The sequence below is a fragment of the Passer montanus genome, unplaced genomic scaffold, assembly GCF_014805655.1.
Source record: "Passer montanus isolate IOZ18808 unplaced genomic scaffold, ASM1480565v1 scaffold17, whole genome shotgun sequence".
Classification (NCBI taxonomy): domain Eukaryota; kingdom Metazoa; phylum Chordata; class Aves; order Passeriformes; family Passeridae; genus Passer; species Passer montanus.
This window is the reverse complement of record NW_024364270.1, coordinates 11,559,054-11,683,798: the sequence shown is the minus strand read 5'-3', so window position 1 is coordinate 11,683,798 and position 124,745 is coordinate 11,559,054. Positions and strand designations below refer to the sequence as shown.

Here is a 124,745-nt window from a genome sequence, read left to right as displayed (position 1 = left end):
ACACCATAAGGTATTTCTTTTACTGGTAGCACCAATGTTTTCTGATCAGCTTTCAGTGAACATAATTCAAGACTTTTATGTATGCATTTATATAGCATAAATCTAGAAATTCATATGGAGTAGTATCTTGTAAGGCAATACTTAGGTATATTGAAGAACTAGGACACAGATAATTACATTTCTGATCAAATTAAGTATCTGCATATTGAAATATCCATGAAACTACCCTTCTGAGGCATTTTAAATGGCATAAACCTCACTAGCTGTATCCCTGCTGATTCTGATGCACATTTCTACTCATCTTATCTGAACTCTACAGTCTGACACATCAGTTTGTTCAAAGGCTGATCAGGTTAATTTGCTCACAGTAACATTGTTTCAGAAGCTACAAAGGGCATTTTTCCTTTGCTCCATGATAACTATTTCTGTGGGCATTTCCTTTTCTGCTCTCCTTCCAAAGGAGGTGCTCCCACAAACACTGCCTCCCTCCTTCAGTCATACTGCTGTCTCTTGGGGTGCATCCACTGGTGGTGCATCCTTTCAGAATTACCTCCAGCTCTGTGTCTGGCTTCCTTAGCTCTGGTGCCCATCTCCTGCTATGTGAAATTTGTGTAGCTCTTCCCAATTCCTTCATGGCTTACTCTCTGGTCCCCTTCTCTGGCCTTCACTGCTGCTCCATGTTCTCTGCAGTCAGTGGGTGAGGCAGCTATCAGATGTTTTCTTCCCCCTCTCTTTCACTGCACTCCACTTTGCCACTTCTTTCCTGAAAGGCCCCTCAGAGCCATCACCTCTGCATGGCATTGCCTTGTGAATAGGACTTTGGGTACAGGTGTCTCTCAGCTATCTTATGCTGCTAGGATGCTCTTCAGATAATGAGGTGTGAAAGAGGGACAAAAATTACTCAAAGTGCGGGACTAGATTAATCTATCCACCGCCTTCCTGGAAACAAAGGGGCAGGGGATGTCCCAGTTTTCACTAATGCTATATTTGAGAATTTTCTGTTAGCCAGTGGTACATGCTCCTACCTAGGAACAAGACTCCTGAGATGCTTTGGCAGTTGTGAACCTTCCTATCCTCTCTGTGGGTGCTTCCCAAGAAGATGGGCTGGTCAATGAGTAAAATGTTTGGTTTTCCCTCAGACTTTGGTTGTCTTACAGTGAGTCTGTTGCCTCACAAGTACTGATGTGATTTCTGTGTTTGGAGTAAACACATGGGATTGAATTAATATTGAGAACTTCTGTGTAGTCCTCACCAGTATCTAGAAAAGGAGGTATGTGCACTCACATGCTGAACTTACTCTGTTTAAGCCTCCTACATTGCATTGCTACAACAGACTAAGAATTCGCATCTGTGTGTCACATTTTTGTAATACTAGTTTAAACCAACTGAGCTGTGTATGATTTGCCTTCTGGACTTTCCCTCTTACTAAAAACAGGTGATGATGAGTGGCCAGTGTAAGTTAGACGAGTAAATTGTTGTTCAGCTAAACATCTTGAATAACGTAACAAAATGATGCCATTTTGCATGCCTGTTTGGAGCACAGAAAATCAATCTTCTTCCAAAGCTGGATCTCTGCCACTGGATTTGTAGGTTTCTAGAAGTTTTGACTTAAAGCCCAGTTTACTCTGTAGTTACCATAATCATGCCATTCAGCCATGAGCATGTAAACTGCACAGATTATGTTCAGGAATTACATTGTGGAAATACATACAGATCTATTTACTGAAGTACAAAACCTGTTTTTTATGAAATGTATAAACTTCAATTATCCATGAGACACAAAGGACAAAGGATAATTTTGATAATCAAGCTTTCTGAATATGGCAGGAATATTCAATATGATGAGCATTAAGAGTCATGACCTCAACTGGGATGACACAAAGTGGGTATAATCAAAGTGCTTCTGTATTGAATTCAAAGGATTTAATAGTATTTAATGTTTGGGCTCCAGTTTGGTAACTGCTGGTAGTATCCAACTCAAAAAGATCTGTAAAAGTCAAGTAGGTCCAAGAGCTTCTCACTGCCACTGATAGTATTCAGTTAGCTATGACTGGGGACAGAAAAGGAGAATTTGGTAGCCTACTTCTTAAAGAGAGAGTGTGCCATTCCACAGTGTACTTGCAGAATTAAAAAAAAAAAAAAAGATCTTGCTTTCTCTAAAAGTTGTATTTTAAAGTTTTACAGATAAATACTTCTCTTTTTTGTTAAGGTTTGAAACTTGAAATGTTCTGAAAAGTTCTTCTTGCTCTTCTAATTTCGAGAAAATCCCACTTAATTTGAATTAATTACTGCTCCTATGGTATATTTGAAATAGAGACTATCTTGGATGATCAAAATAGGAAAAAAAGGACTAAAACTCAGCATATGAACCTTACTGGTAGAATCTTATTAACTTTGAATGTTGATATTCACAAGTTCATCCATCCTCATGTCTCCCACTATTGCTGTCTTTTGGTTTTTAAATCCATAGAAGATTTTTCAGCCAACTGAAGTTGAAATGAACTTCCCATTACCTTGCCAGAATGGTAGGGATCAGCTCAAAATCATCTGAGTCACTGCACTCTGATGGGATCTGTGTTTACATGCTTGATATGAAGTAGCCTTTTCTCCCATTTGAAGTGCAAGTACAGTGATAGTGAGAACTTCCTCATGTAGATATGCGTGGACAGTTGTGGTGTCTCTCCAGTTGTTCCACTTAACTGCTTTGCATTCTGCCAGGCTGTGTATTGAGTGTGTCTTCTGCTCCATGGGCAGAGTGAATACATGAATCCAAGAGATGCATCAATGAATAGATGATGTTTGTCTGTCAACACGCAGCCTGGGTCAATTCACTGGCAATTGCACATCCTGAAGTCAGCTGCAGTCTGGTTTATCATTCTACCATGCAGTTAACTTGGAAAGGGGTCTGTGGCCTGTCCATCACCTCACTGGCTTTTTGAACACTTTGATCCATTGGTTGAAAGGGTGCCAGTGCGAGGTCACTACTGGGATGTAAAGCTAAATCAAAAGTACCTGTAAGAAAGAAAATATCTAAAGCTAAGCTCAGGTAGTTCTGCTATCTCTTCCTAATGTGTTCTTCTGCATAGCATGTGGTAGCTGGAGGTGGGCGAGCCATACTTTGTGGTGGAGACTGCAAAAATAACAGTGATTTAAAGACCTTACATTGTTCATTGCAAAGGACTGCCTGAAAGCTGAGGAGTTCTTTCCAGGGCAGGAGGCTGGCTGGATACAGAAGACCAAGGGGGACCTGAACTCATGGCCCTCATGGCCTTGTTATTTTCAGATCAGTTAGGCTCTTACAAGACAACCCAGCAGAAGGTTTTGCAGTTGGTGAGCATTTATTTGAGCATTTATTTTCTGACCCATTTCTTCTTCTTGTGCTATGTAAAACTGGTACTGTACCCTGGCCCAAAACCAGCAGCTGGTTCTCCGTGCCCATGGGATTTGGAGATTTAGGACGGTCCTTAGTTTTGCATTCAGGAAGTTTGTTAAGAATCACACATCACACTCTTCTACTATACTCTCTCACACTGTCATAGTCTCCTTTTTATAGGTGGCTTTATGTCCCTTTCACCATTCATTTAAAATGGTGGCCAGGTCTAATACAGCAGCAAAACAATAGACACAGGGTATCTCAGTTCATTTTATCATAACCACTAGGAACTTCCTGCAACTCCACTTGGAAAGACTGTATTTATCTGACAGTTTGTCCTGCACATTAGATGTGAACTAGAAAATAACTTGTCAGAAGTGTCTTTGTTGGCTGTTGCCATGCTCAGAGAAAGAGCAGAATCTTTATGGTCTTACATGTCAGAGGTTGTATAAAGGGAAGACGGGTCTGGCTGTTATACACACAAACATAAATTTTGAAATGGGTGTTGCAGTACTTGAACGAAAGTATCTGAGACATTTTGGTTTTCATAGCAAAACGTAGTGATTTCTGAGAAAATAATATGTGTGAAAGTACAGATGCCAATGATGTACACTCTCACTGTATCACTGCTGTTTCTGTAGGATGACTTGATTCACTTAAATTAAAAGTGAGAACTCTTTGGGGTTTTGTAGAGCATAAAAAATATGTCAGGAAAAATCTTCTCAGGTAATGTTTTAAAGCAGTGCCACCTTATGGTTCATTTCAGAATAGGGATGTGTCCCACCCTTGCAAAACACCGTGTGCATCTGGCTGGGCTCTAACTTTCTTAAGTGGTCACTGTGGTGTTTCTGATTGGAGCGGGTGGTGCACTATACCTTTCACTATTGGGACTAATTACAGATTAGAAAATGTGGTTATTAGCTTGCTTCTCAAAGAAGAGCTGTTCCTTCTGTACAATTACCCAGCACATTGCTCTCAGGGGCAAAAAATCATGCTCCAAGCCCATTCCTCCCAAATTCCTTGTATGACTGCCTAAGGCTTCTGTTTGTGCTGAGATGTTCCATTCCTACCCAATGGCACAATCTAACATCTTTGTAGCTGCAGCCCATATTCTTCATGCCTAGTCCTGCAGTCCTGTCACTCAAGCCATGGTAAATAATGCTGACTGGTCAAGAGCTTTGAAATTCTGCCGTCACTGCTGCTCACCTAAACTGAGGATCCCTAAGCAGGGTGGGTTTCATGGATCTGATGTGACCATGCATGCAGAGACAATGACCTTAGAAAAATCTTTGCAGAAAAAACTGGTCGGTCTCCTCCTGCTCCTGTTTCAGCTTGTGGCAGGAGTAGCTGCTGTCTGGATGCCAAAAGCTTGTCATAGCTGCTTGGTTGTGTGGCTGCTCTGAATTCCCTCTGAAGTCAATTACATATTGACGTATACTCTTGTGTTAATTACAGCTACTGCTGCAGCTTGGTGACCTCTTTTGTCTGCAGTAGCCATAACAGTGTGCAAATAATTCTGGTTAGCCTGTGAGAGAAATGTCACTAAATTACAGGAGAAAAAAATCCTGGAGATACTTTAATTAAATTTTAGGTATAAAACTAGCAGTTTCTTCCAACAACTGCAATGCAGAATTCCCAGAAAGGGTATTAGGAAATATGGGTTTCTTTGCTGCCCTGCTGAATGCAGAGAAGTCCATTTCTTGTGGAAATTACTATTTGGGCTGGAATGAGAAGTGTTGCAAGCATCTGGGACTGATGTTCAGCTGTTACTGCTCTGCTGCTCAGTGCAGTTCACACAACCACCACCATCACCAGTGTTAGCCCACCACTGATTGCATTGGGGCTAAAATCAACCAGGAGCCATTAGTTAGGTTTTGACTCTCTCTGTTGGACTAGTTTATACATATACAGACTGTTTTTATTTCTTTTAGGCACATAGACACTATGCAGCATTTTTATTGAGCATTGTGCAGAGATGGCCAGCCCAGCATGGCTGTTAAATTCCCTTAGATTCCAGCAGCAATTCCATTTTTTATAGAAGACAATAAACCTTAGTAATGAAAATCACATCATTAATATTAGCCTAAATATAGCTGTTGCTATAAGTTTATCTTTTTCACAAAAGTGTGTATATCAAAGCCTGTGGCTACAGAGAATGCTGTGGAAACTCAGTTTCCTATGGTCTTGAACCTTTTCATTCATAGGTTTTTAAAAGGTAAATTAAACTACTATTTTCTGGTTTTACCATGTATCCTATACAGTTTCTATACTTTTTCTTACAGCCTTTGTTCTGTCAAATATTTCCACAGCTGCGTGCAGGCTGCCTCATTTAACTTAATTGGCCAACAAAATCAAAACCTTGGCATGCTTCACTCTGGTTTTTCAAAATACACATCATATTTGAGCTCATCATATTTGATATCTACTCATTGGCCTGAATCAGCATTAGAAGTTTATTGCATACATATAAACAGACTGATCCTGGAAATCTGATTTTCATAGGGAGCTAGGCTAACTAAATCTAGTCAAAAATATGGAAATTACAGCCAATGTAAGATGACAAACCTGAAAACTGGAAGAATATGGTGATAGAAGAAAAGAGTCCAAAAATGCAGGTGATGCTACATGAGCTGCCTTGGAGGATTGTGTGAAACCCTTCCCATCACTGCCTTCCCTGATTCAAGGTATACTGCAGTGTTTTCTTCTGAATGGCTGAGCTCACACACTTGGGTCAGGTTTTCTTGGGAACAGAAGGTTACAGCTTTGCTGGCCACAGGTTCAGTGCCAGCACCATGCTGAACACCAGCTGAAGGTGAGCACATTTTGGAACAAATTTACAATGTACTTTCAATTGTCTATTTTCATAACACTTGAGAGAACTGTGCTGCTCTGCCTCAGGGCATCCATAGCAACTTCAATACAAGGTATTGGCTTCTCAGACCTGCCTATGATTTATGCTTCTGTTTGACATTATTTCTGTTTAGTTGATATTTCCCTTTCATTGTAAGAAAGCTATTTTTTTTTAAAATCTAAAAGTGACTGTATGTGTTATACAAAAATGAGAGAACTCACTGACATGGAACTTAATCGTATTTCTCCGTGCCCTTGATATAATCTTTCAACAGCATCAACACTTTCAACAGTGTATTCACACTCCAATGCATGTTGGGTTTATTGGTGTTACACAAACTACTAGATGACAAAATGATATATATTTGGGAAATAAAGTAACTACAGCATTTGCAGCAGTTTCTGGTAAGTAATTTCAGTCCAGATTGAGGTGATTTTAGACACATATGGTAAGTCATAAAAAACTTCTGAAATACCTAAATACGTCTGTGACCATGTATAGCCTGTCTTGACAAGCTGGTGTGCTGATTGCTTGGGCTGGATGCCAGAACTCCCTGCTCAACCAGGAAACCTTACTCAGCTAAACAAGACTCTGTGACTCTCAGGTGTATAGTGCTGATCATGCTCAGCAGCACATTTGCATTTATGCACTCTCACACTGCATTATTTGATGAATGGAATGGTTTTACTTCTTCAATTCTTTGAAAGAAAGGGCTTTAAGTTTTAGGGAAAAAAGTTGACTTCCAAAAATGAGTATATTCTCATTAGAAGTGTGATAATAATGGAGTAATTATTATAGCTTTGTTTTGAAGTCTCATTTGACTTAAAATTTTAAGAGTGTGAATTTGTTTTATGTATTTTTGAGGCAGCAGTTACTGGTGTGGTTTTTGTTTTTTATAAACATATTTTATGTAGACAGAAGGTTATCTTATAAAGTATTTCCTACCTTTAGCATTATGTTGCTGAAACTGAGAGACAAAGAAAGAAGCTTTTCAAATATTATGCCGGGTTTTCCTATATGAAAGAAAACATTTAGAAAGTGCTCAGGATAATACAAGTAGAGAAAGTGGTTTTTAGTTTGTTACTGAAGAGAGGCTTCCTGTGGCTGTACAACCTCCAGTGTTCAGGAAGGCTTATAGCTGTAGGAAGACTAATATTGCTGGTAAGGCACAACATTGCACGGGGTGTACTAGTGGTTTCCTTCTATCTTTTCTCTTTCCTCTTATTTTTTTCTTCTGCCAGAAAGAGGAGCCTTTTGTCACAGTTGTTTGTTTTAACATTCCCTGGCATCTAAGTATGGTCTCAGGTATAACACAATAACACAGTAGTTTTCCAGCCCTCTCCTTGGTATTCATGCCAGGTATAAAGATGGCCTGAGCTTTACTTGCCTCCAGCATATCTGATTGCCAGACTCGAAGGATTGCTTACACTTATGTACAAGATGTCACTGTATGTGTATGTGAGTGTTGGTTTATTTCTCTGTAGTAGAAAATCTCAGGTTTGTGTGAGGTCAGGAGACTGAAAACCATGTAATATCTCGCAGGGCTTATTGCATCTGCCAAAGCATTGTAGTTTGAGACAACCAGACTCTGATCTGCTTCTAATTGCACCAGCACTAAAAAACTTGGCTTAATTTTATGCTGTTTACTTTTTAATGCATTTGCAGCCTTTGTATTGTCCTCACATTTTTAACAGAGGATTAGATTTTCAAAAATTCTATCTGTATCATAAAAAGAATAGTGCTAATTTTATTATACTTTTTACCTCAAAGATGCACAAATGTACAAGAATTTGCACAAAGGAGTAAACATGCAGCACAGAGAATGATAAATTATCCGTGCTTCACATGTGAGGGCATTTTGTTTCAGTTACACCCCTTGTTCCATCCCCTGGAAAATTACTATGGACGCTACAAGCTGTGCAGGAAAGAGGTTCTGCTAATGGGCACGGGTAATTAATGTTATGTCAGCCTTCATGCTTGTATGGATCCTGCTGCAGGATCAATGTGTGAATCTGGGTGAGGTGCTCAGCCTGTGAGGTGCGAGTGGCATAGGGTCTGAAACGTAACATAATGCATTGTCTTGCAGTTTGTTCTTCAGGGCTCTAAATTCTACCACTTGAATGCTCACCTGGTTTTGTCTTTCTTCAAAGCCCTGCTATGCTCTACAGGAGTGCATTAGGATGGAGAGCTTTGGATAGTTGAGCTTTTAGTCTTCTGCTCTATTGCATCCTTCCAACAGAGAAAAAGAAAAATAATTGTTTATGAGGGAAATCTTACTAGGAGCTGGGCTCCCTGCAAGGGATGCATTAGCCCCATCTCCTTGCAGAAACCAAGCCTATCATGTCCTGTACCCTAGATTCTCTGAGTACAAGTAGACCAAGCTGCCACAAGCTCTGCATCTGCAGTTGTGATCAGTCCCATTTGTTCTTGTACGTTCCATTTTCTCAGGTTTAGGTTTTGAACAGCTGTTGCACTCTGAATCCAAAGCTTCCAGAAAGCCATGAGGTACCTGATGACTTTAGTGGGCTCTAGAGCTGCACTTAAATCCTAACTTCACTGCTTCTAAATGATTAGATGAATTTACTTGGAAATGGATAAATCAGCAAGATCTCCATGCAAGGTACAACATATAAGTCCTTCTGCTTTACCTGTTCTGAGTGTTATGCCTCCCCTCAGGTTAAGGGATGCTGTTTTATACCAAAGTCAGTCTGTGATGTAACACTGTAATACAATATTGTACTTTGTATAGATGGATAGAGTATCACATTTATTTGACGCAATAATAAGGATGCACAGACTGAGAAAACTGTGTGTTGTGTTTATAAAGAGACCAGAAACTAATCAGATTCACTATAACCATCCCCTTTTCAGAAGACCTAGAGCATGAATGAACTGTAACTGTACAGCTTTGCCCTTGAAACTGAAAAGATTAGCAAATATTTGTTTTATTCTTTTATTCTCTAGATTTAGCAGTGGGATTGTATTATGTATTCATGACAATTGTAGCTTTGGTCTCTTCAGATCCATGTTGAGACCTCCCATATCAAGGCCGGGTGACTAAAGAGTTCAGATGCATCTCCTTAACCAGCAGCAAGAGGCATTGAGTTTTGAGCCCAGTTCTGTGTTTCTTCCAGTGTTTAGTGAAAGTCTGGGCCCTGGATTTTGTCTGATACTCAGATCTCAGTCACTGAAGACCATGCCCAGGCTCTGCCACCTGCTGAGCCGGCATTGCTCAGCCGGTTATGGAGAAAGTTGAGCTGTGTGGGTGTTTGTGCTGACACCACCAGCCCTGGGCACAGAGTGCCATGCACCCACCATGCCTGCCACGTGCCTCCAGTGCCTGCCCAACTGCCCAGCTTGGTCCTTCAGCATGGGGCATCCCTGTGCCAAAGTGCATGTGGCAAATTAATTTCCAGTGGGCTTCTCCACTCTCACAATCTACCGCCCCCATGTCTGAGAGGGGGGTGTTTGAGGGAACATCAGCTGCCTGAGGCAGCCAGTGGATGCCAGTGTGGACCCAAGAAGACTCCAAAGTATGCCTTTGGGAGGTACAACAAACCTTATCTTGCATGTGGTCTTACCAATGACAAGTTTGCTTCATCAGAAGAAACACACTCCTCAGGTCTTGTCTTTATACCCCGAAGAGGGGCTGGTGGTCTGCAACTGCCATAGCCCCCAATCCTCAGAGCATCCTGAGGGCTCTTCCAGGATTCTGGGGTTGGGGGGGGGGCAATGCAGTTTTCTGAGAATCATTGGACCTTCCTCTCCTGCAAAAAAGAATGCCACTTAATGGACTCTGCAAGACATTTTGGCATATTTTAATGCAAAACGATCTGCAGAAATAGATCTGTTTATATTTAGCTAATGGTAAAACTAGTATTTCAGTTTCACTTTGATGATGCAAAATTACAGGACTGAAGGTATGACAGAATAAATCTCCAAAGATCATCCAGTTCAAAAATCTATTGTATAGTGAACAGTTTACATCTTGTGAAAGATTTGTTGATTATGATTGTTTCTGAACCAGTCTCTCCAAGCCATAGATCTAATCTCATTTTAAGAACATAAAGGTAAATGATTCTTTTCATCTACTCTTGCAGTTCAGAAAAGGATGCTTTGCAGTTGCTCTTTGATCTGATTTCAAGATCTGCCACAATGCAGAATTATTTTTTTCCTACCTCTGCTGAGGACTCATGAGAGTTTTTTCAGCTATTGTTGCTTCATTCGAACAAAATAACAACACAACCTTGAGGTCCAGCATTCTTTTCTGGAAACTCTTCAAAGTCCATTAAGTTATTAAATAAATCAGGGCCTAGTAACAGATTGCTTAGGATATGTATGATGAAATATGATTCAGTAATAAACAACTTGGCAATGTGTGTATTGCCAGATGTTTTTTCCTGTGCTCCAAGACAGCAGGGCCAGCTCGACATCTGAGGCTTTTGATTGTTTGAGTTACAGTGGGCAGCAATTTTCATTTTCTATAGTTCGTGATGTTTCTGCATGATCTGGAAAGAGGAGGATCCTGCTGAATCAAGTTCCTATTGTGTCATAACGTTGGCAAGTCATAAGAAGTCATCCTGTTGTGATGGTGCAGTGCCTGCTTGGGTGCTGCTAGTTACCTACCAGCTGGCTTGAAGAGAAAGGGTTGATATGTCTCCTTGTTTACCATTGATAATCAAGTGTTTACAACCTTCAGAAGGTAAAGAGCTAGAAAAGGGCAAAAAGATGTCAAAGATTTGTCCCTTCTCCTCCAGTTTTCATTTGGCTGAAGAATTTCACTATGGGCAGCAGCAGTGACCAGTCTGTCTGGGAAGAAGTGATTTCTGGGTTTGGTTCACAAGGTGGATTTGACAGCTGGGAGCACCATGAGCTGAGCTCACCTGTACCCCAAACTATCTCTGTGACCCACAAGACACTCATGTAGTTTCACTGTCTCTCTTCCCCCATAGCAGGAGAAAAAACAACCATGGAACCATTGTCCTTGGAGGAGGGCTGGGAGGCTGCCCTCATTAGTGTTGGGAAAGACCCATGAAATACAAATCAAAATACCATTTGGTGTCTTTCACTTTAGAATAACTCAGAGTCAGAATTTCCTTCTAAAGAGGACAGCAGTTTATTTAAAGATGTGGTTCACAGCGATGTTCTTAACATGGTTTTAAAAGGACTTGCTTGTTCCTGTTGCGATATTTCTCAGAGTGATTTGGTGAACAAGAAAGAGGAAGCTCTGAAAGCAGCTGTATAAAAATTGCTATCTAAGGCACAAAATAATTTGAAAACCAGACAGGCTCTGCTAGTCTTTGTTAGCACCTTGTGTAGCAATAAACCTAGTTGCTACAACTGTGGCAAATAAAACCATTATACCTGTGTGCCTCTAACACAATATTTCTTTCCCAAATGGTGTCTGAGAGGAGCTGAAACATTTTATTTCTCTGTACTGTATGACTTAAATAGCCCTTTTTTAATAGCAAAGGTGATAGCTTCCATTCATGTATTTATCTGGGGACTGTTTATTTGGTTTGTTATATCAAATGATCTAGGAGTCAGAGCTCAAACCCCTGAAAATACAGCACAGTATTCAACACAAAAATATAGGAAGAAAATAAAGTATGTACCTTAGCATGGTTTTTTATACCAGATGAAATATTTTTTCCATTTACAGGCACAAGAACTAGTTTTATGTTTATGCAACATTATCAGTCCACAACAAAAGGCTAATATAAACATGAGACTGTGGGAAAGAGAAGGAAAGGGGGATGTTACAGTGGCCTGCCATCCTTCCTCATGACGCCAGGAGTGCACATCAGCTCAAGTTATTGCTGAGGGTTGGTGCTGTCTCTGATTATCTGCTGCCAGTTTACCTTAGTTTATGTCCTTCATGGAATAAAACATAAAGCTAAGTCAATCAAATATTTAGAGATATAAAGTAGACAGATTTTCTTCCAAGAGATAAAGAAGAATTGGTGGCCTTGTCCCATCCATATGAATGAAACATTAGTCAGATTTTTTCATCTGAAAACCAAAGGTAAAATTGCTTTTCTAATCACCTTATTTTGTTTTATTTTAATTAACATTAAAGTTTTAATCAATAATGTATGATTTTGTTGAGAATACGTTGAAATTTTTGTTTTGTTAGGAATTTAGAAAATAGTTGTTTTCACTTCTCATGAGGGGGGTGAGAGAAAAGAAAAATATTGCTAAATTTTTCACTTACCAAGGCCATCAAGTGCTACAACAGTGACTATTCTTCTTCTTATCTCACTCAAACAGAAAAAGCTGATACAGGAACAAATTTTAGAGAATTTTGTGACTGGTGAAGCCTCTCAGTGTCTTTCAGTATCAGTGGCCAGAGCTGGATGTTTTGAAAATCACGCCTGGGTTTCTGAAGAGCCTTTGCATGACAGCATTAGGCAGAAGCCATCTAAGAAAATCAGGGTGCACCATGTCTCTGAGATGAGTGTGTCAGCTGCACCACTTTGTTTTCAGCTCTTCACATTGTGTCAGCGGTTTCACTTCCTTTAGGTGAGCACTTTTCAGAAGCTACTGCCTTTGTTATGCAAGTGAATCAATTAAACATAATTTTAAATGAGCATCCAAAATGATATTTCATCTTCAAAGGTAGAGCTCTGGTCTTCCATCAGTGCTTTAACCACAGGCCTGAAGGTTTGGTGCAGCTCCTCCCTTTCCTGCAGAAATCAAGGAAATAAGGTTTCCTTTAGAAAAATGTCAAAATGTTCCTGGTTACTGCAGTCTTGTGTTGTTACCACTGTTGTACACTGATAGGAGAGTTCATAAATAGCTTTTGTGGTATTGTATATCTTAGTGTGGCCAAACATGCTGCAGTGGAAACGCTGTAATAGCAGAGGGGAAGGAAAGAGTGTTGCCTTATCTGGTGTGCAACACATGCAGGCAAGCCCTTAGCTGTTTTTCCCTTGTAATTTACTTATCTCCTGAGTGTTGAGAGTCACACAATTTCAGTCTTCAATTCTAATTAAGGTGAAGGAAAGAAAGGATGAGATGAACAGCACCATCAAGTCTCTCAGCAATAGACTGTATGACATAAGGTAACATTTTCTTCTTGCTGACAGCCAGAAAAGAAAAGATATCAGGAAAGGTCTGAATAGAATGTATTGTTTTCTTAAGTAAATTCTCTAAGCATTTTAAATGATTGAAGATAAACAAATTAGTTCACCTGTAGCATTTCTTTTTTTCTAAAACCTTTTTGAACACCTTACTTTTGACCTGTATCATTCCATTTTACAAAAAGAGAGCTTTCAAAGCGTTAGTGCTAAGATGTATTTCCTGATGTCTTACTGTCTTGTCTTTTGTTTCCTTACAAAACATCTGGAATCCTATCCTGAGGCACAGAAAGAAGGTTGTATGATTTAAATTTCATGTTCTTTTACTAGTTAACTTGCCCTCTTGCTTTGTCTGCCTTTTGGTAATTGCTCCCATATTCTTGGTATAAACTCTACAAATACCTCAGGAAATAGGATGAAAAGCCCAGCCTGTACCTTGGAGAGGACCACTGTGAGAGACTGATCATGATACAGGGCAGTGTCAATTACAGGGATGTTTCTGTATCACTGGAAATAAAACTATATGACTGCATACTTTTAAGCCGCTTTGATCCAGGGTTATGTGGGTAAAAATACAGCTCTTAAAACTGGCTGTTTTAAGCTGAATCCATTAAACTTGTATGTATGTATAAGCTTCAAGACGTGCACAGAGTATATTCTGAACAGGCAGATATGTCAACAGACCACATTCACCTTAGGAATTAATTTCCTCAATCCTTTGCCTTCTATAGGTTGGGTTTTTTTCACATCTACGTGTAGTGAGTGACAGTGTTTTATCCTGAATTTACCCAGAGCAACACAGTCCAGACTTTGATAAAGTCTTTAGGCTGACTTAGGCAGTGTAGATGTGTTATCCTGCTTGTTGTGGAATATTGTTTCTGTTTTTAGACAAGCATGTATTGATCTAAGATCTAGACAAACCAGAACCCATCAAATGATAGTGTTTTTAAGTACATTTGTACCATAGGGGCTGAAAGGGGAAAAGTATTTTTTTCAGCGCATCCAAATTGAATTGTCGTGTCTTGAAGAACTCCCAGATTCTACTGATAAATAGCCAGCATCTTCATCACCCTTCATCTCCTCTGCAACAACAAACACAACAACACTTTTCTGGGTGCCAGGTAACGTTGCTGTGAAGGAAGCTGAAGGAGTGAAGGGTGCTTGCTGTCATCTCTCTAAACTACAACCAGGTGGCAGCGTGCCTCAGGACATTGCTGATGCAGCTGGATCTAGCTGGCCATTAGCTGTCTGTTCTCCAGGACATTGTGGGGATATGTATATTCTGCATCTGCTGCTGAAAAAGCACCCGTAGGCATTCAGGAGTCATGAGAAGAATGCTATTGATTATCTGTCTGTGGTAGAATAATGGCCATACCAGGACACACTGTAAGTCTCTTGTGGCAATCAGTATCAGATACTAGAACACAAATTTAAGCATCAGGCTGCACAGGTGTTTATACACAGGTACAGTTATAGGTACATATGGAAGGGGTCACTGCTGCTATAGCTCTCATCAGTGTTGTTAGGAGAGTGTCCTGAGCCAGAACCTACATCCAAGCTGCCATTCTTACTTGCTATTGATTCTCACAGCCTCCATGAGGTATCCACATTTTATCCCCTTTATACTTTCGTCCTCCAGGCCATCACTGCCAACAAGTACCACAGTTAAACTGGGACACACAATGGGGTAGCTTTTAACCACAGGCAGCTGGGGCAGTTGTTAGAGGCAATAGATCAAAGTGGATGGTGGAGAAAAGTTTGTTTAATTGGGTGCTAAAGCTGTTGTTCTGTCTGCACTAAATTAAACCAACAGGAATCCTAATGTTGCATGTTCCCTGACTGCTGGGAGGAACTGATTTAAATGCCACTGAGGGGCTCTTACACAGATCTCAGCATCTGAGATCTCATAGCATCTCAGTGTCATGTCACATTTGTTCCACTCATCCATTGCTCACTGTTCCCACTTGCATACCTCTGCTCATAGAGGAGCTTTTCCCATATCCTCAGCTGAAATCCTGTGTGTGGTTCTACACATAGTGGTGCAAGGATGCACCAAGCATGGGGATGTCTGCGTCTGTGTGGAAAGGTCTCAGGCAGGAATGGGCATGTTTGTACCTGTGTGCGTGCAGACCATGAGCAGTGCCCAATACTCCATGAAAGGAAAGGAGAGGAGATCATCATGTTGCTTTCTTAACAGTATGTGTTGTCTCACATGCATGTTGCTCTGGCTTCCCAGCTGTCTCAAGACACAGCCACCCATGTAGCACAACAATCCTCAAGAGCTGCTTTGGCTTCATAGTGTGCACAGATTACTGGGGTGAGCTATCCCATAGACCTCAGAGCAAAAAGGACTCTGATCACAGCCCCCAGAAGGGCTTCTTTATGCTTCTTTCACAACTTCCGTGCACCTTGGTGTTGTCTTCCCTGGCTCCTGAAAATTCATTTCTTTTCAGCGGGCTGCCTGAAGCATCTGCTCTGCTGCCCCTCATGTGCATTGCACTTGGCAATGCTGACTGCAAGTGAGAAGCTTAGAGCTGGCTCTTTATTACAGTGTTTGTACATACTATGACAGATAAAGGTTTAGAAAGCTACCCGACGCTGACACCAAGGTGTGTAAACATTAGGGAGGTAAGAAGTACAGAAATGTATGCACCTTTACAGTGTTTGTACATACTATGACAGATAAAGGTCTAGGCTGACACCAAGGTGTGTAAGCATTAGGGAGGTGAGAAGTACAGAAATGTATGCACCCTTCCTGAAGAGATGTCTTCACCTGTGTTTTTCAGAGAATAAGGTAGTCAGCTGTTTTTTGTACTCGAATTGACTTTGCTTGGCTACACGTAGGCCCAGAAATGTAGCTCTTGAGAAGGCTGGGGAAAAAGAATAATTTGAAAACAAGATAAAAAGGGGAAAATAGGCATGATTTTAAGAATTGTAAATTGGAGTGCAAATATGCCTTTCATCTTTTAGAGATAATACCATTTTCATATTCTTTTGGAATAAATTTTGGTTGGTTTTTTGTTGTTTTTGTTTGCTGGTATATGAGCTTTTTGCTGTTTATTGCATCTAAGGGATCCTGATTCACAGCTCTGTGGGAAAGTAACAGTGACTCTTGGTTAAAGTAAGATTCCTGTCTGTGGTGTTTTTACCTTCAGACTTCTCAGGGTCAAAACACCTTCTTTCCACTGGAACTACATTCTTGTGTTAGTTTCCAGCCTAGTTCTGTCCTTGAAATGAATTTAGCTATTCTTTTGCAGTCAATACAAAAACTTATTTCTTCTGTTATTTTTGTTGAGGTTGCTGTATTTATTTTTCCCCTAGGACAGCACATGGACAGACACAAACTTCTCAAAAGTACCTTTGGAATTAAACCAGCTTAAACTGATGACTCAGTCACACAGCTTTTTCTGATATTTTTAAAGATCTTTCTCCTTAGGAAAGGGGTTCTGTGGCTTCAGAAGTAATGATTGCAGAATTGGATTCAGGCATGAATTCATTGCAAGGTTATAGAGGGATTACTAACAGCTGCTTCTGATAGTTGTAAATTCTGTCACAGGAGTTTGGGATTTGGCCATAAAGGTGAAAATTTCCTTTGCTAGAGTTATCTGAGGGAGACAGCTCTGGTTGGGAAAAAGGTGAGGTGGGAGAAAAAGGCTGGATTCATGTTTACCTGAATATTTCAGTAGTTTGCTCTAAAGGGATGCAAAGCAGAATTCAAGCTGTCCCTCACTCCTCTGGGAAGATCAGATGGCAGAAATGCTGCTTAGCTGCTCTCAAGAGAGGTGGTTGGTTGGTGAGTATTGATTCACTGTGGAGCGTTTGTCTTGAATTTTGATTTGTATCTGACCCACTAGGAAAAAGAATTGGCTTTGTCATTGGTAGATGATAAGAATATGCAATCCTTGACTGAAACAAATATTTGTGACCTGTTTGGGAAGATGGAAAAATCAATCACTAGGTGACAAGTCCTGTGTTTGATAGCCTCAGAATGTATTTCACTGCTTGAAACTGCTTGCATAACAGCAGGGAGTAGATTCCAGCTCTGAGGTTTAAAGTGTTTACTCTGTGAAAATCCTCTGAGTTCAATTTTCTTCAGATATTTATGATCCAGTGAAAATTAAATTGTGGTAGAAGGTTTATGAAGCATGAACATATACATAAGAGAATGCACACAGCTGGATATTCACATCTGCGCATTTTCCATTAAAATCCTGACTGCCTACTTGGGGGAAAAAATAATTAGCTCAGAATTACACAACTGAATTTAGTTACTTGAAGCAATTAGGACAGTGTATGTGGCTTGTGAAGGGGCCACAAGGGTGACTTTTTGTTTAGAATCATAGCTTCTAAATTTTTAAAAGATGAAGTGTATAAAGCGCCTCCCTTGTTTAATGATCTGCTGGGACTAGGGACTAAAGCAACTTGTGGAACTGGAACTACGACTGGAACTACAGCTCTGCAATATGATAGTGGTTCACAGAGAACTTCAGAAATAATAGTTTGAGTCTATCAGCTTACCACTGTTTAATGATCTGCTGGGACTAGGGACTAAAGCAACTTGTGGAACTGGAACTATGACTACAGCTCTGCAATATGATAGTGGTTCAAAAAGAACTTCAGAAATAATATTTTGAGTCTATCAGCTTACCAGATGTGGCTTGTGAAGGGGCCACAAGGGTGACTTTTTGTTTAGAATCATAGCTTCTAAATTTTTAAAAGATGAAGTGTATAAAGCGCCTCCCTTGTTTAATGATCTGCTGGGACTAGGGACTAAAGCAACTTGTGGAACTGGAACTACGACTGGAACTACAGCTCTGCAATATGATAGTGGTTCAAAAAGAACTTCAGAAATAATATTTTGAGTCTATCAGCTTACCAGCTACTTTGGAGATTGTGTACAGCTGTGAAAGAGGGGACACACTGCTCTGCAGTGCCTTGCATAGAATGGGGTATGAAGGGGCTAAGAACATATAGATCCATTTTCAGTAGTGTTTGTGTACTTCTTCACAGAGAGAAAACAATTTAATCCTTTATGGAAATAGGTCCTTTTGGAAATACAGAAGTCTAGTATTAAGCCTACCTTCTGTCCTTTTCCACTTGTGCGGTAATGTGTGGTGGTTATCTGTAGTAACATCTGGGGATGTTGCTGTTTAGAAAGATTTACTTTTACCAAGTTTTATTAAAAGTTTGTTGAGTGGTGGGTGCTTTTTTGGTTTTTTTGTTTTGTTTTTTTAATAACTGTGTGAAAGATGCTGTATATACAGTATATGGAATGGTAGCAGAAGATAAACTGGCCTGGAGACATAGAAATGCTAATTTTGGGATAAATTGCTAGCATATTCTTTGTAGTAGACAAAAATTGTAGAGAAGTAATTTCCTGGCATTCAAGCATATATGTGGGAACACCTGTTATTATAATTCCAGCTTGATGTTCCAAGTGAATAGAAGTCAATAAATATTACATTTTGTTCTCATTTTCTGTATACAGACTTCAGTTTCAATTTACATAAACTATATGCTGTGGAGTGTTTTTCTGCTTCCTCTGCTTGTTGTTCTGTATATTTTCATGTACATAGCAACACCTTGAATAGCTTTGCTATCTCTCTGAAGCATACTGTATGAGGGGATGTATTCCCCAGATGTATTCTCTTTGCATCAATTGTTTTGCTCTGTAGAGAAATCCAGCAAGCCTAAAGCATGATATTATGTTTCACATTAAAGATTATGACAGTCAGCTGACAAACATACAGAGCCTGTTTATTCCATGCTTGGTGAATACTTGTATTGCCCTGGTATTCTAGATTGTGTCTTTGGTCAAAAAATCAAAATATCATAAAAGTTTATTCAGCCCATTCTGTGCTTCTGAATGCCTTGATCTAGCAATCTGTGTAGTGCTGTGACAGGCTGGGAGCCTAAGCTAGAGCATGTCTTGATTTGCATATGGTACAGATGGATAAAAATATTTGAGAATTGGTACTGCTGTATTTCCCCCCTTTCCTGCTATTTCTGGTTGTTTTGAATTGTACTTTCCTACTGTTTCAAGTAATCCTTAGTAATGCAAATATTAACAGGTTTAATAGCAACCAAATGAGATATGATTTTAAAACTGGATTTTAGTTTCTGCATTCACATCACAATTTTGCAATTGTAAAAGGGAGGAGTAAAATACTGATTTGTTAGCTGTGTGAAAAAAACACTTTTGTTTATCTTGTGTTTTAAAAATGGGCATAATTAAATCATTGCTAACCAAGAAAACAAATTGTAAGTGCTTTCACTAAAGTATTTAATTTGCAATGTTCATTTGCAAAAACCCAGGGGATAATGGGGATTGATCCTGTGATGGGTGCATAATTTGATGCTTCTGGTGCATGCAGCACTCTCATCCTAATGACTTTCAAATGATGGAAAAAGTGAGTAGTATTCATCTGCCATCGCCTGAGAATCTTGCTTGCCTGTATCAAATGCTGCAATCAGTTGAGAGGACTGATGGAAACTGACAGTACATAATCTCATTCCAGTGAATCTGTGTGCTCCCAGCAGGTTATTACTGGGTTTCTTTCAACACCTGTAGATTTTGCACTTTGATTTTCCTGTTTTGTAGTCTTTCAAACTCTCCTTCCCAAACCTGTATTTCTTATGCAGACACAGACTGGTCTGTGATTGATGTCTTGCTGTTATGAGAGCGAGAGTTGCAGAATGGTTCTCATAGACAGAGAAAATATCCAAAATGGAGGGAGATTCTTTGGTCATGTAGCTACCATACCATACATGCTACATGACTGGGTATGATTTGATTAACGGGGAGGAGAACTAGGGAGAAAAGGAGTGAGAAGCCTCGTGGCTTCTCCTTTCTCCTGTGCCCTATGGAGCAAATATTCAGCCTATACCCATAAAATCAGAAATTAATTCATTTTGTCCAGTTGATCAGAAGTTTACTTCTGACAACTCCATATCAAATATGCTGGTTTGTGATGAAGATTGAAACCCTTTTCTTTGGCCTCCATGGCAAACTGAAGGACAGATGGCTTGTGCTTGTCCTCCAGCCCAAGCTTGTTGACAACTAAGGACTTGGAGATGGGGGTGCCTTTGTAAGCACAGTCCATTCTCAAGGCTAAAATGATTCTGCTTCTCTTATCAGGCAGCAGGATCTGAAGCAAACAGAAAAGGGCTCCTGAGCCAGGAGATATCTTGTATGACATGTATTCAGACAGAAATTGCTGTGACCTCTGGGTTACCTTTGCTTATGTAAGGCAGGGGATGGCAGAGCAGGAGGAGGGAGACTGCTGCCAGCCCCAGGGAGCAGTGTGAGCAGGGCATACTCTGCCTGCTTCCAGTACATTAAAAAACTTCCTGAGACAGTACAGAGTGGCCTTAGCTTCCCACTGGCATTGACATAACATCTGGTCATCATAGCACATATATAGCTGTCTGGTTAGAAACAAACTTATCTTCTTCAGGCATTTCTGTAGCATTCCCTCAGTTTGAGGAGCTGAGATTCCTGAACCAACACCCCAACTCATTTCCTCTGAAGATATAGTGTTTCTAAGCACTTAGTGAGCTGAAACCGTTGATATGTGGAGTATCATACAGTAGGAAAATATTATGAGTATTTGATAACTCTTCTAAGTTTTTGACTTGAGTCCAACAAGCATGGGCCATTGTGAATTTCTATGCTGCTTCAAGACATCTGTTGCTTTTAATTTTTTGGGGGTTTTTGTACGTTTGGTTCATATTAACACAAAAGGAAAAGGCATACTTTTACTTCTGTTGAAGCTCTTTTGGGTGCTAGAGTTACCCATGAGCACATTTGGACTCCAGGACTCTCAGGTGCTGGGAGTTCTTCAGTTAGCAGGGACTCTCTTCTGCCACTGGCTTTTTTTGCTCTAAGTATGTCACTCTTCCTCTCCTTTTCCTTCTTAACTGATTGTTTTGTCTCCCTGTCACTTTACAGTAGAAGTTACTGAACGACTGCTGTGCCTCTCTGTCCTTTCTTTATCAATCAAGTCGTGTGGAACTGAGAGAATGCCTTGAAGGTCACAGCCTCCCCTTTGTTCTGAAGTAAAAAGTAAATTCATTGAAATAAAGGGTGCAGGCAAGAAGGAAACTAGCTTTTTAGGGGGTGATCTGAACCCTGCGCCTCAGTTCTAGTTCTGATGCTGGCTGTCCCATTTATAACTTTCATTTCCCCACAAGAGCAATGTTGTGTGGTTGTTGAAGGAACTGGGATTTCTCTAAAACAAAATTTCCCATGCTGCAATATGGAAAATCTCATCTGACCTATCTATGATGCAGGATGAGTAATGTAATGGAAATCATGTGGAAATTGTAACATCCTGAGCAGTGGGAGAGAACTGAAGCATGAAAATCCTAAACTGAACACAACATATTATTTCTCTCATTACATTTAATTGTCAGGGTTCTTTTTTTGTTCACCCTGCTGTAGTGTTTTTAGAGAAGTGTAGTGCCCAGGCTTGGTGCAGTACTCTTTCAGAAGTGTCAATATCTACAGGTGAAACAAATGTAGATTCCAAGGTGAAGTTTGTTTTAGAGTCATTGTTTGTCTGTCACTTGTTTTTCCAACAGTATGGCACAGACATGTATTTCTGATACTGTCTAATCTCCACATTTTCCATGTTGCATTTGTGCAACTGATACGTTGCACATATGGTATGTTCATATGGTATTATCTTATTTCAAGCCCATTTCAGTAAATTTAAACTTCTAAGTCTGTCCTCCCATGTACTTGCAGTCCCTTCCAGATGCTGTCTGTACTGTGCAGAGAAAATGCATGTTCTGTCTCAGTGTGTCAGTCGAGCCCTAAGTGACTATCGCACAATACAGCCTTTCTGTTTGGCAGCAAACCTCTGAGAAGGATGTTCTGGTTTTCTGCTGTGAAAGAACATAAAAAAGCTATGTATTCATTTAAGATGTAGAGCATCTCCTACTTCTGTCTTACAGAAAGTCCTTTTATCCTGTCATAGGAAGAGGAATGGCACAATCTGTCTCTGATAAATCCACATTAGTTCTTTCCTACACTCTGTGACCTACTGGCTGTTTGTGAAGAGAGAGCTTACTTCTTCTCTTGTTTCCATGTTTCCTGTGAGCTGAAGTTCGACTGGGCCAGGCAATCTCTGATCAGTCAGCGTTATTTGTTGCTCTCACAAAGACAGAAAATTTTCTGCTGAAGGGAAGTTCCCACACAGAGTCTGTCTCTTATGTGGCAGTAACTATCATCTATTTAATTTCTATTTTTATAGACACTGTTGTCTGCCTATACTTTTGATGGAAAATTTCTGTCAAACTTCCTTTCAGTAATCACTGTTGAATATACAGTCCTTTATTTAGAGAATTACTATGGCAGTGGAAATTGTGGTAGTCTACTTTCCAAAATGTGGGAGTTAGTGAGCAGAGTCCTGTCTCTGACGCAAAAGCATTGATCTGCCTGTAGCTGTTACTACTGGGAGATTGAGATATATCAGCCCAAATTCACACCAAAGAATGTGAAGCTTTTAAATGACATCTCATTTCTCTTTGCACTGAATATCAAGAGTGTCTAGGATAGATATTTAGGTGCCACAGATTAAGAAAACAAGTCAGGTGGATGAACTTGCCCAACAGGGAGCAAGTAAATGTACTTTGAATTTAATTATTTACTGCATGAATTGATGCAGTCACTTAACCTCCTGCAAAAAACATGGGGACCTCACAAAAAGTGGAATGGCTGAGAAGGGCTCCTTTTGGTTACAATTGTGATGCCCAAAATGCTGAGATTAGAAAACAGGTTGATGAGGCAACTAATTTAGGTTGTGATCCAAATTGCACTAAAATGAATGTATGGACTGCAACTTCAAGAGAGCTGAACTGAGCTCTAAGAGATAAAATAATTTACTAAACACAGAATCAGAGAATATCCTGAGTTGGAAGGGACCCACAAGGATCATTGAGTCCGACTCCTGGCCCTACACAGGACCATCCCCCAGAGTCACACCATGTGTCCAAACACTTCTTGAGCTCTGTCAGGTTGGTGCTGTGACCACTTCCCTGGGGAGCCTGTGCCAGTGCCCAAAAACATTCTGGGTGATGAACCTTTATCTAATATCCAGCCAAAACCTCCCCTGACTCAACTTCAGGCTATTCTCTCAAGCTGTCACTGATGACCACAGAGAAGAGGCCAGTTCGTGCTGGAACAGCCCCTCCTGTTCCCTTCTCAAGGAAGCTGCAGGCTGCAGTGAGGTCTCCTGTTGTGGTTGTGAGGGTCTCAGGACAGGGGAAGAGATGAATCTGACTCCATATTCTTAGAAGGTTGATTATTATATGATATTGTATTGTATTACGATATATTATATTATATGCTCTGATAAATTATATGATGTGATATGATGTAATTTTACACTACATTAGATTAGATTATATGATGATAGATTATATTATATGATGATTATATTATATGATATATTGTATTTTATATGATAAATATTATGTAATTTGATGTGATACGATGTGACATTAGAGTATATGATGTTATGTTATGACATATTATACGATCATATATTATATGATACAAGATACATTGTTATGTCTCATAATATATAATTATGGTGTATTACATTGTTACATTATATTATGTTATGTTACATTATATGATCTGATATGATAGGATTTAGTATAGAATATGATGATATACATTACGATATATTTTATTATACAATGATATATTATATGATATGATGTATGATATGATATGTGATATATTATATTAGCATATATTATGATGTGTTATTATATATAATATGATATATTACTGTATATTATATTACTACATATTCTATGATATTATGATATATTCTATGATATGATAGATGATATTCTGATATGTTATTAGGATAAATTACATTACGTGATGATATGCTATACGAAGCTATACTGTGCTATACTATACTATACTATATTACATTATATTAGCATATATTATATTTTACATTATATGATGATATATTAGGGTATTTTAAATTATATTATGATATATTATATTATAATATGAAATATGATATGATGCATATGATATAGTATTAAGATATGATGGGTTATATTATATTATATGATGATAATTGTATGATGATATATGATATGATATCATGTTCTATAACGTTATATCATGTTATATTATGATATATGTTAGGTTAGGTTATGTTAAATGACATGATACTATATTATACTATAATATGAAATATATTATATGATGATATATTATATTATAGTATGAAATATGATATTACATGATGGTATATGATATGCTGATATATTATGTGATATGATGTTATATTATATGATGATATGTTATATTATGATATGTTATATTATGCTATATAATATGAAGATATATTATATTACATTATATGATATGAGGGTATATTATATGAGGATATATTCTATGAGGATATATATTATATGATGATTTATATCATGCTCTATAATGTTATATCATGTTATATTATGATATATTATGATATTAGGATATATTGTATTATATTAGGATATATTATATCATATGATTATATATTATATTATGATGTGACATACATTACATTAATGGTATTTCATATGATGATATATGAAATGATTGTATTATATGATATGACATTATATTATGATATATGATATCTTATATGCTATTATACTTGAATATACTATATTATATTATGTTATACTATATTACATTATGTTAGCATATATAATCATATATTACATTATATTATGATATTGTATTATTACATTTTAAATTTACAATAGATTATATTAAGATATATAATATTATGTATATTATATAGTATTTTATGTATTATAATGTATATAATATTATGATATACTAAGACTATACTAAACTATAGAGAAAAGGATACATCAGAAGACTTGAAAAGAATGAATAATAAAAACTTGTGACTGCTCAGAGAGTCCCAACACTGCTGGACTGGGATTGGTCATTAAGTCAACACAATTCACATGGAACCAATCAGGGATGCACCTGTTGATAAACAATGTCCAGACCACATTCCAAAGCAGCAAAACACTGGGAGATGAAAAGGGATCAGATAATATTGCTGTTTTTTTCCTCTGATGCTTCTCATCTTCCATGGAGAAGAATCCTGGGCAAAGAGGATTTTTCAGAAAATATCGTGGTGACAGCCTCCCTTTAGTCTTCTCTTCTCCAGGCTGAGCAGACCAAGTGACCTCAACTGCTTCTCATATGGCTTCCCCTCAAGGCCCTTCACCATCTTCATTGCCCTCCTTTGGATGCTCTCTAGTAGTTTGATCACAAGACACTACTGAATATTTTTCTTGATGTTTAAAACTTTTATTTAGTTTAAAAATTTCAAGTCTTTTTCTTAAATGAAAATCTGCCTATGGTGAACTGCAAATGGCTGGTCTGATTACAGCAGAGGAGGAGTTAATGAAAGCTTTGTCTGTTCTCATCTTTTCTCGAAATTTTCAGTTTAAGATTTTTTCTATAACTGAACCTGACCAAATATAATGTCTTTTGAACTTTACCTTCATTACTTTTCACATTAATATCTTGTTCAATTTCAGCTTGCTAGCTTTGGGGGAGAGAAGAATCACAGAATGGGCTGATGCCTCTCTGTCCCCCTCCTCTCAAAGCAGGTCTTGTTAGAGCAGGTGGCTTGGGCAGACCAATGCTGGGTTTTGAGTATCTCCAAGGATGGAGGTTCCATGGCCTCTCTGGGTGTCCTGTCCCATTGCGTGGCCAAAACAAATCTGTGTTGAGCAGAGGACATCCAAAACAGCTCTGAAAGCACTGTCATGATCTCAGTGGATGGACAAGTATCCTGGGTTTCCTCTAGGAGCAAGGAGGCATTCATAATTCTTGAGAGATCTTACATGCAATAGATACTCCATCCTACCTAGGGTTTTTTGATAGCCTCAGTTAGGGTTTAACTGGTATGTACACGAAGTGGTCTTGTTGGAATTTTTCAAACAGGGAGAAACAGTGGTCAAGATGAGACTAGTTTATCTCCCATTCAGTTTTTCTAGCTAGATTTATTTGTTGGCTGCTACAGAGCTTGCTATTTCTCCTTTGGATCAGTGAAGAAGATTCCACCAGATCTTTTGGTGGACATAGAGCTATCTGAGCTGATTGCTGAGTTCTTACCTCTAACCAGTTACAGTGTCACTTCTGTGATTGTGTTTGATACTGATTTGGTAGAAAGCCAGTCTCTGTGCAGGCAGGAGGGGAACATCACCTCCTGTAGCCTTCCAGCGAACGTTTGGGACTGAAAACTGCCATGGTACTGGCCTCCATCCCTGCTGACCTGCAAAAATCAGTTTGAGGAGACCAGAAAAGCCCAGAGGGACAGTAAGGACTAGGACTAGAATTAAAGGCGACTCTCTTTTTTGCTGACCCCTTAGGGCTTGCTTCTTACAAGACGTGCCCTCCTGATTTCTTGAGGCTGGGCACCCTTTGCAGAGATGGGATGACAGGTAGCTGCCCCCTCCCTTCCCTGCTAGGATATGGCAGTACTGCAGTTCACACTTGGAGAGATGGAGGCTGCTGTTTTCCTCTTGGAGCCCCCTGTAGATATGTCAGTAAACCATGTGCATTGTGTTATGAGAAATATTAAATGCTGCAACTTTCCTAAAAGATTAACTTTTTTTCCCTAGGTAAACATTAAATGAATATTAAATAAAATATCAGCTCAACAAGTTGCATGTATTACTAGCAGCGTGCATTCACAGGGATGCTCATTACACTGCTGGTTTTAAAGGGTCTTGTTTTTGAAATGGTAAAAATTGCTTCTTGTGTTTAAATACCATTTCTAGTTTCTCAGCCTCTGGGATAATATTAGTATTGAGACCCATAAACCAGAGGAAAAAAACTTAAAAAGCATACAATCTAACATCTGGTTGTTTTTTTAAAGCAAGGTTTTCAGTCCTGGGGGATTCTTAGTTTTTAAAAATACTGAAATTCTGCTTTGACTAGACTTGCTCTGCAGCCTTGTACTTTCTATAGCCGTTACTACCAGCCTCAGTTTTGGTCTTAAAACTTGAATGTTAATACTGCTAATTAACTTTTGGCATGGTAAAATGGCAAGATTATTAAAATGTTTTTTAGTTTTGTGTCCCTATGTTGACTGATTGGATTGTTTGGATGTCATTAGGCTATTTATTTATAGCAAGAGTATGAGCAATGCACTATAAGCAGGGGAAGTAATTCCTGGCTGCTTAGCTACAAGTTCAAATGTTAATTTTTGTTAGTGTTTAAATTGAATGAAAGCATCATTTTGTTCAATTCTTCAATATTCCAAAGAAACTGATTACACAAGTGCAATTGAGGCAACAACCTTAATCTGTCCTTTTATTATACCAGTTGACAGTGCCAGTATTAGCCTGCAGTCTTCCTGACTTGTTTATGAATATTGTACATCGCCTTGCAGTCATTTAATAAAATTAAATTTCCTGAACCAGGGAGAAACTGTTCAGTTGTTTTTAGAATAAAAGCCCAGATATCCACAGCATGGAGATAACAGTCATATTTTATAAAAAAATATCCTCAGTTGAAAGATATATTTTGCAAAAGATCCCCTAATGGAGATATTGTTTAATCTTTCTGTTGTCTCTGGATTTTATGTACATGACTGAGTTCATGATGCAACACACACGCACCATTACCACCCTTGCTCTCTTAATCACCCCATGCATTAAAAACCCAATACTTCCTGACAGGAAAAAAAAATTAGGAGCAATCCGTCCCTTCTCCCAGAGATCTTTCTTATAGACTGATGTCCTTCCTGCACCAGAACTCAATAAAAGAACTCTTTAAGTCTAGTTCAAGAACTTGACCGTTTGTATTGATTTTTACCTTGAGAACTGTGTGTAAAACTTGGGATCAGCTAGGGAATTTGTTCTGTTGGGTCATTCTGTCATGATTTAATAGCTGTGGAGCTCTTCTAGCCTCTGTGAATGGAGCCTGCAAAATCTCCAGGGCCTTTGTACAGTCTTCATGACTATGGTGTTTATTAGAAATGGTATTTGGCTGCTCAACAGCCTGCAACTGAGAGAAGAGCGAAGTATCAGCCCCTGTATCATTTTAGTTTTGTGTCTCCTATTTCTACCCTAGCAGCCAGGGTGATGCTCATGCCTGGAACTTTTCTAGTCCCTGCAGCTTTCTGCCCTTCCGGGTTCAAAGTATATTTTTAGGTCTGGTTTCAAGCCCAGAGGGTCTAAGACTGAAGGACTACTCCTGGGTTTTTCAGTGATTGGAGGAGGACATTGATTTAATGATTCTGGTTTGCTAGATATTGGGGATATCGGTGCATGTTAGAAGTTAAAGATAAGTTTTAAGTTTGGGTGAGTTACATTTCTTAAGGTTGCCTACTGGTAATAGGTGGACATGCAGATCTCAGTCCTAGATGAGTGAACTGAAGAAAACTGTGATGCTATCATTGATGGTCCATGCTTTGGTATTAACTGGCAGTTGTCTTAAGTGTTTGAGAGTGTTCTGCAATGTTAATATGCACCTGACAGAAAACAGTGCAGAGAATGTATTTACAGGAAAAACAGCGAAAATTATTTCTAAAAAGGGAAATTTATTGAAGTAGAAAACAGATTGAAAGTACTGGTGAGCTAAGCACTGCTGGTATGTTTTAGCTGTCCCTCTAGTTTCCCTCATTTGGGGGCTATGGTTTGGTGCAGGTTTGTGATCAGAATACCAAGAAGTGCCCTCAGAAAGCAGATCAGAAATCTGTAAATCTGCTTTTAAAGCATGAAGAGAAAGGTACAACAAAATCATCTTCCTTTGCTGTATCTGTAATAAATAATAAAACTGGAACAGGGCAGGATGATAAAATGACTAAATGAATGTTCTTAATGAATGCCTGTGTATAGACTTAAAAATAATTTGGTGGAAACAGAAAAGTTCGGAGGTTTACTTTGGCCGCTATTTTGCAGGTCAGACTGGCTGATGAATACATTAGTCTTGCTGGCCTTAATATTCATTAATTCAAATCATGTCAGTCATTATCTGTTCTTTTTACTCTTCTTTTTCAGAAGAGGTGCTCATGTATTTGATCACTTCTTACTGAGGTGTCTCCATTTGATTTCTCAGTAAAATTGCATTTGTGCACATCTGCAAATAGCAATTTTGAATTTTGCTTTTTATTGTTTCTCGTTCCAGTAAATCAGTCATAGAAGAAAATGTGGAGTCATATGAGGGGAATATCTAAGTAGCCTGCTGGGCTATCTTCAAATCAGATATCTAGCAGACTGGCCTGGAAAAAACAACACCATCTGGATATGGAAAGAACCCTTAAGATGTTTTTGCATCACAGAAGGTTATTGACAGGATAAATGTGCAGCAGTAAAAACCTGCCAGAAATCTGTGAGCTGGTCCATGTGATTTCCAGCAGCAGTGGGTGTTAAAACTTCCTGGACTAACAGCCTGCAGCTGTACTTTAATTAGCTCCCCGTGAATTTCAGCTCTCACTGAATTTCAGTTCCTAGATGTTAGGACTATGTGGGGGGAAAAAAACGAAAAAACCCCACCCTTGTTTGATTTATTATTTTCAATTCTCTGGTATGGATCTCTCCCAAAAGTTTTTCATTGTCAATAGATGAAACATAGTGTTTTATCCAATCTAAACTAGCGATAGCTTACAAAGTGTGTGTTTAGCCATCTAAAAAGATCAGCTATTTTAACTAAAACTGTTCTTAAAGCCAAAAGACTAAAATTTCTCCTCATGATGGAACCATACTTATCCCTAGCAGATGTTAAAACCTCTTCTAAGGAGTAAGCCTTTGGAGAGTTGCATTGCACCACTAACCTAGTAGAAGCACAGATGATACTTAAGGTTAACATGGCAAAGGCAGTAGGGGTCATATTTAGCCTGATTATTTATTCTCTATGGATAGCTATTACTTCCATGAAGATGCTGGGGAAAGGGCTTTGGAATAAAGGGCAACTAGTATAATGTGTCTGCTTTTAGCTAGAACCAGCTGCCTCATCAAATCCACTCCTGTGATCAGTGCTTATTACTCATTTTAAGGTATGAACCAGTATTTTAGGCCCAGTACGGCTAGTGGGACTGTTTTTTAGAAGCTCTCTCTCCAGGCCTGGAGGAAAAAATTGATCTCATCCCTCTGATTGGGGGAAAAATTATATTGCATCCTGCTATTCACCTGCACTCTCTCAGCACACTTCAACAACTGTCTCGGATTTGGGGAGCTGTAAAGGATGCTTTCAGTGTGATCTGTTGAGCAGAACTCTTTACAGGAGCTGACCCAATCTAAATCAAAATGTGGTGAAATTGAAGTTGAAAGAAAAATGGCTTAAAAGCCAGCCTGTGCTGTAATCACTCTGTGAACCTTTCCCCTCTCATTTGAGTTCATTATCCTAACCTGAGGAAGCTTAAAATCAGACTGAGTGCAGATGTTATCAAATACGACTCTGTACTCTGTATTCAGAGCTCTGTGCCGCCTCCTGACTCTGCTCCATTTTTAGCTTTGGAATAATGTAGCACTCGCATGATTTATTACACAAAACATTCTGGCAGCAGAAAGGATCAAGAGTAGGTGGAGCCATTATAGCTGTTATCTAATTCCTTTTGAATGTTAGAGAGTATTAAATTAAAAAAAATAAAAAAAGGTTTTTTTAATGTGTGCTCCAGGGTTTCCATTTTGTGTTGAAAAAGGAGTGGATTATCTAATAGCTAGTTGACCCTCTCTAAACAAGGTAAGATCCAAATGCTGGAAAATCAAAAGCAAGAACTCCCAGTAACCTCAGGAGGGACAGGGAGTTTAACTTCCTTGGCTATGATTACAAGAGAGACTTCTTTGGAGGGTAGCCTGGACATCTCCCTTACCAGCCTGTACCTGCGGTGTGAGGAAGGAGGAGGTAGGTGGGGACAAACTTGTACCTTTTTAAGAAGCCTCTGCAGGCTGCAGTGTATAAATAACAGCTGAATATGGGAGCATGGGAAGTACTAGCAGGGGTCAAAAACCTCATGTTCAAGCACAGCATTGTTTTTTTCCAGTCGAGAAGACAACTCGTGCTGGATGATGCAATGGGCCATTGTCATGAGAACAGGGAGCAGTCACAGTCCTAATCCATATCTGTGGGTTAGGAGAGGGAAGTGTCACCATCTGAAATATCCTCATCGAGGAGATAGCACTGCAGCCCCTCTCCTGCTTCATGTCCTCTTGTGCTGGATTTGGTGGCTTCTTGAGGAGACCATGTATCACACCAATGAGCTGTGTACAGCACAAGTGCCAAATATGGCAGAGGGGCCTGACAAAAGAGGGGTGTGAGGTAGGAGGCAGTATGAGCCTTGCACTCAGTGCAGTGAGCAAGTGCTGTGTCCTCATGGTTCAGCTCATGCAGCCCACAGCACCTCTCGGATGTAGCTAATGCAGAGGGCAGGAACGAACTGGTTGTGAATAATAGATCTAGAATATTTTGGGAAAATAGCACTATAAAAAATCAAAAAAGATGAGCTGGTGGTTGCACTGCTTCAGTAAAGCTTGCTCTGCAGTGCAGAAGCAATGAAGATTGTGTTACTCTTGTTTGATCAAAAAGTGCATTAATAAAATTATTTTGTTTATTCTTTTGCTCATTCTGCTAGCCTGAGAACAAGACATGGGAGAGGTTTTGGCATCTCCAATCTGCAAGCACTCTTGTCTGTTCAACTTTAAGCTTGATTGTGTGTGACTGTGTAGGGAGGAGGAACAAAGGCTTTATTTTTCTTTCATTTGCCTTAATAATCTTGCAGTGAAAAGTCAAACCAGTTTACATCTTTTTATAGGATTTTAATGTACTTTATAAAGAAAAAGTACATAATTAGAAAAAGAGCAAACCTGGGTCCTCCTTGCAGTTTCTCGTTCCTGCAGAATCTCCAGTTTGTTTCGCAATATTCAGCTATTAAAATTCATCCTGGAAACATTGCCCACATCTCTTTGGTGAGAAAAAGCAGCCTTCAGAAACTGCATCTCCAGCCCTCCTGCACCTTCTACACCATCCTAGACAGACGGGGTGAGTGCATGCTTAAGCAGTGCAAGAGGCTTTGCATTCATGAAAGAGGAGGAGTCATCTAGTTTTGAGGAAGACTCTCAGGCTATCTTTAGCAGACAGCTGGGTTGCACTTATAGAAATAGAAACAAACTTCTTGTCTGACTTCAGTGTTGTTGAGGTCCTTGCTGCTCAGTTTATGCTTTCGTGTCTCTCCAGGGATAACTCCTACAGCTGCTACAGGAAGGCAGAAGCCATCTACCTCTCCGTGTTAATGGTACCTACTTAACCCTTCTCACCTTGTTGGGAGAAATTTATCACTCTGTGTTGCTTAAGGAACACTGTTGGCTTCCTGAGTAAAACTTAACTGTATTTAGATAGAGCTGTTATTTGCTTTTCCAGCCAGGACTAGGTGGTCAGCTATGGTGGCAGTCTGTGAGTAAAGGTGTTTTCCAGATGCTCAAGCACTGTAGCTTGAATTATGTCTTCTGTCATCTTCACTTCCACAACAGCAAGCTGTGCTGTGCATATGCTAAACAAGTAGTAGTCAGCCTGCAGAGGTGACTGTTAACGTAGGATGGAGTATTTGTATCCTAAATGTCAAGAGTTTGGCAGTAATAACTACCAGTGATTAATTAGATGACAGGAGTTCTATGTGATGATATCAGTATTTACTGGAGTTGTTGTACTTTTGAAGTTTATGAAAGATCAGGAAATAGGTTAATCAGTATTTTCATAGTTCTTGTTTGCAGCTCTTACTGTAATCACCATGGTAGTCATGTCGTTCAGTGTTAAGTAGTCATGCAAAGAGCAGGGAGTTGGACTCAGTGATCCTTTTGGGTCTCTTCCAACTCGATATTCTGTGATTCTATATAACTTACAATTGTCCTTTGTTTTCGAAAAACAGGGAAAGACTTGTATTTGCAGTGTTCCAAATATATTTGTCATGTTCCTCACCCATCTCTTGTTTTGCAGGGGATAATTTTAGTTTTCATTGGTCAAGTTAGCAGTTGATTCAGTTTATGACTTTAATATTATATGCTTAAGAAAAGTTGGCCAGGAGATCGCTTTCACTGTTGCTGACTCAAATGCTCACATACAGAATTCAGTGGTATTAATGAGTCGTATAAATTTATGAACAGTCTTTGCCTGTTTTAGTGAGTATTAATTTTTAAAACCAATTAAATCACTAAAAGTTGTCATCTTCCTTTCTTTAAAAGTCCTATGGTTTTCTTTTCCGATATAATAGCCAGGATACACTATACCATAAGTTATTCTTATTGTATTGACTGTAAGAAAAGGCAACAGATTTTTTCAAAATAAGATTTTCTTCTGGATTTAGTGAATCTTTAGATTCTGAATAGTAGTTGGGAATGCAATAGCCTGCCCTTTCCTTGGTGCAGTTTTGTTGCAGAATAAAAGACATGACCTGAAAGTGGAACAAGTTTTATTTCTCATAATTATCCCCTGACTGTGTGGTCATCTGTAACAAATATATTTTGTGGCTAGGGGAAGGCTGATTTTGGTAAAGCAAACTTAATTAGGAATAGGAAGAGTTTGCGTGAGCAGCGTATGCATAGAGAGGACAGAAAAGAGCTGACATTATGTGGGTAAGAGTTGAGAAAACTGAATTGGGAAACCATACCAGAAGTAGAAAACAAACAAACAAGCACAATCAATTTTTAAATGTATTTTTAGTTATGGGGTTTTTTGTTGTTGTTGTTTGTTTTGGTTTTTTTAAATGTGTTAAGCAGCACAACATTGGGAGTTGGGCAACCCAGTGGGAATTCCTGTTTTATTGTGGTGTTTTTTGGGACTGACTGCCTGGCTCAGGGTACTCCTTGCCTAACTACAGGTACCTGAATCTTAAACAAGGACAGCCCAGCTCAGTCACCTAATAGCCAATGGCAGTCAAAGGGTTTTAAATATACAAAAGTCACCATGTGGTGATGTAAATAAGACAATTTACAGCCTGTTTAAAAGAAGATTATATATAGCCTTTAAATGGTGTAGAAAAACACACACAAGGTAGCTCAAATGATGAGGTAAAGGGGATGTGTATGATTGATTTTCTTTTGGGACTGCAGGATATTTTTCTTATTATTGGCATCTGAGCATCAGGCTATAGCTCACTGGTGAAAACCTCAGGCACCTCAGGGGTACTTTGAAAGAAGGCCTCCTGCTAATGCTTTAACTGTGCCCTCTCTTCTCTGCTGCATGGTGGGATCCCCAGGGAACGTTTCCTCCCTGTTAGATATTGCTGTCATTAGTCTGTGTTAATATGTTAGCAAAATAGATGTTGCTCCTCTCAGTCTGGGGCTGTGCAGTGTCTGGTGGCATCTGTCTCTGAAATACAGTGCAGTGCTGTACTTGGGAGCACACAGCTAGAGAGGCACAAAGATTCTAGACAAACTAATTTTTGTTGGTTCATCTATCCTCTTTAATAAACTGGTGTATTTAATGGCTGTTGTTTGTTGAGCACACTATGATGGTATTTTGCACTTTTTCCTACACTTTCATTTCTTCAAATGCAGCTCTCCTATGGTGCCACACAGGACAGAGTCCTGACAGGACCAGGTGATCCTGTCAGAAGATTGCAGAAAGCTCAGGTTCCACAAAATGATATATCATCATGCCCTTGTTTTAAAGATAGCCACTCGGGGATTAAATGGATGGGCTTCAGTATCTTAGACCAGCTCATGTTCAAGTGACTTTCATTCTTATTCAGTGTATCAGGCAGGAATAACCTGGAAAGTCAGTTCTGGAAGATGGCTGTATGGTGTGGTTTAATAGTTTTCTCTGTGTGTGCCTGTGGGCTGGAACACAGTGAGACTTGGGCTTGCCTTCCATGTATCATCCATTCATGTATATGTAGCTCCCCATCTGTATAAGGATCTCAGGACAAGAGGAACTTGCCTCAGGTTGCATCAGGGCTGTCAAGCACTGGCACAGGCTGCCCAGGGAAGTGGTTGACTCACCATCCCTGAAGGTATTCAAACAAATGTGTAGATGTGGCTCCTGGGGACATGCTTTGGTGGTGGATTTGGCAGTGTCAGGGTAATGGTTGGACTTGATAATCTTGGAGGTCTTTTCTAATCAAAAATATTCTAAGAGTAGAGGTAGTGCACTGCAACTATAGTAAGGGGTCTTTATCCAGCATTGTGGATGATGACATGCTAGGGCTCTCCTACATCTGCCATACAAGACGGAATGCTGCAAAGTCTCAGTTCTTTCTTAGGTTATCCATTAATTTTCTTTGTAGAAGGAGATTTAAGAAACAGTGTCTCAAATCCACAGAAAGGGTTTATTGACCATAATAGTGGAAAATGCAGCATGTGTGTTAAAAATATATACATAAAGGGAGGCTCTGAAATCCTTGGAGAGAAACTAATCTGACTTGTGTTTGAACTTTTAAGTAATCCATTGTAATGCCATCTTCATAGCAAATATCAGTGAGCAGTTTCTCTTTACTTCCTCTGATTTAACATGGTTACTCTTGAGAACACTGAGAATGTAGCATTTGCTTCCAGTTCAGTTTTGTCAGGTACTTCATCTGCAAGGCAGCAGCTCCCATCTGGCTTTGGAGCCTTGTCCATAAAACTACACATCTGTTCATACCTCTGGGAGATAAAGGTGTGCTGGGTTATTCTCTAGCCTTCTACTACCCAAAAGTGAGATTAATGTCATTATTTAAGTCACAAATACCAACATACTGGAAATTTTACCATCTCCTTGCACTTTCACTCCTAGGAGAGTTTGTTTTGAAGAGTGAATTCCATTTAAGAGAGTAAGAGGTTGGAACATAAAGCATGAGCTGCCTGCCTGAAAAGGACAGGAATTGATTTGTGCATTTTCAATCTATCCTAGAGGGGTAAAAAAAATCCTGAATGGAGGCCAAGCTTAGTGCAAATCTTGACCAGGCCTGGGATTTGCTGCTTCTATAAACTCTTGAGGTCAGTGTTTGTTCATGAGGCTCAGAAGAAGTCATTTCTCCATTGCAGGGATTCCTGACTTCTGTGTCTCATGTGGTGCAGGAGATCAGAGCTGTGTGTTGTGGTGTTTCCTGACCTAAAATGTCTGTGCTTCAGTGAATGGGAAAACACAAAAAAATGGAGCAGTTGTTTGTCAGAAAGGCCAATGGACTGCCTCAGCACCGAGTTTAACACAAACCCTTGTCGTGTCAATTAGGTGTTATTTTGAGTTCCACAGGGGATGCAGTATTAACCCAACCTTTGTTGTGCTGTTGTTTCTTCTTACAGTTTATGTGACACCAAATCCCACAACACAGTTCACTCCATTATTAATGGCTTTCATCGCTAAACTATTTTTAGTCTTGTCAGAAAATACTTGAGAAAAAGAAAATAATCCACTGGCAGATAAATGTGAATGCTTAAACAGGGCTTTCACCAGAGCAGTTTCTTACTGTCTTCATTGTTGGCTGCTTTGAGTATATGCAGGGAAGTACCTCTGCATGGCTGTGTCCTAGCTGATAGCATCTTCCTGTGAGAGAGAATTGGATAAGATGATCTGGACTCCTGAGGAAGAATGCTTTTTTTCTCTGTTAGGACAGTAAAAAAGTACATAAGACTGAAATGATGAAAGTTTCTACCTCTGACACTCGCATATGTAGCTGTCTTCTGGAAAATGAAGATGAAAAAACTAATGGTTAGGCCATGTGAATTTACTCCAGTCCTAAGCTATGAAAACCACTTCTTTCTTCTTGTTTTCTGGTTGCAGGCTTCAGGCAGTGCTGCATGTAGTTGAGATGACTTGGCCAACTGATTGTAGCACTTGTTAAACAGGGAGGTAGAAAGAGAGAAGTTTGTAAGAGGAATGGAGCCCACCTTTTGGAGAAGCAGGATTTAGTTGATGTTACTAATAATAGTGATTTTTTGCATTCCTTGTCCCTGAAAAATCTTCCTCCACAGTTTTCATTATTTGAAAGAATAGAAACAGAAAAGTATGGGCACCTGTGACCCTTCCAGACTATCCATCCTCACAGTACTTTGATCCTTCTGTGCCTTCTAGATAAACAATTTCTAGAAGGTAGTGGTAACTGTATGCACTTATAATGTATCAATATGACAGATGCTATGAAAGTGTTCAGACTACATTAAAAATCTCCTGTTTCTAGAATAGTCTCAGATTATGGGGTTTTTGTTTAGTTTGGGTTTTTTTATCTTTTTATCTGCACATGAATGTACCCAAAACCTTGAAGAAATTTGTTTGGATTTTTTTCTTTTAAATACCAAATTATATAAGGTTATTATTACTTCCTGTTTTTTCTCAGTTTTATGACTATTGCTTTTAGAGATAGGTGTGTCTCTGTGTAGTGGCGTGGGTTGGGTATCCTTACCTCCAAAAACAACCTCTGCCACACCCCCTTGCTTTCATGTCTCTGTGTAGTGGCGTGGGTTGGGTATCCTTACCTCCAAAAACCTCTGCCACACCCCCTTGCTTTCATACACTGCTAAGCTGAAAGTTATGCACAAGTACTTGACATGGAAAATAACAGCATACATGGTCTGAGGAAAAAAGAATCATAGTTTTTCAAAATTTGGAACTAAGATGAAAGCATTTTGGTTACTTTCATAAGTCTTTTCTAGACTGGATTCCGTTTCATGATACTTTTGCCTTCACAAACTGGTAGATTTTAGATTAGAGATGTTAAGAGATAGGCTGCTGGATCATATTCTTCGTCACTGTGAATTTTCCTACAGTATCTCTGATGCTTTTCACATTGCTTCAGCACAGAAGCCTTCATCAGCTGCCTAAGGAAAGCATCCCACATTTTGATAAATCTTTCTTCACCAAGGTTCGTGCTCCCTCTCTCAGCTGGAATCCTCACTCTTAGTTACATCCTGTGCTGACAGATTGTACTACATCTCATTTGGAAAACCTGAGTTTACTTTTGAGGACATGATATTACTGCATCTCCATGGAGTTTGTTTCTAGGTTTTATCCCCTTCCCTTTCTCAGGCTAACAGAGGTCAAAGTCTGCCCTTGCTGTTTAAAAAAAGCAGTTGCCTTTTGCCTTGGAGAGAGGGTGAGTTCTGCTTTGGATTTCCGGCAATACTTGCCAGAAGTGAAAACCTCTGCACCAGCTATGAAGCTTTCTTCTTGTATTTCCATCTTCTGGGCAGGGTGAACTCCTAGCAGCACAGAGGGGAGAAGAAGGGATCACACTCCCAACTAAATGACCTGCATTCCTTCTGACAGTAGAAATAACTGCTGCTGTTACCATTGCTAATTTTAATATGAATATAACTTCTACTTGCATGTTTTAAAGAGCAGCAGTAGGATCAGGCATTAGGCCACAGCTCTGCAAAGAGAGACACTATTTATGTTTTATGTTGGATGCATTGTGCCAGGCACAGTGTCTTGCCCTAGACTGGAAATGCCAGTGTGTTGTAACTAATAAGTAATAAGATCTAACCATAATTGTTTCATTACATGAAGAGTCAGACCCTTTACTGGGGGGTTTACTAATTGACAAACATGTTGTTCAGCTCTGCATTTCTGTTAAGAAGCCTGCATCAGGCTTCTCTATGTCTTTGTACTGAGATGGAGACTTGAAGTTATTACTCATCATAATTATTTAAAAAAAAATTAGACAAATAAGTTGGACTTCTGAGCTTAATACCTTGTTTTAGGATTCTCTTCACTGGTCTAAGCAAGATAATGAGGGATTTCCCATTTCCCAGGCTGGATGCAGCCTGTGTCTCTAGGTGACAGGAGAGACATGAGGCAAAGGGAGGGTGAAACAGGGATCAGCAAAGCTTGGCTTTGACTTGACAGTCCTTGCAGGCACAACTGCCCTGAGTGTGTTGGTACTCTCTGCCTTGGCCGCCTGAGACCACTTTGATTCTGCCAGGGGCATGTTCCAGAGCACTGAGAAGTTAGTTTTAGACTGAAGCACAGCCATAATACTCTGAAAATGGACATTGCCTTCCTGGTCCTTACACTTCTGGTGATGGGTGATGTCTGGGGTAAGTTGTTTCTCTCCCAGTTTCTAAAGAACTGTGGAATTACTAATTTTGCACCATCTTTCTATGTTTCCTAGAATTACAGAGTGGTTTCCACTAGACCACATTGCTCAGACCCTCATCCAGTCAGGCCTTGAGCACTTTCAGGGAGTGGGCAAGGACGTGTTTTCCTCCCACAAATGTTCTTTCAGGGAATTTAGAACAATTCTGCATTTTACTGGGTATAATATTTGCTTCACCTTTGCAAAATGACACTCAATCCCCACCAATGTCCTCTTGTGGAGCTGTAAGACCTGTCAACCCTTCAGCAATGCACTTCTCCAGAATTTTCCTCATGAGTAAGAGGGGCAATGAGTCTGACTGAATTGCTAGGCTTGTATATGGAATGTGTTGTATGAATTTCTGGTTCCAGAAATTATTTTGAACAGCTTGGAAATTCTTTTTCCTGTTTTATGAATAAATCCTCCTTTAACAGAGAAACATTACTTTTCTACGTGATGTTTTTGCATTCAGTTTTTCTCTCCCATTCTGATCCTAGGTTTGTATCTCTTTACATTTATTAATTGGAGTAAGTGGACACTGATTTGATGAGTTAGTCTCTGCTGTTAGTGTAACCTGACTCTCCAACAATAAACTGGATAACAAAGAATATTGTTTTTCACCAAGGAGATATAAAGTGGAATGAGAGTAAATGGTGCCTTGTGGTGTTTGTAAATCACATTTCTAACTCTGCTGGCTATGAGTCCCCTCATGTGTTGAGAGATGACTGCTGCAGACAGTTTTGAATGTGATTTGAGGGCAGGCTATAGCCCAAGTCTGCAGCTGAGGGAACACCACACTCTTCTAACACTGCTCTTGGCATACAAGAAAAGCACCACAATGTTCTTTTTTTTTCCATCACGCAGTAGATAGGACCACATAAATAATTTCTGCTCATGAGAATTGCTACACTGAATTAGTGCAAACGAAGTCCCATACATTCAAGAATATTTGAAGGACAGGGCTCAAAAGGAAAATGGCTCTGGCTCCACTTACAAGATGCAAATATCCTACTTTGTAACAAAAAAAGGCTTTAATTGAAACATCACTTTCACTGGCAGGTTCTGATTTTGTTTTCAATATATGCCATTGTGCTCAATGAGGGGAGAAGATTTTCCATGAGCAGAATTCAAATGTATTATTTTAAATTCATGTAATGGAAAAAGGTCTACTAAATATAGTACAGAAAGGACCACTAGGCATATTTCAAATTTTAGTGGGCACAGGAAGGGGGGGTAAGGTTAGCATTTCTTCATTATTTATCTACTTTTTCATATTATGACTAGCTCCAACTCTATTTCCTTTCTAATTTTTTAGAGTGCAGGTGTAGTTATACTCTGTACAAGTGATATTTTGGGGCAAATAGCAGAATTGCTGATGTCAACTTTGAAAACTGATACTGATCCAAAGAAGATGGCTTTCCTCATTCATTCATATTGACTCTTAAGCTGTTTGATGTACTGAGATCCCATTTCACATTTTCTCTAAGAGAGCTAAAAACTTTCAAGTTTGGCATTGTTATTTTTCCACTGACAGGTGATATATTCATCTGATGACACTGATCTGGATACTGGGCCAGAAGTTATGAGAGCTAGAATAGTGTGTTGGAAGGATTTATAAGAATAAGTTTACAACCCTTTAAATGTCTGAGTGGAGATGATAATTCTGAATATCTGACTTGGGCTGAATTGTTTGTCTAAAATTTGAGGGGGGGAAAAGGTTTAGTCTATTTTGAGGACAAGATTAAAGCAAATAGTTTGGTCCTCTCTGTTTGCTGGACTTTGACAGTAGGCTGGTGGGCATCTAGGACCTGGTGTCTTTTGAAGAAAAGGAATAAAAGGTTTTGTAATACATGACAAAAATAATTTTTGTTCTTGTAAGGAATGAAGGATGTGGCATGTGACTGTGATTGCTTTACTTCCTATCTGACAGGCTTGGGGAAGGAATTTGGCTCCCAAATTTGCCTTCAGACTCCCCCTGCTCTAAACATGAATCCAGAAACACAATTATCCATTCACCCCTTATCCTTTGCTGGCCTGTGTGTTAAGAAATTATCCACGTAGTGCTGGTGAGTCTCTGTTCCTCTGGGGGCAGCTGGAGATGCTGGCTACTGAGAGACACAGCATGCTGTGCTTGTGTGCCTAGCCTGGAAGGGGGAGGGCAGAGATGCCTTTTCTTTGGACGTGCAGTTACCTCTAGACCATATTTGGATGCAAAAGGTGGATGGGTGGGAGCCTAATTCTGGGGAAATCTTAAGCATAAAAAAATGTTTGGACAACTTAGGTTAGAGCTGACAATCACCAAGACTTCCGAAATATAAGACATGGGAATTCAGTAGACCAGACTACTCCTGCTTTCCAGAAAATTTTCTGTCTCCTTAGAAAATTTGTGTAGAAGAAATGAGTGATCTAACTGGAAAACATATTGATTAAAGATGCATTTTAAATGCATTAAATGCTATGAAAGTATGAAGTTCTGTGCAAAATGAAACCAAAATTGGTGGATATTATGGCACTGTTATGTGTGTATCTCATCTTCCCTCCTCTAAAATCATACCCTACAATTTTCTAATGCATTTAAGATAACTTTAGAAAAGCTTGAGAACTGTGGGATTCTGATGATCCCACAGTAACGCCCTTGCAGAAATGCAAGGTACAGGGGCTGGAAAGTGACGAATAAGTAAATCACAGCTGGAATGTTAGAAAGATAGTAATGGCAAGTGCTATTTTCTTCATTCAAGCGAATGCAATATTTTTTTTAAACTGTTGTCCTTTTTTTCCATATCTTTCAGCATCCACTGAAAATACTGCTTTGGTAGTATCCTCTGACCAAGTTCCATGCAAGACCAAACAGAAGTCCAGAACATTTTTGTTGTTCTGGGATGCATGGCAGAACATGACAGGTCCTGCTCACCTAGGCAAAAGCAAGTGGCTTTTTAACACAGATTTTATCTTGCTGCTCCTGAGAGTGAGAATGGCAGGGAGAAGTATGGACAGCTGGGAAAAAAGTGTAATTCAGGCTGTGCTTCTTCCTGGGTGCAGCCAAGCATTGTAGAAGCTTCCTTGTTTCAGGATGTGATTTCTTGCTTCCTTCTCACCCTTTGATTTTCCTCTTGCTCCTCCTCTGAGAGGGGTGACTGTTCTCTTGTGCTTCAGGAGCTCCTTCTTTCCCTAGTTTCCTGACAAATGCACTTTGCCATTCTCTCCCATCTTTGATTGACCTTCAAAGTCTATTCAAGTCTCCTTTTTCTTTCCCAAGCCTCCCTTGCAGAGTTTCTGCCTGCCCATGGTACTCCCAGCTCAGTTCACTTCATCTCCTGTGCAGAGAGTGCTAAAGGGCATTTTTAAACCTTTCCTCTCTGTGCATGCTGTGTCACCATGATTCAGTGCATGGTGATGCAGTGTTGTTCTAATTACAGAGCACTCTGACCTGTGCTTGCTGAAGCTCTGTTGGTAGTTAATGAGCAGCTCTGGGAAGATGATCCCTGATGTGGCAGATGAATCTGTATTATGAGTTATTAACTGTGCTTTTGGGTTACTCTGCCTGATCCTGTAAATGGAGGTCTAGCATTGTGGAGCCCAGTGTTGGCCCCTGAAAATCACTGAGTAGTCTTATTTATAAGTACTTTGGCACTGGTGTTCATATCAAGGGCCATTAAAAGTAATTAGGTACTGCAGCTTTATTAATTGTTTAAGAGGCTCTCCTTGCATCTCAGTGTGAGGCTGATCTGATGCAGCTATCTTCTTGATAGCTTCCAAGAGTGTTTTGTCTTTCTGAGTACATCTTGTTCTGGCTCATTTCAGAAATCTGCTCTTAGCTCCAAGGTCTGCAATTGGTCTGCAATCTGTTGGCCTGTAATTAGTACCAATATTAAGTGCTATTACTCCACTGGTCTGAACTGCTGGCTATTTTTAGATATGACATTGTTCAGGGTTTTGTTGCACAGCTTATTTCTCTCATCATCAATCAGCAGGATGCTGAGTATAAAATAATGCTGTTTTTTAGAATAGTTAGTGCAGACTTAGGGAGATACCAGTTAGCTGGTATTTACACAAACCTGTCTTTAGGTGGAGACTGTGGTCCAGTCCTAGGCTAAAGGACTCTGGTCAGTATCTCCTTCTGGAAGCTTGAAATGCTGGGTTCTTGCCTTGCCTGTGGGCCATGGAGTGTATTTACACTTAATCTGCAGCAAAATCAGATACTCAGCATGCCAACAAGTCATGTAGGTAACATCTGCCATAACAGAAACTGTGAACTTTTTGTCAGTGAACTAAATATTTTAGTCTTATTGAGAAAGAGCCAAGCTTATGCTTATGGAGGACCAACAACAGGAAGCTCGATTTAATGAAAATTTGTGTAGAAACTAGGACATGTGCTGTGTCTGAATCATACAGCTAATGTATGAGTTGTCTCAACCTATATCTTCTCTTTGAATAGTAAAACTTTAGCCCTCTGGTGGCAGTAGTATCACTGAGTCCCAGTTAATCACAGATTCTGCAGCCTTTCTAAGTGACAGCTTCATATTTCAAAGATTTTCTTTGAATGCCATTAGGTTTTTTTCCACAAATGAAGCTGTTTTGTCTTTTTCTTTCTCATCACTATCATGAAAGAGAACTTGCTTTCTTTTACACCTCTAGCTGTACTAGATTCACTGAGCCTGGTGAAGAAAATCCATGTAGCTATTGAAGGTACAGTCCTTGATTCTGAAGAAGAAACTTTTAGTACTTTAAACTGCCACAGAGCAGACTAGTCTACTTATAGATGCACATTGAATGAGAGGTAATTAAATCTAAATTAGAAACTTTGGCAGTTTTCATCTGCGATTTTAGGATCTTAGAAAATACTTACATAAGAAAGAAAAGGATCAGGGAACAGAACTAGAAAAACAGTAGTCACGAGGCTACCTACAATATGGATATTTGCTGCCTATGCCTACTAAGCAAGTCATCACAAAGTAGGATAGAAATAGGATCAGAAAACAAATGAGAATTCACCCTAAATTAAAGCTAGGTCTGGGGAGAAATTTTCATAGAAAGAGAAATGCTTGAAATGTTTCATTTTGAAAAAAAATCTGGGAGTGACAGCATGGTGTTAACCAGTTATGAAGTTGCAATAAATTTTAATTATTTTTAATATTTGATAGCATTCAGAGGTGTCAACAATAAATGAGGAGGCTTTTTTAATGAAATATGTTACTGTTTTACTTATACTGGCTGGCTAATTTTTGCTTAAATCTCAGGAATATTATGAAGCTTAATTCATTCCTGTGAAAGCTGGTTTTTAGAACAGTTAGTGCAGATTTATGAAGATTCCAGTTATCAGGTACTTATAGCTGAACATTGTGATGTTCACTCCAAAGAGCCAAATGTATTCTAAGAGATCTGGTGAGAATGCAGTCAGGACCCTCCTGAGCACCTCCAGTTACAGCGATCAGAATTTCATTTCTCTGAGTATGGACATGAACCTCCTCCATGGGTAAATGAGAGACACACCACTGCTAAAAGTGTCCTGTGGTCACTCATGCAGAGGCCTGAAGTACTGATGTGGTTGTTCACCAGAATGAAAAACTGCCTTTCTTCAACAAGGAACTGAAGCTAACAGAACAGAACACTTTATGAGCTCTGATTACTGAGTGCTCTGCCTTCCACAGGAAAGCAGAAGAGAAACCCTCCTACAAAACTTGGCTAATAACTGAATTGAGCTTTTTTGAGTTAGTTTTGGAAATATCTCTTCTCTTTAGGGAAATAAATAACTTATTATTAACGTTCTTAGGAAAGTCTGCTGCAGATAATCATCTCTTTTTAGTGTTTCATTTCTAAACTGCATAAATGTAAAATTTCTAGGCCTCAGTGAGTCTCAGTAATTAATAGAACTTCTTACTTTCCCTACCGCACAGCCTGCTTACCATGTGTGCTGGATCTACCAGCTTCTTTCCAAATTTCTGGAAGCTGTGTACACCAGCTAGGGTATTGGTACATGTATGTACACAATGTAGATGTACCTCAGCTGTCAGATATTTCCGTGCCTCATGCTACCTCCTCCCCATCTTGAATTGCAGCTGACTGGGCTTGTATCAACAATAGTGTGGCCAGCAGGACCAGGGCACTTATTGTCCCTTGTACTTGGCACTGGTGAGGCCATACCTCAAATCCTGTATCCCGTTCTGGGCTCCTCCCTGCAGGACATTGAGGTGCTGGGCATGTCCAGAGAAAGGCAATGGAGCTGGGGAAGAGTCTGGAGCACAAATATCATGTGGAGTGGTTGTGGGAGCTGGGATTGTTTAATCTGGAGAAAAGGAGGCTCAGGGGACACCTTGTCACTCCCTAAGACCACCTGAAGGGAGGGTGGAGCCAGGTGGGGACTGACCTCTTCAAAGCAGCAATAGGTTGAGATGAAACAACCCAAACCAGAGGAGGTTTAGATTGGATAGTACAAAAGATGTCTTTAATGAAAGGGTTGTCAAACACTGGAACAATCTGCTCAGGGAAATTGTTGCCATCCCTCGAGCTATTTAGAAGACGTGTAGATGTGGCACTTCAGGAGAGAGTTTAGTGGTGCACTTGCAGTGTTAGTTCAGTGGTTGGACTTTAATTTAAAGGTCTTTTCTAATCTAAATAACTCTATGATTCTGTGATACAGTGAGTGCCTTTGTTCCCTTTAATCTCCTTGTGTGTGTGCTTTTGAGGGCTGAAGGACAAGCAGGAATTCATGGATAGCACTGTGCATCCTGTCCTTCCTCTCACTGCCCCCTCTCCTCTGCTTCCACCTGTATGAGATGGTGCACAGGGCAGACACCTCTCCTGCCACATTCCTGCTGTGGCTCTGCTTTGAGCATTCAAAGTAATTTTATGCCAGATCTTGCATTTTGGGCTCTTGGCTGTCTTGACATTTTTGGACACCATGAGAAGGTGCTGTGTGTGAGGAAACCAAGAGCCTACTGCAGTGCTTTAGAAAATGAAAGGCTGGTGACACCTGTTGGGGTCCTCTAAGCTCCAGAACTGAGTACTGGGTATGGCAAGTCAGTCTATCTTTGTTCTGTGACAAAATACAATTTGAGGATTAATATTGTGCAGGAAGACAACTCCAGCTGCTTCCAATTTCCTTACTAGGAGCCCATCTGTCTAGCTGCCAGGATGTGATAGAGTTGTATTACTAGTTGCATTGATTCATATTCTCTTTTTCTAATGATGCATAGAGATCTATTACCCATATGTTCTTTCCAGTGAGTGTATCTGCCTTTCATACAGTCTCTCCTGAGGGATTATTGGAAAATGAATAGGACTCCTGCAAGCAGACTACTAATCTCTGAAAAGATCCTGAGGAGGGAGCTGGGAAATTGTTTCCCTTCCCCATGGTCTTGTGTGATATATGTGTATTTGAGTTCTCTCTAAATGGGTTTTCACTTCTTTTTTAATTTCTTCATTAAAAGATGTGTCACACATGTCTTCCTATTTCTTATGACTAATATGCAGCTGAGCAAGTTCTTTGGTATCATGTCTAGAAAATAACATATTGGCTAATTCTCAGTGTAGATAAAAAAAGGCTTGGGAAAAATATATTGAATGTGCTTGTCCCATTTACATGTAAGCAGTGGCTGCACTCATGGGCCACTGGGGCCTCCATTAAACTTTGAAATACAGCAAAGAATCAGCATCTGCTCATTTATGAGTAGATTTCTTTTGAGTTCACTTTCTACCATTTGCTGTTACTTCCACATTAGAGATGTTTGCAATTAATTGTATTCTGAGTTCCTCCTTAGTTGTTCCACTAAGGACTAAACAATGTACAACACTGTCAAATGGAACATCTCACTTAAATAATTTTATACTGTGTTTTGCTTTCTTACTGAAGGATCTTGATGCTTTGCTTTTTTAGGGTTTTAAAATACTGATGTTAACCCGAAGTAGACTAGGATCCAGAGGTTGAGAGAGAAATTCTCTCTCAGACCATAATGCTACAAACAAAACTTAAATGTGCTTAAACTCATTGTTTTTATTGTTCAAGAGAATAACTGGCTGAATCTGCTGGACCATTTGCTTGCTAGAGCAGGATGGTGTGTGATGGGATCCAGATGTGGTGTTTATCAGTGAGGTTGCTCACCACCCTCACACAGCCTTATGTCTTCTGGCTTCAATAACATACTAATTGCTGGATTAGAAAAAGGCTTCATTACACTTGTGACTTTTAGTGTGCTTGTTTTAACTGGAAACATTGGTGTGATAGCAAGCAGCAGGACTTTATGTGCAGAAATGGAAAGTTAACATTCTCTATCTTAGTTTCCCTTGCCTAAGCAGAACCATGACACAGAACTTACCTTTTATAATACTTAGACTTTGAGTATTTATTAATTCTCATATACATGAAGCTTCTTTATCTGAAAATGTTCTCCTTTATTCTGAGCAAATATTTTAAAACACTTAATTCTTCCCTAATTTCATTTTCCAGAGTTCTTACCATGATAGGATCGAAGAATAAATTTCACTGGCAGTGTTGCAGCTCTCTTTATGGTTATATGTGGTTTCTAGTCAAGTAAGAGATGACATGACACTCACTTAGTAGGCTGGTTGGTCTGTTTTAAAAGAACTGAATTACTGTCTGAGGAGCACATAACATATCAATAAATGGCATTGCTGTTGTCAGATATTTCTGGGGTTTGGTTTACTTGCTCTTAGTTGGTTTTGGTTTATTTTTGTTTTGGTTTGGGTTTGATTTTGGTTTCTTTTTGGTTTGGTTTTTTGTTTGTGTTTGTTTGCTTTCTGTGTTTATTATTTATACTTAGTGAAGTAAGCAGACTGCTTAAAGGCACATAGTAGTTACCCATTTGGATCACACTGGTAGTTCCCTAACTCTAGTTATGGACACAGCTAAGGGCATCAGAGAAAAGTATCTGCATCTACAGCACAGAGTGTACTTCATAACTTGTCTCCACAAAAATAAGCCCCAATCTTTTCTGTCTGCTGCCCTTCCCCCCTTCAATGCTGAGGATGTACATTTTAACCTTATTTTCAAATTTTCTGTTTATAAGCTGTTGTTGTTCCTGGACAACAGGAGCAACAACAGCTCATACAGAATCATTCTCATACAGGATTGTTTGTGTCCTGCTCATTGCCCTGTATGAAGCTATTTCCTAACCCTGCAGGTTTGGTCCTGACCATCTGGGCAGGTTTCAGGTGGCAGCTGATCCCCAGGGAACTGTGACAGATATAGAACGTCCAAGAAATATCTGTGGAGGGAAGGGGAAATGTCCTTAGGACAGAACAACACCCTGCAAGAAACCAAAGAATAAATAGAATCAACATAGCATAGCAAAGATACCAAATAATAAATTGAGCATGATGGAAACTTCTTTGTGAGTTTCATATTCTCAGAGTACAATTCTGTCAAATGACAGAATGTCTCAGCCTGAGTGGAAATGCCTTTGCTGCCTGGTATTCTGTGGGAAATCCACTGACCTCTGGTGAACATTTTCTGGCTAGCTCATGTTTACCACTCCTTGCTGCACTACCTATGAGTCAGGAATTCACAGTGCACTGTTGGCGTTTCACATCATCCAAGTAAATTTAACAGGCTTTAAGGTGCTTGATCTTATCCTGACCATTCAACAGTTGAACATAGAGATCATGAGCTTCATTTTCTCAAGGCATCAGGTCTCTATACGGATATCAATGACTGCCAGCAATGTGTTGAAACGTGCCATGCAGGAAGGCGTATCTCTGCAAGAGATGAGCCTGGCTGCACTGCAGAGGCTGTACACTTCAACTTGTCCAGCTAAGAGAAAAAAAAGTGCAATGGAATCAGGTATTTTTGTAGATTACTGTAAATGAACAGAATTGTATCCGGCAGTAACCCAGGGCAATGTCCTTGCTCACATCCCCAACACTCTGGGTGAGTCTCCAGTGTTTCCTCTGAAAGCTGCTTCTGTCACCTCCTGCTGCACTTGTTCAGCTGTGCTCAAGGTTTCTTGATGCATGACTGGAGAGGTGCAAGCCACCCCTCCAGAATCCCGGGCTGAGCTGTAACTCATAAAAACCTTCCAGACAAAGTATTTCTATGCAGAGCTTTACCATGCAAGGTTCAACAGCCTTTGGCCTTCCCCAAGGCCAAAGGGAGGAATACATATATCTCTGTCAACAAACTTCTGTCAAGCTTGCTGGTACCCAGGGGAGCAATCTGTCAATGCAGAGCTTTACCATGCAAGGTTCAACAGCCTTTGGCCTTCCCCAGTCTGGGATGGGAGGAGGGAGGAATACATACATCTCTGTCAACAAACTTCTGTCAAGCTTGCTGGTACCCAGCAATCTGTCACTTTAGCTCCTTCTTGTTTTTTTTACATTGATGTGAATTTTGGATTTGCTGGGTTTTCTTTTAATCCTTTAACTAACTAACTATTTGGTCATAAAGGGAAGTGATACTACTGTCCTCCCTCTGGTTTTGTGGAAGTTGTAGAAGTTCCTTCTGAATTTATCTGGAAGATTAAACACTTCCAGCCATAACTATTTTAACCTCTTGCTTTACAGACACCTGACTTATTAAATTCAATAAAAACTTTTCAGATTATCAATTGATTTAAAAATTATTAATTTTATCCATTTTTCATCATTGTTATGGAGACACCACTCTGGAAACATGAAAAATATGTGCATCTGTCAGAGTTTCATTTTTATTAGAAAGATTGAGTATTATCTGTTAAAACAGGAGATTTGTGAAGTGGACACTCATTAGAAACTCAGGAGCATTCACTGAAAGGTTAAATAAACTGGTGTATATTATATATTTCCCTTTCCCCCCTGCTCTCTCCTGACTGGTAGAAGAGATGGATGTTATTTCCCAGACAGGTGTATCTTGTAGATGAATCCCTTTAGAAATATTTTAGAATAGAACGGTGGCTCACAGTGTCTTAAATAACTATTGTCATAAATACACAAGAGCCTGCTTCCATCTTTGCTAAAGATGTTTTAGTGTCTGTTATGGTGTTGCTAAAAGCTATTTTAATTTAAATGGCCTTAAATGAGGCAGCTTGTGTAATGACCAGAGAGCGAGAAAATCAAAACAATGTGCCATTAATACATACCCCAAACACATTCATACCATCTAAAGATATTTTAAAGATCTAGTTCTATTTAACGTCTTTTAATTAGAAGCTTAACATTGATCTGTATTCATGCCACAGTTAATTTGGGCTGTTACTAATGAATTCTCTAAACAGATTTTTGTGCAAGTTGTTTCTACCCAATGGCTAGGAGCAGGGCAGTGCTGGGGAACTAGACAAGCAATTGCAATAATAATGTCTGGGACGAATTGCCTCTTAGGGCTTGATGTTGTCAATTGCTTTGTTTTAATCAGCTTCTTTGATTTTTTATTTTTTTTTTACCAGAATCAGAGCCAGAAAATAGGTAAGCAATCAAGTAGGTTTGCTTTTGAAAAGCATCATCTATTGGTCATCTTCAGCCTGTGCTGAGGCAGTGGTATCTTTGGGCTGCTGTAGAGAGAGTCCAGTTCGTGCTGGTTGAACTTCATGATTTGAGTGAATTGTTTCTGCCAAGACACTCCACAATATTAATTAATTTTTAGTTACGTCAAATTTGGGAGCAGGATGTACAACATCTTTGATGCTGCATTTAGCTGTATTACGTCTTCTCTGCCAATTTTTGTACATAGCAACCACAAATCAGACTTTCCTAAGTAAAGAGATTAAAAACAGTGACTTTTTTCCTCTTTGCCTTCTGTTTTATGAGGTGTTAGATAACATTCATGACAGTTTTTAGCTTATAATCACAAATTTACACTATTAAAAAATATGGAAGCTGAGAATCTCACTTGGTTGTATCATTGCAGGACTGGGAACTTTGAGAAACACTAAATGTCAGGAAATTTGACTAAAATCATGATAGTTGCTAGGGCTGCGATGGGACAGCAGAGCCCTCCCTTGGTTCTACATGCAGGCCTGCAGGAAGGCTTACACACCTCTCCCACTGATATCAAGGGCTCAAAGTCTCTCAAGTGATTGAGGCCTCCTGACCCAGGAACACAAGAGGATACAAGCCAGAAGTGACCGACAAGTAAATGTCACTAAGGAAACACACCATGAGGCTGGTCCCCTTGGAAAGGCTGTGTGGGATCCCAGCCATGGCTTACTCTTACCTCTCATCTCTCTGTTAGCTGGCTTTCCATGGATGGGGAGTTGAGGAAGCTGCCTGCTTCTCAGCTGCACACAATCCCTGCCACAAATTGATTCCTTAGCCCATGTGCAGCCCATGTGTAGAGAGAGCTGGTGCCAGGAGGACTCTTACTCTAGGTGCAGGAAATGTCATGGTCTGGCCTAACCTTTGTCTGAACAGAAGTGCAATGTTTATCTGCCTTTCAAGAAAACAGAAGAAAGTAGTATCTGAATGTCCTCTCTGGTAGTGAGCATAGGGATTTACTTGTTCTTCATGGAGAAAAGTGCAAAGTTAGGAAAACAGTGTTTACAAGGCAGAGCTCCTGGTGGCATTCAGAGAGTTCTCACCTGCTTGTTGGAGTGGTGGCAGTCTGATTTATGGGGGCACAAGAATAAAACCTAAAATTAGTAGTAGTGGTTTGTAGTTGCATATTCTGACCCACTCAAGATTTCATAGCTGCTTACAATAAGGAATTAAAACCAAAGGTATGCTGTTAACATTGTATAATTCTTATGCAATGGCCAAATAGCAGATTGATTGATTAGAGAAAATGTCAAGAGTGAAAATACTCCTGCATTCCACAGTAATAAGGTAGAATGTTGTTGTCTTTTTAATTTCCATGTTTGCATGACACTTGAGATTTCCTAATACGATTTAAATACACTGTGAATATTCTTATCTGATTTTAAAAACTTGATTATTTTATCCCAAGAAAGAGCTGTGCATCATTTAAATGACACATATTTCAGGAGCTGCCTGTGTTCTGCTGGAAAGTCATTAGACTAAGGATGAGGAATGGCATACATTAGAAACTCATGCACTCTCTCTGCTCTAACATTATAAGTATATGCAAGAACTCTGCCACCGTGTTTGATGCTGATCTTCAGTCTAGATCCAGTTCTTGAGGATCCTGACAGTTTCATGTTAAGAGTTACTCAGCCTGACACTTTGCTGAGCCTCATTTCTATAGTCTAATGCTGTGCAGGGTGCTCCTACCCTGGGGGAAATGTGAAGGCAGTTGCCTAAAGAGCATGTGTGCGATAAAGCCATTTCCTTTATTGCTATTGCAGTCTCACTTCCTTAATTTAGATGCATGCAAGTGGAAATTGACAGCATTGTGTGCAGAAATCAAATATAATCTCTTCAATCAACCAAGCTAAGACTTAATGACATGTACTAAAAAACACAGCCCAAACAACCATTTCTTCTTCAGCTTAGGCATTTTGGTTATGATGTTCTCTTTGGTCTATCAGGCATGTGGAGCCCACAAGTTTGTTTTGGAATAAGGAGAAGTTGAGAAATAAGCACTTCAAGTCAGATGTGTTAACTATTCAGAAAGTTTGCTTTCCCCACCCCCCAATGACACTTCAGCTACATATCAGCTCTCTCACTTATCACAAGGTATGTGCTTGTGGAAGTGGGTTGCCTAGAGGGAAGGAAGTCAAAGAGAAGAGGCACAAACTGCACTTGACATGCAAAAAGGGCTTGAAAGGAAGAGGCTGATCGTTGTCTTCTGCTTCTGTGTTGTCAGATGTGCCTGCTTAGATGTTAATTGTTTTTCATTTTTTTTCAAAGCTACTAGATGGGTAGAGTGATAAAACCTTTAATATTACCAAGAAACTGAGAAGATCTGGGCTTCTGCTGAGATTTGCAGGAGGTAGCATATTAGGTATATGTCTGGAACATATTTTCATGGTGAACTGTCTGTTCTTCATATTGGATCCAGTAGGAATGCTTGGAGAAGACAGTTGAATCTGTGAAGATTAAAGAAAGTCAAAGGGAAAAGGAGAGAATTGGGCAAAATAATAGGAGATGTATCAGTCTGAATGAAGCCACTTTTTCTCAAAAAATTAGGTATCTTCAGATAAAATGAGGATTCCCATACCAAATGTGTTACAGGTAACTGTTTATTTTTGATGTTTTATCTGACATGGATTGTTTTTAAAGGGTCTGGAAAAGTTGTCTCTGTATTCTCTAAGTTTTTGCTCAAAAATAGGTATAGCCAATGACATTTGTGTAACAGTTTCTTTGTTTCTCTTGAAAAAATGGGAAAATACTTAGGTGTTTCTCCTTGTGATTTGATTTGTTCATGTTGGGTGCAAGCCAGCCCTCCTTGAGGCTGGTTATTTTGCTAGAAGGGCAAATACACATCTATGGCTTTCATCAGATCAAGATACTGGAAAAACCTGGGATGCTACAATCAGGTGAAAGATGCTGGTTGTCTCCATATCCATGCCTAATTTAAAGACTCAGGCAATTGGTAAGCTGGTGACAGCAGACATTTCAGCAATGCATATTCCAGTTATGACTAGAATAATTAATGTCTAAGTGTGACATCAGAGAGGTGCTTTGTGTTTGTGTCAGAGTCTTGTTAACAGGTGGCACTGGGCTGCTCTGATGCTAAACTTTGCTCTGGTAGCAGCAATCCCCAGCATGTGGCACAAAAGTAGCCGGAGATGGACCGTGGGTTTGTGGGTCCTGAGATCCCTGAGGAAACAATTGAGAAGAGGCTGAAGGCAAGTTCAGCTGCTGTGGAACCCTTGTAGCAGCCATTTGGCTGCTTCTGAAGGATGGGTCAGCTAGGACTGGTAGAGGTAATATTTCAGGGTAATATTTCAGCTCCCCACAGATCTCCATCTATATTTGCATTTTTTGGTGGCAGTTCAGGTAAAGGAAATCCCTTTGTGTATGTAAGAATTCTGACATCTGAGTGAGGACCCTTACAAATGCTCTGTTTCCAAAGGACTGCTTTGTGTACTCCTGCCTTCTGCAGATCAGCTAAAATCCATCAGTCTATTTTGCCTACATATTTCTTCCTTTCCTCATGCCTGGGAGGGATTTTTTACTAGATAAGAACCCAAGTCACAGACTCAAAGACTTGCAGCTGAATTTTGTCATTGACTCATCACATGCCTATTGATAATCCATCTGCAAACAAGTGTCTGTAATTTGGGGTGTTTCATATAAAGACCTCATTTTTCAATGCTAAAAAATAAGACTAATGCAGATAACACAAGGATATTGAGTAGAAATACTCACTGTATCTTAACTATTGAATATCTGTTTGCAGGTGTAGTGTGCTTTTTAATGGCTAATTAGCATTATTTAACAATACTTTCAGCCCTAAAAATTCCACTGTCCCAAATCAAGCTTTTATTTTGACTTTTACATAGACATTTGTTTTCCAGTTATGACTGTGTGTAACTTGCCACACGCACTCATCTGACCCACTTATTAACTCTTGACAGTTAATTCAGTTTAGTCTCATCTGTCTCAGTAGCTCAGCTGTTCCTAGACTTTATTCTGAAAACCATTGCACACACTTAATGCAGTAAATCCCCACTTTACAACCTCATGATTGTCCCATATCAAGCAGTTGAGGGCTGAGAGCCCTACTCAGTAAGCAGGGGTGGAAGTTTAAAAAACAGTATATGCCATACTCAGCAGGAGGCTTTCTTGACTGGTGGAAAAGAGACTTGATTGATTGACTGACTGCTCAGGCAATGGGTGACCCTTTGCAGGTATCACAGAGGTGCAGAGAGCCTTCACAGGATTTTCCTTATTCTTGGTTTCACTGTCTGGAGAAAAGTTCATTATTCATTTACTTAGAACAAGTGACAGAGCAGTCTGTGGAAAGTAGCACATTATCTGTAATTTTCTTGTGCTGTTTATCACTCTTTCATAGAAGTGATTTCCTTTGTGAGACAATTTCATGCCTTGCTAATTTCTAATTTATCTTGCTGCATCTTCAAAGGTACAATTTTGCAGAGATTTCTACAAAATCCTTCTCAGTTCCCAAATTTTAAAATATTTAATATACTTTAGTGTGAATGTCATTAGACTTTTGAATCTATCAATCTGCTCTATTGCCTCTTGAATTTAATTTTCAAAAAATACTCAGTTACCTATACCAATACATGATTGATGATACTTCTGCAGCCTGGCAGAATCCAATTACTTGGTTTAGCAAAACTTCACTTTTCAAGTGGGATCACACTGAAAGCATATACTGTCAGGAGGAGTTTGGGGCACTTCCCCATTTCCTTCTTGTACCCAAGTGTTCCAGCATTCACTGAGCTGTGCTGAAACCCTGTCTCTATAAGAAAAATTCCTACTCCAACTTTCCCCACCCAAACCAACACAGAACATGTTACCATTATTCCTTTCCTCCCCCTGCCAGGTTTATTTTTGAATTCAGCCTGAATGTCTGTTGTCTGATGTTTCTGCTATGGCATGTCTGCTTTGGAGTAAACAAGATTTGTTCATATTTCTCAAGGATAAATTACCTGTAAAAAAACCCCAATCATTGTTTGAAAAAACTATTTGCACTTAGTCAGTCTAAAACACACCAGTTGTCTCATTTCAGAGCTGGAGACATGTCTAAGCCCCCTGCTCTGCTCACATGTCAAAGGCTATTCCTAGTGAGCACCTCTGGAAAAGCATCTCTGTATGCTCAGATCTGACACTAGTCAAATTTCTTAGTAGTTCTGAATGATGGTTACTGAAAAGCTAGAACCTCATGAACTTAAATATCCTTGTATAATGGGTAGTGCTGCCAGATGTACCCTTAAATCCAATAATAGAATTTCTTTGTTCACAGATGAAAACACACCTGCATAAATCCTCTCACACCTTCCTGCCTACCTGCCCACCTTGAACTTCTAAGTAGGAGAGACACTGTGTTGGATTTTTATTAAATCTTGGCCATGCATGTATGATGCAATTATATGTCAGGCCAGACCATAGCTGGTTTATGTCACCCTGATTAAAAAATGGACTGCTGTATCAATAAGCTACTGCCTATCATGATGTCAGTCTGCACAATGCCATTGATTTGGCAGACTTTTAACCTAAAGAATTATAACCTCTTTCTTCTTGATCACTTTATTAAATCCAGATTGATCTTTCATCCAAAATGTCAAGGAGACTGCCAGCAGCTTAGCAATTAATGAGAATAATGACCTGCTGTAAAACAAACAGCAGTGAATTAAAAGGACAGGTCTTATCTGCATTTGCCAACAAGATAGTTAGCTTTTTTTCACCTGTTCTTAGTGATCTTCTTTTAAAAAAGACACTAAAGACAGTTTGTTAATTGCTTTTGAACTCAGGTTCATTTTCAGTGCTCAGAATTTTTTCTAATAAATAGGGACAGCTTATGTTAAGTCTGCTGTAGCAATTCTGTCTCTAAGATTTTTACTGTGCTCTTCGAAGATTTCTGCCCCTGCTGCTAGGATTGCTTGACTAATCATAGAGCAGTTGCAGATCTGCTTAAATCATAGCTGGGAGGACCACATCATTGCTAGGAAAGACCAGAACTGATACCAGTTTACATTAATATGCCACAGATGTACAGCAGCATCTTCCCTAGAAGCTGACCCAGTCCTGTAAGGAGGGAGACAGATATTTAAATGGGCAGATTGTAAGAAGAGAAAATTATTTTAAGCTTTTTTTAAGCTCATCTACTAGTGAGTCAGAGCTTTAATTCCCAATGAATTAAACAGATAATCTGAGTTTTATACCTAAGCAATTAAGGGCTAAATTCTTAAAAACATTCAAGCTATTTTGATGGTAGAACTGAAGCCCCTGAATCACTCAGACTTTGCAGTGTTGGACCCAAAACGCTGTAGTTGCATTAAAAATTTGATAAAACTCAGACACTATCTGTAAAAAATACTCGGTCAAAAAAAGTGCATTCTCCGAGTGAATGTACTCTTTCCACTTCACATTTATAATCAAAAGTATTTTAAAGGTTAAACACTTTACATTTTTGGACAAACGTGGAAGTGAAACTTTCAGCAAAATTTTACAGCACTTTTATGTTCCTTTCGTGTTGACACAGGCCACAGGTAAGATTTTATCTGTATAAAAGATAAGAAAGATCCCTATTACAGTACCAGAGAAAATGGGTGAAACCATAATTTAAGTCAGAGGCAAAAATCTTGCTTAGTTTGGTGGAATCAGACTTTTCCTAGTGTGTTTAAGAACATATTAGTTATTTGCAAAATAATTCTTGCCCTTATTAAAATGCCAGAAAATCTCTTACATACATGAGGAAAAAGAGTCACTGTGCTAGCATAAGGCTGTAAACACCACTGGAGGCATTATTGCTTGAACAATGTGAGTTTATTAGCTTGCATTATTCAACATCTGAAGGTACACTTGGTTGTTTCTCTTATGTGTATTAATATCAAAGCCAAAATTAATGTATGTTAGATCCTATGGGGGAGAGCCTTGGAGCTCCTTGCATGCAAGCTGCAGCTCCTTCTTGTTCTCCAAGAGGGCACATTAAAAGGCCTTTTTTGGGGAGAGCCTTGGAGCTCCTTGCATGCAAGCTGCAGCTGCTTGCTTGTTCTCCAAGAGGGCACATAAAAAGACCTTTTTCGCTTGTTTTGGATGTGCTGGCCCTTTCCTGTGTTATCATTTCAGACCTTCCAGGTGGTGGCACTGTCAGCATAACCCTTGGCTCCCAGCTCTTCTCCCCATCCCTCACTCCTGTTGCCTGGCGCCTCTTGTGGTGCAGAGTTCAAAAGCTGTGACTCTTAACACACAGCTTCTTGGTCAGTGCCTTCATACCAGTTCAGAAAGATCACAGAAGGGTTTGGATTGGAAGGGATCTTAAAAATCATCTGATTCCATCCAACCCTCCTGCCATGAGAAGGGACATCTTCTGTCAGACCAGGTTTCTCAGAGCCTCATCCAGCCTGGTCTCTTCCAGAAATGGGGAGTCCACAGCTTCTCTGGGCAGCCTGTTCCAGTGTCTCACCAGCCTCATAAAGAATTTCTTCCTAGTATCTTATCTAAACTTGCCATCTCTAAGTCTAAGAAGGAATTAGGAAGATGTTATTTTCTAGGGATGTAATGGTCAATAGCTGTTTTGGCTGTAGTGCTGGCCCACTTTAGCTTGTGTGCTGTCCTGGCTGTGAGATTTACAGGGGTTTGTGACCATCTTTGGATTTCACATGGTGCTTTTCATGCTGCTTGTATCTGTTAAAATGCTGTATGTTTTGTGCTCTGAGACATTTCCTGACTACTCAGTAGAAATATTTGATTAATTAGATATCATTAGGTTAAATGTAGTTAAATACAGAAACACAGGTAATTGCTTCAAGGATCATGCTTGCATAAATAATTTTTTCCTGTTGTTTTTCTTTCTCCCTAGTTCTACTGTTGAAATACAAACTGTTCTTTGTTTTGCCATGGAAAGACCCCATACAACAAGGAGACATAGCTAGAAATCAATCATGCACAAATGTTGTCCAATGAAATTGTGGAAAATAAGGAAAATAAAATAGTTTCTTCACTAACTTTTTGAAATCTAATAAAGGGACCTGAGCCTGGTAAAGTTCAAACTTGGCCATTTACCATAGAAATAGAACACTGAAAAAAAGGTACTTCTAGCAAGGAATTTCTGTCATTTCTATTTGTATAGTGTAAAAATCTGCTTATTCTGAATAGATAGGATTTTGGAGATGTCCAATAGTAATTTATGCCTAGTTTGTACCTTATTGCATGGAGCTTCCAATCCAGTTGGGTTTATCTGGTACGTTGTATTTAAGTGGTGTCTGTTTCATTTATCAAGTCGTTTTTTTAATGCACATAAGCATGGTGAAAAGCTTGCCAAAAGAAATATCCACATTTAGATTGAAATTATCCATTAATATGAAAGACCAAGATATATCAACATCATTTGTATTCATGCACATGCTAAATAATTGTGTTTTCAGAGTAGGTATATTATAGCTTCCTGATTCTGAAATAATTACAAGTCTCAGCTATAGCTGAATTATTAGTAGCAGCAATTTAGCTCTGCCAGAAATGTGAACATATAAACTGTTAACATGGTGTGGGACAGCAGTGGTGAAGATAAATCTGTGGCTGTGCTGATTATTCACCTTACAGACAGCAACATTCATCTTTTTGTCAGTATTTGCACCCATCCACCTCTGTAAAACTGGGAAACACTATCAAAATCAGACCCTTTTTTTCAGTATTTTCTTAATTGAAACCATTATATTATTTAGTTTTCTGAGATCTTGTGTGCCATATCTGTGCTCATACACCCTGGTGTCCTAATGCTTTCAGTGACATTCTGTACTCTGCTTGGTAGACTAAAATGTGCCAAAAGCAGTTTCTTTGATTATTCTGACTATTTTGCTAACTACTTGGTTTCTTTGTTTTTTCTCAAAATGGTTAGTACTTACAACTTGGTTTGTTTTGGGGTTTTTTTTTTTTTTCTCAAAATGGTTAGTACTTACATCTTGGTTTGTTTTGGGTTTTTTTTTTTTTTTTTTGGTCTGAAAATTGTAGTGCAAGTAACTAAAATAGGAAAATAGCAATTCAAATAGGCTTAAGTACCTCATTTGGAAACATTCTCGCTTGACTCATTCAAAGGTGATAATCTGTGCAAGTATTGTAGTCACCACCAAAAATAGTGATAAAATCACCCTTTGTTTTTTAAAGAAAAAAAAGCACATTTCCAAATAAAGATATAAACTTAAGTGTAGAGAAGTCACTTCTCACCATGCCTTATAAAAATGAGGGCTGTTGCTCCCTGTCTTAAGCAAGGGACAGCAAAGGAAGACAACCACGTCCTTGCACTTTGTGTTCTCAGCTGCAGCATGGGGTCACCAAAGCCACTAACCTGTCAAAGAGCTAGCTTTGGTTACAGGGTTTTTGCTGCCCCAGACAAACCTGAACACTGGCATGCTTCATTGCCTGGGCTGTACCTGGGTTCTACAGCTTTTTACCTTCTGCAGAAAATATATAAGATAGTGTCTGATTACATAGGACAAGTCTTTTATTTTGTTGTTTTTCCCTAACTAAGCAGAATTTATATTTTTATCCTCTTTACCACTGAATTTATTAACATTTTTGTGCATTAAAGTGAATACTTGTTCAGCTGTAGCTTTTACCCGGAGAATTTATGTTAATCATTATTACATGGTAGTGATTGAATTTATCAGAGTATAATGCCAGGACAGCAGGTTTCGTAGCTTTTTTTCCTTTCACTTTTCTGTAATGAAGGATAAGAGGAATATCTGTAGGTGGCAATAGTACTGAAGCTGTAGCCATATGCTGTTTAGGGGTTTTAATGGATAGGTTGCCATCAAGTTAATTTTCAAGTTTGCCTTCTGCAATTCTGATTGAGTAAACTGCTTAACTGATGCTGTAGACTGGGGCAGTGTGGTCCCTAATGCCTGACTGCAAATCTGAGTGCCAGATTCTCCACACCACCAGCAGTGTCTACAGTAAGCAAAGTCATGAATGGCTTTCAAAATTTCAGTGTTTGCCTAAGTAACTATTTATTTATTGATTTTGAACCACTGAGTGCAGACATGGATTTCTAGTGACAGCACTGTGACATTTGTATCATTAGCATGATGTTGATGTGCGGTACAAGGAGCTATAATAATAGTCACAAATTACAGATTTTTTCAGTGAATTTGAAGGCTAAAATGTGATGTGTACCCAATATAAAAACCACCAACCATATGAAGCCCAAGTTCTAGGCTGCACTTGCTTTTCTGAGATGAATTGATGGTGCTGATGTGTAACAGCAGTATCTGGAGAGTGTAATGGCACCTGTGCAGCTTTGAGGGCAGCTGAGGGAGAAGGGGTGCTGTGGGCATGAGGAGCAGCATGAGGCACTGCTGGGGTTAGCTGTTTGTGGGCTCATGTGCTGTGGGTTTCAGGTATGCCCAGGACAGACCTCAGGCATCTTATAGGCAGCTGAAACATGGAATTGCTGGAAAATACTCTTGGAGGTGCAGCTGGGTCCACGGCTAATGGATTTGGAGCAGCATGCAGGTGTTTACGTGGCAGTCAGTGGATTGCACAATGCCTTTTGCAATTGTCTTCTTGAGTAGGAACACAGCTAAAGTGTCAGAAGAAGCTACTTCATTTTGTCATTGCACTATGATACACTGGTTTTCCCACTGCAGTGGATAAAGACCAGCTGGGATTACAGAAACATTGCAAACAACTGTGCAAAGTAATAAACAATTCTTAATTTGCAGTCTATAATAGTTTTTTTTCTGCTTTGTTATTACTTGGGTTATTGGCCCACTGAAAATTAAATAAGGTTTCTCTTTGACACACGTAGTTTGCTTTAGATGAGGCAATGCTAACTGAACAGAAAAACCTAAGTTCTATTTATGGTCTGTTATCTGTGGTGGCATTTTTATTCCACAGAATGGAGAAGCAAGAAATCACTCAAAATGCTAGCTGCCACTAGATTAATTTTTTGTTGAAAGTATTATTTTCTGGGGAAGTCTAATTTATGCATTCCTTCTACTTTGCTGACTAGCAGTAGTTCAAAATAAAGAACATTTTGGCAGAAATTTTATCATTACATTTGGTTGTGAATGCCCATTGCTCAGAGAAAATTGTCCCTGTAATTGTACTACCATTTTAACTGGTATTTTAATTATGGCTCTTCTGCTTATCAGAGTAAATCCAGGGACCATTTGTTGTGCACCTGAATCCACAGACTAAAATGTTGGAAAAATAAACTCTGTGTAAAATGTAAGAGAGTTATTTAAAATAATGAAATAGTTCCAAGTGCCAAACTAACATGTGAAATCAAAGTAAAAGTGAGTCAGCCTGTTGTGACTCCGGGAGCAGCAGGTGAGGTGGGGACTCTGTGACCTACTTTGCTGCTCTGATCTATTGGCATTAGTCATCCCAGTAGCCAAACCCCAAAATTCCATATCTGTTGGTATTGTTACCCAGGTGATAGTAAAAGAAAGTCCATTTCAAGCACATCTCTGATTTCTCATGCTGTGATTCACTGTACCTGAGTAGACATGTTGTTCTGTAAGGTTAGCATGTTGTTGTCCTCCATAAATTTCATCCCTGTCTTTTGAGTTATTTTTGTTCTGCAGCCTGAAATAGTCCAGGCCTTCAAGAAAACTTCTATGGTAGTGGAATTCAGTAGTCACGTAAGGAAAAATCTAGCAAAGACTAAGCCTGTAGGTCTTTAATTTAATTTTTGATCCTAAATTATCTGAGCTACCTTGTACCATAGGCCTTCTTTCTTGGCAGACTTAGAGTTCAGTCTTGTGAAGGAACCACAGCAAAGGTTAAGAAAAATGAGCATCCAGCACACATAAGAGGAATTTAATAACAGTAGTGGTGGGTGGAAATGAGGTTAAAAACCTTACTGTGAACCAATCAGACACCAGTTTCTGTTGTCAGGGTTCAAACTCAGTTATAGAACTATGACCTCAGCTGTCCTTAATTACCTTGTTGAAGTAATAAAATAGGGAGAGTCTTAAAAACACTGCCTTTGCTGTCATTGCTGAGCAAGGAATTACTGGGTTATTTAGAAGTTGAGGCTGACCTTTCTGTGTGTATGTGCATGCTTCAGATCTGTGCTATGGTGTTTATGGGGTTTTTATATCATGACTTTAAAAGGTCATGAGACAGTTTAAAATCTTGACTGAATTACACAGATTACGCAACTGCTGAGGAACCTGGGTGCCCCCCAACCTGTGTGAATTGTGCTGCACAATGTAGATAAATGGTTTACAGGCCAGCAGTGATGTTCTCAAAACTCCTTGTGTTTTACAGCATGGGCTGATCATACAGAGAGTTCATAGGAGACATCAAAACATCTTTCAGCAAGTTATAGACTTGTGGGTTTGCTGTGCTGCCACATTCCAACTTGTTCTGCAGCTCTCAGAGAGGTGGTTCTTCCTGGGCTGTGGTGGACAGAGAGTTCATAGGAGACATCAAAACATCTTTCAGCAAGTTATAGACTTGTGTGTTTGCTGTGCTGCCACATTCCAACTTGTCCTGCAGCTCTGAGAGATGGTTCTTCCTGGGCTGTGGTGGGCACTGGGCCCAGGACAAGCACACTAGGAGGTGTTGCCTCAAGCTTTCTCCATGACAGGCTTCTGTCTTCTGCCGTGCCCCAGGTCATCCAAGGGAAGGATCAGGAGATTATGTTGCAGCTGTTGGGAAGGATGGCACAGTCCCCTGGCAGAGCTGACCAGCCTGTGACATGGCCACTCAGTTAGCACCTTCCCATCTGACACATCCTGATGGAGCCTGCAGCCCCCGAGTGCCCGTGTGCATTGGGAAGGATGGCACAGTCCCCTGGCAGAGCTGACCAGCCTGTGACACGGCCACTCAGTTAGCACCTCCCCATCTGACACATCCTCCGGATCTGGCACTGCCCGGCTGATGGAGCCTGCAGCCCCTGTGTGCGCCCTGTGCTGCCCCACTGCCACCCCCAGAGCTGCCCCCTCTGCAGGACAGCCAAAAGTCACCCTCAGTGCTGCTGCACATCCACGCTGTGTGTGCCACGGGCTGCTGCCATGTCTCATGGGCTCCTCTCAGCAGCCCAGGGAGCTCAAAACAGCAATGGTTGTGCACTTCACTTTTTGCTCTGAGGAATGCAAGCATAGAGCCACTGCTCGAGTTTTCCTTCTCTCTTCTCTTGCTTTTCCCATACTGTTGCTGCCTCCTCTGTGCTATTGCATATCACTTTCTCCCCCCCATACTTCCAGATGATTGTACAAGACGTGTTAAAAATAGTCTTCCAGAAGAAAAACATGTTTGCAGCAATGGAAGCTAATGTAAACAAAAAACCAGTAGAATGGGTTTCTGGTTCATGGTTTTATTAATGTCTTTAGCTTTAAAGGGATTTGAGATTTTTGTGAGGTAAATGACCTGTTGCAGGCTACACAGATATTTCAAGTTAAATAAAAATTTAAGGCATAGTACAGTCTTCATGCATACTCCTGTTGCTTGGAAAGGTCACTGAAGAGTTCCTTTCCTGTTGCTATGCATTTTATTTTCATTGTTGGGAAGTGTAGATGAAGGTGAAGGTAGCAGCTATTTCAGGAGGCTGCCTGTGAAGCAGAAAAGTGTTTTAGATCCCTTTTTCCTTTCTTGTTCCCCCATGCACAAAAGCAGATGCCAAATACCACATGCTCTCCTATTTTGTCTGTCAGGTGCTTACGTAGGATTCATCTCTGCTTTTGTATAAAGGCTTCCAAGGAAGTCTCAGATGCAGAGCTGAGTTCTGTCACCATCCCTGTGTCCATTTTGTCCAAATGCACCTGGAGAAGCGTCACCAAACTGTATGTGCCCAGGTAGCTTTCTATGACAGTCCCTGGGGTCCTATAATGTGAAAAAGGTTGAAAAACATAGCAGCAGTATTGTGGAGCAACCTGTGGTGCATCTTTTTTCCCCCTGAGATGAGCTGGTGTAAAGCAGTTCTTGCTGGGCCTATATCCAAGGTAGCTGGTGTTAGAAAATAAGTCTGCAAGCAGATTTAAACAGATAAAAACTGCTTAAAAATTTATCATATCAGTGGAGGCAACAATGTCTCTCAGCAGAGTTTTCACCCACTCCATGAGTGGACAAAGCAGGATGTACACCTGCAGGTCAATTCCCTGAGTACATGGTAGATGAGATCTGCCACCCCAGCCCCCTCATGTTCTGCTCTTGCTAGCAGAAAGATGTGTAACTCCAGAGCAAATGTAGCCATATCAAACTGAAAGTTTGCTGTCCCTTGCCTGGGATAAAAAAGCATAGCACTGTAGCCAAAATTTGCACTATACACTGGTTTTAATTTTTTAGGCTTCTGATGATTGATATACATCGAGAAATACGTTTTTACAAATATAAGCAGATTGTTTACATTGAGTCTTTTCATCTCAGAGCAAACTTAAAATATGGGATCTTTACAGCATGCCAACACCTGGGGTGGATTATTTCAGGCAAGCTTTTGTGTGTCTTGCAGTATCACCTACACAGCAGATTGCTTAGCTTAGTTCCCATGTTCAGCATCAGTTATAACTTTCTCAGTGCCCACATGCTATTAAGTTCCCTCTAAAACTGACTGCTGCCACGAAATAACCCCATTGCTATTATTCTTATAATATTTAAATGACATAGCAAGGCCAAAACCAATCTGGGCTGACAAGAATTTCCATCAGTACACACAGCTGAGGCATCAGCCTTCAGCAGAGGAGTCCAGTTAACAACACCTATCTTTCTTGGAATTTATTTCAAATTCAGCTGTCTCAGGCATCTATTTGCTGTCTTCCATCTTTTAGTGAAGTTGACAGAAATGAGATTAGTTGTAAATTGTCTGGGGAGTGAAATCCATTCTGTTCTGACAGTGCAAAAACACATGACAATATAGCTGGTGGTGGTATGGAGGCCAGCACACTGCCCAAGAGTTTCTGCTCTGAAGGTATGATTGTGGACATGCTTAGCAGTATCACTTAGCTGCATTTGTTTAGGTTATATTAAAACCCCACTGCTTCAATGAATTTATATATATAATAAAAAATATCCTTCAGGCTTTATTTGAAAGATCCATATATGTTTCAAATCTTTAAAGTAAACCACAAAATCCAAGGGTGTAGAAAGATTGAGGGTGAATGTTAATAAAAGTTTGCAGCAGGAGGTAGGCCTTTCAAATGCCCTGTTTATCATGTTAGTACTGGGACCATGTCTGAAAGTTAATTCTGGTGGATTTTTCTCTGTTGTTTTGCTAGTGCCTCACCCTGATACTCTCCAGATCTCTCTTGCGGAAAGACACATTAAAAATGAAGTGAAAAGACCAAGTAGTTTATCCTGGAAAAGTTAAGATTTAACAAATAGTGCTTGTATTATAGCCCTGAGTGATGGATAATTTAGTAAAATATCGGTGTGCCTTTGAAATAACCTTATGGAAGAGCCATTGGCCATAAGTTAAATCAATGACCTAATCAACATGCACATTCCTAAATTCTCGAAAATAGTTTCCATGTTCTACCCTTGTGCCACATGATCTGAGAAAATCATCAGATTCTTCAGTGTCTGAAGGGAGGGTGTCAAGAGGATGGAGCCAGACTCTTCTTGGTGTGCCAAACAATAGGACAAGAGGTAATAGGCAGAAACTGATGCACAGGAAATCCCAGCTGAACACGAGGAAGAACTTCTTCACTGTGCATGTGACTGGGCACTGGAACAGGCCTCCCAGAGAGGCTGTGGAGTCTCCTTCCATGGAGATACTCAGAAGCCATTTCAATACAATCATGAGTAATGTGCTCTAGAGGACCCTGGTTGAACAGGGAGGATGGATTAGATGACTTCCAGTGGTTCCATCCAATCTTACCCATTCTGTAATTCAATACTTGCATTAATGCATCGGTGTCTTTGCAAATCTACATGAAATTTGGTCCTGAGTGTCCATTGCAGGAGGTATCTCACCTATGTGGTAAGTTCTACATTAGCTGCTTCAGAGACTGATGCTGACCAGTACTGACAGCATGATCTAAAAGGTCTAACTAAATTGTGATGTGTCAGGGGTAGAAATCACCACTTGTCAAAGCAGCAGCACTATATGCTGATCAAATCCTAGATGATCAGAATCAGTTTAATTACTGTTGTTAAATTTGATTCAGGAAGATAACATACGTACAGAAACCTAGAGAGATATTTCTGAAATTTCTTACAGAGAACAAACTGTCGTCATGGATATAAACCTTAGGAAGATTTTCTGCACTTATTCAATTAAATCCTACTAAATGGAATTAGGGAAAGCCAGCTAGAACAAATTATGTATTTCTTCCCTCCTCCTGAGACACAGTTCTGATAGAAGTGCTCCTGCTAGCTTGCAGCTCAGTTAAGCCTATCATCTGCTCAGTCTTAAAACTGCAAGACTTCATATTTCTAATTCAATAACTGATGATGCTACTGCATATTCTTTATTTTGTATGTAGCCATCTGTATATGTATTGGTGTGTTTATATATTCACATATAATTTATGTATATAAATTCTAGCTTGATACACACAAGTAAGTGTAACTGAGAGCTCCATATCTAACATTCTAAAGTATCCAAGTGTCACAGAACTTGTAGTGAAAAACATTTCAAATTTACTAGTGGATGAAAACAGGATTTTAATGTACATCTGCAGGAGGACTGTAGTAAACTAGAGACACCAATGCTGTGACTGCTTTGCATGGTTCTGCAGAGCATGAGAAGCACTTGCTCATTCCAATTATCAGACTGTTTTTTCCTTGCTTTAATGCCTACCCACAATTTACAGAATTGAAACCCATTGACCATACCAGAAATGATTTCAAAGTGTCCTTAGTTGTTGAAAATTGATAATGTTCACAAAAATCTAAAGGTTTATCACAACTTCATGACATTTAAAAAATCTTTTGCAAGAATTCATTACTAAAAATCAGCTCAAAAATCTCTCCAATCAACCTGTAACAAGCATAACAAGTTCACTTACTTTTTTCTTTTTGGGGTAGAAATGTACCAAGATTGGTACATCCTTTCTCAAAGGAACTCTCTGGTCTCTTCCCACTGCCCTGTTTTACTGTCCATCCAACGGAGTACCCAGCCAACAACTGCTCAGCCTTTTGGAGGACTGAAGTGAGGGCTGCATGATGTGGGTATTCCCCCTGCCCACCATGGGTATTCCCCCTGCTTGCTGTACCTAGGAAATGCTGTAAGCACTGGGGAGGCATAAATTAATAATGTGTGTTTATACATATGCACGTCTGCAGAATATCTAATGAACAAAGAGAAGGGAGCTTGAGCAGTATATTTTTAACCTCAAAGTTTTCTGTCTAGTGTTATTCTTCTTTCTGATTTTGCAGGACAATATGAGGATGTTTATGAGATTGTTGATGATTGGCATGAAGGGATTTGTTTGCTGAAGTGTCATTCACAACTGCTGAGGAATATTGGGAAACTAGGAGAGTGGAAGATGCTCGTGTCCTGTATTTGCTGACACAATGTTTGTATGCATGCATGTCTAGAAGTTACAAAAGGAAACAAAATCACAGAATGTTCTGAGTTGGAAGGGAGCCACAAGGCTCATCTAGTCCAGCTCTTAAGTGGATGGCCCATATGGAGATGGCACCTGTGACCTTGTCATTGTTACCACCGCACTGACAACAGGGTCAGGAGGGTTATGTCAAGAAGTTCTGGGGGAATCAAGTCAAAAAAAGGTTTGTCACAATGAAAACAATGAAAGCTGAAGCGAGTTCAGCTCTTTGCAAAGAGGGTGTAAAAAGCTACCTGCAAATACAGAACACACCTTGTGGGGAGAAAACCTGATGATCTGGGGTCAGTTAATCTCTTCTGGTTTTAATTTTTGTAGGTTTTGATAGATGGCTAAAGATGTCATGCTGAGAGTAACTGAACATTTGTTTGTTTTTATTCTCATCTTAAGAAGATTATTCACTTCAAGCTGTTTAAATGCTTAGGGACATTGTTTAGCTTTTTAATGTTTATTTGCTACTGTTCCCGTTCACTACAGAGGAATGCAAGAATTCCCTGCTGATTTAGTTGAACTGATCTACTTGTTTTCTCCATCAATGAAGCTGAGTTGTGTATACATGTACCCTCACTTCATGCTATTGGATGCCTTAGAAAAATAAATACATTATAGTTTTGGAAACTGACCATATGAAGTCCAGATAATGAAAGGAAATTTAGCAGTAGCAAACTTTCCCCTTTCAAAGGGGAAAGTTTGTAGAGATTTAGTGAAACGTCTTCTGGAGATGACTCATTCTTGGAGAAGATGAGCATATTTCTGCTGGGTCAGCTATTTAGTTATATAGAAAGTTTTTTTTTTTTTCTTTTCTTGAAAACCAGATGATTGTTTATGCATGGTGCTTTATCTCCACAGATGTTTTAATGCCACATTTGCATTTTCAGTCCTTCAAGCAGATCTGCTGGTTTTCATCTTTCCCTCATCTTAGTTTCAGCAGCTGGTATTATGATATTCAGCTATAACTGCTGATCTCAGCTCTACCAGAAAATTCATACTGAAACTTTCTGCTAGGTTTTTGCTTGGATGAAGTTGTTTGTTATTTTTCCAAAGCCTAACTGATTCAAGCTGTTATTGAAGTTCTATTAGAAAAAAAATAAAAGAGGAAAATAGTTCATTTTGGGGTGCCCATCATTTTACAAATTTTCATAAGTAATAGGTGACTTAAGATTTGACTCTCTGTCTTTTACATTAAGAGTCTTTGGATACACTTGTACCCTATGTGCTATGACACAATTAAATCTTTGTCAGCTAAGAATGCAATGCATGATTTGCTTTTTTTATTTCTGACGTCTGCTATGTTCTGCCTTCTGCCCCCAGGCATGATTCCCTGCCCACTTTCCTGAGTCAACACAACAGCTTGAGTAGATGTGCCAGTAGAAGATGAGGGAGCTAATAAAACCATGTATTTTCCAATGTTATAATTTATTTTGTTTTGACAGAAATAGCTCTCACCTGCACCAGCTCTCAGAGCAGCCCACTATTGTGGAATCTAAATTACAAGCCAGCTTTAAAGGATAAGATTCTAGACTAAACACAGGCATTAAAGGTACATCTCTCTGCCCTGATAATACATACATGTAGCATTACAGGCTACTAGCCATCAGTTCTTCATATTAACTGAAGCTGTGTTATCCAAGCAGTCAGTGGTTTTTGTTGCAGCTTAAGTACATAGTCTGCATACTCCTCTGCCCAAGTTACTGCCTGTGGACAGCTTGCATGGGCTGCTTCCACACTGATATCACCAACCAGCCATTTCTTTTTATGGCTCTGAGGTCTTGGATACCATCCCATGCCCATAAATTCAAGGACACTGAAGTCAGCTGGTGGCTGTGGTGGGGAGGCCCTACCTGGAACTGGGATCATCCTTCATCTTAAAAAAAGGGGCGTGTGTGGAGAGCACCCTTTTGCTCCTGCTGGCTGGAGCTGGCTGTGCTCTCGGCAGGGCTACAGGCGTGGCACCAGCACGGCTTTGCTCACCAGCTAAGGCAGAACCTTAGCCTTTCAGCTCAAGCAAATCCTCAAGCCATGCCTGGAGGTTCAGCATAACGAAAAGAACTACTGAAAAATGGTAGGATATTTTTGTGAAAACTTGTGGTAGAAATGAAAAATAGTTTTTACTGACATTTTCCTGTTAGTTTTCAAACTGGGTAAGGTTTATGATCTGATATCTCAAAGGACAGAAAGTGTGAGAAAATATACTGTTTAGAGAAATTACAACCTTTCATTGTAAGAAATGACAGATTTTGGTGAGTGTAAATGAAGAATACACTCTGTTGTTTTGTAGTTGTATCAGACCTCTGTGATTGAAATGCTGAAAATCGTTGGAATTGGTAAGGGTCAGACTTGCAAAGTAGAATCTGTCAGGTCCCATGCATTTGTGATACCACTTTTTTCTTTTGTCTTAAGTTATGCAATAGGACTTCTTCTTGGCTGTGTTACTTTGTTGTAACTTCTGTGTGCTTGCGCACTAGAAATTTTAATTACTATTGATATATGCCTTGTGGCTTTTATGGTCTTTATACTGCTATTAATTTATATATTGCACCAATACTTTCTTCTGAGACTCCTAATTTACAAGTGTTTCAAAACCTACATGAAGTAATCAGTATTAGCACAATGAACAAGCTGGAACATTAAATTTCTCCCCTTACAATACTTCAAGTTGTTGATAAAGTTGTGTATATGTGTGAGATATATACACACAAACACAAATTTAAGGGAACCTTGTAAAAGAATACTGGTAGGCCTATAACTATAATAGTTTTTTCCTCTCTTTTTATATTTAACTGTTTGTCTCTGAGATTCTTGTTGATAACATCATGCCTTTATACTGTGGGCTTGAAAATTCTGATGTCTGTAAAATTGTGAGCCTGAGATGGTTACAAAACAAATGTGGGGAGCTACTTGTAGCTCAAGCAGAGGCAACTACTTTGCAACTCCCCATATCAGACCAACCTAAACCCAGCTGCCAAAACTGTTTTTTTCTTTGGGTTTTTTTAAGGCAAGAAGCTTCAATTGTCAGTAATACTTGAGGCCAGCTGATGATGAGTATATTAGTGGGCACTGAAAGGGAAGAGGGTTTCAGTTTATTCCACAGCAGCCTGTCTGCTGCAAGGTATTGTCTCCTGTCCTGTCAGGTGGCTGTGGACATTGAGGTTCTTTTTGCTTTTGTTTGCTTAGGATTGATTTATGTATAAAATGCTTCATAGACATAGCTGTATTGGTAAAGAAAAATAAATCCTACCCTTCATACATATACTTCTAGTAAGAAAAGATTGGTTAGAGTTATGCATGGGGTAAAGACATTAATTTTGTTTCAGAAAATTGCATTGCTATATAGCAGAATAGGAATTTTTATTGGGAGGTGTGGTGTCTTTGCTGTTCAATTCTCTAGTGATCTCATGCTGTAATGTTTTCCAGCAATGGAAGTTCAGGGGGAACTCCCCCTAAAATACTAGGACTCTACTGTGTTGATACAGCTTCCAAAAACAGTGCAGAATAAGCTGCTGCTTATATATTCTTGCTCACCTGAGGTCCCAAAGATAAGAAGATGTACTGTGTGATATCTCATATAATTAATTGGTTGTATAAAAATAAAGCAGAAGACTTCAATTTGTCAAAGACTGTTCCCCAAATTTTTAATGATTAATGACTTACTAAATCATGATTTTAAAAGCCCCAAAGAATCATTATGAATAGTGTTTTTAAAACACATGTATTTGTTTAAAATTATATAGTAATAACCCAGAAGTGGCTTCTTGACGTATGATATGTAAAGGGGGTGTGTTGCTGGATACTTATGAAAGATGGTTGATACCCATGTACTTAGCATAATAGAAATATCTATGCAATGCTCTGGAGTTTTTTGTTTGCAATTTCTTGCCTTTAAAATATTTGTTAAAATCAGGCACTTGGAAAATTTTCACAATTAGCTTAATTGTAGGTGATCATCTTTTACATTCGTGAGGGAACTTGAACTTCATGTCCCTGTAACTTGCATCTCTGTAGATAGAGAGTCACTGTAATAAAACTCAAAGGGCTATGTTGTAACAACTCTCACCAGGACAAGGTGTAGGATTACATGGATAATCATTAATTTTTCTGTCCTCTCATAACCTATCTGTGTTTTCTGGTTGACTGGCAAGCGAGTTCTAATTCTGCATTTGACATTGTCGATTCATATGGAAATAATTGATGTCACACATTTAGCATGACATAACATACAGAGTCACCACCATGAAATGTACTTCACAGATGAATAAAAATTGACAGCTTCCTATCCAGCACCGTCTGCTATCTCTGTGTGCAGCCCTCAGCCACAAACTGAGCTGGGATTCTGTGCAGCTATGGCCACAGAGCAGCAGAGTGAAAGCTGCAGTGTATTAACTTACAGAGCCTTTAGGAGCTCAGATGTCAGCTCCCCAGCTGCATGCCACCTCAGAGGGACTGCAGGCGCTGCTGCTCACAGAGTGGGTTAGGCTGGCACATTCCAAGAGCAATTCTTGTGCTCATGGGTTATGTCTAGTGTGCTTGCTTTAACTTGAGATAAAATGTTGCCCTGATATAACCACCAGAATATGAAGTAATAGGAGATTCAGGCTGGTTGTCTTCTGGCAACAGCCTGAATGGTTTGGATGCAAGTTCATATTTGTGTTTTGGAAGGGGGTACACCTTTATGTGCCAGCAGGCTGCAGCTGTTCATCCTGCATGCCTTGTGACAATGTCGAAGTGGCTGATTTGGGACTAAGAGGCTGCATACATTCATTCTCAGGCAGCCACAAATCACATACTATGAGGCAGAAGAAAATTTGTAGGCTGATGAGCAGCAACCATTCACGTTGCTAGAGGGAGAATTCTCTACTTGTCTCTGCAACATGGACTATCTTTAATGTAAATAGCTGGGCTCCAGGCGAGTTCTTGGGTATACAGAACAGTTGGCATTTCAGTCTGCTACAAAGGTGGCTCTTATTCATGGCATTTGAAATGCAAAACACTGCCACCATCCAGTAGGTACTGTTTGCACTATCGCTGTCACTCAGCAGCAGCAGTGAGGAATTATGTAGCTGAATTTTCCTAGGTTGTATGAGAATGAGGAAAAGCCTTGAAATTGCCTCTCATCACACAGCAAGGGACACGCAATAGCATGCAGGAGAAAGGAAAAAGAAGGAGAACTTCTGTTGCCCTGAATTGGAATTTTTCACTTGTTTCCTCTATGCTTCACTCCCTATAAATGCATCTCACCAATATATGAAAGCCTTTGTTTTGCAGTTCCTTGCTATGTAGAAATGAATACTCACAAAGTGGCCAGAGCCATTCTATTGTGAAAGCACATAAAACATTTCTTAATCAGGAGAGGACAGGAGGAGAGGGGTTAATTTAAAATTTTAGTTTGATATCTGAAAGTTTATCAACATCTTGTGAATGCTTGTCAGAGCTTGGCAATACAATCTACAAGTCTTAGTGTGAACCCATGGTAGTTTGTGCTGGGTACAAACAAGAAGAGTGTCTCCTTTGCTGTGAGTGTGAAAGGCTCATGCTTTGGCAGAGGAACTGAGAACTGTGGCAGTGCACTCAGGGCTAACTGCGAGACCAATGCCACTCAGCACTGTCCCACTTGACCTCAGACTTGGAAATGACTAACAGTCTCTTTTCACGTAGACCCTTTCCCTGGAGGCTGGTTGATGAAAGCTTTTGGAAAAATATTTGGAGGACAAGTTAAAAAGTCTCTCAAAAGAAGCCCCAGTATCCTGTTTAGAGTACAGATGTTACTGTTGTGGGAAAAGGGATCTTTGTCTTCTTCCTGATTGTACCTTTGCCAACATAGCTTTGACATCAGATATTTAATTTCTCCTCATGAACATCAGAACACAACATTCAATAATAGCGCTTTTAATTCTTGAGGAGTTCAAGGTTCTCCACATGAGAAAGGTGTGCCATCCTTCTCCTTTTACAGATAGGGTAGTAGAAGTCCAAAGAATTAAAGTAAATTGCCAAGACCTAGATTCAGGATAAAACTGGAAAGAGAATGGGGCCAAACCTTGAGCTAACCTCCAAATGAAAGAGTTTCCATGTTTTCCATCTCTATAAAGATCTGTTTGGGGTTTTTTTGCTACTTCCCAGGGTGTGTGTGTGTTACACCATCTAGGAGATTGTATTGTGTGGGAGTTGGGTTTTATTAGGAAATCCCAAAAGTGCACTGGCATTTCTGTTCCCTCCATGGCCTATGCATAAGTCAGTATGGAAAATTTTTGGCTTGTAGGTGGGAGTGGTGTGTCTGCTGTGCAAGCATTACACATAGTCATGGGGCAAAAAATGGATGGCAAAGATGCAGTTTCTGAAGAGTGAGACAGGAATCATCTTGAGAAGCTCAGGCTCCAGCTGACAGGCCTCCTTTGGACAGTGCCTCTGCTGCACCTCCAGAGATTTGATTTTCCTAAAACATGGCAATACAGGCAACTGCAATATCGATGTCTGTCCCTCTGAAAAACAAATACAGTAGTGAATACTCTTGTACAGTGATCATAAGTCTTTACTAGGTCTTCTGTTCCTAATAGGCATCACTCTTTGAAAGGTCACTTAATAAGGTAGGCAAAATAATGTAAATATCAAGAGTTAAGCATTGTGGATCAAGCCAGCATGCTGAAGTGAGGGAAAGGACTGGAAAAGGATGGGCACTGACTGCTGGGCACTCAGTGAGGGATTTTGAGGTATTTGAGGTTTAAAATTGGCAGAATGGACAGCTGGAATGATTTAACATTTTATCATTAATTTAAGCCATAGAAATTAATGTTTAAAATACTTTCTGAGAAGAACAAAGGATAAGAGAATGAATCCACGGACTACCATTTCCATCTATGTCACTGTGAGTCCAGCCTCATGCTCCTACCACTGTCTGGAAGAATTTGCTTTAGTGGAGTTAAGGTTCAGTAGAGAGCAGGTGCAGTGTGTGGGAAGAACATTTATTTAAACTCTGTGGGCTTTTGAAAATAAGAGTGAGAGAAGTACCCAGTGAAGCTGTCAGTAGTACTGTACTGTGCAGTATTCTGCCACATTCAGGGCGTCACGTCTCTGCTTTGGAGTAAGGAGGGAGAGCTGTACAAACCAGCTGTGTGTGCTAGAGGAGGGCAGGTGGTTTCTGTTTAGCCAAGCCAAAGGAAATGCATTCTGCAAATGTGCCATAAGAAAAGAACCTGCTCCTGCTCCAGCTCAGGAAGGACCTAGTGGCCCGTGTGTGAGAAGGAAAGATAAAGGGGGAAAAGAGCAGCCTTTGGTCAGAGAATTGCATTGCACCACAGAATTGGTGAATTGGCATAAATTCTGAAGACACATCATTTAGGTCCAACAAACGAAAAGAACAATTTCTTGAGATGTGGCACTTGCAGATACTGTCAAAATTACAGTGGCTCCTAATTCAGCTTGTGTGGAAGGACTCTCCTGGCCCATGGGACAGATGCCTCCACCCAAGCAGCTGTTTCTCCTCCACTATAACTTTCTGCTGTGTGCATCAGTTGTTCCCAATTGACTGGCCTGCTGTCCTGTGGTCACAGCTCCTCCAGGAATGCCCAGTTCCAGGGCTTCCCCTGCTGGCGCAGGAGCTGGGAGCTGTTGTTCCTGGTGTGCACCCTTGAGAGCAGTGCCCAAGCAACAGATCCACAGGCTTGGTTGGAAGGTGTGACTAATGCAACACTAGGGTCTTACGAGACCAGCTAGATTGTGTTGTCAGAGGCTACGTCAGGACAGAGCTTTCTTTGTAAATATAGTAGTATGTATGTTGATACTACCTCTAAACATATATTGCATATTCCTGCCTCTTTTTATCTTGAAGAGAAGTTTCGACATTTTGTGGCTAGTCTGCTGGTACTATTTAAATAGGGCTGGTATGTAAATAAAACTCTTAAACTTTTGAATAAAGTATGATTTATAATAAGCCTTCTATTACTAAAACATCAAGCAGTTGCAGTGTTTTATGTGTCCCTATTCCAACTGCTTACCCTTTTTACGCTTTGATCAACTACATCTGGCAAGTCTTTAAAAAAACCCTGAAAGTTTCTGAGGAAATAAGGGTGTTTCATCCTAGGTCCTGAAAACCACACATTCCTGTTTGGAAATGTGCAATTATTACTTCAGTGCAAACCCCAAGCCCCACAAAATTTGCCTATTTAATTTTTTACTCACCTTTACCTCCAGAGTTCCCCACCCTCTGGCACATGAATTAATGTTCATGTCTGAGCTGAAGGACTGAAAAAACAGTTTCCATTTCTGGGGCGGTTTTTTTGGTGTTTTTTTTTTGTTGGTTTTTTTTTGGTTTTTTTTTTTTTTTTTTTTTTTGTGTTTTTTTTTTTTTTTTTTTGTTTTGTTTTGTTTTGGTTTGGCTTTTTTGGTTTGGTTGTTGTTTTTTTTCCCAGCAGCCTTTTAACTTCAGCTAACTCATTCAGCTTCATAAGAAGCATAGGAAGGGTGGCAAGTCACCATCTGTGTGCAGTATCTAGTGTTAGTTTGGTACTTTGAATACCGCATTAAGAAAATAGTGCTTCCTTTAGTAAACCCACTCATTGTTTACTTTGGGATAACTTTGTTAAAACTGGTGTTAGAGTTGAAGTTGAAACACGTGCCAAGAAGGTGAGGTCTTGTATTTCTTTTTATTTTAGAATTCCAGGTCTTTCATTTATGAAGACCTCATTACTTTAAAAGACTATTGAGGTCCTCATGTCAGATAATTAACCTCTGACAGTACTGTTATGTTGGAACATATGATTCCAATAAAACAAACGGCAACAGGGAAATATTTTTTAAAGCTGCAAGGTCCTCCTAGGGTAGTTAACTATGTTGATGTTTAAGTATGTTTATATACCCACATGCCTTGGGACTGTTGCTGTCTCCAGCTAGAGAAAAAATAGCAGTGTGACTTGTGCATGAGCATGAGAGCAAGTGTACCTAAAAGGTGAAGTCCTGCTACTCCTGAAAGGGAGGTGGCCTGAAGGAACTCCAGATTTACTTGTGTAATAATTAGAGGTGGTAACTCAACAAGTCTGTTTATTTCAGAAAGGAAAAGAAATACATTTCCTCTACTACTTACTGATTATAAAGCAGTATTTTACTTGCACTTTTCAGTGGGTTAAAATGTGTTAAGTGTCACTTAAATGCATTCCTCAGTGTAGAAAGTCTGAAGATAAATGTGAAGATCAGTCAGAAGCTCCACTCAACTCTTAGGAATTTAAGTGCATTGGCATACACATGCCCTGGAAAACAAGTTTTCCTTGAGCATTCAGAAGTAAGGTTTGAAACTCCCCTGTGCCAGGATATTGAAGGATTTATCTCACACATGTAATGTGCAGAAAATGGGGCTGAATTGGTTGCTGTGCTCCACTGACCACTTTGGAAAATGCAAGCCCTGATTACTTAGTTGGTTTGACAGAATGTTGATACCTTTTATTGTGAAAACTTCTAGGTATGAAGGGCTTTCAAGCAGCAGTGCTCAGTTGTGTCCAGGGTACCTTAGGCTACTGCAGCCAAAACCTTACAAGTGAGTCTGCCCAAAACTGACAACACAATACTCCTTTCCGTTCCCTTTGGACTTTTGAGCCTTTAGGATATGCTGTGCTTTGTGAGGTTTCACTATAGCCACAGGGTTCAGGTTTGTTTTAAGGGAAGTCGAGATTGCTTGATGGTAACTCCCTCCAAGACCTGGATCGGACCCAGACCAGCGGCGGGCAGCAGGAGGATCTGTCATCCCTCTGTCCGGCCATTTCTCGGGGAGATCATCTGTCCCAGCTCCGGCTGTCCCCTCAGACAGGACGGCCTTGAAAATTAAACAAACGAAGGGACTTCTGGCCCAGTCCCTCTGGCTAAGCTCTCTCCCACCTTCATCCCCCCTCACGCGTCCTTGTTTTTCCGAAGGAGGGGTCACCCAGCCGCGGCCCCTCAGGACCCGTGCGGCGGGACGCGGAGCGCCGCGGGGCCGATCCGGCGGGGCCGATCCGGCTGTGCCGGGCGGGGCTGCGGGCGGGGCGTGCCCGGCGCTCCCGATCCCGCTGCCGCTCCCGATCCCGCTGGGTCCCGCGGCCGCGGGGCTGGTGCTTGGGCGGCACCGCGCCCGGCGAGGTGCAGGGGCAGAGCGGCAGCAGCACAAACCCGCGCAGGCATGCCGGGCAGCGACACGGCGCTCGCCGTGGACAGGACGTACTCGGACCCCGAGCGGCACCGGCGCCGCAAGACCAGGGTAAGGCGGGGAGAGCAGGCGCTGGGGCTGCCTGGGGGATTTGGGTGCCGAGCTCTGACAGGCAGCCGCCAACCTGCGGCACTGTCCCCGTGAGGTCTCGGCGTTTGCTAGGCTGACGATCTAAAGGGAAGGTTTTTTTGCTAGGCTGACGATCTAAAGGGAAGGTTTTTTCCTGTGTGATTCTTTCATGTTCATGCTCTGGATGCTTTTCGGTATAGGAAAATGAAGGGAAACTGGATATTGACTTCATAGAAACCAATGTTGGAGGTATCCCCGCAATCGAAACTAGAGGGGTGCAAGTGTAATAAAGAACTTACTCACCAGAGTCAACAGCGCCGATGATTTAATGCCGTGACTCTGTCTCGATCACAGTGGTGAATACCGGGGTTTCGTTCTGTTTCTCAAGGTTTGTTTAATAAACTCTGGAGCAGGTGATTGTGTCTGGCAGCAGAGAATTATTATGGTTCCTTTTATGAAGTTAAGAGGCTGTGGCAGGAATGGAACTTGACAGAAAAAGTGCACCTGTGTGTTCTATGGATAAAGTAAGAATATACTTTATATCCATGGTGCATGGCTTTATGAAATAGCTTTTCTTAGTCTCCTGGCAAGTTCGTCTTTCTTTATTTTTGTTTTTTGTCCATATGGTATATATATATAAACATAAACATGCATAGGCAAAGCTTGTGATCCTTTCATGTACTTAGTGGCTTTTATGGTAAGTGTTCTGTTGATGAATGCACTTTGCTTTTTAGTTGACAGTTCTTACCTAAATGTTCAGCTCAAAGACGTGTAAAAAGTGGCCCTTCCTTCCCATGCACTGCAGGAAAGGAAAAACGAGGTTGCTCTAGCTGACTTGAAATATTGGCAGGAATTCTGTTTTGTTTTCTGTGCCGAGATCTTGGGTCTGACAACAAATGAACTTTATGGTTTGAAGTGTAAGGATCCACTTTTTGTGAGGCAAGATCTTTTCTGGGAGGTGACTGGGGTAAAGGTTTTGGGGGTTATATTTTCAAGTACTGCACATTACCAGTATTCTACATCCCTCCTGCCCATTAATTCACAGTGATGAAAAGGAAATGGTGTGATTCAGATTGCTTCAGAATAATGAAATACTTTAAAAATAGGTAACCCTATACACCGTAGCATTACTACAGGATTCTACAATGCTCTTCACACTGTAAGGTGGTTGCACATGCTAGTTAACTATTGGAGTTAACAGTTATACATTTCCTTTGTTCTTCTCTGTTGAAAGTTGAACTGATTAGTTTCTCCTTCATTGATCTTGCTGTAAGAATAGTGACTACCTACCTAAGTGTGGCCATGGAGAAAAGTTCCATATCTTCATAATTTTTGGCATATTTAAAGGTTAAACTCTACTCCCTATTCTAGTTGATTTATTTAAAAGTATAAAGTATCGTGGCTAATGCTGTTTTGTTTATTGTACTTGTGTATTGATATTTAAAAAAACCCCTCATGTTTAAGGCAATTTTATATTAGCATTGGTCTTCTGCATGATTTTGGATTCCTTTTAGTCAGAATTAGTGTCATCTTCCCTTCCTGTGACCATGGGGGCTGGAAAGACAACTCTATACAAGTTTAGAGTTGTATGCAATTGTGATGCTCCAGGGTTTGGGCTTTACAAGTTGTGTCAAATATCACAGAACTTGTAAAATAATTGCTAGGTATAGTAGCAGTATGTTGTATGTTCCAGATGATGGTAAGACCTTGTATTAAATCTGTTTGGGCTTAGTCCAGACAAATTGGAATTTTTCCTGGGTAAATTGCCTGGATAACTTGAAAATTTCTCTTACTACCTTAGCCATAGTAGTAGAAATGGTCACACACTGGAGCAGCAAGAACTGGCAGTATTATGTAGAAAAAAGCAAGAAATTAGAATGCTGGCTTTTATTTAGAGACTGAACAAAAATCATCAGAGCAGCTGAAGTTAAAACTGCCATTCTCAAACATGGATGGAGAAGAATAATGCAGTGCATGAACACAACAATACAGAGCTGCTGGTGGGGTTCTCAAGAGCCTGAACAGACATGGGAGGCTTGCTGTGTGAAGAATGCCTTGGAGCTGGATTTGGTAGCAGGATAGGACATGTTCTAAGTAAGGTGAGATCCATTTAATAAAGTTTGGGGAAAAGAGAGGTGTTAAAGTAGAAGCTGGATCTCCTAGTCTGTAGAACATAGGCTACTGAGTTCAGTTTTTAGGTGGGTGGATTTTAAAGGAATTCTCCAGTCTATAGGTTACTGCACGTGTCTTCCAAGCCCAGCTGAGGATTTTCCATATAAGAAAGTGACACCTTTTCACTGGACAGGTAAAATGACAGTTCCAGAATTTCAGTTGTGTATACTGTAGGAAGGCATCATTAAATTTAGTTTGCAGAAGTGCTGGAACAATTTCCTATAAATATAGCCTTCAGAGTTTATAAATGTAGAGTGTGAGGGTATTTAAACATTTTTGCTGCAAAAATTTTCATCAGTGTATAGTAGCAGGTCTGCTCAATACCTTCTTCTTTGAGGCCATTTGAAGTATAAGATATTGTGGGTTCTGCTAATAATTCTCCATATGCCACATTTTGTGTGACATTCCCAGTGGCTGAACGAGAGGAAATACTTTACTGAAGTATAGCTGGATCATTCTTAACTTAGGAGAGTCACTCCTGCTGCTGGAGGCCAAATATTTTGAAGGAGAGGCTGTTCTTTCTTCTTGGATGTTCTCTTCCTTGGATGAATCACAAGAGTCCAGCTATGCTGTGCACGGCAGTACTGAGTGGGGCATAAAACCACTATTACATGAAATGTAGTGGAATTAGTGCCTTACAGTCTGCTTTTATGTGGTGGGCATAGATTATAGCCATGTAGTTGCCTTAGTTCTGGAAAATCATCCATCTCCAGATTTAGGAAGGGTGCCCTTCTAGGAGACTTTGCTTGCCTCTTCTTGCCAATAGTATCTGGTGGCTATAATCTGGATTAGTGCAGATGGCTCTGATGGTGCAGGTGAAATCCGTGGACAATACAGCCATGCAAAATGTTTCCGGTCCTCTCTGCTAATGCCAGCTGCTGCAGCTTCACTGTGCTCAGCATCCACTACTAGCTGATTCCTGCAACAGTTCTAATAGAAATCTTTGCAAAACATTCAAAATCAGGACCTAAGATATGAAGTATAACAGTTTGGGAACAGGAGATGCATTTTTGGTTGTCATGAACAAAGTACTGCTATTGCTGGAATGTAACTGGCAGGATAGTTTAAAAAGTGTCATAGTGCTCTCTTAAGGGACTTGATTTTGCAGCAAGCATTGTGGAAGACTATTCCACAATGGAATAGGGTGTTCAGATTCTGGCTGCACAGTATTTCTTGATCAGTAGGTCCATGCAGAGGTCTATGCAATTGCAATTCCTGAAGCTCAGACTAGCCTGGCTATGCTAACCTGTGCCTCACTGTGATGACTTTTGCTTCAAGAGCATTGTGTCAGGACTGCCTTTCAAGGCTCTGTAAGGGTCTGTTAAAGCTGTCTCTCTTTTTTTTTTTTTTTTAAATCTGTTGATCAGGACATTGCTCTTCACTCTTGATGTCTTACTCATTACCGAACAAGAACCCTCCACATTTCATCAAGACAATAAATTTATATGTATGGCTTTGGAGGAAAAAATCCTTTTCCAGTACAACTAAAACACATAAATTCCTTAACTGTATCCCATCAGCAATCTATGTAGAAGTCTGCTTGCTTTTAGCAAGTACCAGCTGTGTTTGAGAGAGACATGGAAAGTCCCAATTGATTTCTTGCACATTGGAGCCTATTCAGAACTTTCTCTTTATTAGTGGAAAACAGAATTGCAAGAATCCTTCCTTTATTTGAAACAAATGCAAAAACCTTACCTGGAACAGGTGTGGTTTGTTGAATAATGACTAGAGAAATTAATTTCAAGCTTCTTGTTCTTTCAGCTTTAATAAGACTAGCAGCAGAATCAGTGGTTGTTTTTTTATTATTTCTTACATGATCACGCATATAACAGGCTTGCACTAAAAAAGAAAAAAATATATATATTGGCCCAGAAATTCACTTCCTTTCTACTGATGAAAAAGCATTCTGTGGAATGTCTCTTCTCATTTTCCATGTCTCTCTTATGATCCCTCCCACTGATCTTGTCTATAGGCAAGGCAGACTTTAATAATCCCTCCTCATATGTGAGTCTTTCTAAGCCTCTAATCACTTTCATCATCTGTCCTTGAATTCCCTTTATTTCCTAAAATCTTCAGTAGGCTTGGAGGAAATGACATAAAGGAACCTAAAAGGATTAAAAACAAACAAATAAAAACCCCAAACAGAATACTCCACCAAAGCAAACAAAGCAAACAAATCAAACAACAAAACCCCACCAAGTCTAACCAAAACAAAAAACCACTCCACCCAGAGTTTTAGGAGATGGGGAGATTTAATCTCCTGGTGTTCTTTTAAATACAAAGATCACTGTGGAAGACACGCCTGTTCTGGCTCTTGTAACCTGTAACCAAACCTCCCAATATTTTGTGCCCTAAGACCTTATACACACTTTCCCCCACAGTTCCCTCCAGTTTGGACATAAGATGAAAATAATTTCATGAGACAGTTTTGCTGTCCTCTAAGAACCTCTAAGCTTTGGTTTTAAATCCACAATGTAAGTAGAAATGTGTGAAACCTGTCAAAAGGTAGCCTGCATGATCCAGGGTAACTGGAAATAAGAGAGAGAAACCATAGTTATAATATGAACCCAGAAAGACTGACAAGTTAGACTTGTTAGAACTGAAGAAAAGCCTGGTTTGTTCATTTAAAACAGTAAACTGTTGATTATTTTGTCCATTTAAAACTGTTTAAGAAACTTCTTACTTTTTTATTCCCTAGCGCCAGAAAGGAATATTAGGAAGTTTCCAAAGTTGTTTTTTTTGTTTTTTTGTTTGGTTTTTTTCCTTTAGTTTTGGGGTTAAATACACCTAAAAGCTAAAGGGCAATGTTAGGTCAAATGAAACAAAAGGGAAGTTGTTTCTGTACAGCTTAGTTTAGCATTGCTGTCTTCCCCTGATTCTGCTAGGTGAACCTCTTTGGTAGACTTGTAGGCTATAAAGGTTGTGTTCCCAGTCCATTTTTTTCCCTAACCCAATAAGACAGTTTTAAACAATAAGTAGAATGGGGGATTCATCTTCTTTTTAAGGTTTAAACTAATTTTAAGTTTGGAATCTCTATACTTAGGCCTTTAATAAAGGTTTAAACTAATTTTAAGTTTGGAATCTTAGGCCTTTAATCATTTTTTTTTATTTTCACCAGGAAAATTCATGTCTCTGAAGTCTGTAGAGTCTTTCCTTTGCTGTGCTGTTGATCCATTCTCATTGCAGTGGATGGTTGATCCTGTTGCTTACAGGACTGGGAAATTATCACCTCTTAAATATTAGGTATATGTATAAAAAAAAGTCACTGGGGAAAAATTGCCAGCCTTTGCTTTCCTTTTGAAGGATGTGTAATTGTTCTTCAGTCAGGTTGCCAGCAGTGATGCTGGGGAATGAGAGCTCCAGATCCCTGCCTTGCTTACTGTCATCATCTACATAGGTAAGGCTTTCACTAGGCACCACCACCCATCTAGGTCTGCACAGAGACTGAGCCTTCAAGGTTTTGGTGGATTTTACATCTAATATTGTCCTAACTAAAAAGACTCCGGCTGCACATTGTCCCATTTTGGTTCTTTTGGGAACATTATCAAGTGTGCGGCTTTCAGCTTCACCTTCACGGTAAGTATGATTTTTGGGAAAGACTTGTGTGGGAGATGAATTTCTATGTAGTGCTGGGGAATGGTGGAACATAATTCTCCCTTTCCACTTATGAAGAAACTTTACAAAAGAGCATTGCAGTATTTACTACTGAAAGTTTTCTGTTCTTCCCTTAGTCTGAAACGGGGAGGATTAATATGCAAAGCCAAAAATTAACCTGCTGATCTAAAGCCTTCGCATATGGGACCATTTATGTATGGAATGTCTTGAATCCTACCAGACACTCAGCAAGTGAGAACACCTCTAAAGAATTTGTTACTGTAGAAAGCTGAAATGAGGATTTTTGTTTTCAAAAAAATTACAGAAAAACTTAATATTGGGAGCTTGCTCACTTCATTATTGTTCTGTTTAGGTGTTGCAACTGGATAAAATTCCAGAGGGCAGAAGTTTTGGAAACCACTGGTACTAATATTTTCTTACCTCTGTATTGGACAGTGTATTTCAATGGACCTTTGATATAAAGTATTTAGTATCAATTCTTGATAATTCTCTGTTTACTATAGTGGATATATTTTCCTTGGCTTTACCTATTTGTGTACAGCTTACTTAACAGTTGCCTTCCTTTGTAAATATTTGTTTTGATAGCTCTGGATGAAGAAGTTATGCTGGGGATGCAAAGAATTGACACTGTTCTATTGAATTAAAATAAATATATTATTTAGGTAGTGCTGAATTAATTGGAAACTTTTGATTAACATCAGGGGCCTATGGAGCCCATCTGATATTAATTAGAACAGACTTATGGAAACTTGTCTGTATAACAACTGTTCTTTACAGGACGGGAGATGTTGCTTCCACTTGATATTGCAATCTCCTTTAGCTTCAACCAGGTGTTGGTTGGTTTTTAACTTTGTTTTTGCTTTGTAAATAAATGGTACATGTTTGCTTTGTAAATAAATGGTCTTGTAGAGAGTTTGACTAAAAATGTATGGAAACCTGTTTAGTTTCCTGGCAAAACTGTGATAAAAAGAGCAGCCACTGTGTGCATCTAAGGACTGCAGCAACTAAATGCTCTAATTATCTATGTCATGTGATTTTTTTTCTTTTTGGTAGAAGTATGGCTTTCAAAAAGGCTACACATGATTGGCTTGTCAAGCACTAAATAAGATTTTTTTAATTGACTTGCTCCTCCTGTTTAAAGCAAGCCTTTGCATGATGATGAAAGTTGATGTTCTAAAGACAGGGAAGATGGCAATGCTATGGAGTTAGTTTATGTATACAACAGGTGTTGATTTATAAAGTAAGAAAAAGCATTAAGTAGAGCTAGTGGAAGTATAAGACTTCCATTGTTAAATAAATCAAACCTGATATTGCCTTCTGCCACCTAAAAAGCAAATAACACAGCTTACAGGAAATGTGAGGAGCCATGATTTTCGGGTCCTGGGATTATTAAATATAAGGGAATTTCTAAGTGGCCTTTAAGCTGGACTACAAGAATTACTGTTACAAGAAGAGAAGCCTTGTTAGGGTAAGTTGATTTAGCAGGTTTCTCTGGTTTTACTGCATTCACTCCCTTTATTCCAAGTTATTCCAGTGCATATAATACAGAAATTAGAATTCAGCTAGTGCTCATTGTTCAATTGCAAAATGATATAAATATGCACAAATTGTGCTGCTTTATACCAGCATGTCTGTACAGGTGAGTGATGTGCAAAGATCAAACTGACAGATCAATTACAACTGACTCTTAACATTTTTCTAATTCAGGGCAGTACAGCTTAATGTACCTTTAGTTTGCTGAGGACTTGCTAAGATTCACTGCTTCACACTCACTTCCTAGAAAAATAATTATTTCATATGAAATGGGAGCTGTGGGTCTCCAGTGGCCATTGACTCTGTTTTGGATTATTGTTGACAAGAAGCTTTGGTTGAAGGTTGCAGGGACAGGCGGAAGCTTTGGAACCGAGTAGGATGAAACCCAGTACTAGTCTGAAAGAGACATTTAGTGTTAGAAGAATTAAATTAACAGATCTTATTAGTAAAAGTTGCCTAGGTCAGGTGTGAGGACCTTTCTTACCTAAGGAAGACCAAAGAAGACTTGACTGTTCACTCATTCACAGCTGCTTCTTCAGTCTGCAGCACTAGCTCTCAGCTGCTTTGGACATGTTCAGGGCAATAGCAAGGAATGGAGAAGATAGCAAGGAAACATGGTGGAGAGAGGTGGGATTTCATGTGCTTAGCCTAAAATGGATTCACTGCTCAGAACAGAACTCCCTCCAAAGGCCAGGCATAATTTTCCTTTCCCACTTCTTTAGTCCACACAGATGACTTGAAAATAAAATGTTTCAGTATTTGGTATTACTTCAGCTACTGATACATGTGCATAATATGGGACTGTGTGGCTCTTATTATGTCAGGATCTTTGTTTTACTAGAGCTTTAATCCTAAAACATAATCCTGTGTCATGGTTGTCCCTGATACATTTTGTCAGAACAGTAAATTGTCTCTTCACTTCATCAGGTTTCTAATTTCTTTCTTCTCCCATGCCTGCCATATCCAGGGAAAGAGGCTATCTTTTTTCATTCCCCTCTCCTGCCATACCTTAAGGAAGAAATCTGACTACATCTTGTCATCTGTATCCAGTCCTTTTTGGGAGTAAATTACAGAGTTTCACCTTGATGAACAAATGAAGAATTACAGCCTTCTCCTAAAATAAGAGTTAAAAGGATATTCTTAATTGTCTCTTTTAAGCCAGACAGTAAATGTCAGCAGGCTGATGCAAGCTGTCAGGCTTCTGGTCTGCTAAAATGTGTCCACACACGATTTACAGCAAGTTTGCCACACTCCCATGTTGTCCTGATCAGCTTTTTGTGCAGGTCTGTGCAGTGGAACCCTTTCTTCACATGTGAATTGATGCCACAGGTGACGAGGCCCTTGTGACACAGCATCATCACAGGGAGGTGTTGCTGCTTCTGCTGGGAGCCTGTGATCTGTACAAGCCATGCTCCTCCTGTCCTGTGCAAGTGGTTTGGATTTAGCAAGCTTTTGTACCAGAAGCATGGGAAGGCTGGGGGTGAGAGACAGAGAAAAAGCATTTATAAACAAGACCTGAGGAAGATTTAAGAAAAGAGTAATAGTGAAGATAGAGAAAAGTTTGATGATCGGTGAGAGCTTCTCCTCTGGTTGCCAATAGTTACATGAAGATATTCTGAGACTGTTCTTGTTGGCTCTTGCATGTTTTCTTCCCATGAACTGTATGGATGTGGTTAAGAGTAATTTGTCTTGGGAAGCACCAAGGATCATTACTGTCTATTAGAGCTAGATGCTTATTCCTACTCAGAAAAGGAAGCGTGCCACTGTCAGGTTATTCCTTTGTGTCTTTCCAGTGTTAACTCCCATGGTATCCTCTCTCTAGGGCAGAGAGAGAGCCTATTGAGCAAATCTTCTGTTGCTGATATTTAAAAAACTGGTTTCAATGCTTTTCTGCCTGCAGAACATCATTGTGTCTTCCAGTATAAATTTAATGTAGAAAAATATGCATCTATAGTTTTTATGAGCTTTTTTTTTTGCCTCCGAGGAACTCTATTTCTCTTTTTGCACCAAGTAGCTGCTATTCAGGCCTTTCCAGTTGAGTTCAGGAGGGTCAGTTAGACAGGACCTATGACCTAACAAAGCTTGGTCTGAAAGTGATAGAGGGAAATCTCTGTTGACCTTCCTAAAACTTCATGTCAAGGTTTGATTTGTATTTGTTGATGCCAGAAGCTATGACATTTTTTGGGCATTGGGAAGCTGGGCTTTGAGTGCAGGAACTTACAAATTGCTCTTTCAAAAGATGTTTTGAACTATATTGCCACTTTTCACAGATATTCTAGGTGGGACTTCTCGGTTTTTAGTGACTGTGTATATTACACTGTAGCCTGCATGCAAACTTTAATTTTGAGGAATTTCTCTTGCAATGAAGATACACCCACTTGTGGTGTTTTGGAACAAATAGCCCAGGCCTTGTTTGAGTTACTGTTGTTTGGACTTGACAGAGTCAGCTAGAATATTCTTTGTGTGTACTGTGCCATTATGCATTATGGCACTTAATGTCAGAGAAAGATGAAGTTCAGTGATTTCCTTGAAGAAAATCTATGTTTTGAAATCGCGTCTAGAGCAGTGGTGACAACTATAGCCTAAGGCTCTGGTGACATAAGTTCAGGCTACTGTGACAGCTCTCAGTCCTTGTGTAATGGTGGGAGTCATTTATCCTTTCTGAAGAGAGTGTGATTTTTCCCAGCATGCACAGGAGAGAGGATAAATCCTGTGAAGGATACATATTTCAGAATCATTAGCCATCCAAGTGGATACTTAAGGAAAAGCCACCTCTTACTACGTTTGGGCTTTTAAAAATATACAGTGAATGCATGTTCCTGCATTTTACATCTGGCAGCTTTTAAGACTACCTGCCTTAGGTGCTTCTTCCCCCCAAATAGTGTAAGTCTTGTGTAACTGTTTAAAATTGGGCATTTTCTCTTAAGGCAGTTGCACACTCTTTGTAGTTTTGAGTGGGAAAGCACTTGCAGTGATCTCTCTAATCTCTGTTATTTTGAAGAAGCTCATTCTATATCACTTAAATCTGCATACCTGAAGCTGGGCGAGACTAAATCTAGTTTAAATAGCTGTGGCAGTGAATATTGCAAACACTGCGTAAAAGATGCAAGTTTCACCATTTTTCATGCATTATAGAACTAGATGTATGTACTGAACATCTAGATATCTGTGCCAAATTACTCTTGAGTGGGACTTAAATTTCTTTTAGGCAGAAAAGAAAAAGAATATTCTGGCTCTCCCTCTTACATAGTGCATTCTTAATATTACTGATTCCTCATTTCACTTATGCATAATTGTTTTAGGAAAACTTAAAAAAGCAACACTGTCTTTTTGCCAGCTTTGCCATTATGCAAAAGAATCATTGGTCTCTGATTGTTCAGAAATTTGGCAGTACAGGATGTTACCTTATCTTTCCCATTGCTTTTTTTATATCTAAAGGAAGAAAGGTGAAAAAATGCCGATTTGTGACTTGGACAGAAAGAGAGGACTCTTGAGTTTACTTTATTGTTACTGCAAGAATATCTGATTTTGGGAAAAGAAAGGCCAATGATTATTTTATAGACTCCCTGATAAGATGGCTTTAAAATGTCTCTGTCGTGGTTTAACCCCTGGCAGCCACCAAGCCCCAGGCAGCCGCTTGTTCACTCCCCCTCCAGTGGGACTGGGGAGAGAATCAGAAGGGTAAAAGCTGAAAACTCATGGTTTGACATAAGAACAGTTCAGCAGGGAAAGCAAAAGCTGAACAAAGGCAAAGCAAAACAAGGAATTAATTCACTTCTTCCAATTGACAGACAGGTGTTCAACCATCTTCAGGACAGCAGAGCCACACCAGTTACTTGGGAGACAAATGCCATCATTCTGAATGTTTCCTCTCTTCCTCCTTCTTCCCCCCTTTATATAGTGACTATGATGCCATGTGGAATGGAATATCCCCGTGGTCAGTTCGGGACAGCTGTCCTTGCTGTGTCTCCTTCCAGCTTCTCATGCAACCCCAGCCTTGTTGCCAGTACAAAAAGCAGAAAAGGCCTTGGCTCTGTGTAAGCCCTGCTCAGCAATAACAAAAACATCTCTATATTATCAACCCTGTGTTCAGCACAAATCTAAACCAGAGCCCCATACCAGCCAACTGTGAAGAAAATTAACTCTACCCCAGCCAAAATCTGCACAGTCATACAGAGTTAAATTCACTTTATTTATATTCTGTGCACATTGCAGTAAGTCCCTTAATTTCTGTTTTTAAGAGGAAATTTTTCTCTTTGATTTCATCCAGTATAATTTGCTAATCTTAGGGATGTGAACTCCCTAGGTTTAGTGAGACAAAATTATAATAGCTGTGTCTGAATTCTTATTTCAAATTTATCACTGTGTGTTTCTGTGTAGGGCCAAATATGTTGCTTATGTTGTGGCTGTTTTGGTGACTAACATTGGGATGGACTGATAAATACATACTTTAGTGAAGGTAGGGTTAGTGAATTGGAAATAGAAAGAAATTCTTCTTCCAGTATGATTTTGATCTCATGTCATAGTATACTGAACCATTGTATCAGTGTGGTTTAAGGCTGGAAAGCACCATGGAAATATTTTATTTGAACTGAGCTTCTGAAATTCCAATGTAAGGAGCAGTGAACTTTCTGTATATTTTTTAGCCAACACGTGAAGCAATGCCTTTAATTACTTTAATAATTATTCTTTGCTAAACTTGGGGAAGCATTGATTTCAGAGGGTAATGCCTTGTACCATTCACTGCTGTTGTTAACATATTATCAAGATCCAGTTCTGAGGCTTTTGTGATAAACTTGCATCATTCTCTAAATGTTTTTTCTTCCTGGAGCAGACAGGTCGATCTGTTGTCATTATCTTTGCAAGAACAATAAGATTTAGGAGACTGTCATATTTACAAAGGTACAAAGTGTCATCCACTCAACAGCTCATTTCCAAATGCAAAAACCCCTTGGCATTTTCATAACAGATGTGCTTGTTTTTTTGAATGGTGAATGCTCAGAACTATTCCTTAGGTTAGCACTATGCCAAGCTTTCTTCTGTCTGTACCACAAGCACCGTAGGCAGTTCAATTTATGAGACTTCTGGCTAAAATCATGGTGTTACAGGCAAGAGTAGAATCCATTTAGCCACTGAAATACTAATGGTTTGGATAAAAATAATTAATATGTTACTATTGTAATTCACACTGGCCATTAAATCCCAAAAGAGGATATGTGCTGAGCCAGTATCAATGTGATAGCTCACCGATGAACAATTATTAATGGCAGCTTCCTAATCTTCATTGCCCTTACCTCTGTTCTGTCAGTTTTGTCTTTTCATAATGATGTTGATAAACTACAATATCTGTACAAATTTCCCCAGAGATGGAAAACTGCAGGAACTGGTATGAAATGTATGTCCCAGAGAAAAAAAAATAACACTGCACATATTTCACATGGTATAATTTAGCAATAATTTTTCCCACAAACAAAATATTGGAGGAAAAGATTAGTCAGATTTTCTAAAATAAATACAGTATCCATTCTTCCATGCTGTTTGTGGTCAGTTTTGTAAAAGGAGAAAAAGGTTCCATACAAATAAAATATGGACAGGGTATAAATATTTTATATGTTTGCAATGTATGTCACTTATGTGCCAATAACAGGAAGGAGAAGTTGGATGTAGAAGGGAATGATCTAACTGCAGGTAAAGAGAGTAAATCAAGATAAAATGTGTATTCATGGTAGTTTTCAAATTACTTTCAAAACTTGAGGAACAGCAAAAATACATTACTGCCTTGGAAAGGAAGCCTATTAAGTTTATTAATGTAATTCAATGTTAGGAGCAAGGAATTTCCTTTAAGTCCTTTGTTTCTCTCCTGGAAATTATTTTTCATGTTTCCTGAGGCTTTTTTATCATTCAGATCTGTTTAAGAATTATATTCTGTCTAGTAAATATGACAGGAGAGTAGAGGCTTCAAAGGTAATGAGACCAGACATGCTGTGAAAATTATTTTCATGTGTCCTCACCAGGTACCTATCCGTTCTTGAAGGGAGTAGCAGTCAGAGACAATTTTCCTGTTATCCACTGCCTGGCATGCCAGTCCATCAGCAGGCAGACAGTTTAAGATTTTCCAGAGAATCTACTTTCTTGCCCGTTTGTTGGGTCAGAAAGGTTTTGTGAGGCACACTATTAAATTGAAGCTGTTATAAAGGACAATTAAGGACATTGGAACAAGCAGAAAATACTCTGTAACATTTTGGGCTATAAAAGAATCTGAGGAATGGGGTGAGGAGATCTGGGAAGGTGCTGCTGGTGTTGCTGCTTTAAGAAATAAATCTGAAGTCCATATGTTACCACATTGTGTTGTTTTTGCTGAACTAGTGCTTCTGTGGATTGTGAGGGGTTACACAGCATGCTGTCCCTGCCTCTTCTTTAGCAATTCACATGTTCAGGCTGAGCTAGGGCTCAGATCTCTAAGTGGTGCCTATTCAGCCACTGGTTAGGTGTAGTGTGTGCCCTCTGATCATAGAATCATAGACTGGCTTGGTTTGGAAGGGACCTTGAAGTACTTCCAACCCTCCTGCCATGGGCAGGGAACCTTTCTCTAGCCCAGGTTGCTCAATGCCCTCTGCAGCCTGGCCCTGAAGTGCCTGACAGGGTCCTGTCTGTGCCATGGAGCTCTGCCACAAAAGGCAGCTTTATACTTGAATTTGAATGAAGCTTCCATATCATCAGGGTAGTGATGAATTGACAAAAGTACATTAATAGTGTAAACTCAATTAATGGTCTTCCCAAAGTGCATGGGTGAAGGTGTTCTAGCATCTTCAGTGTCTCATGTTGGACTGAAGAAAGAAAGAGTGCTCGTTAGTAACATTGGGAGGACAATTTTTTGATTTGGGTATAATATCCCAACCAACTCTTGTGCTTTTAGCAGCAAACAAGGGGCCAGAGAAAGCACTGTGAAGGGAGCACTATAGGTGCCTTCAGAATGAGATGGTTGGGAAGGCATAACGTGTCAAGTGAAGAAGCAGATATTGACAGCAGAACACTTTGTTCTGGTGTGGTGCTTGGCGTTACTCAAAGTGCTTCCTGCTGCAATTGATGTGCAGCATTAATCTCTATTCACTCCATTTTCATGTGCCTCTTTTCTTACCAAGTCATTGCTCACTTCATTGAGAACAAGAGCTGTAGGAAGTGCTTGTGCTTGCTGCATCTTTGAAATTTTAGCTGGATTACTTTATTCACTGAAGACTAGTGTTAACTAAATTTAGGCATATGTTTCATCTTGTAGGGGGAAAAATGGAAAATTCTTGTCAAACTGTATTTTAAATTCTGTATTCATTGCTGTCCAGTGATTTGTTTGATTTGAGCTTTTTGCCAGTCAATGTACTTAATTCTGTTTGACAGTGTTCCACTGTCTTCAGGTGCATAGTATAGTGATGTTCCTGATAATTTTTTTGAGAATCTGGATTCAGCCATGCTTGTGAACACAAATAGCAATTGATGTTGGTCAAATATTTGAAATGCCTTTCTGCACTGCTTAGCTGCCACACAGTGTGGAAGAATGGCCTTTACTGAAGTAACTCTGGTTGCTGCTTCTGCAACTCTTCATCTAGAAGTCTTGAGAGAGCTCTGGGCTTTTCAGTATGCTTTGTTCTGTGCATGACATTCATAGTTCATTTTCATGACCACTGAAGCAAGAAAATATTGAAAAAAAAGTAAAAATTTTGCTTTTTTTAATGGATTGTTGTCTGGTATCTTATGAAATATTGTTTCAACAGCTTGCCTATCCTTCGTGCATTTTCAATAAAAAATAAGATGCAACTTAATACATGTTAAACTTTGCTGCATACAGGGCTGGATACTGCAGGTAATTTTTTAGCTCTGGTTCAGTTTTTGCTTGCCAAACTTTAGATATCCCTATTAAGATTCATAACCAGAAGAACTGAAGCTTCAGGTAAAGAAAGAAAATTTTTTTTGAGAATTTTCCTTTTAACTTTTCCAATATAGAGCAGGCTTGTCCAATAAGATGTACCAAAGGATGTAACCTGTTTTGTGCAGTTACTTCCTGTGCTCTGTCTAATTGATGAAAATCTATTGCATGAGTATATTTAATAGAAAAAATAAAATCAGTAGAGTTATAAAAGAAAGTGAAGTGTTCAGTCAGAACAGTTAAAATTGTTGTAACCAACAGCTTGAGTTCTGAAATGTGTAAATGTACACAGAGGATCTCAGCAGTTACAGGCTGTCATGGCTTGATTTCAGCCTAGAGTGCCATTACCTCTCTTCAGTGCTAAATTATTCAAGTGTATAAGCCAGTTCAGTCTCCTATGGCTTTAGAGGTAACTAGATGGCATTGATTCTGTTACGTGTTTGCTGAAAATGTAAGAACAGAGTATGGGAAGCAGGTTGTGCCTGCAGTCCATTTAAATGCTCTAGCTTGCATGCAAAACTGTTTTTCAGGTTATTGTTGTCAATATTAAGTAGTTATGGATGTTTTTTGGATAAGCTCCATTCAAATCATGGCTGTTGGAGCATTACAGCACAGTTGCTCTGTTAATGTGAGAGATGTGTGGTTTGGACGCCGCTGATTAATAATGTACTGAAAAAAAAAAGGTCCAAAATAAATTTTTTACAGAAATAGGACAAATACTAGACTTAACATGTGTTGTGGAAGTGCTGCAGGAGAAGTAAGCTGCTGCTGAACTAAACGAAAGGAGTCTGTTGGAGACCTTGAGTATTCCCTACCATCTTGTTTGCTGAGCTCCATGGGAACCTGCATTTCTGAAGTGTGCCCTCTGTGCCTCCAGAGGCTGGTTGGCCCCAGCACTGTATGGGATCAGGGCAGCAAGTTTGCTGCTGAAGAATAAAAAGAGCAAGCCCAAGAATGCAAGGCAACATGCTAGTGTGCCCTCCTGCATTTCTTCAAAACACATCTGTGGTGTGAGGACAGTTTTCCCCTTTCTGGGGCATGACCTCGCTGTCTTACTATCTTTTGTGAAGTCTCCAGAAATCTTGGGGTCCAGGGGCCCTAATTCTTCTGGAGAGGCAGAGGAATGCCATTGTCTTAGCTGCCACTTTTGTGCTTGGGATGTCTGCCTTGAAGCTGTGAGTTTGGACATGTCTTATCTGAAGAAAGCCTAAAATCCAACTGTTGGTTTCTTGATGGACAATCTTGGCTGATAAGTAAACCTCCTTGCCCCGTGCCTCTTGCTTGAAGGCACATATGACTGAACATGTAATTCATCTGTGATTAAGTATTTCTTCTCCACTGATTTCTTCAGTGAAGTCATGATACATTTTGCATCTGAATTGATTCACCTGGCAAGAGATTGTTGTACCAGTGCCCTCATTAGTGGACTATTATTGAGTCATTGCAAAGGAATCTCTGGAGGAAAGGAACAAATTATTCAGGAACACACATTTTAAAATATGTGAAATAAAGGAAAAAGAAATCAGGAAATGACTAAATGCATCTCACTTGGCAAAATGACATTTATTTTAGTACAAAGTCTTCAGAGTACCTGCAGTAATTCTCTTGTAGGTTGTTTAGAATCATGGCTCTGTTTCAATCAGCTAAAAATACTTTTGAAGTATTACTTACCACCTTTCCAATCTTTGTTGACTGTCACAAAAGAGAGACAAAAAAAGATGTTGGTAATTTTTTTCATTATATAGGCATCACAGTCCTTTAATTTATTCTATGAATTTCTGTAAACTTAAAAATTAAAAGTTTGAAAAAAAAAAGGAAGTATATTTTATACTACAATGGCAATAATGTCCCTGTCCCGCAGTATCTACAGCATGGTACAGTGGTAGCTTAAAGCAGATGTTGTTTTTGCTTGACAGGCAAGTAGCAGCCTGGATAGCCTCAAAAGTAGATTGTGTCTGATAACAATTTAGCACTTAAACTTTCATTACTGACGTGTGTTTGTTTGGGTTTTGTTTGTTTGGGTTTTATATATGATCCCTTTAATACTTTTTTGTGTTTCGGGGAAGCAAAGGCCCATACACAAGAGCTTAGAGAGGAAAATTTCTTCCAGGTTTGTGAGGATTGCTGAGTGGCAGAGCTTGTTACACGGCTTTTGGAGGTGCTTGTTCTGCTTTTGCATTGGCTCATATTCCTGCAGCTGCATTGCATTGCTGCAGTTTGCTGGTTAGACTCCTAGAGCAGCTGTTCCTTTCCTTGTAAAGTTGTGTAACCTAAAGAGTATCTTTACATTTCATAAGGCATCTTTTGAGAGACTAAGAATGACCTGCTAGAAAGATTGTGCTTGGATAGGGAGATTATTTTCTTCAAATTTCCCAGTGTCAGTGGATATTGATATGATTCACAGGAAGTTGTACCACGAGTGAGAAATTACATGGTTCTGTTAGAGTGTTAGATCCTAGCTTCAAAACCCGTTCTCTCTGAGGCGAGAAAAATCTAAATTGAGTCAACAAATTTTTAGGAGTAGGTAGATTGTACAGAAGTTCTGGGTGGAGGGGAAGGTACTCACCTATTGCAAGTTATGTTAATGGAAAAGTGGGAGGGAAGCAGTTACAGAGAAGGAACTGAGAACTGAAGAGTCCACAAAAAAAGTAGAGAGAGGAAGAAGGGAAAGGGTAAGGGGAAAGCCTGAGCTCATGTGAGGCAAAAACTCATACGAGCTTCTGCTCACATGAATAAAAGTAAAAACCTTTTCTTTAGCCAATAAGCTACGATTTGGAGCAAAGTTCCTCTATGTGGCATCCTCCCATCCTTCAAGAAGGAGCAGAACAGGTCCTGCAGTGTCCTCCTTGATCTTAACGCTTAGAAAAATTCCAGGCCTTCCTGCTTCACCCAAAAGAGTGACTAGTTCAGTTTTCACCTATCAAAGTGGCTGCCCTCATCACTCATGGGTGCCAGCCATGTCACGCATAAGAAAAAGTGAAGACATAAGAGCCTATGATTGTTAGGTAGCAGAATCACTATGTGGAAGGTGTTAGATTCCTGTGGTATCAGGCTGGGGATGAAATTTCACCTCAAGTGGCTGCAGAAGCTATGTGGCATCTAAATGTAAGCACAGATCAAGTATCTGTGGTTGTCAAAGACACACTTTATTTACTTTTGGCCCATCGTGAGTCCTTGGATGTTTCAGCATGGAAGAAATTGTGGAACTTGCTCTTCTGTGGACAGGTGATTACAAAGTCATATTAAGAATTTATGCTGAACTGGACTCTCTCCTCAGCCCCAAAGAACATTCAGGAGGAAACACTGACCAAAAAGGAAATAAGTAAATCATGGTTTAATACTTGGAATTCATAATCGTTTGAAGTAACAATGTGATAATTAGATTTCATTATTTTCATTTCTAGCTCGTATTCCTGTCAGTGTGTCTACGTGCTTTGGGGGTGGGGAGAGAGTCAAATTCCTGTGCAACAGATCATTGAATACACCTGGAATGACTATCTCAAAGCAGACTTTGAGATACAGTTTGTCACTAGAGCTTCTCTTGCAACTAGTAGAGTTTTTCTAGGATTTGCCTTTTTGCAGATCAGAAGTACAGCTCAAATCATTGTGACAGGTTGTGCCAGAGACAGGTATCTAGAACTACCAGTTACAACTTTTAAATTCCACTGGGAACAATGTTGCATCTTCAAAAGGAGATCACAGACTCAAAATACCCCAACTCTGAAAATATTACTCTAAAAATATTTTGACCTTGCTAGACTAGTTCGCTGTAAAGCTGGCAGGCTGCCCAGTCTGTGGGAGTGATTTTATGTACATTCATATGTAGTAGTCTCTTGTAAGACCAGTCTGTTAGTGAATCTACTGACTCCCTTGCATTGTCTGTGAGTTACTCTGGGAGATTTTGTCTGACAGCAAGATAACTGCTTGTAGTTGGGTCTCAGCATTCAAGGCAGTAACATAATTTCCCTGGTTGTTGCTACGTGCAAGGAAACGATAAACCTTCTGAAACAATGCTTTTTCCAATAAGTACTTCCCAGATAATTCCTTTCCTTTCCCTTCAGATAACAGTAAAACTGTAAGAAACTTGTGATCCGTTCTGACACAAGTTTCATATTTTAGATAGTCAAATATCACATTATTGTGATATTTTAAACATAGAACTTCGATTATCTGTTACCTTATGTAACCCAGAAGTCATCTAGAGAACTTGAAAGAACAGTGTTAAAATGGTATAAATTTTTTTATTATACCACATCATAAGTTTTTTAAACTTTTCAATGTGCTTATGAGTTGTTACTTGAATATACTACCCTGTAGTGGTCCCAGTACATGTGAGTAAGCATGTGAAAGTATTTGACCATGTATCTGGATTTATTTTGGTGAATCTTTGGCTTTCAGCTAGCAAACAGCCCTAACAGAACAGGCTTTTTCATATTATATCATATAGCTTTCAGACTATATGACTATTTTCTAAACATTGTTAAATTATGCAGCGGAACATAACACCTGGTGCATTTATTTCTGTACTGACCTTTATTTTTATAACATTCTTCTCAAAGTAGTAAATGAACAAGAAAGATAATAAAGAGCACGTAAAAAGCCTGCAGACCAAATGGGATGAATAATGAAGTACGTCAGTTTATTCCATAAAGTAAAAATGTTGCAGTGTTTCCTGGTTAGTACCAGAAGCATTTGTAGAAGCAGACTTAAAGTCTACATTTGGAGAGCAGAGCTGCAGAAGCTGTGATTTGCTCTTTCCATTGTGAGAGGTCAGAGTTCCATACAGTCATATTTGCATGGAAGGTTTTCTTCCAGTGCAAATCACTGCAATTCATTCAAGTTTCCCAGAGCATTTAATGAATGTATGCATATCTAAAGAGTTCCTGAAATGTAGTAGCTGAAATATAATAAAAGGCATTCAGGCCATTTTGAGTTGCTGAAAAGTTAGCTAATTTTGGATTTAATTTACCACCTGATTGTTTTTCCCCACTTAAACTTTTCTTTTATTATAAGTAATGTTAAGTCTACAGGAGCCAATTTTCAAGATCACTTTCTGCCCAAATTTATGTGTTTCTTCTGCTTGCTTACCTGCAGGCAGACTGCTTTGATTGTAACATCAACACCAAGAACTAGTGGACATAGGCTGAAGGAGCTTTCTTTGCACTCTGCATTATGATTTCTTGAAGTGATTTGTGTGTTTCTGAAACCTGTCAAGTAACTGACTACAGAAAGCAAGAGTAATTGTCAGTCTGTTTCTTTAGGAAGAGGGTCTGGAAAATGATTTTTTGACATGTTACACTGTTTAGAATATTAACTCACTGTGTGTAATTAGGCTAACATCATTTGGCATAATCTCATAAGGGGCATGTTTTTGAGGGTTTAATAATGAATATAAATCTTCATCTGTCTGTTGAAACCTCTAAAAATCTGATTTATCAATGTACTTTATTTAGGTTAAAATTATTCTAAGCATGTGATGGAGAGATATAAAGAGAAAAAATATTTAGACAATTTTCTAATGCCTTGATAAAAATGAGCACCATAATTTGGGTTTTGCTTTGCTTTTCCACTGTCATGGAATGAGATTTCTTGTGTTGAATGTTAGGCTGTTTACAACAAGGTTCTGGAGCCTGTAGCCAAGCAGAGCTCCCTGCCCAGGTACAGAGCTCTGGCTCAGGGCAGAGCCAGTAACCATGGTTGGACTCCAAGGACAGCCTGGCTCTTATCTGCTTCCTTTCCCATTGAACTCTGCTTTGGTCCTTTTTATCTGTGCTGTTGCTATGACTGAATATGGTAATATGTTTATAAGTCTTTTACACCAAACCATGTGATTAAGCATATCCTCTTGACTGTCTGAATAGAAACTTAAGAGAGGAAAAAAAGAATCAGCTTAGAAAGTTCAAAGGAGAGGGAGGGAGGCAGGCAGGCAGACTAGGAGCAGAATATTGATTTCAGTTTCATTCTAATCAAATCATATTTGTGAATAGGCCTCTAACATCACCACAACACTAAAAATAGGAAAATCTAATATGAGTTTAATATGTAGGAACTGGCATTAAGAGAAAATTGGCAACTAGCATTTATGTCTGTACTTCTGAACAAACCCTGTACATTTAGTTTGAATGTAAGATCAACACATGCCATTTTCTGTTGGTAATTTTTTTAAAACACTCTGCATTAAGATTACAAATGGCTTTAAAAAGACCATCAGGTGTATTCCTGTAATGTAATATTGTTGTATTATGGCGTAATAAAATCATATGGGGAACTTCTGTATCCTGCTTTAAATTGTTCTGTTGTGCTGTAATCAAGGAACGTGAGGAACAAACTTACTTAGGTTGGGCAGCCTGTTGTTTCATACAAAAAATTTACAAGGAGATAAGAGCAACAGTTTGACCAGCCTGATAGAGGCTCTCCCAGTTCCCTGTGGTTAGGTAAGAGAGGCAATGGCTTTCAACAAGCTGAAAATAACACCTAAAAATGCTCTGAAACCTCTTCTATTGTTTTCATGCACTTGGCACGGAAGCTGATGGGTGAGCTCTGTGACTCAGTCTGTGGGACATGTAAGTCATGGATGGTGAGTGTGGGACAAGCCCACCAAGCAGAAAAGCAACAGCCTGAGCTCCTGTTTCAGAAATGCTGTCCTGGTCTAGCTATTGTGGATTACAGCTGTATAAGAATCTGAAGCATCTATGTGCTTAATGAAGTTTTTGTTAGATTTTATAGGAACGGCTTCTGTTACCATCTCTGCTTAGACCATATAGATAGCTTTATGTTTCTTCATAGTGTACAAAGCTTGCCAGCAGTGCTGAAAGAAATTCCTGGGTAAAACAGAGGTGTGTTTTAATACCTAACTTGAAGATGGTGGGGTTTATCTTATGTGTTTTTAGCAGTTGACTTACCCATCATTATGGATTTAATAATGGATGTGACTGAAGATGTAGCAGTTCTATTTTAAGATTGCTTTAATAATTAAGCAGAATCAGTTGTTGTGTCAAGTATCCATGCAAACTGAAATGTATGGTTTTGATATAATCATGTGGTTTAGAGTTCACAGTATCCAGACTAAGCATTTATTATTTGTGTCATGTAATATAAATTATCACTACTATTTAAAAAGAAAAATTGTTCTGGGATAGTCTTAGGAGCTTTATGGAAGGAGATACCTGAAATTAAGCTGTATTAATGCACAAATTGGCAATTTCTGTAAATCTTGGCAAGTATTCTACCAGGTAAAATATATCCCAGATAAAAAAAAACATGATCAAACTGATTTAAGATTAAAAGATGCAGTTGCTACTGTTAGTTGAACAAAAGCAAAAAGAGGAAAGATACAAGAAAGAAAAAAGTACAAACTAAGAGTATGAATAAGCACATAATTGTTAATGTAGATATTATTTCTGTAGCAAGCTGCAGTTGTTTTTTTTATGTGAAGTTAACTCTACTACAATATTCTGATGACACTATTAAGGTTTCCTCTTCCAAAAAATCTTAGTTGTTCTCAATGAGAAAAATTGACAAGTTTTGTCTTTAGAGTCTAAATTGTGGCATCTGGCCATATAAACATCTTGGTCAAGTAAACCACTCTGAGCTTTAATCATATTTCTACAAATGTTATTTGAAGATTAATTTTATAATTTCCTGAGTGACATTATCCCTATGAAACATTTTTAGTATTGCCCTACTAAATTAAATAAATAATCCCTGTGACACCCTCACATCCTTTGTAGTGCTAGAATGAAACACCTAGATAAGATAATGATGTTGCAATTAAAATTAAATTGTAACTCTAAAAGCTTTATCAAGGTTTTAACCCCCTCTGTCCTCCTAGGGAGAGTTTGAACAAAATCAAAAAACCTAAGAGTCTTGAATACGAAGGATATGAGACTAAAACACTTATCCAAAGGCAAGAAAATGCAGTAGGAGCCATACAGGCTGCTCCATCTTTACTTGCCACTTTCTTACTGAGTCTTACTGTTGCTGGTGCATTGTTGGTGTTGCATTTTCAGCTGTCTCCTGAGATAGGTCTTTACTACATCTGTGCCAAATTGAATTGCATTTTGCACAAACATATTAATCAAACAAAGAAGTTACATGAAGTTGATCTATAATATTTTGTATATCCTCTCAATACAACAGATAGCAGGTCAGAAAAGCAGGTTTAATTTTCTTGTGTTAAATTACTTTTATATTAGCAGCATGGTTTTAACAGATTAAGAAATATCAAATTGAAAGCAATTTTTCCTACTGAATCTGTTCTGTTTTAAGCTATTTAATGTGCTGTGCAACTGTACAGTTTCTGAGCACTTTCCATTTGCCTGCTAAACAAGGTCACTACTGTTTCTTGCCTGTGCTTCTCATCTTGCAGTCCTAGCTTTGAGAATGGTTTTTGTGTTGGATGGCAGAGAGAAAGGAGTGGGGGTTTTGTTTGGTTTTAGATTGGTTTATTTGTTTACTTTATAAGCACTGAATTTATGACTAAAATTTTATGTATAATACACATTCTGCTGTATATTTACACTACATGAGGAGATATTCAACAAATGTTCCCTGTAGTTACAAGTAGAGGGCAGTGAGCTTTGTAATGAGCTTTTAGAGTCAGCAGGACTTCCTTCTGCAGGAGTTCATTCTACCCTTGACATTTTAGTTCTGGCAAAACAGAAATAAATGTATTTTTCAGTTTGCAAACATCTCTTAGGGGAAAAGTCTGCTTTTACTAGTACTACCATGGCAAAACATATTGGTTGCTACACAGGCATCTTCAAAATGACATCAGAGGATTTGTACTATACAGTAAAAATGTAGTGAATCTTTATTAAAGGCGGTTGTTTAAAAATAGTGGAGGTTTTTTGTCCATAAAACTTTTTAAAACTGTGATTTAACACTCTCATCACAACTAATATGGTGACATAAGAATAATACTTTAACCTAGTTTATCTTCCAAAATCATCTGAATTGGTTCCTCTAAGTAATCCAGTTTAATAAAACTCACTGACTGGGGAAGTGTGTTCTCAAAATAGGAATCTTTTTAAGACTAGATAAAGATTTTACTGTAGGGTTCTATTTCTCACTAATTGGGTGTATCTCATTGATGTTCTTTTCAGTTAGACAAGTGTTTTGAATGTTTGGGTTTTGATTAATAGTTGTTATTTACAGAACTTCTCTACAACAGAATTTCTTTCATGGGTTGAGATTTTTGTATGTTGTGTTTAGTATTAGAAGTGTACAGTATATACAAAAAAATTGAAAGGAAAAATGGAATATAAAGATGACTCATGACTATGTACAAATAGTGAATTAATTCTATAAAAGAAATACTCAAGTGTTTTGAATGTTTGGGTTTTGATTAATAGTTGTTATTTACAGAACTTCTCTACAACAGAATTTCTTTCATGGGTTGAGATTTTTGTATGTTGTGTTTAGTATTAGAAGTGTACAGTATATACAAAAAAATTGAAAGGAAAAATGGAGTATAAAGATGACTCATGACTATGTACAAATAGTGAATTAATTCTATAAAATAGATGCAACTATCTTAGCTGAATTTTGTTCAGAGAGAATAGATTGACAGAAAAGTTTCCTAATATTTTTTTAAAGACTTTACCTCCAACCTCTTATGGGAGTGATTCGTGCTAGTACCAACTCATAAAGATTTAAAAATATTGTATGAGAAATTTCAGCGTCATGTGCACAAGGGAACATGTTTCTAGAGGGTGCACAAAGCACTGGCTGAAGTACTGCTCGGATGTATTGTTGTAATGTGCACATGGAGCCTCTTTAAAGAACAGGATTCAGGGACATCTCCTTGTAGAGACACACTCATCTTCATAAAGTGTTCTGTTTGAGCCTTTTTACTGGAAAAGTTATCTTCTTTTGTGAATTCAGATTTGATTGTGGCTATTTGAGTTGATTGTTAGGGTGTAACCTTAAAACACCATGCCAAGAGCAGATTCTCCAGAAGGTGCACAGCAGCTGAAACACTGCATGGATAGGAGATTTTCTGTGGGCTAGTACTTACTTATTATAACAATAACTTTAGGTATATTTTACAAAATGTTTTCTAAAATCATATCTTTACACGTGTATATTGATATAAATAACAAGAAAGTAAACATAAAAATAATATTTGAATGCTTTCTCCACAATGAGGACAACTGTAGATCTATTCATAAATGGAAAGCATCACTTGAGACACACTTTAATGGGATAGTCACAGCATAGTTTCTGCTTTTCAAAACAATATTATTTATATTAGCTTGAGGGGCAACATTTCATTTTCTTCCAGGAAGAATTTATGCAAAGAGCAGGAAAATGTGGTTCTGTTGCCTAATGCTTTATATTGCCTCTTCAGTGAAAAGAAAGGAAAATGGTTTTGCTATTTAAAAATAAATTTAAGTAACAAAATGCTTTAAGTTGTGTTGTTGTGATCCACAGGAGGTTAAATCCATTGACTCTGCAGAGAATTTTGGTTCTTGATGCACTGCAATTAGGATGTTTTCTCCAGAGTTAAGTCAGAGCAGTGTTAATCAGTTGTGTACAGTGGCTTAAAACACCATTATTGCAGCAGTGGTATTGAATAATAAATGACCTGCATAATATACATCTGTGTGATTCAAATTTTAATTTTCTTTATTTTTCCCAATGAAAGGAGTTTTTTTAAGTAGTCTTTTAAATAAAAGTTTTCCTCTTTCTTTTCTGGGCTTCTTTCTTTTCCTTTTGGTTGTTATGGAGGGCTTGTTTGGAGTTGGTTTTTTTTTTTGTGGGGGGGGGTTTGGTTCTTTTTTGTTGCTGTTGTTTTTTGTTGGGTTGGTTTTTGGGGTTTTTTTGTTTGATTTTTTTTGTTGTTGTTATTTTTTTCAGTTTTTGTAGATCATGAAGTATGGCCAAAAGTTTTGATTTTTAGTGACTCAATCTTCATGCACTTCTCTGCCTTTGGGTTTATTTGTGGTTTGGGTACAAATACCAGCCTTAGATATCAAGTGTGGAGCCAAAACATGCACTCACATGTGTAGTGTGGCAAATAGTGAAAGTGTACTTGTGTATATAAATAATGAAGGTTTGATAAAATAAAGTTGCTTTGTCAAGAGTTATTGTTATTGCTAGTTATTGTGGAGAGGTAAATAAGCTGCTTAGTCATGTAATGTAGTAAAGACTCTATCTTTTGATTAAACCTTTTATCTAAAAAATGAACTAAAGCTCCTGGGTGTAGGCAGCACTGCTGATGTAACAGATAGGTATTTTTGAGATTTGACTTTATCAGCCGAGCAAGGACAGAAGCAGGGCAGGGGGGAAAGGAAGAAGCAGGCAGGCTCTTTTAAGTAAGCAACTCAGTTCACACTCAGGACAAGATGTGATTGTTTATATGCTCAGGATGTGCTGCTGCTGCATTAACGCAAATGAAGAGATCCTATGCCTGATGGAGCTATTGTTCTCCTGTTTATAAACGGAAATTTTGCCATGGTTTAAACAAACAAAATCCCCAAGTCTTGAGTCTTTTGCTTGTGATGACCAGTCTATATGGATTTAGAGTGTTTTGTCTCTCAGTGGTAATACTTTCAAAATTCCCTGCCACTGTAAGGCCTTAATGTTGCTGTTACCAAATAGGTCTTATGTAATGTTGCCAGCTCAAAGCAATAAAAGTCATGAATTAGATAGACTAAAATCAGCATTGTGCTGTGGGGTTCATTGTTTTAGGTGTGAAAATTACATATTTAAAATTTCCTTAGAGTTGTCTTTGGGGCAAAGGAGGACTTGGTTGGTTGTTGACAATGAAGTTAGATGTGAGAGTTATTTCTCTGTAACTGAAGGCAAGAATCTTCATAGTGTTTCCTGGAATTCTGTTGTATGATTGTACAGTTCCAGGAGCTGGGATTTCAGAAAATGCTTAGACCATCTGAATAGCAATGAAATTAAGAGCTTACTGTGAAACAGAAAGAACAAGGTGGAGGGAGAAGGTGACCTGCTGCAACTTTATCGGTGTGGAATAGTTTGTGATGAGAAGTTAGACAATGCAGTGGTACAAAAGAAAGCACACTCTAAATCACAAGTGGTGAGAGATCAGAAGCATATGCTGTAACTATGAGAAGTGATTAGTCATAGCAGGTATGTAGCTGGCTTTTTATCAAATTCTCATTCATGGAAAAGGATTTAGTAATTGAAAATGTGTAGCAGGCTGACTTTTCACAGAATGTTTCACAGTAGTCTGGAAAATTTCATTATTGCCATCTATTCAGACATCTTTTGAAAAAGAAAGCTTAATACTGAATGGGAGGGGAAAGAGGGGAAGAAAAATCCATAAAAGCTGGGAAGAGGGAAGGGACAGCACCTATTAGAAACACTAGAATTAAGCTGAACAATTAATCTAGAAGGGATACAAAATGACTGGCATCACTCTCCAAAACTGTTACCACCACACTGTTTCGTAGTGATGGGACTTTGAGGGATTTGTGTCATCTCTCACTCTCCTTCACGGGATATAGGAGTGCAGGCTTCTTACAAGCACTGCTTGATGGAGTCACCCTTTGAGGGCCTGGAGCTCCCAAGCAATTCCTGATTTGCTGTGTAAAACTAAGACAGAAGGAACATACACGTGAGTTATATTTATTTTGATCTGAATTAGGAGAGGGTATTTTATTGATTTGTTTTTAATTAATGGTGCTTATCTAAAGAGGAGGACTGATCTGAACCTAAATAATTAACCAAGGGGTATGGAATCTACCTTTTCCCTGCTTAAGAAACTTAAGCTTAGTAAATGTAAGTATTGGTTCTTCACTGTATTTTTTCTTTAGCCAGGACAGTGATTTTTATTCTTTTTTTATTCACCCAACTGCTGGACGGTAAATGGGAAGTAACTTGCTTTCTTTTATAGAGTCATGTTGTTTTCAGATTTCAGTGTCTAGGCACAGAAGTTGTTTGTATTGGAACCAGTTTGCTTATGTCAGTTTTGTGCTGACAAAAAGCTTGGAACTGGACTGAGTGTGAGTTATGGTACTGGAGACTTTTCAGTGCATGTTGTTGGGTTCTGGAGGAGCTGGTGTTACCAGTGCAGGAGAAAACGGCCTCTTCCTCCACTGTTCTCCTCTCCCATTGCTCTAATTTGAAATAGTACCATATCTAAATACTTATTTACACACAAGCTGTGACCTAGACAATTTGGCTTTAGCTTAGTCCTTTAAATAGAAATTAGAGAAAAGGTTCTTTCTGGGGTATTTCTGGTTTGAACTGAGCATGCCTGTAGAATTTGAGGCAAACCAACTTTGGTGTGAAGTTGACTGTTTGGATCACAGGTTATGCACAAGTGTTTGGCCTTGACCAGATGAGATCAAGAGAGTAAAGGCTGTATTTCTAGTCACACCAGAACTTCTGTGCATGTGCTTTCTTGCAATTGCTTTCTGCACAGTTTTATAGCATTTTCAACTTTTGGTGATTTTTTTGGGGGGGTATTTTTCACTTAAACATTACAAGTACATGTATATCTTTCTTGAGGTGCCTATACTTAGAGTCTCAACTCTGTGGGGCTAATGAATTAATATGGAGGGAAAGATAGGTGATAGAACTGACCCTGAGAAGGACTGGATTCAATGCTGATGTCTTGCCTGGTATGCTTAGTAGTTCAGTCTGTATCTGAGGTCTTGCTGCAGTGTCTTTGTAGAACAGCTGAATTTTTATAATCACCAGACTGTGTTGGCATAGTGCAGAAAATTTTCAAAAGGATTCAAATCTCTACAGCCTACTCTGCCTTACCCATGGAATGGCCTTGAAGTTTCCCAGCCTTTGAATACTGAAGAGCAGATACTTGTCAAAGGGCATCTGGGATTACCCACCTGGAATAAACACCTAATGTGTGTTAGTGAGGTGCCTTACAGGTTCAATGTTTTTTTGAGGGGAGATGGAGAGTAAATAGGCAATAGAGGAATTGTTGATGATGAAAGAAACACCTTCAGCTATTTGACTCCATCAGCATTTGCCAGGCAGACTCAGACAAATCACCCAGGATGTTCTATTACCCCAGTAAAAAGTAGAAACATGTTTTGCTGACTCCCTCCATTCCCATATACTCTCAATCCTCTGCATGATTATTTGCATGGTATTCTCAGTATAGGTACTTCTAGACATTACTATTAAGTAGCTCTGTAAAGAAACACAATCAGAAGGTATTTTGCTGTAACACACTGTACAAAAATGTTAGGGGCTGATTTTACTTAACTTGAAATGTTTTATGATGATTTAGTTCTGTTTTAAGACTTCCATGAAGGATTTTGGAAGGAACAGTGAACTTGAAAGAGATAGTGAAAGTCTCTCCTCAAATACATTTTTGCTTGGAATATACTGAAAACTTACTAAAACTCCATCTGCGTATTCTTTTACCCATTGGAACACCTGTGCTGCTGGCATATGCATATTTCTGATAAAAAGAGAATTGTTCCTGATTACTTTTGTTGCTATTACCAAATTCTAAGAGCTGTGAAGCTGCCTTAATCCTATTTTGTATGTTCCTTACGGGATTCTGTTTCTAAGCATTCATCAGAAACTCTTTCAAGATAGACTTAAATTGCCATCATAAGCTTTTGTTTAACTTATACAGCTATGACTGGTGATGGTAATGAGGTTTTTTAGAAAAAGAACAAGAAGGAAATACCTGTAAACTAAGGTATTTAAATAAGTAGATCATTTTATGTCTTCATGGTTTGTTTCTGTAGTGAGGCAACCCAAAGGGATGGGCTTTCTGGAGCCTGATGCATCTGTCTTGTAAATGCTTTTTTTTTCTCTATGCTTTTTAAAGGTACTTTTAAAAAAACCATAAAAGAAATCTATGACCTAAAGGGTAGAGTTCAGTTTAATACCTTTAGCATAGAGGGCTTATCTCTCACTTGTTAGTAGAGCCATTGGCACAGTCAGTGGAACACAGCATGTGATTCATCTGAGCAGCCATGGGATGTGGGTTGCACTAGGGTGGGCTGCATGCTCTTTGTGCTCTATTCACTATGGATTTTGTCTCCCAGATGGATCCCACCCAGGATCTATGGGCAAGAAATAAGGTCTTCCAGGTCTGCTTTATATTTTCCAGTAAGAGGATTCAATGACCGATCTCTATAGGCCATTAAATATGACATTTTCACCTGTTCAGCAAGTCCTGTCCATGTGGAATATCTTTCCAACAGTCTTGCCTGTGGCATTGGGGAACATGGGTCCTACTGTGCTCTGGGTTCATTGATAGCATGGCCGGCAAGTCTGACCTTGGTGCTGCTGTTGCAGACAGTAAGTGAAGAAACATGTGCATCATTATGATGCCAATGAAATCCCTACCCTTGCTTCCATGATTGGATTTTTAAATCACTAGTGTGCCCTGAATGCTTCTTTTTGAATGGCAGGCTGCCTCTTAACCAGCCTTCCACTTTACATTTAAGACAGAAAGTAAACCTGACAATTCATGTGCAGTGAAGGGTTCCTAGCACTGCACCTGTGTTCATTGCACCAAGAAGTGATTTTGCTGTCCCTTCTGAAGCTCTGGACATGGATAGCATGGTCAGGCAGCTGGAGATCTTGGCTCCCTGGAAAAGGGGGGACCGGGGCTTTATCTCTGAGAGTTGCCTATCTCGTCATCTGTGATGCTGTTCTTAAAAGCTCATATTTCAGCAGCACAAACATTACTATTAGTTCCCACCTGGGTTGAGGTGAAGTGTGTTTGTGAACTGCTCCATAAAGTGCAGTGGTCTCTCTCCAAGGCCCTAGTGTCTTTTTTCAGGCTAACATCAGCTATGGCTATCCCAGGACCATATGCAAATTGGTTTTTTCCCTGTTTTTTCCTAGAAGACAGATTGAGGGCATGTCTCTAGTATTTTCTCAGACTATGGGCTAGGGCTTTGACTTCCTGTCTTCCTAGTGGTACCACATTTTCAGGACTGCTGCTTCTCATCTACTGCTAATGCCCAGCTCCCTATTAATTGCCATTATATGAGATATGTACGATGGTTCTTTTTTTCTTAAAGTGCTTCTCACTTCCAAAAGGATGGCTCATCCATTTTAACTGTTGGGCCTGCTTCTGTATGTAAACATATTTTTCTCTCAGCAACCACAATTAAAATCTCGAAAAAATAAAAACCAATCTCTCAACAACTTCTTTATTATTAACAGCTTGGTGGCCCTGTGAGATGCTGGGGACCCAGGAGGCCCAGAAGGAACAATGGCATGGATGGCATTCCTCATTTCTTCCCATAACATAGCTGGAAGAGCACTCACACAGTTTGAAGGAGATGTTATTCAGTCTCCTGCTCTGGGAGGATTTCAGCCTGCATCCCAGGAGAGGGCACTAGTACCTGCAGGGATGAGGAAGCATCTCAGACTACTACTGGCAGTCTTGTGCTCAGTGTAAAGAATGAGGCAGGCAGTTCCATACAGCACGAAGTGAAGCTAATTCTTCTCATCACAGGATAAGACTTGCAGCAAGAATGATTTGGGGTAGGATTGGAGGATGGAAATATGTTGTCTTGGGGCAGCATTAGTGCTGAGTTATAAAACAATCACAAATGGATCATCAAGATAGAAGAAAGCTGAAAGGCCGCTTGTCTAGATATACCTGACTCTCCCACTGTCTGCTTGCTTCTGATTTAAAATAAACAAACCAAAAAACCCTAAACCCCACAAAACCCAACCAACCAGCCCCCCATCTAAAAAAGAAATAACTCCACCAACACTACACACCCCCTCCCAACAAAAAGATGTATGGCGTCAGCAGAGGATTTCAAGAGCCTCTGTTGCTTGACCCAGCCTTGCAACATGGTGGCAGAGGACACCTGCTGTTTTGTCCAAATGCAATCAGACAGAAAAATATGTTGGATATGACTTTTTGTACCTTTAGTGAGCTCTCAATTCAGTAAGTAAAAACCCCTACTGCTAGCAGTGTTTTGGGAATTAAACACAATTCTTTTCTAAACTTTACTGAATTTGAACTGACCCTATGATTGGGTTTATTCAGGAGCAGATTTGCCTCACGCTAACAGATTTCCTCATGTCCAAAAGCACGGCAGCATCCAGCAGATGTATTCCTTCAATGCTATTGTTCTTTTTATCTCTATTGCTTTTGTGACCTTGAAGTTTCAGGAAGGCAGAGAAGGCTGACCAATAGAGAGCCCTGTGAAGGAGGGGACATAAGGGAGCAGGGATCTGGTTTGGGCTTGTATCCAATTATTACAATACATTTCTAGACTATTTTTTACTGAGGAAGTAAACACTGCCGTGTAAAGGTTAGATATAGACCCACCCATTCCTGGAAGTTATGTACAACTTGTTCTGAGTGACATCAGTGATGGATCTGTTTTGTGTGTGTATACAATTCTGCGACTAATTACAGTAGCATTTTGTGCCAAAACTTATTAAAAAATGTCTTAAGTTGTTTCAAGAAATTCTTGTTGTATACTGAGCATTTGAATCAATACCAATTGTTTTTGACAAACTGATAAAGTGTGGACCTATTAGGCCACCACAGTGGTTTAATCCCTGGGATAGGGTCTGAGTCTTAAAGGTCATCATTAACCATTATTCTCCAAAAGAAATTGTCAACTCCAGAATGCTTTTAATATGCATTTTTCAAGTGCCTTTTTTTTAGGCATTGGTGAATGTGAATTTTTATGTTAGATGGTTTGTACCCTGAGTGGTGCAGTAGCAAAAGAAAAATCACTGTAATCCTTGGTAATCTATAAGGAAAATAATATAAATAAATAAATATCATAAAGTAGTAGAGATGAAAAGAGATTTTCATGAATGCATCTTCAAGAGATACTTCTGCCTGGTTTCTGCAATGGTTTTGCCTGAGTTATTATCAGTATCCTCTGGTATCAAAGCTCTGGAAACCCATTATGGCTAGAGCATTTTTAAGCAGTCTCTACAGACATGACACTGGCAGCTGCAATGAAATGCACTTTCTTTGTCACACAGGCTAAACCAAGATGATAATAGGGATAAAGCTGTTTTGTTTAGATCATTCTTCTCATGCCTTCTCCATAGCTTTGCCTTCATATAAGGAAACACTTTCAATGTTTTGTATCAGACCATCTTGCCTTTCTGTTGAAAAAGATGAAATGGTCTGTTGTGGTTGGTGTTGTGACTGAGTCAGCTAGTTGTTTTTGTTGTGCTTCTGGAGAGCATTTAAGGTGTACAGATCCTATACTTGACTGCATGCAGCTTTCTTTCCTGAGTTTCTTCCTGTAAATCCCCCTTAGTGAACTTCCTATTAAAGCAGAATTAGCACAGCAGATCAAGTTGTTGAGTACCTTGATCAAGCTGGAACATCAAATCAGGCCAATTCTTTCTCTATGCTCTCTGCTTTAAAAAAACAGCAATTGCTTCCAGCTTGCAGCATACCCTAAATTTTCAAGAGTTTTCTTTCAGCTAGTTCTGCAAAAACTTTGAATTGTGGAAGGAATTTGAATGGGATGTATCAAAGAAAGGCTTTAAACCTGGGAAAATATACTGAACAGTATAGCACTGCTGTAGAGGGAAAACTCTGGTTACATCTCCATTGATGTTTGACCACTTCTAAAAAACAGAGAAGAGAAAAAACAGAGTGATTATCAGCCATGGTCTCTTTGAAACTCTTAATAATAAACAATATATTTAGGAACCTTTTCTAACTAGGTGTTATTCTCATTTTGTGGAAAACTTTAAGTGATTTTGAAAAGCTTACAGTGATTCTATAAGGTATTCTGAATAATTTTCTCCCTAATTCATCTTTATTTCAGGAGAGACAAGTCTGTTTATTAACCTGTAGAAGTCAAGAAAAATGCTGCTTAATTTCAAAGAAAACTTTATTATGCTTTGCTAATACAAGCTACTTTATACTATGTACTTGATATAATTATATGTGAAAAAGTAAACTGGATGTTTGATTTTAAAAAATAGAATTCAAATTCCATTTACCTCTTTTTCTTTTCTCTCAGGTGGAAAGACATGACATGAATACCCTGAGTTTACCACTTAACATCCGCCGTGGAGGTTCTGATACCAACCTGAACTTTGATGTACCAGATGGGGTCCTAGAATTTCACAAAGTCAAACTCAATGCAGATAGCTTGAAACAGAAAATCCTCAAGGTTACAGAGCAAATCAAGGTTGAACAAACAGCTCGAGATGGAAACGTGGCTGAGTATTTGAAACTGGTGAACAGTGCAGACAAGCAACAGGCTGGGCGCATTAAGCAAGTCTTTGAGAAAAAGAACCAGAAATCTGCCCACTCCATTGCCCAGCTGCAGAAGAAATTGGAACAGTATCACAAAAAGCTCAAGGATATTGAACAAAATGGATCTTCCAAAGCTACCAAGGATACTTCCAAAGATAACCTGAAAGACGTTCAGCATGGAAAGTCTCGTAGCACTGGGCACGGAACAGAGAGCAGCAAGTCGGGTGTGCCGGGTGTATCTCTGACACCACCTGTCTTTGTGTTCAGCAAGTCTAGAGAGTTTGCCAACCTGATCCGAAACAAATTTGGTAGCGCAGACAACATTGCTCATCTCAAAAATACCTTGGATGAATTTCGGCCAGAAACAAGTTCTAGAACCTATGGGGGCAGTGCCACCATTGTTGCCAAACCAAAATATGTTAGTGATGATGAATGCTCAAGTGGGACCTCTGGATCAGCAGACAGCAATGGGAATACTTCCTTTAGTCCTGCTGTGGCAAGTACCCTGGACAGCCAAGGAAAGCTTTCCATGATTTTGGAGGAGCTAAGGGAAATCAAGGAGACACAGTCCCAATTAGCTGATGATATTGAGAATTTAAAAACCCAATTTAAAAGAGACTATGGCTTTATTTCTCAGATGCTACAAGAGGAAAGATATAGGTATTTTCTTTTTAACTGTTCTTTTGAAATTACTTTTGAATGGGTATAGAAACTATTTGGAAAGTGTGTGTGAGAGAGAGAGAGATTTCAGAAGCAAGATGAAAAGATAATTCCAATCAATATCTAGTACCAACATGTTTAATTCCTTCCAACAACTGAAAATACACATAGAATATTTATATTTCCTATCAAATGGTGTAGTTCCCTTTGCCTTTTGTCAAAGGCTGGTAAGAAAACTCCTCTGTCATAGTTTTTATATGAATTATATGAGTACTGCATATAGGAGATGCCAATGGTTCTGTAGCTAGTGGAAGGATTCTCACCAAAAGTTACTCAAAAAAGCTAATCAGTCTGTGGTGTAGCAGAAGTGACTGACAGCTGATAAGGATACCCTTGTCCAAATACTTCTCACACACATTGCTATCTTGTGGATGCAATGTCACCTTGTACCCTGGTGTAACACACAGCTGGGAGATGTAGTTTGAAGTGCTGTAGCACAACTTCATCTTGCATTTTTTACATGACAATTAATTCCTTTATCATCCTCTGTGAGAAGTGGGTGATATGTTCTACAGAGAGCTTTCACCTGCTGTACCTATATCCCATTTTTCCTATGGCTCGTTTAAGGTGACAGTCCACAACTTCATCTTGCATTTTTTACATGACAATTAATTCCTTTATCATCCTCTCTGAGAAGTGGATGATATGTTCTACAGAGAACTTTCACCTGCTGTACCTATTCCTATGGCTTGTTTAAGGTGACAGTGAATTCCTGAAGTCTTTACTATGCCAGTGGGCAGATTCTTGGTATGAAGGGCAATATTTCATGTCTCCTTTGCTTATAGTTCTTGAAATACAATGAAAAGCTTGATATCATGTGGTAATATAGGGAGGAATGAACAATGAAAGGCCTGCTGAACTTCTGACTTGGTTTCAGGAGAAGGCAGAGTGGCCTTTTCTGACAGCTCTCTGTCAATAAAATCTCAAGCCTCCTGCTACCCATTTCTAGACAATTTTGCCTCCATCATTTTTGGGCTGACTGCAGTGTTTGCCTGTTTGTGTGTTAAATCAAGTGACAATCTCACAAAAAAAAAAAATTCTACTTTGCTGGTGGTTTACTTGAACTGCTTTACCATGTAGAAACATGCCAGAACAGACTGTACATAAATGGCAGAAGCCTGCAGTTGTGTATGAGAGAGAACATATTTTTCCTGTCATTATTGGCGAGCTATTAACTGGCTCAAACTTACTTAGGAAGCCATATCTGCTTGGCTAAATAAAGAGTGAAAAATGTGGGTTGGATATCCTTAGGCACTGTTTATATTTCATATAATTTGCCAATGATGTACAAATATTTGCTTTTTAGCACCTACTGCCAGCAAGAAACACTCAAAAAAGGCTTTCAGATTGCTTAATAAATGTTTATGGAAAGTTTGCAAAGTTTTTACTGATTTCTACATGTGCTTTGTAATGCCAGTCAGATGAATTAATTGTATGCTGAGAAATTACCTTTTAAAATGTGCAATTGTTTTCATGATTTGCATTGCTTGAACAGAAGGCACTAAATTTGGACTTCTTTTCCTAATAAGATATGAGAGATTGGAAGACCAGTTAAATGACCTCACTGACCTTCATCAACATGAGACAGCAAACTTGAAACAAGAGCTAGCCAGCATAGAGGAGAAGGTGGCCTATCAGGCCTACGAGCGATCACGAGATGTTCAGGTACGTTTTTTCCTTATCATAATCTTCTAACATTTTATAGAGATCTTGTACCATGAAACACTTGCATTTTTCTGCATATTTTTAAATAACGAATATGGGTAAAGATGTAAGCCCGTGTTTTCTCTGTTTTAAGGGGAAAACCCAGCACATTGAATCAGTGACAGTCTCCATTTGTTTCTCTGGATTCAGGATTTTTTTTTCTGCTGAAATTGATGATATGGCCCATGCAGACTTGTGTTTTGAAGAGTGGCCTGTTTTAATTTCTTTCACAGAGGAGGAAGGAATCAAGTCTCCTTTGTATTATGTGACATAGCACTTCTGACAATGTCCTGACATAAACTTCTTGCTCAGACTTTCTCCAATATGTAGATTTATCACTGGCAAGATTTATTATAAATTCAGTTTAGGGTAAAAAGTAAGAGAGCTGATTTATAAATAGACTTGTAGATTTGCCAGTTATAATTAAGGAATTTTAAGCTATAGTCACAACAACCTCTATAATCAAAGTTGTGGGGTATTTTCACCTTAGTGATCAGTTGTAGTCATGTCTGACTTCAATCAAAAACCAGTAATAATGTCTACAAGTATGTCCTGACAGCATGTGGTTACATACATACTTGAATATTTTATACAAGCACTTACATAATGCATAATATTTCCACTCAAAGTCTGAGGAAGTGGTGAGAAGTGGTGAAAACACAGTTGTGCCTTTCCTATAAATGAACAACCGAGGAATGCTCAAAGACTATCCTTGTATTGGCTCACAAGAACCTAAAACCTGACCTGTGACCTTTATACACCTGTGCTCACATTTCTAAACAGAGAGAGTGCAGGCAGCAGATGATCACAGTTTCCTAAATGTGAATTAAGAAGCTCCTGGGAACAGAGTGGGAAGGGGATGGTACTGAATCTAAGCATATCATATCATAGGTTTCATTGCAGGTTTAAACAAGAGAGGTGTCTCACAGATTTAAGAAAAAAAGGACTCCTTTATGTGAAGGCATCTTGAGGAAGTAAAAACGTAATGAAACCTGAGTTGTCCAACAGAAGGGCTGTGAAATATTCCCTAACTCATTAGCAGAACCCTGGAGCAGTGTTAGAGACTTTTAAAAGACTCCTGGAGGGGTGTCAGAGACTCCTTAATGAAGTGCTATGTTGACACAACCTTGTTTCTTTTATCTCTGTACAGTTGGGCCCATTTAAACCTATCTCTTTGGGTCTTTGGAAAATTAGATAAAATAGAGTAAAGGATTTAAGCTCTGGATATTTTGAGTAACAGCCTAACTGTCGCTAAAGGATGTGCAGATAGTTTTAAAGACATGTTCAGCCTCTCAATGCAGAGCTGCAGGTATCAGACTTTTGCAGCTGGACTTTCTCTAAAGCAGCACAAGACAATTTGAGGATAATTTACAGTCAGTTCACAGATAATTTACAGGGAAGTTCATCAGGGTGTAGTGGAGAACATGCCTGAACCATAACAGACTTTGTGCCACCCATTAAGAGCTGTAGTAACCATCTTCTATATTGTTACTAATTCCTAGAGCAGTGAAAGGAAGCAGCCTTGTGTAAGGCACTGTGCCACACTCTCTGTGGTGACCTTGGTGCCTGGCCAGACTGGCTTGGTAAGCCAGTTCACCTTGCTTCAAAAATGAAGAACTGACCCATCAAGGGAAAGCTGATAAATCTCTGGGTGTTTATACACAGATGTTTGGTTTGAAACAGCTTATTGTGTGACCAGGTGAACAGCCTTGCTAGTGCAAGGAAAATACCTGGAGTTTGAGAGTGTGCAAGAAAGTAGGGATGCTGGAGTGTTGGTTTTCTTTGTCCCACATTGGTAAAAGATTCTGTCAAGTTGATCAATCTCATGAAATTATAGCTTTGCATCATGTTCCACAGTGGTGCCCAAATCCCAACTCCAGCAAAAAGCTGGCATTTTGGCAAATAAGTTAAGCAGTTGGAAGTTTTCCTATGTTTTGCATTTTACTCAAAGACCTCTTTTAGTCCATCCTCAAGCAGAAGAGAAAGGTCTGCTTTCTTTAGAACAAATAGTGAAGTTGAATAGATCATGTGGGAGAGAATTCCATAAAAGCATCTCCACCGGTTGTTCCACTGTCTTCAAACTGACAGGGAGAAGGCCAGATCCTCTCCAGAGGACTCAAGCCCAACAGTGTAGGATGGGTAGCTTTGAGAGCAAAATTAATGTAGACCACAGAGGCAGGGTAAACCAAGTGCTACATGTTGCAAAATAGATTTAATTAGCATCACAGCAAGCCCACCCTAATGTTTTCTATAGAATATACTAAGAGACTAATTTTCTTGCAGTTTTGATTAAGTGATAGTTGCTGTGGCAACAGCTTTACTAATATTTTATATCAACAGTGTATATATGGGAAACAACTGTCATGAACATTAAACTTATGATACTTTTTCTCAAACATGAAAAAAGAACAAACCTACGTTTTAGACACTATTGTTAGCCTTATTATGCCTGAGCAAACAGTGACACATTCATTCACACAGATATATATGTGCATTTATTCTTTTAAAAGCTGGTGGTTCATTGAAATTTTAGCAGTCTATAATAAATTACACTTCTAATCTAGCTGATGGATAGCTCTGCAGCTCAAATGTGAGGAAACGTTGAAGGGAAATATGGCTGCCCTAATTCTTATTTTCTGTCTCCAGGAAGCACTGGAATCATGCCAGACCCGGGTTTCCAAACTGGAGCTCCATCAGCAAGAACAGCAAGCACAGCAGTCTGAAACAGTTAATGCCAAGGTGCTCCTGGGGAAGTGTATAAATGTAATCCTGGCCTTCATGACTGTCATCCTCGTGTGCGTTTCTACTATTGCAAAGTTCATTGCTCCTATGATGAAGAGCCGTTTTCATATCATCTGCACTTTTTTTGCAGTGACTCTGCTGGCAATATTTTGTAAAAACTGGGATCATATAATTTGTGCTATAGAAAGGATGATTATACCAAGATGAAGCTGTTGGACTGGCTGGTTTTTTCTTTTTTTCTTTTCTTTCTTTTTTTCCCTGCCTTTTTTCTTCCCCTCCCTATTTTTTAAGCACTCTGTGTATACAAATTTGGGTGTAAATATATAAAAGTATACTTGTTGGCAGTCAGTTGCCTGTTCAATCTGATTTTGTCTAACTGGCTGTATCTGTGGTGAACTGCTCACTTAAGTCAGTCTTCTGCCTTAATCCAAAAGGTTTTCCACTTTCCAAACCCATACCCACAAAAGATGGTATGATGGTCTGGGAGGGATCCCAGCAACTGCAAGTGTCAGGCGTGCTTTTTACTAGGCTGGAGTGCAAAGAGTGTGATCAAGAGGGAGTGCCATAATGTGTATCAGCTCTGCTAGACTGATAGGTAATTTTCTCTCTGAATCCAACTAGAGTGAGCCAAACTATGCAGTCATGTGTATTGATAGTTCTCAATTAATGGGTATCATAACATGGGATTTTGACTTTTCATGACTAACAAAACTTGATGCTTCTGCTAGTAACTTTTTGCACAGAGTTTATTGTTCGTAAATGAGACCAGTGATGACTATTGACCACAGTTAGCAGTTGTTCTGTCCTGGCATTGTTCCTTATCCCATTCAGGAAACACATACCTGTGGCATAAGACTTCCAAAGATGGCCTGAATTGAATTATAAAATCCCCAGGCAACTTTGTAAAGGAGTTAAGAAGCAAGTAACTGGTAGGTAAGTTGTCATCCACACCAAAGCAACCTGCAACCTGCAAGGGGAAAGAAGCACATGGAGCAGCAGCACTGAGGTTAGCCTTTGTCAGCACTGAATTGTTGGGGTGTTCTGACTGAATGCAAAGCATACAGGTGGTGGGACCCGGGGTACAGTGGATTTCTTTCTTCTGTCAGATTAAAGAATGTGGCAGAAACATGAGGGAACAGCTTCTTAGAGGGAGCAGGGAGTTAAAGTTCTGTAAATATAGGAACGGTAGACACTCAACAAACATTCCTGAAAATAATGTGTTAACATGCAGTATCACTACTAGGAGACAGGGTTGGGTTTGTTTTCCCACTGGAATTTATTTTACTTGATTTAATAGCTGCAAAAAATTTCCCTGGAATCAGCTGGGCTTTCAGCCATGATGTAAAACAAGATCTTTATTAAAAATAAACAAACAAACAAAAACACCCACAAAACAAACCACCATAAGCAGAATTCTTCTCCACTCTCCATTAAGTGAAAAAACAATGTCTCCGATTATTTGATGTTCAGTGTTAGTAACTGTGAAAATAATTGTCATTACATATTTTCTTTTCAGTTGCAGTATTTTCTATGCTGGTATTATGGGAGGGAGGGAGGGCACAGTTTGATGTGTATATTTCTTTTTAATCAAGTGCAATAGTTGGTGTAGAATTTGTAAAGACCTTATTCTGAGAAAAGGGAGTGGGTGAGGGGAAGGCAGGGAAGAGCTCTGACATTTTACCACAGTCAGATAAACAGTGAATAGTTACTATTTGTGGCTTCAGGAACTAAGGAAAGTACAGAATTAACTTAATAAATAATGATATAAGTCAACGTTTAGAAAATTCTATTAAAATACTTACAAATATTTAAAGAATACTTTATATGTCTTAAGTCTTTGCACAGAGAATCAGGAAGGACTGTGCTGGTTTGCAGTCACTGGAAATGGATCAGATCAGGCACACCCATGTTATCTTAACCCAGCCCTACCTCATCTCAAGTGGGAAGTGGAGTGGAAACCAAAACCAAACAAACAAGAGCCCAAACAAGACCAGCAACTGGTTCTGATCCTAAGAATGCTGTGACTCTTCATGGTGTTTTCTTGCCATCTCTATTATAATCTCCATTCTTCTCTTCAGCTTGCACAGCCAGCTTCTACATTGGCCTCTTGAGAAAATAGTTAGTTTAGCATTTTGTTAAAATGCTAAACTAACTATTGCTAAATGGATTCAGAAAGGTAGACGTGCAAGAAAGAAATACCATGTGTTAATAATGTTTACATAAGAAAAAACTCCTTTGCCTATTGCATTATTATACATTTATATAATCCTCCCATTGCTATTTTATGTAGTTGAAATGTTACATCAGGCAGCCTTGAGGATAGGCAGGAAGAAAAAGGTTAAAAAGGATGTTGGTGTGGTACTTCACATTCCCTTCACACCTGGGAATGTGAAGGCTTCTGCTCCAAGGGCATCTTGTTACAACTCTGGAAGATAACCTTAGTGCAAAATTTTAGAATCCAAAATGTATGTCTCTACAAAAGATTGCTCACTGTCTTGACAGAATCTGACAGGGCCTAAATTCTAAATTGGAAACAGAAAGGTCTTGCACTTCCATATTGGCTTTACATGTGGCAGAGGACATAGAAAAAACTATAAAGGCTGCATAATGTTAGTTATGTAAATTAAAACAACCTAATTGGTGAATGGCTGCATCTCTTCTCAAGGTTATTTTCTCTGCTGGGTTTAAATCACTGAAGGATATGACACACATCAAGAAAATAATAAAAAATGTAAAGTGAAGAGCAAAAGCCTGCTTTTGAGTGAAACTGTTGTAGTTTGCACAAAGTGAGACTGTAGTGCCAGGAGCTCTGCCATGTGGAAGGCCACCCAAGGAGAAAGGTGAATCCTGTTATTGCCGTCATATTTCCTACTGTGTGCTAACTCCTGGTATGTGGTGACATCTTCCATATGCCGTGTCAGCTCACTAGACTGGAAGAAAAACCTGGTGAAAGAGGTAGATGGTTCTCCACATCCAGAGACTTAAAGGGCTGGTAAAAAGGCCTCGTGAGTATGAAGCTGGGATTTTAAGGGAGATGAGTCTTTTTCTTCTTGTTGCAGTGAATCATCAGCTGTTCCTAAAACTGGGCTCCAGGCAGACTCTCTGCAGATTGTTGGGGCAGCTTCAGTGTACAAAAGTTCTTCCAAAGTTTTTCCTAGAGGGAACAAACAGCCCCAGCATGTGGTGGGACATGCTAGCCAGCTGTGCCCATACTCGGGATCAAGAGAAGGCTGGTGCCTGAGCTGGCCTGGGCTGCTGCCTCTGCCATTAGCCTCAGCATGGGCATCACTTCCCCCTTTAGGCTGGGATTGTGATTTTGCCTATTAGTGTGTGTATCTGGCCTGCAGTCTGAGCTCTGCTGCCTGTGAAAGTATGCCTAGGCAAATCCAAAGAACTGCAGTTCTCCTAATGAGAACTCTGTTCAGCTTCTCAATCAATTAACCATGTTCTGTCAGGATACCATTTGCTTTTATGTTTTCATACAACACATCAGGCATTCTTAGGATACTCCTTACACCTACTCATCATGAGCCTCTAAAACACTCCCACTCCACAAAAGTTGCCAGACAGTGTCTTTTCTGCTTGATGCTGCCTGGCAGGCAAGTATTTCATTTCACTTTGGTAGTAGTTCTCTGATGGAAAAGCCCTTCAATAAGTTGTTACTTCCTGTTCTATAGGCTTTTGGCAGCTTTTTGTTTGGAGGTTTCTGGAGATTTAGTTTCTTATGAAAGTTAGCACAATTTTCCTGATTTCTCCTATTTCAGTGTTTAGGACTACATGAGGTTTCCTCTAAAACTTGTCTAATGGATCCCTCTGCTAGCTTCAACTCCATTATTGTTGAAAGTCCAGTTAGTGATTGGCAGGACTGATTGGACACAGTATAAATTTGGTCTTCTTTCTGCTTTACATTATATGCATTCATGCAACTTATCATTTTATTGCACTCCTGTGATGTCTGTTTGCTCTGAATTCTTAGAGAGGCACAAAAAAATTCACTGCATTTTAGTTTAATATCAAAGTGTTTGTGTTATGCACTGCCTCTGCAGCAGGACATCTATCAATATAGATCTGATGTCTGCACTCCAGGAAGGGTATTTCTTTAAAAGCCAATGGTTTTCTGTGCACGAATAATGACTGCTTGTCTGGGGAATAGCAGTCATATGGTAATGCACCTTTAAAAGGTGAAGACAATTTGCTATAGGAAAGATAGCTGATCCACTCACCAGGAGTTGAAGCTAGACAAATCCAGTGTAAGCATAAGGTTCAGTTTTGCAATCATAAGGGTTGCCAGCTAATTATTAGTTACTGAATGGCATAATAAACAAGGAGTCCAACATTTGATGTTGAATTATTTCAGGGTTATGTTTGATACAAAGTTAACTGCATAATAACAACTAGTGCTTTCTGAAATCAAAATCATTGAACAAGAAATTTAGGAACAAAACAAGAAAACACAGAAGCTTGTAGTTCATTCAGAAGGTACGAGAGCCAATTTTCTTGTTTGGTTGTTTTTGTGTTGGGAAACCAAGTCCCTTTCCACTATGACTGAGAGATTTTACTGCTGGATTCAATGATACAACAGAAGAGAAAGAGAGATTAATGTAATTAAACACTTTAATTTTGATTGCAGAATTTAATCTCTTCTGAAAGTCCATCTAGGACTAGCAATCAGGCAAATTTATTCTCCACTCTTTTTAATCAACCAAATATATATCTGCTTTCTTCATTCACCATCATGCCAGAACATGGCCTTTAAGTACAGGAGACTATAAAGGGCTTGTTTTCAGATAAAGTTGGAATGGTCTCTGATGCTAATCCTGCACAAAGTATCAGACAATTTTACATTGCAACAGTGAAAGACTAAGAAAAGTTTTATTTTATTCAATGAAATTGCTTATTTTCCCTGAAAAAGCCAACTGAGATGATGCTGTATATAAGGACTGCATGAGGCCAAGTCAAACTGTCCTGTATGGTTGATTTGCTGTACGTTTAGCATATTCAGTTGTACTGTTGTTGGAAAGTTTTGCACAAAGCCACCTTTCCTTTTTACCCAGGGAACCTGGGCCTGGTAGTATCAAGGTGTACCAAAAATTGTCTGCTTTTATTGACTAAAGTTAATTGTCTTGGTGTGTGACCTGCAATGTTTATCATAGTATTTCCATTTTGTGCAGCACTGTGGAAAGATTCAACTATGAAAATGTAATTTTTGTATATTTGGTTGTGTAGTCATGACTGCCTCTAAGGTGCCATTAACATTTTTTAAAATAAAAATATTTACATTTATTTGATGATGAATATTGTCTCTTAAACCTTCTGTCTGATCACTCAAACCCCTATCAATTTTCCTTTCTCAGTAACAATTTATTCAATTGACAGTGGTAAGTTTAACTCGTTGAGCACAAGACCCAGTTTTAATATACTGACAAATCTGAGCATTCTGCTCTGCTGCAATTTTGACCAAAAGCTGTTGAGTTTCACTTACAGTTATGACATGGCAAAACTGCAGACATCAGTCTAGGTATCATCATTGTTTTTATCCAAAGCTTGTGTGAAATTTGCCATGCAAATGTTGTGCTATTGTGCCAAGTGGCTGGACTTTGGATTTTTATTTTTTTTTAACTTAGAATTAGAAACTTAAGAAGTATTTTTATGTTATTGTCAGAAACCTTGATCACGTGTGCCAAAAAAATAACATAGCTGACATAAAGCAAAATGTTTGCCTGTATGAAGCAGAGGTCTTGTCAGCTGGCAGTGGCAGCCGCTGGGAATTATGTTGTTTTTATTCCAAGAATAGAGCAGAAACAGTGCCATAACAGATTGCTTTGCAATCACACTGTACTTCCTATTTTCTCCTATTTGATGGAATGGTACAGGGGCTGCTGTGTCACCTGCAGACTTTCCAAGGTCTTGTCATGCTGAGTTTCACATGGGTTCCTGGAACTTGTTCTGTATTAAGGCTAGCTCCATTCCCAAACAGCAGCTTTTCTCATGACCACTAGTGGTTTTGCCCATTTCTGACATGGGCTGAATAATCCCTGCTAACCAGGCAAACCAGACATTAAAAAAATGCACCTCACTCACCACCATTTCTCTCAGCTGCTCAAAACTCTGGCTTTGGAGACTGCATAGCACACCCTGGTAACTTTTTTAACACCCAAAATTAAAAAGGCAGAGAGTAAAATACAACAGTTCTGTTTAACAGCACAGAAGGAGAAGTGTCACTTGTCACCAAGAGGCGGCCACTGTGCAGTCATGGCGATCACTGGATGAAACAAATAACCCTTGCCAGCTGTGTACTCTGAAGATACTTTGAGTTGGTGCCCCAAATAACTTCAAGATCCAAAGCTGTGTGACTGTGCCCAGAAACTAGCTGAAGGCACCCAAGACTTCATCTGCTGTGATGCTGCAACTCATTTGCAACATCCAGAACTGCTCTGAACGAGCTGGCTGAGGCAGTGCTAGCAGAGCAGATTATAAACTTAGTAATAAATTCTTCCTGAATGTGTGTGCTTATTTCTCTGTTTGTGCTGCTGCAGAAGGTGCAGCAGTCAAACAGCACGTTCTGCCTCCCCTAGCAACTGGCACTGCATCGATGTAATTGAAAGGAGAAATTTCCACACTGTATCCTCT

The 124,745-nt window shown here is 39.3% G+C and overlaps 1 protein-coding gene across 4 annotated transcripts; it reads left to right on the top strand.

The window, feature by feature from the left end:
• Positions 1–32,488: 32,488 nt before the first annotated feature.
• TMCC3 (transmembrane and coiled-coil domain family 3) lies at positions 32,489–123,410 on the top strand. Of its 4 annotated transcripts, none has more exons than XM_039703990.1 (4): positions 32,489–32,592; positions 112,711–113,609; positions 115,199–115,334; positions 118,020–123,410. In XM_039703990.1, exons 1-4 carry the CDS (start codon positions 32,515–32,517, stop codon positions 118,320–118,322), a joined length of 1,416 nt encoding a protein of 471 aa, XP_039559924.1. In that variant the 5' UTR covers positions 32,489–32,514; the 3' UTR covers positions 118,323–123,410. The 4 variants fall into 4 exon arrangements, with proteins under 4 accessions (XP_039559924.1, XP_039559925.1, XP_039559926.1 ...); XM_039703991.1 differs by lacking the exon at positions 32,489–32,592 and adding an exon at positions 53,378–53,397; XM_039703992.1 differs by lacking the exon at positions 32,489–32,592 and adding an exon at positions 70,259–70,368.
• The last annotated feature ends 1,335 nt before the right edge of the window (positions 123,411–124,745 follow it).

Bases quoted from the DNA above. Each gene is read 5' to 3' on its own strand.
- TMCC3 (XM_039703990.1), top strand. From the start codon at position 32,515: ATGCTTTCGTGTCTCTCCAGGGATAACTCCTACAGCTGCTACAGGAAG. The intron at 113,610-115,198 runs GTATTTTCTTTT...TTTCCTAATAAG, and splicing joins CTACAAGAGGAAAGATATAG to ATATGAGAGATTGGAAGACC. The intron at 115,335-118,019 runs GTACGTTTTTTC...TTCTGTCTCCAG, and splicing joins AGCGATCACGAGATGTTCAG to GAAGCACTGGAATCATGCCA.